The 141,721-nt window shown below is 50.4% G+C and overlaps 3 protein-coding genes, 1 long non-coding RNA gene and 1 other non-coding gene across 10 annotated transcripts; 4 read left to right on the top strand and 1 right to left on the bottom strand.

The window, feature by feature from the left end:
• Positions 1 to 11,965: 11,965 nt before the first annotated feature.
• NDST1 (N-deacetylase and N-sulfotransferase 1) lies at positions 11,966 to 83,810 on the bottom strand. Of its 5 annotated transcripts, XM_074379176.1 has the most exons (17): positions 83,590 to 83,810; positions 61,818 to 61,904; positions 52,565 to 52,657; positions 48,513 to 49,412; positions 41,092 to 41,586; positions 36,298 to 36,385; positions 34,358 to 34,512; positions 33,491 to 33,676; positions 31,369 to 31,497; positions 30,503 to 30,685; positions 29,125 to 29,221; positions 27,856 to 27,979; positions 25,295 to 25,469; positions 22,732 to 22,902; positions 21,166 to 21,275; positions 18,264 to 18,366; positions 11,966 to 16,952 (listed from the first exon to the last, which is right to left on the bottom strand). In XM_074379176.1, exons 4-17 carry the CDS (start codon positions 49,023 to 49,025, stop codon positions 16,833 to 16,835), a joined length of 2,649 nt encoding a protein of 882 aa, XP_074235277.1. In that variant the 5' UTR covers positions 49,026 to 49,412; positions 52,565 to 52,657; positions 61,818 to 61,904; positions 83,590 to 83,810; the 3' UTR covers positions 11,966 to 16,832. The 5 variants fall into 5 exon arrangements, with proteins under 5 accessions (XP_074235277.1, XP_039335792.1, XP_039335884.1 ...); XM_039479858.2 differs by lacking the exon at positions 52,565 to 52,657; XM_039479950.2 differs by lacking the exons at positions 52,565 to 52,657; positions 83,590 to 83,810 and adding an exon at positions 83,210 to 83,299.
• Positions 27,151 to 27,252, top strand: LOC120365925 (small nucleolar RNA U13). Its single transcript, XR_005580750.1, has one exon. It is a non-coding gene; the product is annotated as a small nucleolar RNA U13 (small nucleolar RNA).
• LOC141580055 (uncharacterized) lies at positions 83,601 to 95,514 on the top strand. The gene is made up of 3 exons (XR_012512051.1): positions 83,601 to 83,692; positions 84,292 to 84,362; positions 95,259 to 95,514. It is a non-coding gene; the product is annotated as an uncharacterized LOC141580055 (long non-coding RNA).
• A 27,930-nt stretch (positions 95,515 to 123,444) lies between these two features.
• Positions 123,445 to 129,444, top strand: RPS14 (ribosomal protein S14). Of its 2 annotated transcripts, none has more exons than XM_003934019.4 (5): positions 123,445 to 123,533; positions 125,328 to 125,478; positions 126,404 to 126,565; positions 127,672 to 127,748; positions 129,329 to 129,444. In XM_003934019.4, exons 2-5 carry the CDS (start codon positions 125,330 to 125,332, stop codon positions 129,394 to 129,396), a joined length of 456 nt encoding a protein of 151 aa, XP_003934068.1. In that variant the 5' UTR covers positions 123,445 to 123,533; positions 125,328 to 125,329; the 3' UTR covers positions 129,397 to 129,444. The 2 variants fall into 2 exon arrangements, with proteins under 2 accessions (XP_003934068.1, XP_074235310.1); XM_074379209.1 differs by lacking the exon at positions 123,445 to 123,533 and adding an exon at positions 123,643 to 123,752.
• Positions 129,445 to 135,644: 6,200 nt separating this feature from the next.
• On the top strand, positions 135,645 to 137,407 carry LOC120365322 (large ribosomal subunit protein eL39-like). Its single transcript, XM_074389690.1, has one exon. The coding sequence runs from the start codon at positions 136,872 to 136,874 to the stop codon at positions 137,097 to 137,099; it is 228 nt and encodes a 75-aa protein (XP_074245791.1). The 5' UTR covers positions 135,645 to 136,871; the 3' UTR covers positions 137,100 to 137,407.
• The last annotated feature ends 4,314 nt before the right edge of the window (positions 137,408 to 141,721 follow it).

Here is a 141,721-nt window from a genome sequence, read left to right on the forward strand (position 1 = left end):
CAGGTCATTCAGGGAAGGGATCCATGCCCATCTTCCACCCTAGAAACAAACCTTCTGGCACGGGAGAGGTCAGGGAGAAAGCACACTGGGCTGAAGTGACTAAGATTTCCCAGCCCCAGAAGCTCCCAGACCTGGTTACGTAACAGGACTACTGGGGAACTTTGTAAAAACACACTCCGGGGGCCTTCCCAGGGCTCCTGAATCAGAATCTAGGACAGTAGTGTCCGAATATTTGAGTTTTTAATAATTGCCTGGTGGATTCTGAGGCTAGAAGTCTGGTACAGGTGGGTGTCAGGGAACCTCTGGCCCAGAGTTCCCCGTGTCTGTGGATTGGATGTAGGGTAGGAGGGTCACCCATGATTTTCACTTCCTGTCCTGTGTCTAATCAACCCACACAGAGCATAGTCATTGTTAGGCAGCTGGTGCCACTCTATGCTTGGGGCCTGATGGAACTGGGGACTCTTGAGAAGCTCGTCACCTAGTGAGAGGTCCAGACCCCCACGTCAGCCATCTGAGCTCAGTGCTGGAGGTTGGAATCTTCTCGGGTGGCACAGCCCAAAGGGTGGATGCTGGAGGAGCCCAGAGGAAAGAAAGCAAAGCCCTGAAAACAGGACTATAAGGGGACCACAGAAGGCTTCCTACAGAAGATACCCTGAAGGATGGGGAGGATGCAGGTGATGGAACAGGAAAGGAACAAACAGGCTAGGTGGAGGGGATGATGGAAGCAAAAGTGAGAAGTGCAGATGCAGTAGAGGGAAAAAATATGTGGGGACCATTTTCTGGCCATGTGGTTTATCAGGGGCTCTCCCTGTTGGGCACTGTGAAAAGGCGGTGTGCTACACAGCCACGCCAGGGGACCAGGAAGCACACCTCCCATGTCATAGGCAGCTGGCCCAAGGTCCCAGAGGAAAAGCCCAAGCCTGGGACCCCCCCACACACATACCTGGGGGAGACTCTCCCACTCCACCAGGCCTAGCCATGTGACTTTCTCAGTTCCCCCATCTGGGATCACATGGGGCAGGCATGGGCGGGGAAGAGTGGCAAATTCCAACTCTGACCCCAAGATCAGAACCTCCTTTTCCAGAGGGGCCCCTGAAGGCCAAATCAACCCTAATCCAGGTCGCATCTTTCCAAGCCACCTCAGTCACAGTTGCCGTTTCTACCCATATCCCTTCTTCACACTCTAAACATTTTCTATGTGATTATAAAAACAGTAGAGTCGGCTGGGCACGGTGGCTCACACCTGTAATTCCAGCACTTTGAGAGGCTGAGGCAGGTGGATCACCTGAGGTCAGGAGTTCCAGACCAGCCTGGCCAACATGTCAAAACCCCATCTCTACTAAAAATACAAAAATTAGCCGGGTGTGGTGGTGTACGCCTGCAGTCCCAGCTAGTTGGGGAGGTTGAGGCAGGAGAATCTCTTGAACCCGGGAGGCGGAGGTTGCAGTGAGCCGAGATCTTGCCACTGCACTCCCTTGGGTAATAGAGCAAGACTCCGTCTCAAAAAAACAAAAAACAGGAGAGTCAAACTGGAGACAAAAAAAACCCCACAAACCTCACTGAAAACAATTAAGGACAATATAAATAAATGGAAAAAGACCCTGTGTTCACAGATTGGAAGACTTAATATTGTTAAGATCATAATATTCCTCAAATTGATCAACAGATGTAACTCATTCCCTACCAAAATCCCAGGTACATTTTTTTGCAGAAATTGATAAGCTGATCTGAAAATTCACAGAGAAATGCAAGGAACTCAAAATAGCCAAATATCATCTTGAAGAGGAAGAACAACTCTAGAAGACTCATACTTTCCAATTTCAGTAATTACTACAAAGTTACCGTAATCAAGACTGCATGAAACTTACTTGGGGATAGACAAATAGATCAATAAAATAGAATTGAGCCATATGTGTATATACTTATATTTATGGTCAACTAATTTTTGACAAGGGTGCCATAATAATTCAATGGGGGAAAGAATAGTTTTTTTTAAAAAATGGTGCAGGGACTACCAGATGTCCACACACAAAAGAATGAAGTTGGACCCCTACCTCACATCATTTACAAAAATGAACGAAGACCTAATGACCTATCTGAGTAGAATCTAGCATCCAGAACACATAAAAAAAAAAAAAAAAAAAAAAAAAAACCTCTTACAGCTCAACAACAAAAAGACAAATGACCCAATTCAAAAATGGGCAAAAGACCTGAATGAACCATTTTCCAAAGAGACATACAAATGTCCACCAAACACATAAAGAGATAATCAACATCATTAGTCATTAGGTAAATGCAAGTCATAACCACAATGTGGTACCACTTCACATCCACTGGGATGGCTATAATTTTTTTTTTTTTTTAATGGAAAATAAGGCCAGGAGTGCTGGCTCACGCCTGTAATCCCCAGCACTTTGAGAGGCTGAGACAGGCAGATCACCTGATGTCAGGAGTTTCAGACCAGCCTGGCCAACATGGTGAAAACCTGTCTTTACTAAGAGTGCAAAAATTAGTCGGGCAAGGTGGCACACATCTGTAATCCCAGCCGCTCAGGAGGCTGAGGCTGGAGAATCACTTGAACCTGGGAGGTAGAAGTTTCAGTGAGCTGAGGTCAGCCACTGCACTCCAGCCTGGGTGACCTGACTTTGTCTCAAAATAAAGGAAAACAGTGGCTCATGCCTGTAATCCCAGCTACATGGGAGGCTGACAGGGAGGATCACTTGAGCCCAGGAGTTAGAGCCTGCAGTGAGCAACGATCACACCACTGTACTCCAGACTGGGTGACAGAGTAAAACGCTATCTCTTAAAAAAATAATAAAGCCAGGCATGTTGGCTCATGCCTGTAATGCCAGCATTTTGGGAGGCTGAGGTGGGCAGATCTTCAGGCCGGGAGTTTGGGACCAGCCTGGGCAATATGGAGAAACCCAGTCTCTACAAAAAATATAAAAGTAATCCCAGCTAGTCAAGAGGCTGAGGTGGGAGGATCCCTTCAGCCTGGGAGGAGGAGGTTGCAGTGAGCCATGATCCTGCCACTGCACTCTCGCCTGGGCAACAGAATGAGACTCTGTCTCAAAACTAAATAAAATAAAATGGGGAAAAAAAACAAGTTTTGGTGAGGATGTGGAGAAACCGGAACTCTTGTATATTGCTGGTGGAAATGCAAAATGATTCAATGGCTGAGGCAAAAGTTTGGTGGTTCCTGAAAAAGTTCAACATAGTATTACCTTATGATCCAGCATTTCCCTCCTACATGTATACCTAAAGGAATTTCAAACAGATACTTGTACATGAGTGTTCACTGCAGCACTACTCACCACAGCCAAAAAGTAGAAACAGCCCAAATGTCCATCAACTAATGAATGGATAAACAAACATACCAATAATGGAATCGTAGCCAGTCATTAAAAATGAAGTATTAATATGAGCCACAACACAGATTAACCTTGAAAGCATGCTGAGAGAAAGAAACCAGGCACAAAAGATCACATATGGAAGAAGGATTCCATTTATGGGAAACGTTTGGAATATGCAATTCACTGAAACAGAAAATGGTTCAGTGTCTGCCAGGGCCTCAGAGAAGAATGAAGGATGACCGCTTACTGGTATTAAGTTTCTTCTTGGAGTGATGATATGTTCTGGAATTAGATAGTGGTGATGGTTGCACAACTTGCTAAAAACCACTGAATTATACACTTTAAAGCATTATTTTGTGTATGTAAATTATATTTCAATTTAAAAAAACAGCTGTCTGGAGTGCTGTATATGTATTTTTATTGTGGTGAAATACATCTAACATAAAATTTGCCATTTTAACCGTTTTAAAATGCACAATTCAGTGGCATTAATACATTCACAATGTTACACAAACATCATTACTATCTATTTTCAACATTTTCCATCACCCAGGGAGAAAATCTGTGCCCCTTAGGTAATAACTCCCCATCCTCCCTCTCCCCTCAGCCATGGTAACCTCTAATCTACCTCCTATCTCTATGAATTTGCCTATTCTAGATATTTAGTATAAAGGAAATCAGACAACATTTGTCTTTTGCTATGCCTGGCTTATTTTATTTAGCATAATGTTTTCAAAGCTAATTTATGTTGTACCATGTATCAGAATTTCTTCCTCTTTGTGGTGGAATAATATAGCATGGTATTATGTACCACATTTTACTTGCTCATTCATCTACTGATGGACACCTGTGTTCTTTTCAGCTTTTGGTCATTGTGAATAGTGTTTAACTTTTTGATGAAACATTAAACTATTTTCCATAGTAGCTGTACCATTTCACATTCCCACCAGCAATGTATAAGGGTTCCAATTTCTCCACATCCTCATCAAAATGTATTTTCCTTTTATATATGTGTGTGTGTGTGTACATATATAAACACACACACACACACACACACACACACACACACAAAATCTATATATATATAGATATATATAGATATATAGATACATAAAATAGCCGGCCAGGTATGGTGGCTCATGCCAGCACTTTGGGAGGCCCAGTCGGGCAGATCACCTGAGGTCAGGGGTTCCAGACCAGCCTGGCCAACATGGTGAAACCCATCTCTACTAAAATTACAAAAATTAGCCAGGCCTGCTGGTGGTGCATGCCAGTAATCTCAGCTGCTCCGGAGGCTGAGGCAAGAGAATTGCTTGAACCCAGAAGGTGAAGGTTGCAGTGAACCAAGATCACACCACTGAACTCCAGCCTGGGCAACAGAGCAACACTCCGTAAAACAAATAAAAACAATTACAGCCATCCTGATCGGTGAGAAGTGGTTCTGATTTGCATTTCCATAAAGACTAATGTGTTGAGCATTCGTGTGTAGGCCATTGTGTGTCTTCTTTGGAGAAACGTCCATTCAAGTCCTTTTCCCATTTTTAATTGGGTTGTTCATCTTTTTGTTCTTGAGTTGTTCCTTAATATAAAGGGACTATATTTTTTGGATATTAGGCCCTTATGAGACATATAATCTGCAAATATTATCTCCCATTCTGTGGATTGTCCCTTAACTCTCTTTTATAGTGTCCTTTTTTTTCTTTCTCTTTTGAGACAAGGTCTCACTCTGTCACCCAGGCTGAAGTGCAATGATGCAATCCTGGTTCACCGCAACCTCTGCCTTCCAAGCTGAAGGGATCATCCCACCTCAGCCTCCCGAGAAGCTGGGACCATAGGCTCGCCACCACACCCAGCTAATTTTTGTATTTTTTGTAGAGATGGGGTCTCACCATGATGCCCAGGCTGGTCTTGAACTCCTGGGCTCAAGCGATGTGCCTAGGTCACCCAAAGTGCCAGGATTACAGGTGTGAGCCACGGTGCGTGGCTTTAATGGTGTCCTTTGATACACAAAAGTTTTTATAAATTTCAATGAAGACAAATTTATCTTTTTTTCTTTGTTGCCTGTGCTTTTCATGTCATATTTAAGAAACCATTACCAAATTCAAAGTCATAGGTATATGCACCTATGTTTCTAACAGTTCTAAGTTTAGCTCTTAAATTTAAGTCTCTTATCAATTTTCACTTAGTCTTTACATATGGTGTGTGATTTATTTTCACATATAGAATCACCCTTGCATTCCTGGGATAACACTCACTTGATCATGGCATATAATTTTTTCGTTTGGTTTTTCTGTTGTTTTGTTTTGTTTGTTTGAGATGGAGTGTTGAATTAATTGTTTTAATTTAAAAAAAAAAAAAGAGAGAGAGAGGCGAGAAAGATGGAGTCTTGCTCTATCGCCCAGGCTGGAGGGCATTGTCCCAGTCTTGGCTCACTACAACCTGTGCTTCCTGGGTTCAGTGATTCTCCTGCTTCAGCCTCCCAAGCAGCTAGGATTACAGGGGCATGCCACCACGCCCAGCTAATTTTTTTTTTTTTTTTTTTTTTGAGACGGAGTTTCGCTCTTGTTACCCAGGCTGGAGTGCAATGGCGTGATCTCGGCTCACCGCAACCTCTGCCTCCTGGGTTCAGGCAATTCTCCTGCCTCAGCCTCCTGAGTAGCTGGGATTACAGGCACGCACCACCATGCCCAGCTAATTTTTGTATTTTTAGTAGAGACGGGGTTTCACCTTGTTGACCAGGATGGTCTCGATCTCTTGACCTCGTGATCCACCCGCCTCAGCCTCCCAAAGTGCTGGGATTACAGGCTTGAGCCACTGCGCCCGGCTGTTTTTTGGTTTTTTGAGATGGAGTCTCGCTCTGTTGCCAGGCTGGAATGCAGTGGCACAATCTTGGCTCACTGCAACCTCCACCTCCCAGGTTCAAGAGATTCTCCTGCCTCAGCCTCCCCAGTAGTTGAGACTACAGCCACACGCCACCACACCCAGCTAATTTTTTGTATTTTTAGTAGAGATGGGGTTTCACCGTGTTAGCCAGGAGGGTCTCGATCTCTTGGCCTTGTGATCCACCCACCTCAGCCTCCAATAAGTGCTGCGATTACAGGTGTGAGCCACTGCGCACAGCGTAATTTTTGTATCTTTTGTAGAGACAGGGTTTCGCCATTTTGGGCAGACTAGTCTTCAACTCCTGACCTCAGGTGATCCACTCACCTTGGCTTTTCAAAGGGTTGAGATTACAGGTGTTGGCCACCTCACCCGGCCTAATGTTTTTTAGTATGCCGCCGAATTTGGTTTTCTAGTATTTTGTTGAAGATTTCTGCATTCATAAAGGATATTGGTTTGCAATTTTCTTTTCTTGTAGACTCTTAGTCTAGCTTCAGTATCAAGGTAAAGCTTGGCCTCCTAGAATGAGTTGGGAAGCGTTCTCTCCTCTTTAGATTTTTTCTAAGAGTTTAAGAATTGACGTTAATTCTCCTTTAAATGTTTTGTAGAATTCACTGGTGATGCCATCTGGTGGTAGGCTTTTCTTTGCTGGGAGTTTTTTGATTACTGATTCAATCTCCTGACTTGTTATAGGTAGATTTTCTATTTCCTCTTGAGTCAGCTTTGGTAATTTGCGTGCCTCTAGGAATTTGTCCATTTTATCTAGAGCATGTGATCTGTTAACGTGCAGCTGCTTATAGCAGTCTCTCATGTTCCTTGTTTTCCTGTGAACTTGGTAGTTGTGTGTGTGTGTGTGTGTGTGTTTTGAAGTGTCATTGTCGGTGCCCCAGATTACTCACCACTTCCCCTTCAAGGTCCCAGGAAGAACAATCAAATGTAATACGTTTCCGAACTGGGTGGGCCACTTGACTCATCAGCCCATCCTGATCAGCCTCAGGACAAACGTGGCAGTGCCACCCCCAGGCTCGGGCTTCCAAAATGGGGTCTGCATGTGTGTGATACCAGAAACTGATGAAGACTTTAGTGAGCACTCACTGTGTAGCAGGACCTGCTGAGGGCTTTCCAGACACTGTCTCTTCACTCCTCACAACATCCCTGCAACCTTGGTCCTGTGACTATTCCCATTTCACAAAAGCAGAGAGTGAGGTTCAGAGACATGAAGTACTTGACCAAGGTCACACAGCCAATACTGAGTCTGAATCTGAAACCAGATCTACCCAGCTGTGCATATTTGGACTACTGTGCTGTGCAGCCTGTCCCTTCCCAAGGGGGAACATCCCAGAATGGGGCAAAGGCCAAGGAATTCAAACTCCAGTTTCTACCCCCACTCCCTGAAAGGTGTAATAGAGCAGAGCTCTAAGTACCCATGCAGAGGGGCCCTCCATCTGCTGCCATGCAAAGCAACAGATACCCTCCAGCCAAGTGCCCATGCAGAGGAGCCCTCTGCTGCCATGCAGAGCAGTAAATACCCTCCACCCACTGCCCAGAGGTGCCCGTGAAGTACAGTGCGGAAGAGCATGAGGGTACACACCAGCAGGGCATGCATGTGCACTCAACTGCTTTTATATGTAAAACAGTTTCTAGAAAGATCCACACAAACTGCTAATGATGGTTTCCTCTGAAGTGAGTTGAGGACAAAAGAGAGAGAGTGGAAGGAGACCTGCATGTGACACCATTCCCTGTTTGTACTTTTCTTTTAGATTTGTAGGTACACATACTTTTAGGCACCTTTAACGGCTGCCCAGGACCACCCAGTCCCCAGCCCTGAAAAGGGCAGGGCCAGGCAGGTGAGTTGTCTCCCTCTGCCTCACGGTCCTGGCACTTCTCTGTGCCAGGACACATTCCAAGCCTCAGGCCCAGGAGGCAGGACAGCCTAGTGGACTCCAGGCTGTGGAGTCTCATGGACCAATGACTACCAGCTCTGTGATTCTGGCAGTTACTGAACCTCTCTGAACTCAAATTCCTCAAATATACAATGGGAATGATAATGCCTACCTCAGAGGACTGTTATGAGGATTAAGAGGCCAGGTGAGGTAGCTCATGCCTGTAATCCCTGCACTTCGGGAGGCTGAGGCAGGAGGATCACTTGAGGCCAGGAGTTCAAGACCAGCCTGGGCCACATGGCAAACCCCCATTTTTACAAAAAAAATACAAAAATTAGCCAGGCATGGTGGCGTCTGCCTGTAATCCCAGCTACTCAGAAGGCTGAGGTGGGAGGATGGCTTGAGCCCAGGAGCCTGAGGCTGCAGTGAGCCAAGATCACTCCACTGCACTCCAGCGTGGGTGACAGAGCTGTCTCGAAAATAAATAAAAAACTTTAAAGATAGCTCTTGATAAGCAGAGGGCCTGCCTGACACAGAATGAGAAATACTTTTTATTATTTATATTATTTAATTCATTGATATTAATATAATAATAATATTGCCTCACTACCATTAACCACACTCCCAGTCTTCCAGGGAGGCATTCACACTGACTAGACTGCGAGACGCTGGGGTGATAGTGCCCCCTAGTGGATACCTTTTGGACTGCATCTGATGAGTACCTATCATCTAGTACCACCAGAGAAAGGAGTCAAAATTCAGTTCCATTTCTTCCTTTTTACTCCTAAATATTAGGTTGGTGCAAAAGTCATTGCAAAAAAACTAGTATTTCACATGTACTTCTGGAGAACAATTAGAAACTCTTACATAACAATAAAATAATCAAAATCAGAAAATTGAACATCGATCAAATAGTATTATCAAATCCACATGGTTCCTCTTGACATTCTGCCATGTGTCTCTACGGTATCCTTTATATTACAGCTCATTGTTTCACGGTCCGGGAGGACCCCACCAGGGTCACACATTACATTGGTTTACCACATCTCTTTAGCATCCTTTAATCCTGAATTATTTCTCAGCTTTTCTGTATCTTTCATCACCTTGACATTGTTGGGAGCTCAGGCCAGTTATTTTGCAAAATGTTCCTCAGTGAGGATGTGTCTGTCTCTTCCTCTTGGCAGGATTTGTGTCCTGTGTTTTTGTTGGGAATTTCCCAGGTGTTGCACTGGGTCCTTATTGCATCACATCGGGAGACACATGGTATCAGTTTGTCCCAGCACTGGTGACATTAACTCTAGATTCCCCATCTGTCAGCTCAGGGAAGCTCAGCTCCCAGGGCCAGAGAGGAGCTGAGACTGGCCTACAGTCACATGAAGGTCAGGATCCTCAGCTCAGGGTCTTCACAGATGCTTAGGATAAATGCAGCAAGGCAAGAAATTCACCAGCGGCACCCGGACCTCCTCCAGATCCTAACTCCACAGGAGCTTAAGGGCTGGGTAAAACCGTGTTGGCCCTCATGGCACCGCTGTGTACGTCTAGCTGCTTGGTGTCCCCCTTTCTGCTTTGTCCATTTCTATTTTTCATTAAGACTTTTTCATTCCACAAATGATATGCAAATACATCATCCTTATTTTATGCATATTTCAGCCAAGACTAAAGTCCCCTTTGAAAGTCCCCCTTCTCAATCTTTCCTCCCCTACTATTAGTTTGATGTGATACACATATAGCTACAACCCCAGGAAAAAGACAAACTGTAGTGTTCTCTTTCCACGATGGTCACACGGTCTAGATCTGTCAGAAATCAGAAAATTGTATAGAAATTTCCCTGGCAGGACTTGAAGACTGAGCTCATTACTTTCAACCAAATCATCATGGTATAGTGAATGGATACACTGGAGGTTACTTAGCTGATCCCCTGTGGATGGATATCTAGGTTGTTCCCAGCATTTGGCTTTTGTGAAACACACTGCCCAGGGCACATGATCCAGGCTTCTCCAAGGAACTGCCCACCTCTAGAAGTCCGAATCCCTCCTGGAGTACCAGATGTCCTGGGTGGACTCCTCGCCATGGGGGATGAGGAGGGGCTGATGAACTACTATTCATTAACCCTTTGGGGACTTTTGGGACCTCTGAAAGCAACTGGACTGGGTTTTCACAATGTTTCAAGGAATCAGGGTTTCAAGACAGGCTGAGAGACAGGGAGGAGGTGAGCTGGGAAGAGTCCAGAGCTTCACTCCCACCTTTACCTGGTTTTCAGTTAAGTGATTCTTTCGAAACAGAATCTCAGCCGTATTTAAATTCAAAACCCTCTGTTGCAGGCTGAGCCCTCGGCTGGCACAGACGCCCTTCCACACCATGCCTCTGGAACTCCTCCTGTCCATGCAGCCACCAGCCGTGTTCCTGCTGGTGAGGGCCACCAAACCTGCACCAATCTCCCAGCTGATGAACTCCAAAGAAGGGTCTGTGGGTGCTGCCCTTGTGTCTTCAGAGGTGGCATTTTGCTATGTTCACTTTGTGCACACTGGGTCCGGGGAAGCAGGACTGTCCAGCTGTGTCCCCAGCATGCCCCTCTTCTGCCCCTCAGAAGCGGTCTGTGCACATTTCTGGGGACCTTCTCTGACATGCATGGGGCTGATTCAATGTTCTCAAACTTTCCTGAGCACCAAGGAGTCTCTTAAAGTACAGTGACCAGGCACGTAGCTCATGCCTGTAATCCTAGCACTTTGGGAGGGTGAGGCGGGCAGATCACGAGGTCAAGCGATTGAGACCATCCCAGCCAACATGCTGAAACCCTGTCTTTACTAAAAATACAAAAACTAGCTGGGCCTGGTGGTGTGCGCCTATAATCCCAGCTATTTGGGAGGCTGAGGCAGAAGAATTGCTTGAACCCAGGAGGCAGAGGTTGCAGTGAGCCGAGATCACGCCACTGCACTCCAGCCTGGCAACAGAGTGAGACTCCATCTCAAAAAATAAATAAATAAAAATAAAGTACACCGTGCTGGGTCCCACCCCAGAGATTCTGAATGAGCATATTTGTGGGGAGCCCAGGAACATACATTGTTTAAAGCTTCCCAAGGAGATTCTGAAGGAGCAGGTCTGATCCCTTGCACTGCAGACACTGGCCTGGCCACTGCCTGTGTGAACTCCTTCTCCACGCAAACTGGAGTCTGGCCTCACCAGGCTGTGAGGGCTGCAAAGTCATTTGTTTTGCCCAGAGTTCTCCTGGACAGTGGGGCTTTCCGTACTAAGCAGAACCCACAGGAACCATGGATCCGAGTCAGAGCTTCCCAAAGTGGGCTGCCTCGGTGTACCGGAGGGCTTGTTAAAGATGCTGGGTCCCACCCCACATCTCCTGGAGTTGAATCTCTGGAAGTAGACCTGAGAATCTGCATGTTAGGCAAGTTCTCCAAGTGAGGCCACAGAGTCCAACTCCCTCCACGTGTCTAAAAGGTGAGGGAAATGGGCTAAAACAGTACAAGTGGCTTGCCCCTGGCTGCAATATACATTAGTAGCAGAAATGGTTCCAGTCTCGAGTCTCCTCTCTATCCAGTGCTCAGCCCGCTGGGCTTCTGAGCAGTCCAGCCCATCTGAGTGACGGGTGGCTCTGAGTGCCCCTGTGGCTGCCCTAGGCTGGGCCTCTGCTCCATCTGGAAACACTTCCATTTGTAACCTAGTGGAAAGGATCTGGTTGACCAAGTCACCATGTATGTATGTGTGTACACGTGTGGGCGCGTGTGCATGCCTGAGGTGGCGGGGATGCGTGGGCTTTGGCTGTGCATGCAAACACCCCTATTCCACCCTCCCCTGCAGGCCTTGTAAAAAGGTCAGACAGACAGGACCAGGGTGTACAAACAGAACCCCACTTTATTAGCAGTTAGTTCAAGATTGTACATTAATGGAGGAAGGTCTCACCTTTAACACAACCCAAAACGGCTGGTTTGAGAGCCCTCATCAGGTGAACTGGGTAGCGCTCCCTCTTCCCACTCTCCCCACCGCCCCCAGGAGGGAAGCAAACCTCCGCCTGCGCCCCTAACGTGCCCCCCACCCTCTCCAGTCGGCCCTCTCCTCTCCCAGGAAATGACATGAATTTCATGCACAAATTACAAAAGGAGCCCTCTTGCTAATAACAAAAGCTAACACAGTCATAGAAAACCCTCTCCTCCCTCGTTCTCCTCCAGGGCCAGAAAGAGGAAGAACGGCAGGGACGCACTTCTCAGGATAAAACGCAGCCAGTTTCCGCCAGGTTCTCAGCATTGACCCCACATAAACCCTATGCCCGTCCCTTGGAAAAACTGAAAACTCTCCAGCCATCTGAGCTGGCGAGGGCATCCAGCCCAGAGCTGGCAAGCCAGGAACCCAGTGTGTCCTCAAGGGCCTGGGCAGCAGGGGGTCTAGGCCCACCTCATCCGCACATCAACTAGAGCGGAGCTGCCTCCTTCGATGTGTGAAAACTCCTGCTGTAGCCCCTATCTGCTCATTCAACAGATGAAGAAACTGAGGCCCTGGGAGGAAGATGTCAGGCAGCTACTAAATGGAGCCAACTGGGACAAAATTGCACAGCTCCTGCCACCAGCTGGAGCTCTACTCACACCACAGCTGTGGGAGGCAGTTGCCCATGGAGGCTTTTCTCTGCTGCGTCCCAGAGCCTGGCTCCGCTCCAGCACACGTGGACCACGGGCCTCCAGGAAGTGAAAACCCTGGGACCCCAAAACAGAGAGAGAGAGACACATGCTGTGTTTGGTGCCCTGAGGCCCATCCCCAGGGTCGAAGGTCCAGCCTCCAGGTGTGCAGCTTCCTCCTTCCAGAGCCCTGTGTCCTTCCTTCCGAGGCCCAGATGTTGCGGCCCTCTCCAGGGAGCCCTCCCGGGCCCTCCCCAGATCTCCTGCTCTAACCGGCCCCTCTGCTGTTTTGGCACTTGGTACAGGTGACAGTGGAGGCGCATCTTAGGCAGGAGTGAAGTTGTCAAGTCAGCACAAAAGGCAAAACCCCATGGAGCCTAAATCAGCCTTGAAAGTACAGGGGACAGAATAAGTGGTTATGCGACACCATGAGGAAACCACCTGACAAATGCGGAACGGGGGGTGTCAACATGACAGCAGGCCAAGGGCCTCAAAAACGTCACCGAAAGCCTCCATGTGAGCCGAGAGAAGACCTTTCAGCATTCAAGGAGACTTTAAAAACATAGTTATCAAAATGCAATGTATGCACCGTGACTGGACGCTGATTGCAAAACCAGGCACGAGTTATCTGGGAGACAACTGGGGAAACTGAATACAGAGTGGACGGGTGTCCTTGGGAAATGACTTCTTGTCTTGGCTGCGATACTGGCCCAACATGCAGGAGAAAGCCCCAACAAGAGACGCAGGCTGCAGCTTTCAGGGGTGAAGTTTCATGATGTTTGCCATGTACTTTTAAATTAGGCCAGAAAAAATAGATATGTACACAGAGGGAGCAAAACAGATGTGCAAAATGTTAATAATTTTAGATCTAGATGCTGGGGAGTGGGCATTCATAATTAAATGAAATGTTTGGTAAAGCATGTTTGTACTTGCTCTTCCCACTAACAAGCTGGGGGCCCGCTCAGCCTCTGCAGGTCGGTGCAGCCGCTCTCCTCCGCTGGGAGCAGGTGGCTTCCTTAGCTGGACCGAGAAGCACTGACTGACTGCTCGTCTTGGGGGTGGGGGGTGCTCAGAAAAGGCCCATTTTTAAACTTCAGATTCATCCTCCAAGCAGCCAGATGCTCCACCACAGAAGGCTCTGGAACCCTGAATGGCGGAGGCAGCTGCAGTGACACTCCTGCCTGTGCTCGCCCTGGGGCCAAGGCTCATGGAGGGGACCACAGAATAGAAGCCACCTGAACATCTTCAGCCACTTCTCTCTCCTGGTTTTGGCCAAACGCTTAGAGTGAATTGGTGGGCGGTAAAGACTGACCATGCTGCCCCATGAGTCTGTGGTTTTCTCTTCTCGGAAGGGGTGTCCGTGTACCCATCAGCTGACAGCCCCTCAAGCAGCTTAAGTGCCTCTCCTTCCATCCCCCATACCTGCAAGTCCCAGCAGCGTCTGGGCCTAGTGGGTCTTCAAGAAAGGTCTGTTAGTGGGAGTGGAAGTGGCAGCAGTGACCTAGACAGACAGACTTAGAACCTGCGGCAGGTCCAGTTCCCAGGCTCACAGAAGGGCCCAGGCAAAAATCCAGATGATCTCTGCTGTCCCAGGATTTCCAACTGCCTGCTCTTTCCCACAGCCAGAGGCAGAGAGAAGTGGAGCTCCTGCCCCAGGCCAGCCCGCCTCTCCTGCCTTCCAGCCTCAGCGAGAGAGGCCTGCAGGCCCGGAGAGTCGCTTTCAGAATCTGGGAGCTGTAAGATCCTCACCCGCCCCACAGCCCAGTCCCCTCCCTGACAGATGGGAAGTGAGGCCCAGGACTGGAACTATGGAAGTCACGGCCCCTCTCTAGGAGCCTCTGGCTCCATGGCGTGGGCAAGTCTTCATGAGTGTACAAAGCAGATATGCCACCCTGTCCTCAGACACTTTGCTCCTTATCCCTGCTGGGCCAGCGACGCCCAACTTTCCCAGGCTTGCAGACCTCATTGAGAGGCATGATGGGGACACTGCTCTGTATTCTATCAAATCACCTGCAGCTGGTCCCGGGGACTGTCCGACTTTCCTCCTCCCAGCAGAGAACTGGAGAAAAGGGAATCAGCTCAGAACAGACCCAGGCCCCCGCAGGCTGGGGAAGGCCCTCCCGAGAGAGAACACAACAGGGAGGCAAACGCAGACCTGGGAATGAGAAGGCTCAAAGGCACCCTGGCTGGGAAGGAGTGGTTTGTCCCCGTGTCCTGGAATGATCTCGCTGTGACGGAGGGAGGAACAGGAACCTGACACAGAGGAGGGTCCCAAGGATGGGCTCAGAGGCAGTGTGGCACTGGAAGAAGCGCGACAGGACTTAGAACCAGGAGCCCCGGGTTCAACGCTCTGCCCTGCTCCCAGCCAGCTCCGTGACATCAGCCAAGCAGGCCACCTCCCCTTCCTGGACCTGTTTCATACCCATCAAAGGACCTTCCAGCCCCATGATGCTAGAGTCTTCTGAACAAGACAAGGCTCTCCAGAAAGTATTTCCTGGGTGTCGGGGGAAGCGGAATTTGGCAGTTGGAGGGGGCCAGGGAGAGGCACCCCAGCCTCAGTCACTTCACATTGTTAAACGGGCGGGCGGGGGTAGGAGCAGACCCCAACCAGAAATCAGCCCAGAGATCCCACTGTCTACAGGGGGCCTGGAGATAGTTCCGTGGGCCCTGGGGGGCATCCCGGCTCTCAGGGCAGCTCCCGGCCTAGCACCATGTGAGGGAGAGGGGGCGGCCCAGCTGCTTGCCCCAGTTCTAGCTCAGCCCTGGCGGCTTCCTTTGGCTGAAATTCCCTCAGGGTCACTGGACGTCGCACAGCCTGATGTCCTGGCGACAGCTGGTCTTCCCGGCCATCTCACCACCTGTGTTCACCTGGGGTGGCCCCAGGGCGGCCACAGCACTGGGGATTGCCCCTTCTGACTGTCTCCTCAGCCCCCAGGCCACTGAGGACACGCCCTCCCTCCCTGACACCTCATCTCTAGCTCTAAGACAGGATGCCCCTTGAGACTGGGGCTTACTACCATTTTGTATGACTGAATTAAAAACAAACCCAACCAAAAAAAATAGAATATATATATATACACATTATATATATATATATATAACACAGTGTGACCCCAGCACCCAGGGTATAAACTCTGGCACCAAGAAAAAAAAATATTAAAATACTTTAGCTTCTTAGTATTTGGGAGGTTAAGGGGGTCTCTGGGAGCCCTCAGCCACTGGGGGCCGGCAGTCTCACCACCTCGCCCACGTCTGCCTGGGCGTGAGGCTGGGAGGGTGTGGGCCGAGTCTGTACGCAGGAACATGTACACTGGCAGACTCCTGGCCCGCCTCAGTTTTTTACCACAGGAAACACCACACATGTCATATCCCAGGGGGAAGGAAGGGGGCGCAGGTAGGGTCCAGGTCTCTGGGCCCCATGGCAAGGCAGTGCCCCAAAGCCCCCGCAGGAAGCCTTGAGGATGGGGTGGAAACTGTAGGAACCAGAGATTCTTTCCCCAGAATGGGAGGGTGAGACGTGAACGAAGGAACCAGAAGTGGAGGCTGCGTGTCCTCTCGAGGTGGTCACCCTCCCATCCAGCCTAGGGACTGACTCTGGGGACCCAGCTGGCTCTTTGAAAGAGCCTGGCTCAAAACAGTCAGAGAAATGTCCAGTCTCTCTCCCTGGTTTGGCAAAAGGCTCTCCTCTCCTATAGTCTGGAGGACAGGGGCATATGGCAGCGAATACTGAGGGGCACCCTGAGGAAGCAGGGAGTGGTAGGTGAAGAGAGGGGACGTGGGTGGAACACAGTGAGGGACAGAAGAGTCTCGCAGACCCCCTCCTACCAGGAAGCGGCCTCCCCAGGAGCAGCTGGGAACGGAATGGACCTCTGCTGGCGAGGGAGGTCCCATAGGCCATAGACCCAGCGGTGGGTACCCTGAGGTGCCTGCGGACCCGCCTGGGTGCTCCCCTGGCCCCACCAGGCCTCCAGAGTATTGCTCATAAGCACGCGGCTGCCCCGGCCCAGCTCCCCACTCTGCAGGTCAGTCTGGCTCAGCGTGTGGCGGGACATCCCTGCTGTCACAAATGTTCAGTCTGGCTGCAGTGGCCGTGGCTACCTGGTGTTCTGGAGATCCTCGCGTAGCCAAGTGGGAAGTGTCTGGCCCATCTTGTACAGCAGCTTGGAGAGCTCGATGTTGTGGTCCCGGTAATAGTCCTTCAGGAAGGCTCGGGACTGTAACGGGAAGAAAAGCTCAGACCTTGGTGATGTGCTGACTTAAGAGTGACCTCCTCTTTAAAACCGCCATGCTCGGCCAGGCATGGTGGCTCATGCCTGTAATCCCAGCACTTTGGGAGGCCAAGGTGGGTGGATCACCTGAGGTCAGGAGTTCAAGACCAGCCTGGCCAACATGGTGAAACCCCGTCTCTATTAAAATACAAAAATTAGCCGGGTGTGGTGGTGGGCGCCTACAATCCCAGCTACTCAGGAGGTTGGTGCAGGAGAATCTTTTGAGCCTAGGAGGTAGAGGTTGCAGTGAGCCAAGACCACGCCACTGCACTCCAGCCTGGGTGACAAGAGCAAGGCTCCGTCTAAAAAAAAAAAACCCATGCTGTTGGCACCATTCCCCCATACACCTCTCATTTATCCACAATCTCCTTCTAAATGGTAGCCTCCAGCAGAGAATTCCTGTTTGGCAGGAGCATCATAGCTCACAAGATCAAAATTCTTCTGATAGGGAGAGAAGAGAGAGGATTAATAATCAAAACCCGAGGCGGGGCAGGGCCAGGCACAGTGGCTCACGCCTATAATACCAGCACTATGGGAGGCTGAGGCGGGAAGATCAATTGAGCCTGGGGGAGTACATGAGCCATGATCACGCCACTGCTTTCCAGCCTAGACAACAGAACAAGACCCTGTCTCAAAAATTAAAAAAAAGAAGAAAGTAGGAAAAGGAGGAAATAACAAGACACACGGTCTGTGACCTTTTGCCTACATATTTTTTAAAGCTGCTTTTTTCCCCCTATGTTTTATACATGCTGTTCTTACCTACCCTTCCATTCCGTAAGTCCAAATACTATAAAATAGATCTCGTCCTTCTAGGCGCAACTCCAGAGACTCCCATCCCTCCTTTAAGGAGCCTTTTTACCCCCCTCAGCTTCAAGTGCCACCCCCTTGTTCTGAATTCCCACAGCGCTGTGTGCCCTCTCTGACTGCATAGCACTCTGCCTATATTCTACTTAATGGTGCTGTGACTCATCTCCCTCCAAGACCAGGAGTTCCTTGAAGGCAGAGAACATGTCTGGCTCATTCTCAAAACCCCACAGCACTCAGCCCTTAATAGAAGGTAATCAATACTTGTTTGACAAAATCAGTTCTGACCCACTATGTCCCAGCCCATGTTTCCTCCTCTTAGAAATACTGCCCAAGAGATGCTAAGGCCATGAACATGCTGAGTGCATGATAAAGGGAAGAGAGGCCCCCCCACCCCATACATGGGTCCCTTACACTTATGCAGCTGCCACAGGTAGTGTGTCCACCACTTACATCCAAGTCCATCTCAGGATATTTCCGGCCCTTGCTTTTGCCCAGACACTTGGTTTTTCCTCCTTCGAGCAGTTGGCACCAAAATCCTTTCTTTGGATCAAACCTGCAGAGGTGGGAAAGTCTCTGGATGGGAGCTGGCTCAGCCCACCCACTTCCCACCTTAAAGCCATGTTCATGGACCCCAGGAATGGCAGAGCCCAGGGAATCTGCTACTCTTGAACCTACATGGACTGTTGGGGGCTATGTGCCACCTGCGGGATCAAATGTGCCCTGGGCTGCACTAAATGTGCCTGCCCTACTTCCCGGCAAAGGCAGCTCACAAACTGTGAGTCGCCTCTTCTCCAGCCTAAGCAGCCGCAGCCCCTTCAGCAAACTACAGCATGAACAGTTTCCCATCCTTCAATGTTCTGGGAAACCTTTTCTGAGCATTCTCAATGCTGAGTAACTTTTGAAACAAACAAACAAAAAAACCCCAAGAAGCCTTCTGTATCTCCCCCAGTGTCAATGGGGAAGGGGGTGTTTAGTGGGGTTTCTTTTGCTTTTTTTTTTTTTTTTTTTTTGAGGCGGAGTTTCGCTCTTGTTACCCAGGCTGGAGTGCAATGGCGCGATCTCGGCTCACCGCAACCTCCGCCTCCTGGGTTCAGGCAATTCTCCTGCCTCAGCCTCCTGAGTAGCTGGGATTACAGGCACGTGCCACCATGCCCAGCTAATTTTTTGTATTTTTAGTAGAGACGGGGTTTCACCATGTTGACCAGGATGGTCTCGATCTCTCGACCTCGTGATCCACCCGCCTCGGCCTCCCAAAGTGCTGGGATTACAGGCTTGAGCCACCGCGCCCGGCCTCTTTTGCTTTTTAATAAATTTCATCTTTATCAAAACATGCAGCAACCACAGCTCCACTTAAGCATGCCTATCACTGGAGTGTTTTATTTTTTGGAGTAAACTTCAGAAATGATACAGCAAGATTGCCAACATTATCCTGCTTTTTTTCTCTTTTCTTTTTTCTTTTTTTTTTTTTTTTTTTTTTTTTGGGATGTAGTTTTACTCTTGTTGCCCAGGCTGGAGTGCAGCGGCCCAATCTTGGCTCATCGCGACCTCTACCTCCCAGGTTCAAGCGATTCTCCTGCCTCAGCCTCCCAAGTAGCCGGGATTACAGGCACGCGCCACCAAGCCTGGCTAATTTTGTATTTTTAGTAGAGACAGGGTTTCTCAATGTTGGCCGGGCTGGTGTAGAACTCCTGACCTCAGGTGATCCACTTGCCTTAGCCTCCCAACGTGCTGGGATTATTACAGGCGTAAGCCACTGTGCCCAGCCGTCTGCTTTCAAAGGCATTTTTGGGATATGAGATCTGAAGCTGTCATGGGGAAGGGAAGGATACTGACATCAGAATTCAGCCCTGGATCAGCAACTATTGGGAGATTCTTGAGCGTGAGGGCATCAAGAACACAGAATTCCCATGAATCAAGGAGGAGAACACAGATTTCTGAATGGGTCACAGGATAGGTACAGATGACGACCATGATGACGCTGGTGGTGGTGATGATGACAAGGACAGCAGCAGCTACTATTTATTTATCACTTAGTGCATGCCAAGCACTCAGCCAAGAGCTCCCCATGAAGCTTTCATTCAATTCAGTGGCCTTGAGAACGCAGGGATTATTACCTTTATCCCCAACTTACAGAGGAAACTGAGGCTTGAAAGGTTGAGGAAATGGATTTGGAGCCCTAACCCAGGCATCTCCGACACCATGGCCCACGGCCTGAGCAGGTGGCCCTTTCTCCCTCAAGGTGAAGGACTGACTTCCCTTCTCCACCTTCAACTCCCACCACAGTGAAGAGGGAATATACTTGTGGCAAGATTTTTCCAAGAATGGAGCCAGGGAGGGTGACTTGATTCCTCCTTCTCTTGGGGTCCCCTCATCTGAGTATGTCACTTATCTGTGACATAGCACTGGAGAGCAGCCTCTCCCAGCCCTGAGTCCCTGCAATTCGGGCAGGCACTTACTCATGGTGGGAGGGCATTCTTGCCACACTTGCACGAGGTGCTGAGTAAGATTTTTTGTTTTTGTTTTTGTTTTGAGGCAGTTTCATTCTTGTTGCCCAGGCTGGAGTGCAATGGTGCGATCTTGGCTCACTGCAACCTCTGCCTCCAGAGTTCAAGCCATTCTCTGCCTCAGCCTCCTGAGCAGCTGGGATTACAGGCACCTGCCACCATGCCTGGTTAATTTTTATATTTTTAGTAGAGACAGGGTTTCGCCAGATTGGCCTGGCTGGTCTCAAACTCCTAATCTCAGGAGTTTGAGATTCACCCACCTTGGCCTCCCAAAGTCCTGGGATTATAGATGTGAGTCACCACGCTGTTTGAGACTAGCCTTAGCAACACGGTAAAACCCCATCTCTACAAAACATACAAAAATTAGCCAGGAGTTGCTAATTTAACTGCCTGTGGTCCCAAGCTACTCAGGAGGCTGAGGTGGGAGTCACTTGAGCCTGGGAGGTTAAGGTTGCAGTGAGCCGAAATCATGCTACTGAGCTCCAGCCTGGGCAACAGAATGACCCTGTCTTAAGAAAAAAAAAAAAAACCAAATGCCAAGAAAACTTGTGAGAATTGGGGCGGCTCATTACTGATCTAACTTATTTACATAAAACACTCTGAAAATGTTCAGCCCAGATGAAAGAGAACATTCCAGGATGGTCTGATCAGAGTAGAACAGATTTATCACCTCCCTTTTTCTTAAGGCGATACCTTTATTAATATGACTTAAATCATATTAAGAACTTCTCATACTTGCTGACTCTAATTAACCTCTGTCTCTCTCATAATTATTCAAGCCTTTGGCTTTTTTGGCCCAGGTGCCTTATCAGGGAAATAACCTGCTGAGAGGCAAAGGCAACACTCACGCCAAGGTTCTGTGGTAGTCAATGGTGTTGGTCACCCCAAGGAACTTCTGCACCGTGTCCATCACTTTGGCAGGTTCTGTTCGCAGCAGTTTGCCATCCAAGACCAGAATCTGGAGAGGAGGAAAGGGGGAAAGGGGATCGGGACCTGCTTCGTCTTCGGTGGCAAACAGGGACAATAGTCACAGCAGCAGGAATGGGCCTGCTTATAAATATGGAACCCTGCACCCTCTAGAATCTAGCTCCTCCTCCGCTATTGAATGGCAGGTCCTCTGTGGTCTCACTCCTGCTCTCCACCAGCTTCCACTGCCCAATGCCATTTCTTGGAGAGCAGGAGTGAGAGCTATCACCAAAACCCTGCCTGCCCCTCAAGTCCATACAAACATCCCTCTCTGGCCTCTCTCTGGCTTCCAGCCTACATGTCACTCTTCTGCTCAAACACTCCACAAGTCTGCCTAAAAGGCCTGGTATGGCTAGGCATGGTGGCTCACACCTGTAATCCCAGCAGTTTGGGAGGCTGAGGCAGGCAGATCACTTGAGGTCAGGAGTTCAAGACCAGCCCGGCCAACATGGTGAAACCCCATCTCTACTAAAAATACAAAAAAATTATCCGGGCATGGTGGCACGCGCCTGTGGTCCCAGCTACTCGGGAGGCTGAGGCGGAAGAATCACTTGAGCCCAGGAGGCGGAGGTTGCAGTGAGCCAAGATTGAGCCACTGCACTCCAGCCTGGTGACAGAGCAAGACTCCGTCTCAAACAAACAAACAAACAAACAAAACCACAAAATTATCCAGGCGTGGTGTTACATGCCTCTAATCCCAGCTACTTGGGAGGTTGTGGCAGGAGAAGTGCTTGAACCCAGGAGGCAGAGGTTGCAGGGAGCCAAGATCATGCCACTGCACTCCAGACTGGGAGACAGAGCAAGACTCCGTCTCACAATAAATAAATAAATACAAGGCCTGGTATGTTTGGAGGCGTATACCACCCCTCCAGTCAGGCTCTCCCTCCCTCACCTGACTGCCTCAGGCCTTTCTGGGTCCCCTTAGGGCTACAGGTCTGTGGTGATGGGACACAGGCTTGGGGAGTTCTCATGTATCAACTTCGGGATAAACAGGTCTACAGTCTTTTTAGGCCCGGTGCAGTGGCTCACGCCTTTAAACCCAGCACTTTAGAAGACCAAGGGAGGGTTGCTTGAGCCCAGGAATTTGAGACCAGCCTGGGCAACACAGTAAGACCTTGTTTCTTCAAGAAAAAAAAAAAAAAATTAGCTGGGCACAGTGTGCCTGTAGTCCCAGCTACTTGGGAGGCTGAGGTGGGAGGATCGTGTGAGCTCGGGATGTCGAGGCTACAATAAGCTGCGATCACACCACTGCACTCCAGCCTGGGCAACAGAGATCCTGTCTCAAAATAAGAAGAAGAAGAAGAAAATCTTTTTATAGACCCAAGGCTCTAGCACTCGAAGGAGGGCATATCTGGCCCTGCGGCTGCTGAGAAAGAGTTTGAGGCTCTCCGCTAACCACAGCAAGCCAGTACTGTGACAGCCCTCACAGGGTCAGGGACAGGAGCTACCTGGTTGGCGTGATAGGCACTGAGCCAGCGCTCGATGTGGGTGGCGTACCAGCCGGGGACCAGGCAGCGGTTCTGAAGGGCACGCAGCTTCGAAGACGCATCGGAGCCAGCTGTGATCACCTCATGGAAGGTATACTTTAGGGCCACCGGGTCATCATGGGCTCGCTGGTGCTGCAGACAAGGAAAGGAGGTCAGTATGCCACATGGAAGGCACAAAGGAAGTAGCCTTAGAGCGACAGCGGCCTGGGAGGTGGCCAGATGATCCTCAGCTGGACCCAGGAGCTCTGGGTCTGAGTCCTGGCTCTGCCTCTCACCATGTCCAGTGTCAGGGGAAGCCACTGCTCCCAGAGCCCCAACTTCTCCCTCTTTGAAATACGGGAGCTGGACTAAAGCAGGATTTCCTGAGGCCGGGCGCGGTGACTCAAGCCTGTAATCTCAGAACTTTGGGAGGCTGAGGCGGGTGGCTCACTTGAGGTCAGGAGTTCAAGACCAGCCTGGCCAACATGGCGAAACCCTGTCCGTACTAGAAATACAAAAATTAGCGAGCATGGCGATGTGCACCTGTGGTCCCAGCTACTCAGGAGGCTGAGGCATGAGAATCTCTTGAACCTGGGAGGTGGAGGTTGCAATGAGCTGAGATCACACCACTGCACTGTTACTCTATATAGAAGGCAACCACTCACGAATGCAATAAAAACAAAGCAATGTTCTGAAACTCCAGCCACACACAAATGGCTGCAACAGGCCCTGGACATGCCCTCTTCATTGGAAGCAGAGGTTGGCAAGGTTAGAAAGGCCGTAAGAGCCACTTGCACCAAAGTGAGCGTTTCTCCTTTATGGCAATCAGAAGGATTGGGAAAGAGCAATAAAAGGGAGACTGGCCAGTCTGAACCACCTAAAGTAATGCCATGGGAGGCTGGCATCTGCAGAATTCACTAAGAACAGAAATCCAGAGCTCGGGCACCTGCGCAACTGGCACTACCCCCAGGTGCCAACCCCCTCCCCTGAGGATGACACACAGCCCAGGGCCGGGACAGTAATGGTACGCAGCAGCCTCCTCCTCGTCCAGACTTCCTTCTGAGACAGGCCACCACGCTTCCTCTCCTCCAGCACCTTCCCGCGCCTCCTGGGGGGAATGAGCCTCCCTTCTCCTTCTCTCCCTTACCCCTCTTGACCATGGACAGAAAAAGGAATAGGGTCTTAGATTTACCAGACTTGGATTCAAATGCCACCACGTGAAACTTACTGAAACTTGGGTTTTCTCATCTTTGAGAAGGGGACACAAACATCAAACCCCTCCTCTGCCTTCTAGAAACCCGCCATGACTCTCCAGTGAGGTGGCAGATGTAGAGCAGTGTCAGTGCAGAACAGGGACTGACCCGGCCTGTGGCAGCTCCCTCTCCACCCTGTGTTCCCCCAGGAAAGCAGACTGCCAGTTCCCTGCACAGCGCCAGGAGGCAGGGGCATGCGGCACAGCAGAAAAGAGAAATACCCAGTGAGTGTTTCTTGGTTTTCTTCTCCTAAAGAAAAAGCCCATGAGAAAGCAGACATCGGGGCATAAACAGAAGCCCTAGAGAACAAGAGTAAGAGAGGGCTTCCCCATAGGCTCAGGGAGGGGCAGGAGGAGAGAATTCCACGTGGGCAAAGAGGAGGCTGGTGCCAGCCGTGCGGAGGAGACCGAGAGGGCCCAGGCGGGAGGCAGCCACTGTCACATCTGAGTGAGGTGGGAAGTAACACAGGCCAGTGGCCAGGTCTGAAGAGGCTGTCCCAGGCAGGACAGGGGACACCTCCCTTAGCCCAGGGCCCCACTCCCTCCCCAACACCAAGCACAGACCTGGTCTGCTGGGTTAATGAGGATACTCAAGACCTCAGCCTGGACAGCAGGGTGGCTTTCAGTTGGGGTGCCACTTCTGAATCAAAGTGCTTGGCAGTGTGGCATAATTTCAGGAATGCTGGCAGCCAGGGGAGGGACTCCCCGTGCCCTGCCATGGAAGGCCTGAAAGCATTCCTGCAGGCTCAGTGGGCTGGCGTGCAGGAAATTAAGTCAGGCCATAGGCATTAAAGAGAGCTCTGGTTCATACATGCCCCACATAGGGGCTCGGATCCACACCCTCTCCACATATCACAGTCCAGGTAACTGCCTCACCCGGTCAGGAGCCCGCATTCTCCACTGGAATGGCAGTCCTGTGTCTTGTCCTTCCACGAGCCCCCACTCCTACCCCAGTGTCCAGCGAGGAAGCTACAGTCAGTATGATCCTGAGTCGCTGTTCAGCAAATCTAAGCTTCCTCAAGGTGTAACCAGCCTCCACCTCTTGTCAACGTCAGAATCAGAGGCAGGACCCTGCCTGACGCTAGGAGGACTGGCAGCTGGCTTTCCATTTCTGCCTGACTCCTCCACCAGGGACTCTATTCTCAGCTACCACCATGCTCCTGGTGCCCGGCTGACGGCTGGCAGACAGTAGGTACTTACTAATATCTGTTGAAGGAGTGAGGAACTGAGTATCTGACGGAGCCCTGTGCCCCCACAACACACACACAGGGACTCCACCCCAGCCCCACTTACCTGGTACCAGGAATAGGCCCGGTCCGCGGGGTTGATGAGGATGGTCAGGACCTTGGCTTTGGGCAAGAGGGCTGCTGCCCGCCGGGGTGCCACTTCTGAATCAAAGTAGTTGGCGCTTTTCTCAAAGTAGAAGTCGGAGGTGGTGTTGGAGGGGATGGGGAAGAACTCCATGTACCTGCAGGAAGCCCAGAGAGGGACCTCACAGATAAAATCTTGAGGAGGGAGCTAGGGCACCCGGCTGGCGGGTGAGGCGCTGGGATTGAACTTCCTCGGAGAGCAGGCAGGAGACTTTGCTCCCAACCAAACAAAGACTTGCCTCCAGTGGGGATTCTGGAGGGAAATGGTCTCTCGGCAGCCTCCTGGTTTCAAATTCCCTCCTTTTCGAGGAGACTCTGGGGTCAGGAGGATCAGAAGACTTGTGGGTTCACCGTCGGTTGCAAGTCATGGGGAGCGGATAATGCCCCTCAATCCTAAACTCTGGGATCCCGCCCCCTCGGCTGCTCCGGGCTAACCTGCCAGAGCTGTCACTCTCTCTGCCTCTAGGGGGCGAGCTGGGGCTCAGAGCGGCTCCAGAGCTGCCCCAGGGAGGCTGGAGCAGAGAGAGGAGGCCTCCAGAGGGCGGGCTTTCTCTCCTGGCCTGGGGGAACACCTGGGTTGTCACTGTGGACCAGGACCTCCTGCCACCCACGTCCCCTTCCAGCCTGCTGCGGGTGAGCAGGGCTTTCCAGACTAATGCCCGTATCCCACCAGAGCGATGGCCACCTCTGGATGAAGAACCTCTGGAAACCAAATGAACGCGCCAGGGTCCGACTTCTGAGGCTTGTGGGAAGCAAAGCCCACCCTCACGAATGGTACAGGGTCCCTATCCTATCCAGCGAGGTAGGGCTTCTCTAGGGTGGTCCCAGGGATGGGGCCATTCTGGAGGCCTGTTAGATTCCTGTAGCTCACTTTACACCGACCTACAAAATCAGACTCTTGGGGATCGGGCCAAGGAATCACGCTTTCTCTCCTCTTGCTGAATTTTCTTTGCTTGTCCACGATCCTTTGTTTACCATATCTCAAATGAGAAAGCTCTGAAAACACAGGCTTTGCTTCCTAAGTTTGCAGCAAAGCCATTGGGCAACAAAACCTGCCTTATTCCTCCTTCTCTGTGTAAATATTCACATACTCTGCTAGAGACGTATTAATGAATTTGCTAACAGATTGCTGCCCTAGGCATCACTGAAGATGTTACTAAACATGTGGTTTCACACCTTATTACCTTTCTAAAATCTGAAAATGTTGACTTCCAATAATCCATCTAGCCACAGTAGATTTTAGATAAGACACTGTGGACATGTTAGAAATGTAGGTAGATGTGGCTGGGCCCAGTGGCTCACGCCTGTAATCCCAGCACTTTGGGAGGCCAAGGTGGGAGGATCACAAGGTCAAGATCAAGACCATCCTGGCCAACACGGTGAAACACCGTCTCTACTAAAAATATAAAAATTAGCTGGGCATGGTGGCGCATGCCTGTAGTCCCCGCTACTCAGGAGGCTGAGGCAGGAGAATCACTTGAACCTGGGAGGCAGGAGAATCACGAACCCGAGAGGTTGCAGTGAGCTGAGATCACACCACTGTACTCCAGCCTGGTGAGAGTGAGACTCCATCTTAAAAAATAATAATAAATGTAGGTAGCTGGATGGATGGAAAGATGGATACAGAGGTGGACAGAGTAATGACACACAGATAAAAAAGATAAATACGCACAGAAAAATATCAAAAACAGACAGAAGGCCCATAACCTCTCCACCCAGGGAACAGGCTGACATCAAAATAATAAAAACGGTAACACGTGAACAAAGTTTAACAAGGCAAACTTTGCAATCCATGCACGCGATGACTGGGTGTTCACACCCTTGTGTGAGGTGCACCCACCTCAGACTTTGTTATGATGTCAGCACATTATCTGCCTGACATGAAAATTTAAAAAGGAAAAGAAAAAAAAAAAAAGGCAAATAGAGGAAGATGCAAACTGAAAAGCTGGAGAGTAAAACTGTCTCTGTTCTGGCCCCACACTCTTAAGGGACCCTCTGCTGGGAACTTCTATAGAAGTAACTTCTGCAGGCTCTGGTGGGAAGCAGCAATCTTAATGACTTCCCCAAGTGATGCCCAAAGACTGGCGACCTGCAATAACACCTTCTGCTTCAGTCAGCCACATGCCGTGAGGAGGGCCAGAACATTTGTGTTTCAGACCTTGGGAACTGGGGTAAATCCTTCTCCTCCCCAGGACTCAGGATGTCTCCCTGCAAGCAAGGGAGGCGTGGACTTCAGCTTCAGCATCTCTGACTGCAGGCAGCAGAGCCAAGGGGCAAAGGGGCAAAGGGCTTCCTCATCGAGTGTCCTGACTACGACAACACTGTCGCACCATGACTCAAGGGTCACTGCACTTTGTCCCTGTTTACAGGAACTTCAGCTGCGTGTGAGCACGCTCCAGCTGCTTCCTGCTGTGGCCACAGCAGACTTGCGGGAGGCCCCAGGATGGCCTTCCCGTCCTGCTGTGGACAGAAAGGCCAACTCACCAGTCGATGCCTTTGTGATAGTTGTGGCCATTAAAAAACTGGATCTCCTCAAAGGTCTCAGAGCTGGGATAGTTGCTGCTTAGGTCCGGGTGCATGCCCAGGAACAGGTAGAGGGCAGTGGTGCCTGTCGGGAGGGGAGATAGCTGAGACCCAGGGCCCAGCACCCAGCCGAAAGACAGAGTCTGGGTTCTGAGCCTAGCTCCCCATTACCCACGGTGGGGATCCTGGGAAGGTCTCTGCCTTTCTCTGGGTCTTAGCTTCTCTATCTGTCCAATGAAGGAATTACTAAATCCAGGGTGGCAAATATGTGGCATGCATGTGGACACTGCAACTCCCATATCTACTGCAGACATCACTAATCCATCACAGCATTCTTCACTAAACAAGGACTTGACCTCAGAATACTTCTCACCACTGTACTCTGGCAGCCTCAGCAACCCGGAAGAGATGGTCCTTTCCAGCTCTGGGCCCCTGTCCTCTGGGCACTTGCTAGGAGCTCAGGGAAAGGGGAGTCTGTGACCTCTAGTTCTGATAATGTGAAATTCTCAAAGAACTAAGAAATCTAGTTCCCATGTCTCCTCCTTCCAATACCGTCTCCTCGCTGCACCCTGCCCTGCCTCCTCCTCAGGGAGTTCATTCACTTTCTGTGGTATGAATCTATGGCTTACATGCTATAAGACAGCTCAGAAGAGAAGGAGGCTGTAGAGTTTGGCAATTAAGAGTATAGGTTTCAGGGCCACAGAGACCAGAGTTCAGGACCTGGAACTGCCATTACTTAACTGGATGTGTTAAGGGAAGTCACTTGACTTCTATGAACCTTGAGTTTCTGTCTATAAAATGGGAGTTCCCATCTGTGCCTTGCAGAGTTGTAAGGGTGACAAATGCTTAGCAATCATGTCACTGCTTCTCCTCCTGCACGTTTGGCAGACATGGCTAATTGATCACAGTCCTCTTTGTACCAGTTTGGCTTGGCACTACTTAAACTTGCAAAGCAACTGATTGGGCTTCTCTGCCTAGACTTGGAGACTCCCAGGAGGATGTAGGGAGAGCTCCCTGAGGCTACGATGGTTCAGGATAAATAGAATTCCAGCCCCCACCTTTCCCCTGTATACTGACAGGCAATTTGTGTTCACCCCAACTTCACTCCTACTTCCTGGGAAAGAGGGAGCAAATTATCAGGGAGTGGGGCCAGGGTGAGGCAGTCCTCAAAATTCTGTGGCTGAGACAGCAGGTAGTTGGGGAAGCTGGGTCAAGAGCAGAGAGACCTGCCTGTTTTCTGGGGGCCGATGATGAGGAGTTTTGGGAAGCGGTCACATGTCTTCTCCTTGGACCAGATGTCTTTGTGACGTTTGTCCTCGCAGGGGTCCTAAAACAACAGTGGAAGGGACGTGTGGGGCACCCCAGAACCCAGTCAGCAGATTCCCACTGCACATGGACCTGTGGCCCTTACAGCTCAGGACACGTTCCCACCCCCAGACACTGGGCCCCTGACAGGCAGTCCCCACTTGTGCTTAGTTTCATGTCCCCCAGAGAGCCTGGCAAAAGGCCCAGCCCCGTGCTTAGCACATAACAGGAACTCATAAGGACTTGTTCAATTTAACTGGACAACCTGCGTCTGAACCAGGGGGTCAAGAAATGTTTCCTCTAAAGTTTAGTAAATCTTTTGGGAAATGTTTAGTACATATTTTCGGCTTTGGGAATGAAAGCTTCCATTGCAACTACTTGACTCTGCTGTCCCAGCAGGAACACAGCCACAGACAGTACATACAAGAGTGAGCTTGGCTGTGTGCCAATCAAACTTTCTTTACAAAAACCGGTCTCGGGCTGGATTTGGCCCATGAGTCATGGTTTGTGGACTCCTAGTCTGAACTAGGAGACTGTCACCAAGTCCAGCTTCTGCTTCTACTTTTTAACAGCCCCAAGGAGCAGACTTTCCCAAACACTGGCCTCCCATCAGTCCCTTTTCCTGCTCAGAGCCTGCTGGAGTTGGAAGAGACGTAAGAGATTATCTAAGAGTCTGTCTAAGACAGAGCAGTTACTTTCTATACTTTGTCTGCCCTGTGTTCACTTGGAATTTTTTTGTTGCTTTTTGCTTTTGAGACAAAGTCTCACTCTGTTACCCGGGCTGGAGTACAGTGGTATCATCACAGCTCACTGCAGCCCCAACCTCTAGGCTCAGCTGATCCTCCCATGTCAGCTTCCCAAGTACCTGGGACCTACAGATGGACGCCATCATGCCTGGCTAATTTTTGTACTTTTTGTAAGACGGGATTTTGCCTTATTGCCCAGGCTGATCTTGAACTCCTGCATTCAAGCAATCTGCCCACCTTGGCCTCCCAAAGTGTCAGGATTCCAGGCGTGAGCCACTGTGTCCAGCCCACTCAGTTTTTTAAAACTGTTTTTCCTTTCCAAGGCTATGTATGACTGTGCATGCACGTAGATCTGCATAGGGAGGTATGCACATGTGTGAACGTGCATGTGTGTGTGCACAGGAGTGAATGCACCCACCCTGGTGAGCAGAGGGGCACCTGAGTTTACATGCGGGCGAGAGTGTGAGGCACGAGGGCTCAGCCTCGAGTCCATGTCTGGAGTGTGCACCTGTGAGAGGTGCTATTCCATCCCTGCAGCAAGGTACCTAGCCCCCCACCTGCCAGAGTGGGTCCTTCTCCTCGGAGAAGATCTGGAAGTACTTCTGGGCCAGCTGCACAGGGGGCAGTGTCTGCAGCCGGAGGTTGGTCCAGGAGTGCAGGAAGCGCACCAGGTGCTTGAAGGTGTACAGGCCCAGGCGGTCATTCCCATAGTTGGACAGGTGTGTCATGAAGATGCTGATCTGCTCCAGGGGAGGGGAGGAGAGAGGCAGGCCCATCAGTGTCTGAGCCACCCTCAGCCCTAACTCCGACCCTTCTGACCCTGCCTCAGCTTGCAAGGCCCCCGATGGCCAGTGGAAGGCACACTGGGCTGTCAACAAACTTGCTGCATGTACTTGGATGAGGCAACAGACAAAAACTCAGGTCTGACTGACCCCAAATATTTGTGTTTTGTTTTGTAAATGTGAGTGGTGTGGTGTATGGAAGATAAAGAGTACTCAGCCCACAGAGCTGAATAACAACCACCATGTGATTATTAAATATTATTAGAATAGAGATAATTGTTTGCATTTTACAAATAAGAAAAGCGAGGCCTAGAAAACTGAAATGCAGTTTATATATGTGTGTGTATGTATGCGTATATACGCACGTGAGCAAAGACTGAAGGTAACATCCCCAAAAATGCCAACACTTTTGTATTAAAGTGCATGATTAGGAAAGGAAAAAACCACCACGCTCGAATTCTTTAGCCAAGGTGACACAACAGAGGCAGGACAGGGCCAGCGCTGGAGAGTGGGTCTCCCAACTGCCAGGTACTCACTCATGCCTCCCCGCCCTCTCCTGGCTCCAAGAATCCTGTGTCAGCTGTAGACGGGCTGCCCAGCAGCCCCTTCTCACCAGCAGCCATGGGCTGTGGAGCACTCACAGGATTGAGGAGCACGGTGAGGAAGAGCTCGCCTCCATTGATGATCTTGTCCAGCTCGCTGGAGCCGCCAGGGTACTCGTTGTAGAAGATGGTGTGTGTGAAGAGGCCACAGGTCTGCCGAGGGAGAACCTGAGGAGGGGGCAGGGGAGAGGAGCTATGGTGCCTCCTGGGATGAGGGTGGTGGGAGGACTCTTCCTCAGAAGAAGGGCCAGCTGCTCCTCAGAAAGGCAATCTCCCATGTGGCCACACAGCCCCCGCCCTTGGGTGCAGCCTGCAGCACAGCATGCCCCGCAGTGACCCACAGGCCCTTGCCGTTTTACAAACTTCACTGCTATTCTCTGCACAAAATGAGCAGGCCTAAAAGTAACAGAGTGAAAATGTTTCTGGAAATGTGGGCTGCTGCAGCCACGGTCCCTGCCTGGCCCTCTCCGAAGCAGCTCTCCCAGCCCTCTGCAAGCCCCCTCACAACGTTCGAACCTCACCTGGTGCCACACATTGTCACACACTGGCTTAGCCATTTGTCGTCTGTCTCCCCTCACAAAACTCTGGGCTCCAAGGGAGCAGGGAGCGTGCCTGCCTTGTCACCACCTCATCCTGGAGCTCAGGGTTGAGGAGCTGAATGAGTGCCTGGAGTTCAGCACAAGGGCGTGGTGCTGAGGTCGGCGGGTGGATAGATGGATGGACTGATGGACAGACACACGAACCTTGCCTACTCACGGCTGCCCCAGCTCAACCGATGACAAGTCATCCTTCCAGCACTCGGGCTAAAAACCCTGCAGTCATCTTTGAGTCCTCTCTTCCTCCCACCCCTGCATCCAGCCCCTCTAACCACTGGCCTAACTACTCTAAACCCAGAGTATGGCCACGTCCCAGCGTCAGATCCCGGCCCAAGCTGCAGCCACCTCTGGTCTGGAAGACTGCAGTGCCTCCTAACTGGTCTCCCTGCTGCCACTTTTGTCCCCTGCAGTCTCTGCTCCACACGACAGCCAGAATGATAGAAATCCCTTTCAAAGATGAGTCAGATCATGCTCCATTCAAAACCTTCCCATCTCGGCCTAAAAGCCCACGGCCATCCAATGGCTGGCCTTACATGGCCCTATCGATCTGGTCCCTCACCCACCCGTGACACATCGACCACCGCCCCTCACTCCCCTCCAGCCGTGCTGGCCTCCTCTTTGGTCCTCAGACGCAGCCAGCACAGTCTGCTTCAGGCTTCGCACTTGCCGTTTCTCTGCCTTGAGTGCTCTTCCGCATGCAGCAGGGAGGCCCACCCAGCCACCTTACTGAAAGCAGCTCCTCCTCCTGCCAGCACGCCTTCCTTCCATTCCCGGCTTCACTCTGTCTGTGGCACTCGCCACCACCTGACCACTGTGTACTTTACACATGCCTGAGCATATTGTCCGTCTCCTGCCACTAGAATGTCAGGTCTACAAGGGCAGGAACTTTCCTCCATTCTATGCACTTCTGTGTTCCCAGTGCCTAGAAAAGGGATAGATACATGGCAGAAGCCCCAGGAAAAAAAAAAAAAATGTTTTTTTGAGACAGAGTCTCACTGGTCACCCAGGCTGAAGTGCAGTGGTGCAATCTAGACTCACTGCAGCCTCGATCTCCCAGGCTCAGGTGATCCCCCTGCCTCAGCCCTGCAAGTAGCTGGGACTGCAGGCACGCACCACCACAGCTGGCTAATCACCAGGTGTATTTTTTAGTAGAGATAGGGTTTCACTATGTTTCCGAGGCTGGTCTGAAACTCCTGGGATCAAGCAATCTGCCCGCCTGGACCTCCCAAAGTGCTAGGATTACAGGCGTGAGCCACCACGCCCAGTCAAGAAAAAATTTTTTAATCAGCAAAAAGACTGTAATGGAGCCCTGTCCCACATCCTCATCAGAAACCCCTTTTGAGAACGCTCACTATTCCTTGATCCTCTGTCACAAAAGTGAAGAAAGAGCTCGTGAAAGGGGCCAGAGTGGCAGCCCACCTTCCCTGAGACGGAGAGCCTTGGGTGCCAGAGGAAACAGCAGAAGCTGATCTGCAACCCCTAAGCTAGCAAACCAGAGCCACGCTTCCCGGGACAGCATGTGCACACACACGACAGCTACCTCCTGGGCTTCCGGGGCCACTCACCATGATGCCATTGTGGATGAAGCCACGGCGATAGCGGGCCGGCTTCAGGTGGGGGTATTCCTCCGTGCTGGTCACGCGGATGTTCCACACCTGCTTCCAGGCCTCGTACAGCTGCATGTGCACGGGGTACACGCCCGAGTGGTGGGGTGCCACTGCATACCCCATGTCTGTGGGAATGCCATGCTCCTAGGGGAGAGGATGACCAGGGCAGTGTGAGCATAAGGGTCCTTCCCCTTTGTGCCTTATTCCCCCTTTGTAGAATGGGAGAGGGAAATCAGAGGCTAGATTGGCAGGGCCACTGGTCTGAGCCTTCATGGTACAGATGGAGAGGCTGAGGCCTGGGAAGGCAAGAAATGTGCCCAGAATCTCAGTGCAGGAAACCGGCAGAGCTGGGATTAGAACCCAGGTCTCCTGCCTCTCGGTCTGGTGCACATGCCTCTAGCACAAAGGACTCAAGTACCCCGTAGTGAGGGACAAGGACAAGGCCCTTTCCTGCCTTCTCTTCATTCTGCCGAGCACCCAGCGCTCATTCCCTCCTCATTGAGCACCTCTTCCAGCTTTCCAGAGACTCCCCTTCTAGTAAGAGCTTGGGCTTAGGAGACAAACGGCCTGAGTTTGTGTCCTGGCTGGACCTCTTGGTAGCTGGTGTGACCTCCCTGAGCCTTCGTTTCTTGTCTGTAAAGGGACTATTCTCTTGAGACTTCAAGGAGACAGTGGCTAAAAAGGCAGCTCCCCCTGGGCCCTGGCCCAGAGATGTTTGTAAAAATCCATGAGAGCAGGCTGCAAAAGCAGCAAGAGGCCAGCAGTCTGGACCTCCAGCCCAGCCCTTAGCCCGTCCCGCTCTGCCCTGCAGGGAATCTTACTCACGACAGCGAACTTCTTGTTCAAGGCCATCTGCTCGGCCAACACGGACTGATTGTGGAAAAGGTGGGGTTGCATGTGGCTCCACATGTGGGGGAACCACCAGAATTCCTTCACGTACGACAGCAGCAGATCATCCCCAGCGTCCTCAGCATCGGTACCTGCAGCAGCACAGGCAGCTCAGCCCCGCCCACTGGGCCCTCTAACCTAAGCCTGGGCCTGCAGATGGGAGCGCATGGCCACAGCCCACCCAGGAGCTGCCTGGAAGTTATCCGGGCCACAGGAGCAGACAGAGCTCCAGAGCCCTGAATTCTGGTCTCGAGTGTGCCCCTGACTCAGTGGGGACCTTGGACAAGAGCACCTTCTCTCCAGATCCTTGGACCCATCTGCACAATTTGGGGTCTGGAGTCACTGATCTCAGGGGTTTCTTCTACCTCTGACATACATGCTGATTCGATTCCAGTGATCCAGATTAGGTCACTTGTCTCTTACCTAATGATGTGTGGAAACTCTTTGTATATATACACAGGATGTTTGACCCTCTGTATCAGATACAGTACTATAACCGCCTCTGATACACTAAGGATTATGAATATAAAAAACAACCAGGCCCACTGGTTCATACTTGTAACGCCAGCACTTTGGAAGGCCAAGGTGGGAGGATCGTTTGAGCCTAGGAGTTTGAGACCAGCCTAGGCAACATCACGAGGCCTCATCTCTACAAAAAAATTTTAAAATATTAATAGCTGGGCATAATGGCATGCACCTGTAGGACCAGCTACTGGGGAGGCTAAGACAGGTTTGATCCCAGGAGTTCAAGGCTGCAGTGAGCTATGATAGCACCACTGTACTCCTGCCTGGGTGACAGAGAGAGGTTCCGTTTTTTGAGACAGAGTCTCACCCTGTCACCCAGGCAGGAGTACAGTGGTGCAATCATAGCTCACTGCAGCCTTGAAATCCTGGGATCAAGCAATCCTCCTGCCTTAGCCTCCCTGGTAGCTGGTACTACAGGTGCATGCCATTGCGCCTGGCTAATTTTTGTATTTTTAGTAGAGATAGGGTTTCACAATGTTGATCAGGCTGCTCTCAAACTCCAGACCTCAAATGATAAGCCTGCCTCAGCTCCCCAAAGTACTGGGATTACAGGCGTGAGCCACGGTGCCAGGCCAAAAACAAAGAAAAAGTTTTAAAAAGAATAAAATAAATACAGACAGACAACCCAGGTTCACTCCTATTTGGCTTTGGGGCTATGTTGCATATACTCCTCCGTCTGCTGAATTGTTGACTAAAATGGTTTTCTTAGAATTCAAGACAGGCTGTCTCACTGAGGCCCGGGCAGAAGGCAACCAGGGGGAATGGTCACTGCAGACGACCAGCTCAGGAGCTGTTCCTTCCTGCCCAGCCCCTGAAGGACAGCAGATGAAGAACGTGAGAGAGTCTCAAAGAGTAAGGAAAGTGTGCACCAAGCAACCTATAGCCCTCACCCTCAACCCTTAGGACTCCAAACCCAGGACACTGATCATCTGAGGTGGGTACAATCATGGGGCATCTTCGCTTTCTATGCTACGTGTTTCTGTAATGTTCTTAAAGTTCAACCAGTTTCTTTTATAAGCAGAAATCATACACATAATTTTAAAAGGTAGGAGGGAGAGACAAGAGAGAGAAAATGTGCCACCCCAGGATAGCACAGCCTGAAAGGCCAGGGAGGGACAAGTGGCCGCTGTGGTTGTCCCCAGATGGCCTCTGCCTGGGCTGGGACTGCTCCTGTAGGCTGTTGGCTCGTTTCAGGGGGGGGGGAGGGCGTGGCGCACGGGGGTGGGGTCACACCTGCCCCTAACGTGGGCCAGTAAACCCACCTGCTGCCCTCGTGGATGGTGTTTTGAGGAGGGTTTGGGTGCTGAGGAGTCCTAACAGTTGCTAGTGAGGGCAGGGGCAGGCCCACTTACCTGTGTGGAAGAATTTCCCTGAGTAGCCCAGGTTGAAGGTGAAGTTCGGGATGTGTGCACGTAGTTCGTTCTGTGTGTCAAACAGGGCCTAGGACAGGCAGAGGAGAAAGGAAGGAGTGAGGGGAAGCCAGGAGCTCCCTGCTCCTCCCACTGAGGACAGTGAAAAAAATGTGGAAACCCCTGTTCAAAAATTATCAATAATGTTGAGAAGGCAACAGCAGTATTAAACCATATAATGGGTCCCTGTGAGCATGGGCCGTGTGGCTGCGCAGATCAGATACCCTTGAAGCCAGCCCCATGCTGCCTTGCCCCAGGCCTCTGGCAAGGGAAAACCAAATTCCCGCCCAGCTCTGCTATGTGTCCTTGAAAAGGCTTCACACCCCTCTAGGCCTCGGATTCATCAAATGGAAAACAGGGATGATAATATCTCCCTCAGAGGGCTCTTGGAAGAATCAAGTAAGATAACCGCATGTATCTCAGCCACCTGGGAGGCTAGGGCAGGAGGATCACTTGAGCCCAGGAGTTAGAATCCAACAAGGGTCCAACTGTAAGACCCTGCTCTAAAAAAAAAATCAAACAATTATAAAAAGGATATTATATGTAAAACTGCCTGACATTTGGTAAGTGATGAAAAATGGTGGCCAATGATACGTCTGTGGTCACCGCCACTGTGAGCCTGTGTCTTCATCTATCAAACATGGAGGATTTCTCCTTGCTGCTGAAATGTAAGGCTGATATTACAGGGCCATGATCTTTCCTAGGATGGGACTCTGTGTGCCCAAACAATGCAATCTTCCCATGCCCCATGTACCCAGTACTTTGCAAGTCAATGAAGGGACAGACACTTATGAAAAACATACAGGTGTACTCTGGGGTTAGGACGCATGATCCACTAAGCCACTCAGAAACCTGTAAGAGCCCGTACTTTGCAAACTAAAAGTCCTGGCCCTCCCCAGGCAATAGCGTCACCACCAGCATCTTACCAGGGCCGTGCACTGCCTGGTGGACATGCATGTTCCAGCTGTGTGGCCTTGGGCAAGTTACCTCAAATCCCTGAGCCTCAGTGCCCACCTCTGTAAAATGGGACTCAGAACAATACCCACCTCACAGGGCTGCTATAAGGACCCAATGGAGCAACGCCCAGTGAGAGCTGAGCACAGGGACTCACCAAGCCCTGAAGAGGCAGCTGCTATTGGTTTTATTTAAATTGTGCTGTACAGCCAGTACCGTACAAGTGAATGAGGCGACATTCATGTCTCTGAAAGAAGGGCTCTGTTGTAGGCTGTGCTTGGGATTAAAGGAAAAAACAACTCTGCCCTTTCTGACTCACAAAAATGTTTAAGGCAAGCAGGATTGTGGCTGGAGAGGCACTTTGCAATCTGAACTGAGCGGAGTGCGTGCAAGAGGGTGTCTCTACTTGTATTTTTGATTTGAATTCTATTTTTCCATTTGTATTGTTCTACAGAAACGGCTTCAAAGTGCTATCATTCCTCTCACTTTAAAAATAGAAAAAATAGCCGGGCGCGGTGGCTCAAGCCTGTAATCCCAGCACTTTGGGAGGCCGAGGCGGGTGGATCACAAGGTCGAGAGATCGAGACCATCCTGGTCAACATGGTGAAACCCCGTCTCTACTAAAAATACAAAAAACTAGCTGGGCGTGGTGGCGCGTGCCTGTAATCCCAGCTACTCAGGAGGCTGAGGCAGGAGAATCGCCTGAACCCAGGAGGCGGAGGTTGCGGTGAGCCGAGATCGCGCCATTGCACTCCAGCCTGGGTAACAAGAGCGAAACTCCGTCTCCAAAAAAAAAAAAAAATAGAAAAAATAGGGCCAGGCACGGTGCCTCACGCTTGTAAACCCAGCACTTTGGGAGGCCAAGGTGAGCGCAGAGCTTGACTCCAAGAGTACCAGATCAGCCTGGGTAACACAGTAAAACCTGGCCTTTATAAAAAACTAGCTGGGTGTGGTGGCATGTGCCTGTGATCCCAGCTACCCAGGAGACTGAGGTGGGGGAATCGCTTGTGCTCAGTATCGCTTGAGTGAACTGTGATCCCACCACTGCATTCCAGCCTGGGTGGCAGAGTGAGACTCTATCTCAAAAAAAAAAAAAAAAAAATACACACACACACACACACACAGAGAGAGAGAGAGAAAATAAACGAGAGAGAGCAATTCAGGGTTTATAGGGACACAGTAAGCACAGGAGCCTGATCTCAAGCTCAACCCTGGACCACAGTCTCACCAGAACTCACTGGACAGGCAGCAAGAACCTAGACTCCTGCAGGAGAAAATGAGCGTGGGTCACTGGAAGAATACCTCGAGCAGAACGCAGAACAATCTGCTTTGCCAGAGGCAGCTGATGGCACTGCATGAAGACTTAGACTGGAAGGCTAGAAGTTCTTTAAATGAGAGAGCCTTCGAGAGAATGAAATTTCATGAGGAAACGCAATGTGTAAAAGCAGCCCAAGCCCAAAGCAGCGCCGCTGGTGCAACTGACACGGGAGCCTGCAGGGCTGAGCCTGGCACCGAAACACCCCTCACTCCCACCCCAGCTATCCAGGCACCTATGGGAGACATCCGGGGTGCCAGGAAATAGCCTGAAATCCTCCCATCCACCCCATCTCATTATTTTATAGCTGAGGCTCAGGCACGGGAGGGGACCTGCCCAAGTCACCTAGTCCATTAGGGTCAAATTAGGACTCAATTCAAATTAGGTCTTAGCTCCCCAGACAGTGCCTGCACCCCACTGCCATCCATTCTGCTCTTCTCTGGAGGTGTAAGGTTGAGAGTTCACTCCTCACCAAGGCAGGGGGATGAACGCCACCAGGGTCTTCCTTCCAGGCCCCAGGGCCAAACCTTACCAGTGATTTTGGAATTATTCAGAAAAGTATTCCTCTTACAAGTCTCTTTTTAAAGCCTTCTGCTAACATCAAAGACAAGCCTGGGTTTGGTGCTAATACGTTTCTAACAGTTGCTAATCTTCGATAAGAGAGGACAGGCTGTCAGCAGACAGAAGAATGTCTCTAGAATTTAATCCCCCTGTTTTGTTTTCATTGGATTTATTGTTATGGTTGCCCTCTATTTATGGCAACTGATCCTAATTTCCCATTTACACTGGGATGCCATCTCCTTTGCAAATAAGTTTAAGTAAAATAGTGAGTACATTAAAAACTGTATTTTAAAGATTGTTTAATGGTTTTAATTTGTGTGTAAAATCCTAAGGTCTGCAAAGTGCTTTTACAGGGTTTTGTTTAGTAAACACTTTTTTTTTTTTTTTTTTTTTTTTGGAAACAGGGTCTTGCTCTGTGGCCCAGACCAGAATGCCATAGCACAATCATGGTTCACTGCAGCCTCAACCTCCCAAGCTCAAGCAATCCTCCTGCCTCAGCCTCCCAGGTAGCTAGGACTACAGGTTCGTACCACCACACCCAGCTAATGTTTTATTTTTTTGTAGAGATGAGGTCTCCCGATGTTGCTCAAGCTGGTCTGAAACTCCTGGGCTCAAGCAATTCTCCTGCCTTGGCCTCTCAAAGTGCGAGGATTGCAAGCACAAGCCACCACACCCACCCAGCAAGCTTTTTTGAATTAAACACATGCATTCCACTGTCTACTTACACCTCAGTTAAAATCTGCCTCATGCATGACTCAAGCTCTCATCTTTATTTTAAGTTTTGTAGGCGCTCTGACATTAACATAAACATTTTTAAGAGTTAAACATCATATTTAAATTAAAGGCGGATAAACAGCACTGCACAGCTCCCATCTTTGTCTGGATGTCTTCTTCCACAGATATCATACGAACTTAAACTCGGTGCTCCAATGCAAAATTTCTCTATATTCAATACTTCAATACAACAGTTTCAATTTTTATTTTTATTTTTTTTGAGACAGAGTCTCACTCTGTCACCCAGGCTGGAGTACAGTGGCACAATCTTGGCCCACTGCAACCTCCACCTCCCAGGTTCAGGCGATTCTCTTGCCTCAGCCTCTTGTGTAGCTGGGATGGCAAGCCAGAGCCACCATACCTGGCTAATTTTTCTTTCTTTTTGCATTCTTTTTTCTATCTTTTTATTCTTCTTTTTGCAGACTACACAAAGAGAAAGGCAAATGGAAATTAATCTGTGTGTGTGTGTGTGTGTGTTTTGTTTTTTTTTTTTTTTTTTTTTGAGACAGAGTCTTGCTCTTGTCACCCAGGCTGGAACTGCAATGGCACAATCTGGCTCACCGCAACCTCCACCGCCCAGGTTCAAGTGATTCTCCTGCCTCAGCCTCACAAGTATTTGGGACTGCTGGAGCACACCACCACGACCAGCTAATTTTTGTATTTTTAGTAGAAATAGGGTTTCATCACGTTAGTCAGGCTGGTCTGGAACTCCTGACCTCATGGTCTGCCCGCCTCGACCTCCCAAAGTGCTGGGATTACAGGCATAAGTCACCGCACCCAGCTTTTTTTTGTATTTTTAGTAGAGATGGGGTTTTGCCGTGTTGGCCAAGCTGGTCTCAAACTCCTGACCTTAAGTGATCTGCCCGCCTTGGCCTCCCAAAGTGCTGGCATTACAGGCATGAGCCACCATGCCTGGCCAATACCTCGATAAAGTTTTAAATGATACTTGCTTCTAATAAGACAATTAATAAAAACCAAGGCAGGGCAGGAAGCAGAGTGGGACTGTCTTTGAAGCAACTCCCGGCACAGGGGAGACGCAGACAGGGCACACTCACAATGGGGCACCTGAAGGCGGAAGCTTGCCAGGCCCCGCCTGCCTTGCCCCTTGCTCGGTCTGGCACCCCCAGCCATACCTTCACGTCCTCCACCTTCATGCGTGTGCCCTCCTTGCCCACGAAGATGTCGTCAATGTCCACCAGGATGTAGCGGTCCAACGGCAGGGAGAGGCGCTTCCCGGTGAGGAAGGCCACGGCGTCCACGAAGACGAGCTTGTGCAGCCAGAAGTTGAGGTTGTTGCCAAACAGCACGCGCTGGATGCCGTCGTGCAGGCCCAGGTCCTGGACCACGGTGGCGTGCAGCGCGGCGTGCAGGCCGGCGTCCGCGCCCAGGTGCGGGATGGACTCGGACGAGCGCGTCTTGGCCAGCAGCACCGGCTCATAGGTCGAGTGGTTCGACTGGAACACGGTCCAGTCCTCGCCGGGCAGCACGCCCTTCTCCACCTCGCTGGGCCGCGTCACGTAGAGCAGTGGGGACTTGGGGTTGATGCTGCAGCCCTTCAGGCCCAGGTTTGAGTGCAGGAACAGGGGGAAGCCCTTGAGCTGTGCGCTCAGCAGGCTGTTCTCATTGGCCTGCAGTCAAGGTGGGGAAGGAGGGGGAATAGAACTGTCACATCCAGAGCCCCAAGGGACACAGGCTCTCACATGTGGACCACAACGGTGGTATCGATATTCACCAACATTCATGGCAGGCTTACCACCCTGGCCCTGCACCCCATCCTGTACAAAAATACACTCACAAACCCACATGACTCGCTTACCAAAGCCAGGCACTGGGGGCCATGCACTTCGAAGACAGGAATGCTGGTAATCGTCCAGTGACCCCACGATGGAGGCACTGCTCTCGTACCCATTTTACACATGAGGAGACAGAGGCCTAAGAGGCTAAACCACACAGAGGAAAATCTAGCAGTTGAGAACCTGAATCCTGCTAGACTGCCTGACTTTTGGCAAGTTATATCACCTCTCTGTGCCTCAGTTTCCTCTGCTGTAAAATGTGGCTAAGAACAGCAAGTAACTCTAGTGGAGGTAGAGGATGATCAGTATCAATACTGTCAAAGTGCTCAGAACAGGGCCTGTGACGTGATCAGAAGCTGCTCATTCAGTCCTCCTATCAGCCTGGTTACCCCACTTCACAGGTGTGAAAACTGAGGCTTAAAGGGGCATGCTGCCCTCACTAGCATAGTGGTTGGGAGGAGCTATGAATCACTGCCAAGAGGTCTAGCCCTGGCACCCACACACACCTCACCACCAGGCATGGTTGCCTGGGGTTTCCAAACTGGCTCTGGCCACACAACCTTTTCTTCAGGAGACATCTTACATGGATAACAATGCAGACGCTGAAAGAGGGGGTTTCTGCCGGGGGTGCTCCATACAACCCTAGCACCCCGGAGGCCACTCCCTCACAGGTATCCAGCTATGGTGCCTGCCCAGTCATTGCTGTCAGTTATGAAGTCTCTGCCTCCCTTCTCTCAAGGTACGCAGCTGCCCAGCTCCCTGGAAGTCTGAAGACAATGCCCCAGTTCCCTCTTCCCTAGGCTCACAGCCCCTGTTCCTTCATGATCTTCCTCACCCTCCCAGCCACCTGCCCCTCAATATGGTACAATTTGTCCCTTTTCCTATTACAGTTCCCGTCTATCTTCTCCACCTGACAAACTCCTGCTCATACTTCAAAACCCAAGGCATTTACCGTCTTCTCTACACTGGCCTCCCTGGGACCATGTTAAGGCTTCAGCTGCAGCATTTCTTACCTCGGCTGTAGTATTATATTTTCTGCATTCTATCTCCCACCAGCCTGCAACCCCTTAAGGTCAGGGGCTATGATATTTTACCTTTGGACCCCTGGTGCCCAGCCTGATACCCAGCAGGAACACACATAATTTAATGCAGAACTGGATTTTTTTTTTTTTTTTTTTTTTTTTTTTTTTTTTTTTTTTTGAGACGGAGTTTCGCTCTTGTTACCCAGGCTGGAGTGCAATGGCGCGATCTCGGCTCACCGCAACCTCCGCCTCCTGGGTTCAAGCAATTCTCCTGCCTCAGCCTCCTGAGTAGCTGGGATTACAGGCACACGCCACCATGCCCAGCTAATTTTTTGGATTTTTAGTAGAGACGGGGTTTCACCATGTTGCCCAGGTTGGTCTTGATCTCTTGACCTCGTGATCCACCCGCCTCGGCCTCCCAAAGTGCTGGGATTACAGGCTTGAGCCACCGCGCCCGGCCTAGAACTGGATTTTTAAAAGGAATAAAAGAGAAACAGCCAGCTTTCCAGTACCTGGCGTATGATAGATGCTCAATGCAGGTTTCATCAGTTCCAGTTCATTCCACAACTTTCACTGTGTCAGGCACTATTCTAAGCGCCAGTGATACAGTAAAAAAAAAAAAAAAAAAAGGCATGGCCCCTGCTCTCATGAACCTTAAAATCAAGGAGGGAAGAGAGACATTCACCAAAGTCACAGGGATAAATATACAACTTCAGTGTGGCACATGCTACACAGAGGAAGGAGGCTCATGTCCCCTGGAGAAAGAGGTCTCCCGGAGGAGGAGGAGGTCTCCTTCAGAAAGGGACTTCTGAGCTAACTTTTAAAAAGCCAGGCATGGCAGCTCATGCCTGTAATCCCAGTACTTGGGGAGGCTGAGGCAGGCAGATCACAAGGTCAGGAGTTTGAGACCAGCCTGACCAACATGGTGAAACCCCGTCTCTACTAAAAATACAAAAATTAGCCAGGCATGGTGGCGGGTGCCTGTAATCCCATCTACTCAGGAGATTGAGGCAAGAGAATTGCTGGAACTCGGGAGGGGGAGGTTGCAGTGAGCCAAGATTGCGCCACTGAACTCCAGCCTGGGTGACAGAGCGAAACTCCATCTCAAAAAAAAATAAAATAAAAATGAAGAAGGGGTAGAGGCCAAGAATAGTAAGTGTAAAGGCCCTGAAGTAGGACAGGCCTCAGCGTGATCAAGGAATAGCAAGAAGGCAGCAGAGTGACCAAGAGGGAATGGAGGAGATGAGGCAGGGAGGTCAGCCAGACCTGCAGGATGCTGGAGGCCTGAAGTGGCAGCAGAAGCCCTCAAAGACTGCATCAAAGGGTTCTGAAGCCTAGGAAGACAGAGTCCAATTTGCATTTTAAAAAGATCCCTGTGGCTGCTGCGAGGAGAATGAATGGGGCGGGGCAAAGCAAAGTGAGTTTGGATGGGGAAATGGGGTCTGGTGTGTGTTTGAGGGCAGGGCGCGGAAAGCCGCTCCTGGAGCACTCGCAGGGGTGCACAGATCAGTGGCGGGTGGATGGGGGAACGGCTCGGCTGAGCCTGTGCCTGCTGCAGAGCTGCAATTGTCCAGAAGAGTGCCTTTTACTCACTTCCTTATTCTCAAAAAGGCTCTGCAGGGTCCCGGCCTCGTAAACCATATTAAGTAGCCTGCATGTGATTCTCTAAACATCAAGAGTACCTCCCCACCCTGTCCTGAGCCAGCCTCACGTGCTGAGGCCCAGTGCACAGGGCTGTCTTAGGAGTCGTGAGCAGCCTGGAGTTGGAGAGACAGCTCTGACCAAGGATAAGAACTACTTGGGCTGCGTGGGGACAGAAGCGGTAGGGACCGGAGACATTTCAGGCCTTATCCATCACCTGCTGAGGCCTGGGATGCCACACTGGACCACGGGTGCTGAGGGATCCCATTTCAAAGTCCCGACCCTGAGCTGACTGCCAGGCACTGGCGGCTCAGTCAGCTGCCCAGCCGTCGAGGAAGGGAGAAAGCCAAGTCACTGATGGCCTACCCATTGGCAATGAAAGGAACCAGCCAGGAAGGGAATGGAGGGTCCCAGCAAGGAGAGGCTGGCCCCACTGCAGGCCTCGCCCCATAGCAGTGGAAATCCCTATTGCTCCTCACCACTCAGTACCCACTCCGGAGACACCAAATCTTCCAGTGGGGTCCCCCAGCAGAGGGAGGAAGAGCCCTGATTCGGGAATGCAGAGGTGGAGGCCGAGCACAGACCTAACCATTAAATGGGGCACCTTGGGCATCCCACATTTGCTCCCTGGGCCTCAGGCTCCCTGTCAGTCTATTTGGTCTTATATTGTCTCCTGTGGCTGGGTTAGGAACAACAGGCTTGACCGTCAGATCTTGGCTATACGACTTACCACAGGTTGAGCATCCTTCATCTGAAAATCCAAAATGCTCCAAAGTCCAAAACTTTTTGAGCACCAATGTGACCCCCAAAGGTCATGCTCAAAGGAAATGCTTATTGCAGCATTCTGGATTTCAGATTTTCAGATTAGGGATGCTCAACCGGTAAGTAGAACACAAGCATTCTAGCCAGGCAAGGTGGCTCTCACCTATAATCCCAACACTTTGGGAGGCCGAGGTGGGCGGAACACCTGAAGTCAGGAGCTCGAGACCAGCCTGACTAACATAGGGAAACCATGTCTCCACTAAAAATACAAAAACTAACCCAGTATAGTGGTGGGCACCTGTAATCCCGGCTACTCAGGAGGCTGGGGCAAGAGAATCACTTGAACCCGGGAGGTGGAGATTGCCATGAGCTGAGATCACACCACTGCACTCCAGCCAGGGCAACAGAGCGAGACTCCATCTCAAAAAACAAACAAACAAACAAAAAAAAGAATGCAAGCATTCCAAAATCTGAGACACTTCTGGTCCCCAGCATTTCTGACAAGGGACACTCAACTATGTCACACTGAATAAGCCATTTAACTTTTTAAAACTCAGGTCCTTATCTAAAGTACCTTCACAGGATAGCTGTGAGAATTCAACATGAAAATGCCTGCAAAGCCCGGAGCTCAGTGTCTGACACTCAGTGCTCAATGAAAGAGGTTGAGGCATGACAGTGCCAGGAACTAGGGACCCAGATGAGGATGATCCTCTTCCCACTCTCCAGGATCTCAGAGGGGCACAGATTTGGTCAGGGCCACAAGGAAGACACAGTGCTATCACCACTGTTTTTGCTGAACCTGGAGATGAAAAAGCATGATAGCTGCCATCTATTGAGTGGTTCTGGTACCAGGCAATGGGCTCAGTGCTTCCCACCCACAGTCTTGTTTTCAATACAGACCAGTGAGGCAGGAGCTGTAATTAGCCCCACTGTGCAGATGAGTTGAGCATTTTGCCCAAAGTCACTCTGTTTCTAAGTGATAGACAGATCTGAACCTGTCTGGACTTTTAAGTCCCTGCTCTCACACTGCCCTGGGAATCCGGCATCAATGGGAACTGGAAAATGAGTCTGCAGATCCCTGGAGCCCACAAACACTCCCCACTTGGCAAGCCCAACACACAGCGGGGAAGCTGGGCTTGCAGAAAGAGTGCAAGGATGTGCCTTGACCACCAGGGGGCATGCATTTGAGCAGAAAACCACAGGCCTCTGCTCAAAACCAAGGACAGTCTTGTCTTAGGCAACAGGGTAGGAAGAGCACCAAGTCCTAGAATTGACACTTGGCCCCACCCCTCCCTGGGCTTCCTGTTCACCTTCTGCAGAGCAAGGAACTGGGGTCAGACAGCACCCAAGCTCCACTGTATCAATTGTTTCCAATGACCACAGCCCACTGCCTGGTCCCCAGAGACTGCAGGAGCTCTGTGCACTGGATGTGGCCTCTGATGCCACTTCTCCTGAATATATGGTATGTGAGGCTCCTGGACTCATCACACGGTGGTTAAGACTAAAGCCTCTGGGGCCAGACTGTCTGAGTTCAAATCCCAGATCTACACACATTAGAGGCGCAGGCTTGGACACATTGCTTAGCCTGTATTTGCCTCAGTTTCCTCCTATCTTAAATCAAGCTGCTAGCCACCTGCCTTGGAGGATGGTTTATTGGTGTGAAGTGCGTGAATCTGCATAACACATGCAGACAGGTGCATGGCACTGAATGAGCACTCAATAAACGTCAGCCATCCTGACGTTTTTCAGGCCTGGGGCTCTGAATAAAACTTAATGAAGTTCATGGCAGGAAAGGGTGCAGAGTCCAAGAGAAAAGAGAAGAACAGACAATGGAGACAGTCTGACTTGATGTCATTGTAAAGCCATAAACCAGGCCAGCGTTCCCCTGAGGGTGCTCTGTGGAAGAAAGGGTTTTGTGATCAAGCCAGTGGAGAACAAATCTCACTGGCTGCTCTACTGCAGGACTTCTAAGGGCCTTCAAATTCTTGGCTCATAACAGAGCTTTCAGTGGCAGAGCTTCCTGCTGTATTAGTGTGTGAAAGAACACGCCAGGAGAAACCCTCCAGCAGACAGGGCCCAGCGCACAAGTTCACCAGGAAGGGCTGGCACAAACGGGCACCCACCAGTGGACACAGGCCACTTCTGACCCATCTCCTGCTCCTCGTCTCCTGGCTCACACCAAGCAAGAGGCTGCTTTAAGACTGGTGCACTTCCTGTCCCTTCTTCCTGCAAGGCTCTTTGCACGGAAAGCCACATGGCACCTCCCCTCACGTCAGGTCACTTTATCAAAGATGACTCCTAAAATAATGTCAAGCTCCCACGCCCACTACCCTGTGTCCTTTCCCTGTTTTGTTTCTTTTTGTACTGACCACACCTGCCCCATCCGATGTTTATTTGCTCACTGCCTGTCACCCACCCACTCCCCCAGCGCTGAAATGCCAGCTCCATGACAGCAGGGACTTTATCCACTTCGATCACTGCTAGCACAGAACCGTGAACACTGTGAGTGCTCAGTAAATATTTGTTGAATGAAGGAACAAATTCCCTGCCACCCCCAAAGCATCCAACTAGAGTTCCAGCTAGTGTCTGCTTTCACCTTGCAGGCCAGAGTTCTCTGAGCACAGCCTCTGGATCCCCCACCCAGTATTCCCAACCTCCCTCCACCAAGGACAGATTCTCTGGGACACCCTTTCTGCAAGGACCCCAATCCCAGCAGTCATTCTGGGAGCCCCATAAAGCCCAGAGCAGCTCCCCATCTGCCCAGTGGGATTTCATTCCCCTCTTTCTCCTCATGCAAAATGGGTCTGGGTCAGGAGGTACATTAACGCCATACTCCACCACAACCAAGAGGAAAGAGCATAGAGAGCCCAAACTGTCTAGGTCAAGGTTGGAATCTCGGCTTCCCCACTTACAGGCTGCATAACCTTATAGAAGTAACTTAACCCCTGGAGGCTTAGTTTGCTCATCTGAAAAATGGGTGCACAGGCCCTCCCTCGGGGAGATTGCCTTGACAGGTTTTGGGGCACCTAGCAGAGCATGCCCCTCCAACTTCACACCTATCCCTGTGGCCTCCTTCGGGCAAACGCCTGCTGTGTGCTGGACCCCATGCATACCAGGTGATCCCCCTGGCAGGCTCCCCTAATACTTACAGAGCACTTGCCAGGCAGCGGGCACTGCATGCTCCCAATGCATTACATATACTCGCCCATTTCGCCCTCCCAACCCTAGGAGGCGAGTGCTACCATTACACTCATTTCACAGATGAGAAGTCAGGCACTGAGCTACGAGTCTGGAGAGGGGGCTCTGAACTGCTCAGGGGCCCTGCTTCCTGTGTACCTTGAAGAAGCCAATGATGCCCACGCCGTAAGCCACACAGTACTTGTCCAGCAGCTCCCGGTTCCAGGCGTCCAGGTTGACGTACTTGAGGATGTTCTCATAGATGATGAGGGCGAAGCGGCCGCGGCCCTTGTCGGTGAGCGTGGGCATGTCACCCTTGCCTGGCGCAATCTCTGTGCGGTATTTGAAGCGGCTGGACTCCAGGATGGCCACCACCTCCTGGCCCAGCTGTGAGTAGAGGCTCTCCACAAAGACCAGCACCAACGGGTCCGTGCGGGAAGGGGTGGCTGCCTGCACAGGCTTGAGTGGCAGCAGGCGACTGGGGGCCACGGGCGGTGGGTCCCCGCAGTCAGGCTCGGAGGCATCCACCGAGGGCTCCAGGCTTCGCTTCCAGCCATATAGGTAGTAGGCCGAGATGAAAACGCTGAACAGGCAGAAGATGAACAGCAGGAAAAGGACAGCCTGCGGGGACACGTGCCGACACAGCCTCCGGAGGCACGCCAGGGCAGGCATCCTGGCCTCCGAGACCCTGGCCACCGGAGGCCCGGCCTGCCCTGGCTACCCCAAGGCCCCACACGAGAGGAGACACAAGAATCGTCCACCAAGCAACAAATTCACAGAGACTTAGGAGGCGAGACCCTCGGGGGGCACTGGGAGTGGACGATCTGGGCCCCCGGTCCTTCCTCCCAGCCAGGGGCGCAGTCCACAGGCTGCTCACACTCCTTCCTTCCTCCGCGCCCCTTTATGTCACCATGGCAAACCCCCGCGTGGTCCTGTGCAGAGCAGAAGTGCCCCAGGGCGTCAGGGCCTTCTGGGGGTGCAGGGCAGCAGGCCAGAGGACACCGGGCAGGCCCGGTGGTGCCGCATGCCGTTCACTCCGTGGGGCCCACGGGGCTGAGGCTGTGGAGAGTGGAGAGAACAGGAGCGTCAGAGGGTGGGCTTCAGGGTTCAGCTAACTGTGGACACACAGGAGCTGACGAGGAATGCCCAGGTACAGACATGGCTGCCGATCCAAGGTTACATGATTTGGAGCAAGCACTTTAATATTGCCAAGCCTCAGTTTTCCCATTTGTAAAATGGGGCGGATGGTAAATACTACGAACCCATCTCGCAGGGGGTGGGAGGATTAATTCGACAACATTTATAAATGACTTAGAGCAGTACCTAGCATGTGGTATCTACAAATGGGAGTTGCTATTTTTGATTATTATCAAAGTCCAAGACTAGGCCAAGAAAAATCCAGGAGCAACAGAGATGAGGAGAGATGACAAGCATGTGCACAGCCTGGGAACCAGACGTAGAGTTCTAAATCACGACCGCATACCACACCCTCACCCTATTCCATTCCCTCCCTAACCCGCTGCTCTCTTTGAATGAGCCCAGCAGCCCCATCTGATGGATGAAAAGACCGAGTCTCTCTCGGAGGAATGAAGACTCAGAATGAAGCCCAGCCGGGATTCATCAGCAGGCTGTGGGGCCTGTGTGCCTTGGCGGTGTGAGAGGGCCCCAGGTGACCATCACACCTGTCAAGCCTCAGTGAGCTCATCTGTACCACCAGCACCCCTGCAGCTCATGGCTGTAGCTGAGTGTTAAGCAAATGTATCTGAGGAGCCTGGCACAAGAAACATGGCAGCTGTCATATGTGCCCCTAATGCAACCAGGCCTCTCTCATCCTTGGGGTACATACCCACAGGTGCAAACAGCAGCCCAGGACAACAGGTGACCGAACAGCCTGCCTGAGAATCACCATCCTGCCACAGGATGTAGATGGGGAGGCCTCCCCTGCCCTGGGCCTTCTGTCCACCCAGGCAGTCACAACTCTGTTCCAGCCTCCTCCCAAACCCTGAACTCCCCCCACCCAGGCCATGCCTCCTGTACTCAACTCACTAGAAAGAGTTAATGAAGACCCACATACATGACACAAAGGCCCCAATTCCCTCATCCCAAACAGCAACCCCAAACACAGCCAGCCCTCCATCTCCCTTAAACAGTAATGAAGCCACAAGAAGTGAGATTTCCCAGCAACCCAAGGAGCAACTTTCTATCAGTCACAGCCGCTCGAAACTAGGAGAGTTGCCCAGGTCTAGAAGGAAAGTGTAAAAGCCAGGGCTAAGGAGACCAGGGGGAATTCAGGGCTTGGGCCCAGCCTAGGAGGTGAAGATCTTTGAAATCCCTTCCAGCTCCAAGACTATGTGATGTGCTCATCATGGGTACAGCATGTCCCAGACCAAACAGTTGCACTTCCAGGAATTTATCCTAGAGGTATTACTGCCGAAGTGTGTAAAGACTCCTTCACAAGAATACAAATCCTAGTGCTGCTTATAACTGCAAATGCCAAACAATGGGGGATTGTATTTAGGAATTAAAACACAAGGGCCAGGCACAGTGGCTCATGCCTATAATCCCAGCACTTTGGGAGGCCAAGGTGGGTGGATCATTTGAGGTCAGGAGTTCAAGACCAGCCTGGGAAACATGGCGAAACCTCATCTCTACTAAAAATACAAAAACTAATTGGGCGTGGTGGCGTGCACCTGCAGTCCCAGCTACTCAGGAGGCTGAGGCAGGGGAATCACTTGAGCCTGGGAGGCAGAGGTTGGAGTGAGCCAAGATCACGCCACTATACTCCAGCCTGGGCGACAGAGGGAGACACCATCTCAAAAGAAAAAGAAAAAGAAAAAAGAAATTATAATACAAGCATGCAATGAAATCCTAGGTAGACATTTATATTATGTTGAAGAAGGACAAGTACTGACATAGAAATATAATTACCATATATATTGTCAAAGTAAAAAAGTTTATAAAACAGTTTGTACGCATGGTCATAATTTTGTTAAACACTTTTGTGCACAGGGTAGAAACTGGTGCTAAATGAAAAAAAAAAGCAGCATTAACAGTGATTATCTCTGGGTGACTTTTATTTCTGCTTTTTGTTTGTGAAATGAAGAGGTGACTGGGACAACAGGTCTGGTCTCAGCTCTGCCATGAGGCACTGTGTGACCCCCCTCTGAGCTTCCTGTATGTTACAGGCAGGTTGGGGCAGGTGATCTCTGGGGGCTCCTTCACCTCTGATATTCTACATTTCAATGCCTACTATGTGCCAGTCCCGTGAGGAACCAGAGGCAGCCAAGAAAATGGGCACCTGCAGTGCCGGGGGTAAGTGTGACAGGTGGGGATGGGAGGGGTGTTTTGCAGAGCTAAGGGGTCCTTAACTCTCTGGCAGTAGGAAGGAGGGGATGGGGAAGGCTTCCTGGAGGAGGATACCTAAGCTAACCGGAACAAGAAGTAAGTGTTGGCCAGGGGTGGATAGAGGGAATGGCACATGCCACAGCTTGGAGATAAGAGCATGTGTGGCACTTTCCAAGGACTCCCTGCAATTCTAGCTGAGAGCAGGGCAAGAAGGAGCAGGTGTCCTGGGCAGAGCCAGGAAGGCTGGGATGACTGGTCCTGTTTACACTCAGGGTACCCGGGTGTCCCATGTACCACTGATAAGGGCAGCCTGTGGCCACAGCCCAACACCACCCCTTGGCCTAGGGCCAGGACAGAAGCACAGTGGATAGGAGGTGGCGATGCCCTGATGGTGTGCTGCCTCATTGGCCACCCAACCCCATGGAAGCAGAGGAGAGCAGCCGCCAGCCACTCCTCGCAGGCCTGAGCACTGCGGTCAGTGACCCTCTATCAGATTAACAACCTTTCAGAGTGTTAATGATGCAGCCCAGAGTCTCCGGAATATGGGAGTCATGAACCCCTGTGGGAATCTGACATTTTTCAGACATAAAAAATATGCACATTTTAAAAATGCACATGGTTGCCAGAGGTTGGGGGTTGAGAGTATGAATCAGCGGAGCAAAAAGAATTTTTCTGGCAGTGAAACTACTGTGTATGAGATGACGATGGTGGATACAAGTCATTCATTATACATTTGTCCAAACCACAGAATGTACAACACCAGGAATGAACCCTAAACTCTGGACTCTGGGTGATAACGATGTGGCAATACAGGGTCATCTGTTGCAACAAATTTACCACTGTAGGTCAGGCACAGTGGCTCACACCTGTGATCCCTTGATCTTGGGAGGTCGAAGCAGGCGGATCACTTGAGGCCAGGAGCTCAAGACCAGCTGGGCAATATAGCAAGGTCCCCTTCTCTACAAGAAAAAGAAAAATGAGCCAGGTATCAGGGCATGTGCCTGTAGTCACCACTACTCAGGAGGCTGAGGCAGGAGGATCACTTGGGCCCACGAGGTTAAGGCTACAGTGGGCCATGATTGTGCCACTGCATTCCAGCCTGAGTGACAGAGCAAGACCCCATCTCAAAAAAAAAAAAAAAAACAAAGAAAAGTACCACTCTGGTGGGGAATGCTGATAACGGGAGAAGCTGTGCATATGTGCAGGGAAAGAGGGCATACGGGAAATCTGTGTACCTTCCTTTCTGTACCTTCCTTTAAATTTTGCTGTGAATCTAAAACTAAAAATCTAAACAATAAAGCCATACACACACGTTAGAAAATGTCATAATGGTGTTGATGGCTCACACCTGTAATCCCAGCACTTTGGGAGGCTGAGGTGGGCGGATCACTTGAACCTGAGAGGCAGAAGCTGCAGTGAGGTGCCACGGCGCCACCATACTCCAGCCTGGGCAATAGAGCGAGACTCCATCTCAAAAAAAAGAAAATATCACAATGATATCAAAGAGTTCAGAGCCTCCTCGCCACCCATCCACAGGCCTGAGGTCCTAGATTAATGGAGCCTACTGGTTACACGTGCAGACTAAAGCCAAGTGGCTTTGGTTAAAACCCAAGCTCTACCACCTAGTAACTGTGTAATCTTGGGCAAGTTATTTAACTTCTCAGTGCCTCAGTTTCCTAGCATGTAAAACAGAAATGCTACCTACTGTTCGAGGTTGTAAACATTAAAAAAGTTGATACATAAGATGCTCAGAACCATGTCTGGCACCCAGCTGCTGTTATCACGCACCCCTGTTGCTTATTTAACACACTTTCGACAATCTCTCACGATGTGGATCACAGTTTAGCTCACGAAGCACTCTCAAGCTCATCCCTCTCTTGAGAGTGTCTAACAGCCCTAAGGCTCAGACAGGGGAGGGCAGCTCATTTCACAGAGGGCACGAGGCACACTTATTACATGGAGAGCCAGGCAGCCACGGCTGCTGTCCTCGCCTCACAGCATGGCTGAAAAGAAGCCCTAACTTTGGAGGCTATGGCCCTTCCTGGCAGCTGGCTGGCTGCCTGGATAGAAGCCAGGAAGCTAAACATAAGGCCATGGCAAAACCCATGCCAGAGAGAGAGCAAGGCAGCCCCTGTCCTCTGAGAAGGCCCAATAACCTGAGGCGGGGGCGAGCAAAGCGCTGGCCACTCAGCCTGCTAGCAAAGGGGGCTTCCAGCACAAGCCCCTCTGCAACCCACTCAGAGGCTGCCACCCGCCACCCAAGGCCCTCCTCACCCACCTGCACTCCAGAGCTCCCGTGGCTCAAGGGTAAAGAACTAAGGGGCTTCTAATCCCCCTGGAGCCACCAAGACCTCAAGGACAGCTGGGGCTGAGACCTTAATGACCCCTACCACCCTGGGCCTGCTGGGCCTTGCAAATATCACCAGCAGTTTCCCCTAAATTCCAGCCTCACCCAGCCAGTCACCAATCTTGGGCAAGCGTCGAGGCCTTTGCTGATGAAATTCCCCTTGCCTGGAATGCCTTCCCGATCCCTTGGGACACTTACTCATCTTTCAAGATCTCTGTTCCAAAGTCATCACCCCTCTGAAGTCATCTCCAACCACTGCCCCCTCCCCCACTCCTAAGTCTCATTCCTCAGGCTCCTGCCTCATCCTGCTCCATGGTACAGCGGTTGAAAACCAGGATCCTGGAGCCCAAACGAAATGCACATTGTGCTCTTTGGCTTGCACAGCATTTTTCTTTAATTTAGGATTAGTTGGCAACATTTTTAAATCAGGAGATTTTGCATATAAATCAGAACTTCTAACTTTTCTCTAAAGAGGGCACATTCTGGTGACACTGGGCACACATCCTCACTGGCCACCATCAGCTTAGGCATTTAGAGTGCCAGCCTCAATGGGCCGTGTGTCCTGCAGTTAACACCATCAGCCTCTCTATGTACAGTCTCACAGTCAACCTCCTCCCCCCATTTGGCTTCCTGCCCAGCCCCTGGGTGCACCTGAGCATACAGTCTGTGCAGAGTAAACGGGGGGCATTCCTATACATGGCTCTACATCCTGTAGCCTGCAGATCTGTGGGGCAGGACCAGTGCTTACTGACCTCTGCACAGGCCCTCGATGACAACCAGCACACAGAGGTCCTTGGCACAAAACAGTGTCCTTTCTTCCTCCTCCCCCCATGCCCGGGTGCCACTCAAGGACAGTAACCAAGTCTGATTCATTGTAGAATCTCCCACTTTTCCCAGAGTCAGATCCCTATTGAACACTCCGGATATAAATGAATGAGCAGCTGTTATTATTTCCAATTTACAGATAGAAGACAAAGACTTCAAGGTGAAGTGACTTGCCACAGTCACATGGAAACCACCAAATCCTGACTCATATGGGTTTCCTTCCTGACTTTGAGTTTGGCCCTTCATTCCTCCATGAAACCCAGGGGTTTCTACAACAAAAATAACACCTACGACATTATAATTATCATTATGAATGCTGACACCATACCTTCAGCATACACTATGAGCCTGGCACCGTGCTAAGCACTTTTTTTTTTTTTTTTTTTCCGACAGAGTCTCACTCTGTTGCCCAGGCTGGAGTGCAAGTGGTGCAATCTCAGCTCACTGCAACCACCTCCTCCTGGGTTCAAGCGATTCTCCTGCCTCAGCCTCCCCAGAAGGTGAGACTATAGGCTCATGCCACCACACCTGGCTGATTTTTTATTTTTAGTAGAGACAGAGTTTTACCATGTGTGGCCAGGCTGTTCTCAAACCTCTGACCTCAGGTATCCACCCACCTCAGCCTCCCAAATTGTTGGGATTACCAGTGTGACTTACCACACCTTCCTTTTTTTTTTTTTTTTGAGATGGAGTCTCACTCTGTCACCCAGGCTGGAGTGCAATGACACAATTTTGGCTCACTGCAACCTCCACCTCCCAGGTTCAAGCAATTCTCCCACCTCAGCCTCCCACATAGCTGGGATTACAGGCACCCACCATCATGTCTGGCTAATTTTTGTAGAGACAGAGTTTTGCCATGTTGGTCAGGCTGGTCTTGAACTCTTGACCTCAGATGATCCACCCGCCTTGGCTTCCCAAAGTGCTGGGATTATAGGTGTAAGCCACCACACCTGGCCAGCACTTTTTATACCTTATTTCATTTAATCCTTACAACTAATACTGTTATCCACATTAACAGTTGAATAAAATGAGACTCAGAGAGGTTAAGTCGCTTGCCCCACATCACACAACTAGTCAGTGGCAGAGCTGAAATGTGAACCCAGACCGCATGGGAGGGAGATAACTTCAGAGCCTGCAGAAGAACCTTGGCTTGGGGTGGGCGGGGACATGCGGGGAACCTCAGCCACAAAGGCCAGTGGCCCACAGCCCTCAGCCAGGCTCCCACTGACTCTCCTAGTCCTAGTCCCAGCTTTCCCTGCCAAGGTGCTGGGATAATGAATGAGATGCTCGGGTTGTCATGGAGACACCATGGTAACGCAGCACTTTCGGGAAATACCACGGTAACCGTGGCCACTGCTCTGGAGTTGAAGTCGCTCTCTATCTAACATCCCCACCTGAAAATACTCCCCAAGACCCTAAGGAGAAAAGGCACAGAGATACAAGGGCCTTCCTATAGGAGCAAGCTGTCCAGAGACTCGGGCCAGGGAAAGGGGTCCAGATTGGGCCTGAGAAGAATGGGTGGGCTCCCAGAATGAGACTAAGAGCTCCGTAAGAGCAGGTATGGAGACTGAGCAAGGCGTGCCTTTCATGGTGAATTATGCCCTATAACCCGACTCACATGTACACAGTTCCTACTGTGCACCAGCAGGCCTCCTGAGAAGAGCTGTGTACACCTTCTATTTCAGTCTAGCAGCAGCAGCGAGTATAGCAGTTAAAGGCCCAGATTGGAGCTAGCCTGCCTGGGCTTGAATCTTTGAATCTTTTCTTTTTTCTTTTTCTCTTTTTTTTTTTTTTTTTTTTTTTTTTAAGAATTTTGCTCTGTTGCCCAGGCTCACTGCAGCATCTGCCTCCTGGGTTCAAGCTTCAAGCAATTCTCAAGCCTCAGCCTCCTAAGTACCTGGGATTACAGGTGCCTGCCACCACACCCAGATAATTTTTGTATTTTTAGTAGAGACAGGGTTTCACCATGTTGCCCAGGCTGATCTTGAACTTCTGACCTCAAGTGATCCACCTCAGCCTCCCAAAGTGCTGTGATTATAGATGTGAGCCACTGTGCCCAGAATATTTTCACTTTTTAAGACAGGGTCTTGGCCGGGCGCGGTGGCTCAAGCCTGTAATCCCAGCACTTTGGGAGGCCGAGGCGGGTGGATCACAAGGTCAAAAGATCGAGACCATCCTGGTCAACATGGTGAAACCCCGTCTCTACTAAAAATACAAAAAATTAGCTGGGCATGGTGGCGCGTGCCTGCAATCCCAGCTACTCAGGAGGCTGAGGCAGGAGAATTGCCTGAACCCAGGAGGCAGAGGTTGCAGTGAGCCGAGATCGCGCCATTGCACTCCAGCCTGGGTAACAAGAGCAAAACTCCGTCTCAAAAAAAAAAAAAAAAAAAAAAAAAAGACAGGGTCTTTCTCTGTTGCCCAGGCTGCAGTGCAGGGGCACAATCACAGCTTACTGCAGCCTCAACTTCTCAGGCTCAAGTGATCCTCCACCTCAGCCTCCCAAGTAGCTAGGGCTACAAGCGTGCACCACCATGCCCAGTTAAAGACGAGGTCTCCCTATGTTGCCTAGGCTGGTCTTGAACTCCTGGCTCAAGCAATTATCCCACTTCAGCTTCCCAAAGTGCTGGGATTACAGGTGTAAGACACTGTGCCCAGCTGGGGCTTGAATGTTGGCTCCATCATATATATACATATATATATATATACACACACACACACACAAACACACACACACATACATATATATACATATACATATATATACACATACACATATATATACATATACATATATATATATATATATATTTTTTTTTTTTTTTTTTTTTTGAGGTGGAGTCTTGCTCTGTTGTCCAGGCTGGAATGCAATGGCACGATCTTGTCTCACTGCAACCTCCACCTCCTGGGTTCAATCAATTTTCTCACCTCAGCCTCCTGAGTAGCTGGGATTACACGCAAGCACCACCATGCCTGGCTTTTTTGTAATTTTAGTAGAGACAGGGTTTTGCCATGTTGGCATGGCTGGTCTCAAACTCTTGACCTCAGACGATCCTCCCACTTCAACCTCCCAAAATGCTGGGATTACCATGCCTGGCCTGTTGGCTCCATTATTTACCAGCCTCGTGACCTTTGAGCAAATCCCTCAACCTCTCTGAGCCTCAGCTCCACTAACTCTAAAATGGGGTTTATACTACTTATCTTGCAGGGCGTCTTCCAAGACAAAGAGATGATGCATATAAAACACTGAGCTCAGTGCCTGGCACATAGTAATATAAGCTAATAAAATGATTACTCAGCAACAGATTTGGAAAGTGAGGCTCAGGAAGGAACTGGCCCAAGGCCACATATCAAATTAATAGTGGATTGAGAAAGAGAGAAGGGAGGCCAGGCTGACGCCAGAGGGAAGGCGCAAGAGAATGGGCTCCAGGAAGGAGGTCTGAAATCTCTCTGGAAATCCAGAACAAGCAAACGACCTGTTTCCCCATCCTGCATTTATTGAGCTCCACTAGGTGCCAAGCATGGCGCGAGACACGGAAAACACAGTGGTGACCGTGACCTTCCCACAAGAGTTTCTAGAGGTCTCTGGAACCCGAGGTTTTATGACTCTGGTACAACATGGCTGCAGTGAATGGAGGAAGGTGCCCACAGCCCTGAATGCTCACCCGGCCCACATTTTATTTCCAACCTAGGTCACTCTTGACCTCTGTGGACCACATACCCCTCCCCGCCCCCAGCAACACATACACCACACTCACATGCACACAACAGGCTCAAATGGCATCATCGTAGGCATCTGGGCCACATGCACGTGGGGTGGGGGCCGACAGGAGGTCAGTGCAGAAAGAGCTCTGCCAGCAGGCTCAGAAGGATGTGAATGGGTACCTAGGCTCAGGCAGGGACTTGAGCCGGGGAGGGGGGAGCAGTGGATGCCAGCAGGGGCACAGGTAGCCCCACATGCACCCAGGGCCACTCCCTATAGCTGATCCAGCCCCTCCCAGCCTGTCACACCCCCAGCACAGTCACGCCACCACCCCCCACCCAGCCACACCCCACAGCTCCACCAGCCACCCTACCACAGCCTGCCCCACCCATCACATCCAGCCCAGCAAGGAAAATCCTCCACATTTGCTTCCCAGCTGTGCGGGAGTTTCTCCAGCGGGATTACACCCCTGGGAGGCTGAGACCAGAAGCAAATCCCTTCCTCTGCTGGAATCTGCTGTATGCCCCATCCCCCAACACCTTGCAGTGCTGCCTGGCCAGGGGCCAACTTGCCGCCTGTCAGTCACCCCAAGAGTCCAGGACTGTCACCACCAGGAAAGAGACTGTTGGAGGTCTGGCTCAGAGTCACAGGGCCACGGAAAGCACAGTCTGCCCTACCGTAAGCCCCTGGGACACTGAGACCCAGAGACGGGAAGAGACCTCCCGGCCTTGTGCCGTCTGGTATGCCCCACTCTCATTTACCTTGGTCCATTTTCTTGTCCGTGAAAATCCTGTCTCTCCTCCTCCAATGCCAGGCTCAGCAGGGAGGTGAACGAAGCTGCTCTGGATTTCTAAAGCCCTGTTGAGCTTCCCTGCTCCATATCCCACAATGCCACACCAGGTATCCGCTGCTCTTGCAACTAGAATGCGGGGCTCCCAGCTCCACTGAAAGCTTTCCCCGGCACAGTCTCCTACCCACAGCAGGTGCTCAAGAGCCATGTACCCTTGCCAATTACCTTCCCCGCTGTGAATCTGCTATACGGCAACTCCAAGCTAAATGCATTAATAACATTAACTTCCATTTGTGAGACATGCTATGTCTGTGACACATACCATTATTTCAACCTTACCACAGCACCATGACCTAGATTCACCCCATTATACAGATGAGGAACTGAGGACCAGAGAGGCCAGTCACTTGCTGCAGCCCACAGAGTTAATAAGGGGTGAATGGGAATTTTGGCACACAGCCGCTGGGCTCCAGAGCCTGGGCAGCCCCTCTGTGATCACCTAAGACAGCTAACACTCGCCAGATGTCCTGCACATCCCATTCTCCACTCCCTTTGAATAGTTTTCTGTCTGTTTTCATCAATTTTATATGTGTTTTAGTATCACAAGCAGCCTTGGTGATCTTTCTTGAACGTAGCCCACAGATCATCCATCAATCAACAAGCAAACAAAGCATAAAGCACTGGTTCACTCCCTGGTTCTCAACTTGCAAATCTGTTCTGGGTCCCTGGCAGGGAAGGCCCAACAGAAAACCGAAGAAACTTCGACCTCACTTGTTGAGAATGTGTCCTTCTTCCAACAGGGCCTGAGTTGCGAGTTTACCTTTGTACCAGCTCTGAAAAAAAGCTTACTGAGCAAACATAGCAGACAGCCTGGGGGCGGAGCCGAGTTGGGAACACGGCAGGTCACCCGGCCACCCTCCGGTCCTTGTCCCTGGGACTGTCCGTCCCTGACAGTCCTGACAGTCCCACTGAGGCTCTTCACACACATCAAGGCTGTCAGGCCCATCACACGCTATGCAATGGCCACAAAGCTTCCCAAAATGGGGCTCTCTTCCTACCCTATCCCCAAATCTGCCTAAACAGAGTCAAATCCATCCCTATTTTTTTTCTTAGGCTCAGATCACAGACACTCAAAAGAAACAAAGCAGCATTTCCTGACACATAGCATTAACCTCCCTCACTGACGGCCAACAGCAAGCTCTTATGAACATCTGTGCCAGGAGCCTTCCCTGCTCCACCACGCTCAGTCCTAACACCCTGACAGGGGTGTCACTGCTAAGAGCACTTTACAGACAAGGAAACAGAGGCTCAGAGAGGGTAAGTAACCAGCTCGAAGTCACACAGCTGGGCAGAGATGGAGCTAGGATGCCCCTCCCAGCCCACCCCAGAGCCCCCGTTCATGACCCCTCTACAGTCCGACTTTCCACATCACTCCCAAGCCAGGTCTGCAGCCCGGGAGAGAGACTTCCTGTAGGAGACCAGCCCTGGGTCTGCTGCCCTGGCTTCTCTAGCAGCTGTGAGCTTCAGCCTCCTGGGAAAGCCTGCACTGCAGAGAGGTGTACCATGGGCTTCAGCCAGAGGGTCCTCACCCGCTACACCAGCCACCCCCATATAAGAAAGGGACCTCCTGTCCCAGGCAGAGGCCTCATGCTAAGGAAGAGGCAGGAGTGAGGGCCAGAAGCAGGAGATCTCAGCTAGCAGGGCACCGCAAAGGACAATGGGGAGCACTTCACCTCACGGCCCGGCACGTGCCAGGCACTCTACCAAGCACTTCCCAACCCTTACCTCATTTGTCATTTATGCCCAGTGAAGTAAAAACAATTTTATCACTCCCTGAGCTTCTCCCCTATCTGCACACATAAATTCAGAATGGTTGTGACTGGCCCGCAACAAAAGCCAAGTTAAGAACATGGAAACTCTCTAGGAGCCTCTCTGGCTTTGGCAAGCCATGGCTCTGACAGTCTAGACAGAACCAAAGCCACAAACGCAACATCGGAGAGCCCTGGGATCTTACTATTCCAGCCTCCACAGTGGTCCTGAAGTAAATCTTTAATTCTTGGAGCTGCTGGCTTCAGGTGGATTTGTGGATGTGCCTAGCTGTCTGGAGAAGCCAAAAGAGAAACTGAGCCCTTCCTTCCCATCCCTCAGCCTCCTGCTCCTTCTCCTCCATCGGGAACCTGCCAGGTCAGCCTGACGTCACCCTGGGGGAGTCCCGGGAGCTGCTTCTGATCTGGGATGAAGGCAGGACCCAGCGCCAGACTCAAGTGCCAGCCTATACCCCTAGGGTCCTCCTAGGGCCACACACCACACACCACACACACACACACACACACACACACACACGCACGCGCGTACTCAGATGAACCTGGAAGGACTGGACAGGGCTGGGGGCCAGAGACAGTGGTCAGAGGGCACAGAAGCCAGGGAGAGAAAGACCAGACCCAGACCCAGACCCACCGGAGCTCCAGGCAGTGGCGTGTGGCTCCTCTTCACTTCGCCACGTCCTCTCGATGGTTCCACGCTGCTCACTTAACACAGCTGCACCTAATCCCAGGGCCAGGAAAAACGGCATTACTGTTGGCCCAGTCCCCTCCCCGGGAGACAGGGAAGGCAGAAGCAAGGTCGGGAGGGAGGTGGCCCTAGGGCACCCTGTGCCACCAACCACATTCCTAGAAACCTCCACGCCCCTTCATGCCACCTCCCTTGTCAAGGCCTCCAGCCCCTACCTCCTTAACCTCAGAAAGAGGATGTCCTCCTCTGATTCCGACCTGTGCCCAGGGGACGGCTGGCACCTTGCTTGCCTCACCCAAGCCCTGCCTGGAGGAGCCTTCCATGAGAAAGAAAAAAGCATGTCCCTGACCCTGATGCCAGCGAGTCCTCTGACCCTCTCAAGAGAGGGAGCAGCAAACACCACACTGACAATAAGGATAACTGGGTCCTCGTTCTGGCTCTGGCTCTTCCCCCTCCAGACCTCAGTTTCCCCACCTGTCCTGAGAAGAAGAGAAACTGATCTGCCCAGCTGGTGGGAAAAGTGTCTTCTGGCCCCTGCCCCCACCCAGCTCAGCTGCCAGGCCCTTCCCTGTGCCCCACCCTGCAGAGGAGGAAGAAAGGTGCCTGGCAAAGGTGTGGAGGGTGTAAGAATCCGTGCCAAAGTCTCCAAATGCTAGAGCTGAAAAGGGTCTTACAGAGAGTCACGGCCCAGAGAGGAGAAGCACTTGGCCTCAGTCACACAGTATACTGGAAAAGGGCCAGGCTGGCTGGGGCTTGCTTCTTGACAGCAAACACTTAAAAGCACCCACCTGAAAGGTATTTGCCTTCTTAGAGGATGCCAAGGAGAGCACAAGGCAACTTGATAATGATAGAAATGCAGCCTCTGAGAGCTGCAGTTAAAAACAAAAAAAAAAAAATAAGATGGAGATTGGGCTGGCTTTCCAGACTCTTCATGTCACACCACATGGGTGACCAAGATTCCTGCCAGCCACAGGGAAATCCTAGAAGCCCCTTCCAGGGATTAGCAGCCTTGGCCACCTCTCAAGAAGTCACCTAAGCCCAGGGGGTAGGCCCAGCAGTGGTGACAGGGAGAATGGCTCAGATGGACACCCCAAGACTAGCCTACTCCGGAAGATGCCAGAGCCTTTGAGAAATGAATATCCCACAAGCCCTGTGGCCAGTGAGGACGGAAGCCAGGTGGGCTAGGGATAACACGGAGCAAGGGAAAAGCTTTGAGGCTTGTGGAGCCACAGAAGCCCCCTAATCTCCTGGAGGCCTGCTGGGCACAACACAGGGCCTGCTGAGACCAAGGAGGTTTCACCGAGGGCCCACATGAAAGCAGCCAGTTCCTGTAGACTTGCTGGGGCTTGTCATCAAGACAAGCACTGGCCGCCAACACGCCTAGGGTGTTAAGGGGCTCAAGGTACTTACATGGAGGTGCAGCTGGCAGGGGAGGGGGCAGGAGGTGGGGGAAGGTGGAAGTAAGTGGGCCTGGCTTTCTCCAAGACACAGACAACAGCTAGAGAGCAGGAACATGGAGCAAAAAGCATCAGGTGACCTACTTCAAGAGGCTCCTTTTAAAGGGGAAGAGGAGGCCTCAGTGAGACTCTAGAAAGTGCCTTGCAGGGGTCCAGAACAGTTCATGGGGCCAGGAGACCAGGGTTCCCGTCCTAGATCAGGGACTCATGCAGGACTAAGCTCAGGTGAGGCCAGCGAGGAGCCTTGAAGACGGTGCTCACTGCAGGTGTGTGGCTCACACCTGTCATTTCAGCACTTTAGGAGGTCAAGGCAGGTTGACCCAGGAGTTTGAGACCAGGAGTCCAAGACCAGCCTGGACAACATAGCAAAACCCCTTCTCTACCAAAAAAAATTACAAAAATTAGCCAGGTGTAGTGGTGCGTGCCTGTAGTCAATTATATGGGAGGGCTGAGGTGGAAGGATCACTTCAGCCCAGGAGGTTTAGGCTGCAGTGAGCCCAGATCGCACCATTGGACTCCAGCCTAGACACAGCTAGACCCTCTCTCAAAAAAAAAGGCGGGGGCTTTTATTCTCCACAGTGGGCGAGCACACAGTGGGCCTCTCCTGAGAGGCTGCATTTAGATGCATCACTTGCCTCATCCTAGGCCCAGCCCTACACAACCTGCCTGTGATCTCAAGCAAGCACCACTCCTTTCTTGGCCTCAGTTTGGTCAAATAAAACAGACTCATGAAGCCAGGCATGGTAGCACGTGCCTGTAGTCCCAGCACTCAGGAAGCTAAGGTAGGAGGAGTGCTTGAAGCCTGGGCATTCGGGCATTCAAGGCTGCAGTGAGCTACAACCGCATTACTGCATGCCAGCCTGGGAGACACAGCCAAGACCCCACCTTGAAAAATAAAATAAAATGTGAAAAAACAAATTAATTAAAAAAATTGAATCATGCCGTATGACTCCATGTACACTCCTAAACCTAAGCCGGGTTATTCTGTAAGGAGCATAACCAACCTCTGCAGCAAATCCCCAGAAATGGGCACAGTGGCCCCAGCTCCCTGCCATTAATAACCCATTAGTCACACGTTCCACGCAGAATACACATTATACAACCACCCAATGCCACTGTGTTCTGGGCTCTTTGTTAAATGCTTGGCCTCTACTTGATCACGGCATCATTTTACAAATATGGAACCTGAAGTTCATAGAGATTAAGCAACCTGCTCAAGCCCCCTCTTGGGAAGTGCTTAGCTGTGATTTGAACCAGCGTCTGTCTGGTTCTTAATCCCCACATTCCATGGCATCAGCCACAGATAACACAAAACCCACAAGGGCCAGGGAAATGCCATCAGCTCTTTGCACCTCCCACATTTTCTATCATGTAATGCCAGGGCAAACGTAAAGGCAGGCTGGTGGACAGCCGGGAGCAGGTAGGCGGGGACGGGGAAGTCCATGTGGGCGCTGAGCATTCCATAGATGGACCAGCCTCCAGCCCGGCCAGCTGCCCACTGCTGTGGTTACAATGCCCTCATCGCCATCAGCACACCACAGCCACTGCTGTGCCATTTTTAAATCATTACACAGATGCAAAGTTTTTCACAGGCATTGCTGTGGCATCACATGCCAACTTTAAGAAGGTATGGCAGGGATTTCCGCCCCCTTTCTCAGAAAAGGGAAGTGGGCTTTCCAGAGGATAAGTGGCTTCCCAACCTGCACACAGGAGCACAGTGTTCGAGGTGAACTTGCAGCCCACATCCTCTGCTTCCCAGTCGCAGCCCGGGTCTACTCCTCCATGCTCGTGACTTTCCAGTTCAACCAATGGATGAGCCTTTGCGACAACGATGCCCATTTCTGAGCGTTTACTCGGTACCAGGTGCTGTACTCTGCATTTCACACGTTATCCTATTTAACTGTCCTGACATTCCTGTAAACTAAGTATTGCTACTGTTTTCATTTCAGAGACAGCAGCTCAGAAAAGCAGGGTATCATGCCCAAGGTCACCAGGCCAGGAAGGGGCAGAGTTGGCATCCAAACAGAGTTCAGACTGGCTCCAGAGCCTGGGGCCTAAACCTCATGCTGCACAGCTCTGTCAGGGAGACTCTGTCATGGGCAGTCACTGGAGGGGACAGGAGGTAGACGCAACAAATAGTGTATGCATCTGGCAGATGATGACAAGATTACAATAACGGAGGACAGACAAAGCTCTTGGGGAGCCCACAAGAGGGAGGTTGTTATAAACGTCCAGGCAGAGGAACAGAAGTCTGAGCAGAGGACATGGGAACAGAGGGGAGTGACAGATATGAGGGAGGTGGCCTTGTGAGACCTTGGTCAAGTGCCTTGCTCTCTCCAGACCTCAATTTACCAAGCTGGTAAGAAAAGTCCCTGGAATATCTCCAGAACCCCTTCCATCCCTAAAGACTCTTGGGCCCTGGGAAAACAAGCAGTGCCCAGTGACAGCCTGGCTATGAGCCCTGGGGACTCTGAAATGTCCTTGGCTGTCCTGGCACAGCTCAACTGCTGGGAAACAAGCTTGCAGAAGCACAGGGCTTGGCTGGCATGCCTGGGCACCAGTGAAGTGTGGGTTCCGAGGGGGCCACATTCCACCCACTGTCGACCTCTCCATGGCTCCGCTGGAGCAAGCACCACCCAGCCTGGATGCAGACCAGAAACCGAGGTCACTCCAGCGCCCAGGGTACTGCCACTCCAGGCCCACCTGACCCACCAGCCCTGTCCAGAGCTCCACCCACATGTAACTTAAGTCCCTTCAATGTCACTCACCTCCAAAGCCTCTCCCTCACATTTCCCTAAGGCCAGCCACTGGGATGTAGACACAAGGGGTCCTATAGGAGTCCTTAAGGAAAATGACCACCCCACCCCAAGGGACCTGTGCCAGACAGAGGCTGCCCATGCCAAGTCAATGAAGACTCTTGGCTAGGGAAAGGAAGATGGTCCATTAGGGCCAGCCCTCAGCTCTCACTCTGGAAGGTGGAAGGGGCTCTCAGACCTGCTAAGAAAACTCAGCCCAAGTCTCCATGTTCACAGCTGCCACATCAAACCACATGCCTGGCATGCTCCTGTTCAATGGCCTGCCATGGTTCCTCCCACCCACTAGGCCAAGTCCCTTACCCGTCTGCCTGCATGCATCGCTGTGAGTGGCAGCCTCTGTGAATGCCAGGGCCTTGCTGAGTGCTTTATGGACATTTCCTCATTCAACCCTCACAGTAACCCTGTGAGGCAAGTAATATCGTTGACCCATTTCTACAGATGAGAAAATTGGGGCTCAGAGAGGTTATGTTACTTGCCCAGAGTCTTACAGCCAAGCAGCAGGCAAGGATTTGTGCCCACATCTGCCTGACCCCAAGCCCAGATTCTTAACCACTGTGCCAAGTGGCCTCCTCAAATGCTCCCTGCCACCCTCAGAATCCTGGGGCCACCTCAACCCTTCTCCATACAGAAAGGGAAACAAAGGCAAAGAGCTCTATTGGTAGCCAAGCAAGGACAAGGCCTGAGCCTCTGCCTTATCCTTGGGCAGACAGCCCACCCTTCTGCCCCCCACCCCACCTATCCTGGAAGGAACTCCCTACGAGGAGACGTGCCAGGCAGAAAGGCTAGGACCATCACAGTGACAATGAGACTTCAGAATCTGCCTTTTCCTCATCCACAAGGAAGAGAAAAGCAGGGGGAGGTTTGCAGGCAGAGCAAAGGACATTGAAGGGACCGGGAAACATTTGTTCTTACAGAACAGACTCCTAGCTTTGGGGTCCTGTTCCTGACAGCAACAGGAACATGCAGGGCCCAAGACCCACGTGCACCATGCCCCTCCCCCACCAGCATATGCCTCAACCTAGCACAGCTGACCCCAGATCTGAATTGCTCTCCCCAAACCTACTTGTCCTGCAGCCTTCTCTGCCTCGGTAAATAGCAACACTGTCCTTTCAGTTCCTCAAGCCAGGAACCTTGTGCTCAACACTCTCTTCTCACACCCCACATCTAATCCACCAGCAAATCCCATCAGCTCATCCTGCAAAATAAATCCAGAACCAACCCCTGGTGGCTCCCCCTCCATCCCCACCCACCACTGACCCTCCTGACCTGTCTCATGGAGTGACTGCAGCAGCCTCCCAGCCAGTCCTCCTGTGTCCACCCTCACCCCCAGCAGTCTATCTAAAACGTGTGCCGAAACCGGTCAGTCCTCGCGCCAGGCCCACCAGCAGCTTCCTCTCCACTCAGGCTCACATAACAAAGTCCTCCCCATGGCCAAGGGGCCCTACCTGTCCCCATATGCCCTCTGGCCTCTCTCCTCCACCATCCTTTCATTCTTCCCACCCTGCCTCTGGCCACCTGTGCCCTCCAGTTCCAGAGGCTCTGCCCTGTGACTCTCTCTGCCTGCAAAGTTCTTCCCTCAATTTTCCATGGGCTGCCCTCCCAGAGTGTACTGCCCCTCACCAGGGACCATCCTGACCACCTGACATGGCAGGATCACTCCTCAAGCACACTCTCGACCCACAATCCAGCTTTATTTTTCTTCCAGGCACATCTCACCACCTGACAGTGAGCCTGATGGAGTTGTTTCATTTCATCTCCCCACCTGAATGTCAGCCCCACTTCTAAAACAGGGTTTCCATGTGTTTTGTTTACCGCTACATCCCAGTACTAGAAAAAGGCCTGGGCCAAAGTAGATGTTCAATACAAATATCCTGCATGAGGGACTACTGTCTTCCTCATCTGAACACACTTTAGGCCTACGCAGCCCCTACAGATCGGGGCTAGAGGCAGATAACCAGACTCCACCTGGGCCAGCTGAAACCCTGAGGGTTTCATTTTCTTATTTATTTATTTATTTATTTATTAAGATGGGGTTTCACCATGTTGGTCAGGCTGGTCTTGAACTCCCGACCTCAGGCGATCCACCCACCTTGGCCTCCAAAGTGCTTGTATCACAGGCGTTAGCCACCACGCCCGGCCTGTACCCTGAGGGTTTTCACTTGGCCAGTTTCCAGCCAAATTCCCAGTTGTGTTCTGGGCCAACTGCCTGCTTGGACGAATGGATGACAAGATTTTATGTTTGTCCCTATCCAGTGCCTTGGCCTCTCCATTTGGCCATGAGGGAGAACTTCCAAGTCCTGACAATTGGGCTGCTAAAGGGAACATGGACTGGGCTGCTGCCACCCACCTTCACAGCCCTTCCAGCATCCACCCAAGGCTGCCTGCCCCACGCTCCCAGCAAGAGGAGGCAGAGGAGGGAGGCCGGTGCTACGCCTGCCCTTTGCCTGTGGTCAGCAGGAGGACTGTCAGAAGGAAGCTTTGTTCTCAGAATGAAGAGCAGGAAGTCCAGTGCCAGGCGGAAGCGGGCACAGAGGCAGCTGGCCCATCGGAGACAGTTTAAGGAAAGACAAAAAAAAAAAAAAAAAAAAAAAGGGATGGAGAATGTTTGAGGGGTAATTTGCACACCCAACCGGTTTCATGCCTCCAGGGTGGCTATGACGATGGTTCATTTTTCCACGCTCTAACTAGGTCGTCACAGACAATCAGATGATTGTCCCAGCTAGGTGATCTGCCACTGGCCCTGCAGAGGGAGGTGGAGATGGAAGAGTGTGGTCTTGCCTGGCTTTGGAAGATCTGGGGTCCCAGCTCAGCTTTCCACCCACTCATGTGACATTAGGAGAGTGTCTTCCCTCTATGTACCTCAGTTTACCTGGCTATAAATGGCTTGCTCATGCCTACACTTGATGTTTCAGCCTGCCTGCCACAGGACCACACAGCAGGAGAGCCCCTCAGCCTTTGGCCAGGTCACCAGGCCACCCAGGCCAGGCCTTCCCCGCAGGCACAGCATCTGTCCACTTTGAGCCAGACTTCTAGCCTGCTTCCTCTGCTGCATCAGAGCACCCCTCTCCTGACCTGTTCCCTAATGTGAATGTGAAACTCCTCTGGGCCTGGCTAGGGTGGGGCCAGGACCAGGAGCCCTCACCCCACCCAGACACTGGCACCTGCCCCATCTACTCTGCATTATCCTCTCTAAGGATGGCTCACATTGCACTCATTCACAACTGGGGAAGCCCAGAACATTGACACGGGGGCAAAAGAGGGGCCCAGAGAGAGAAAAAGGGGCATAGCTGATGTTGCCCAGACCAACAGCCACCTCCCTACCAGCCCTAGGCTCCATACACTAAGACAGAGTCCCTGAAAGTGATCTATAGACCCCCTGGTCTGAATGTTCTCAGGAGAAGGAGGCCACACCCTACAATGAAGGAATCAGAACAGGAAGCAGGGGGTGGGGGCAGCAATCTGCATGCATTTTTGCAAGCTTCCCAGGTTTTTCTCATAGCCAGAACAATTGCAGCCTCTCAGCTAAGACCTCTTCCGAAAGAAGACATCTTAGCAGACCCTAGAGGATACTTAAGATTTCAATTAGAAGAGTTAAATAAACCTTGAAAGGACAGACAGTCGGACAAGGGAGCTGTGGGATAAAGTAACATTCTCTAGGAAGAAAAGAAAGCACAGAGAGGCCCAGTAGAGAGCAAGCCCAGGCCAGTCACCATCTGAATGGTCCACACCCCTTACCACCCTGCCGCCCTCAGGACACAGAGCTCTAGACCTGACACCCTCTGAAGGCTGCTGAGCACAGTCTTCCCCTCCCTAAACTCCTCTAAGCTCGCCATGAGAGTGAGACCCAGGGACAGGTGTAGGTGGATGCTCCTCTCCTTGGTTACACTGCAGGGTGGGGCCGACCTTTCAGAGACTGTTATCCGAAGCTTAAGGAGCTGCCTGGGTCAGTGGCTAAGCAGGAAGAGCTTATCTTGGGGGAGGGTTTGAGGGCCATGGAGCAGGCTGACCCAGAGGCCTCTAGCAAATGGAACCTTCACAGCTGGCAGGGACAGGCCATGGCCACACCTGCCTTCACACAGGAAGCACTTGTTACACTCCTACTGGGGGCACCGTCCTGAGCCTAAGCAAGATGCTCCAATGCTTCCTTGCTTCAAGGGGCACAAAGGTGATTCAGCCCACAGCCCCCACACCCTCTGCCCTGGAAAAGCCCGCAACGGAACAATGTAGGAGAGAAAGTGGTTCGTGGCTTAAGGACAGGGTTGCAAACTCAGATGCCTCCAGTGACCAGAAAGATCATGTAAGCATATGAAATGGCTGGCTGGGGGTGGGGCGAAGGGTACATGCCTCATCTCCAGCAATGACTCGAGGAGAATGTAGGCTCAAGGTTTTCCTATCTTCCGATTTTTTTTTTTTTTTTTTTTTTTTTTTTTTTTTTTTTTTTTTTTTTTTTGAGACGGAGTTTCGCTCTTGTTACCCAGGCTGGAGTGCAATGGCGCGATCTCGGCTCACCGCAACCTCCGCCTCCTGGGTTCAGGCAATTCTCCTGCCTCAGCCTCCTGAGTAGCTGGGATTACAGGCACGCGCCACCATGCCCGGCTAATTTTTTGTATTTTTAGTAGAGACGGGGTTTCACCATGTTGACCAGGATGGTCTCGATCTCTCGACCTCGTGATCCACCCGCCTCGGCCTCCCAAAGTGCTGGGATTACAAGCTTGAGCCACCGCGCCCGGCCCTTCGATTTTTGAAATAAAGCCAGATGTCTTAGATTTTATGTAAAACCTCCGATTGGCAACCAGCTCTATATTTGGCATGGGCCAAACAAAATCTGCCCATAGGGCAAATGTGGCCTGCTAGTTTGTGACCTCTGTTTTCTTAAAATGGGCAGAGAACACACTGTGGAGCTCAGTGGAGGCCAACTTCCCTGCAGCTGAGGTACCTGGGAAGGCTTCCTGGAAGAGGAGGCATTGGTGCTGGGCTGCAAGGATGGAGAAGGCTCTGCCAGGGAAGGAATCCTGGGTAGGGAGTGGGACGTACCACTAGAACTGCAGAGGCCATGGGCAGGAACCTCCTGACCCTACGACCTGGCAGTGTGGACCAAGAAGAGCCCAAGCCATCTAGACTCCTGTGCTTCCTCCCCAGAAAGGAGACATGAAGCAGGCACTGAGGCATCAGTTCTGTTCTGTCCCCAGGTAGCGGGAGGAGGGGCCACCAGCCCAGCAAACCTCCCGACTAAACTAAATCAAGTGGTGGCAGAATAGCAAAGGTCCAATTTCATCCCTGGAGCTTGAGGAACAGGTCTGCTAACCACAGCTTGGTAGGGGGAAGGGAAAGGAAGAGACAATGGAGAGACAAAAGGGGGTTGAGAATCTTGCCCTGCCTGGCCAGACCCAGCTGGTTACAGAACCCTGCCCCAGGACAAAGCCAGGGAGGGCCTGGGCTGGGGAGTCCCAGAATGCAGAAAGGGCTTCCCCCACCTCCCCTGCCCATCCCTGCTCTCCAAGCTGGTCCCGAAGCTCCTGAAAAGCCCAACACAGGGTGTGGAGCCGGGGTGGAGACTAAGACCCCAGGATCATGCACTTACAAAATCACTCAGCAAATTTGTAGCAGAGCTAGAATTACCAACAGCAAATTTTTACCAAATGATTACTTTGTACCAAGCACTGAGGTAAGTCCTTTAAACACATTACCTTATCTAAAAGTCTAACTATAACACCATGAGATAAATACCGTTATTGCCATTTTACAGAGGAAGCACAAAGTAACTTACCCAATGTCACACAGCTCCTAAGTAGAGGGGCCGGCTCAGAAGCCAACAGCCCGTCTCCAAGACCACACCCTGACCCAGGATGCTACACTGTCACCAGGCTACTTTCTACTTGCACCACACTGCCACCTGTTCTCAAGCCTGCAGGGCACACAGCCGGGTCAGCACTCCACAAGGACACCCAGCCTTCTGATGACCTCATGAAATCGACAGACTCTTCCTTCCGAAAAAGAAAGCACAGAAATGCCTACAACACACTGCACCTTTGGGGGTTCACGGACTCCTGCACTAGTGGGAATGGACCGGTCACAATCACTGGATACTCAAGAGACGGAGGGAGCAAAGGCAGCCGACTCCCTTGGGTCCCCTGTGCCTCCTCATATCAGCTTCATCCACAGGCGTGGGCATGAATCGGCACTCAGGGCCTCGTCATCCCTTTGGGGCTGGGAGAACAGAATGAATCACGGCACACAATGGCCTGTGCCTCTGTATCCACTGGGTGTGACTCACAGCTCCCAGCTGCTGGGCAGACGGTGTACAGCTGGGCCTGGCATCTGGATGGGGGTGGCATTACCAGGTGTACCATCTCGGCCTTTTTCCCGCAACTGGGTCCATCTCACCCAAGACCAGACCTGGCCTTATCCCATCCCCAGCAGCAATGAGTATTTCAAAGGGGATCGACCCCTCATCAGTGACTGCCCAGCCCCCATGCCAGCCAGGTCCCAGGAGGACCTGTAAACCCCGTCAACCCTGCCCCAGGCCTCTGCAGTTCTAGTGGTACGTCCCACTCCCTACCCAGGAGGTGATAAGGCAAGATGGACGGCCCTTTGCAACACATGGGACATGACTTCAAGCAGGTCCCCCACCTCTCAGCCTCCACTTCACCAACTATAAAGTGAGGAGACTACCTGATCGAGTCCTTCCCAGCCCCGAAGCCCCAAAGCTATAAAAACAGCACCTGACGGCCAGGAGCAGTGGCTCACACCTGTAATCCCAGCACTTTGGGAGGCTGAGGCAGACGGATCACAAGGCCAGGAGTTCAAGACCAGCCTGGCCAAGATAGTGAAACCCCGTCAACCCTGTCTCTACTAAAAATACCAAAATTAGCCAAGCATGGTGGCGGTCATCTGTAGTCCCAGCTGCTTACTTGGGAGGCTGAGACAGGAGAATTGCTTGAACCCAGGAGTCAGAGGTTGCAGTGAGCCGAGATCACATCACTGCACTCCAGCCTGGGCGACACAGCAAGAGCACCCGACAAGCCTCACAGAGCGCTGGGATCCTGCCTTCAGAAAGCCACACAAACATCCTCAGAGAAACAAAAGTCAAACCTAAAGCCTCTATTTTTTTTTTTTCTTAAGGATATTAAGAAGCCCTTTTTACCTTCCCCCATCCCTCCTCCATTGTTCCAAATATCCTCTCAGGGCCCAGAAAATACATTTGGTTTCCGTCTGGGGTTTGGGCTTCTTGGTGCTCTTCCTCTTGGAAGCTGCCCCACCCCTTCTTGGCAGCCTCTTCACAAGGCACCCCCATCTCTACCCCCTGCACTGCTCTGGGCCACCCGGAGGGCGATGGCTACTCAGCCTGCAAATGAAGGGGTGGGGTAGGGACGGGTTTTAGAAAACAAACCCCTTCCTGGTTAGACCTGAGACAATTCTGAGTTCCGGCCTCAACAGTAACTCTGACCCCCTGTGTGGCCGTGGGTGAGTCGCTGCTCCACTAGGCCTCAATCCCCTAAATGTGAAGTGAAGGAGTTCCTGTGTCAAGGAAAGACTGCCCACCCTTGGGCTCCTGGGCAGCAGCGTGGGGACACTGAGGCAGGAAAAGACAGCAGAATGGACAGTGGGCTCTGATCTTGAATGTCATACCCCCTCTTGTTAGAATCAAAGGAGGTCCACTTTTGGTTGTTATTTGAGATGGGGTCTCCCTATGTTGTCCAGGCTGGTCTTGAACTCTGGGGCTTAAGTGACCCTCCTGCCCCAGCCTTCCGAGTAGCTGGGATTTCTGGCACTTCCACCATGCCCAGCTAGAGATCCACTTTTATCTCTCTGATTTGTTATTTTGCCCTAGCAATGGAACCTTGAACTCACCATTGAATCTCTTTGGGCCTCAACCCATCCACAAAACAGGAGAACAACAATGTCTGCAGTGGAAGCCCCCACTTAGAGGCTGGAGCCCTAACCACCCCAGCACGATCCTATCCACCTTCCTTCAAAGCCTGATTCACTCATTTGACAGAATAAATACCTGGGGACATCTTTAGAAAACCTCCGTAAGTTGTGCCTGCGATACAAACACTCCATGACAATGCCCTACTGCTCTCCTTCCAGTGAGATCATGCCTCTAAGCACCTCCACATAACTCCATAGAATTCCTAGATCTATCCTCTTCCAGTTGTTTGGCCTTAGTATTTTCATCTATTAAGAGGGGACAATAATAGTCCCTACCTATAAGATTGTTCTGGGTGAATTACTTCTATGAGGCGACAGGGAAGTGCCCAGAAAGCATTTATAAGCTGTCGATAAATGTGAGCAGCAATTATGATCATCATCATTAAAATTATTAGGCCAGGCACAGTGGCTCACACCTGTAATCCCAGCACTTGGGAGGCTGAGGCAGGTGGATCACAAGGTCAGGAGTTCGAGACCAGCCTGGCCAATATGGTGAAATCTAGTTTCCAGTAAAAATACAAAAATTAGCCAGGTGTGGTGGCATACACCTATAGTCCCAACTACCCGTGAGGCTAAGGCAGAAGAATTACTTGAACCTAGGAGGCAGAGGTTACAGTTAGCCAAGATCATTACCACTGCACTCCAGCCTGGGTGACAAAGCAAGATTCTGTCTCAAAAAAAAAAAAAAAAAGATTGAGGTTGGGAGCAGTGGCTCACGCCTATGATCCCAGAACTTTGGGAGGCCAAGACAGGTGGATCACTTGAGGTCGGGAGTTCAAGACTAGCCAGCTCAACATGGTGAAACCCTATCTCTACTAAAAATATAAAAATTAGCCAGGTGTGGTGGCACACATCTGTAATCCCAGCTACTTGGGAGGCTGATGCAGGAGAATCACTTTGACCGGGGAAGCAAAGGTTGTAGTGAGCCAAGATCACACCACTGCACTCCAGCCTGAGCAAGAGTGAGACTCTGCCTCAAAACAAAAGGGAAAAAAAAAATTGAGATGCTTAAAACCACTGGATTGATGGCAGCTAAGTCCCCTCAGCCCTCTCAGACCACCTATCACCATTGTAATCACATGTGTGCACCCACACAAACACACGTGTGCACACACACACCCCTAAGCACACTATTTTTTTTTTTTTTTTTTTTTTTTGAGATGGAGTCTTGCTCTCTTGCCCAGGCTAGACTGCAGTGGCGCAATCTAGGCTCACTACAACCTCTGCCTCCCAGGTTCAAGCAATTCTCCGGCCTCAGCCTCCCAAATAGCTGGGATTACAGGCACCCAACACCACAGCCGGCTAATTTTTGTATTTTACTAGAGATGGGTTTCCCACGTTGGCCAGGCTGGTCTCAAACTCCTGACCTCCGGTGATCCACCCACCTCGGCCTCCCAAAGTGCTGTGATTACAGACATGAGCCACCGCTCCCAGACCTAAACACACTATTCTTTAAGGCAGAGCCCACGCTCTCCGCACAAACCCTGCCCTGGCCCCAGCCCCAGAAGAGAGCTGCCATGTTCCTGGAACCCATGCTTGCCACCCACAAATTCTCCCCTGCTCTTCCAGTTCCCCTATCCCGCCTTCCTCATGTTGCCCCAGCACTGGCTCTTGGCTCCATGATTATGCTGGGGTTCTGTTGTACCCCTTCATTGTGTCACAAGATTGTTTCCTGGGGGATAGGGAGCTGTTACAAGATGGGGGCTCCTTGAAGATAGGGGGTGAGAACCTGGGCTTTACTCTGGGTCCCCCACATCCGCTGGGTGACTGAATATGCTGAAAACAAGAGAGCCCAAGGAAACAGGCATCAATTTTTTTTTTAATGACCTATCCTAGTATTTTTCAAAATTCAGCACGTGGCCACGCACAGTGGCTCACACCTGTAATTCCAGCACTTTCGGAGGCCAAGGTGGGCAGATCATGTGAGGTCAGGAGTTCAAGACCAGCCTGGCCAACATGGTGGAACCCTGTCTCTGCTAAAAATACAAAAAATTAGGCACACACAATGGCAGGCACCTGTAATCCCAGCTACTTGGGAGGCTGAGATGGGAGAATTACTTGAACCAGGGAGTTGGAGGTTGCAGTGAGCTGAGATCATGTCACTGCACTCCAGCCTGGGCAACAAGAACAAAACTGCATCTCAAAAAAAAAAAAAAAATGGCTGGGCACAGTAGCACATGCCTATAATCCCAGCACTTTGGGAAGCTGAGGTGGGCAGATCACCTGAGGTCAAGAGTTCAAGACCAGCCTGATTGACATGGAGAAACCCTGTCTCTACTAAAAATACCAAATTAGCTGGGCATGGTGGTGCATGCCTATAATTCCAGGTACTCAGGAGGCTGAGGCAGTACAATCACTTATACCTGGGAGGCAGAGGTTGCAGTGAGCCGAGATCGCACTACTGCATTCCAGCCTGGGCAACAAGCAGGAAATTCCGTCTCAAAGAAAAAAAAAAAAAAAAATCATGCATTAGAATCACCTGGAGGGTTCTTAAAACATAGATTGCTGAATCCCACCCTCCAGTGTATCTAATTCAGGAGGTCCAGGATAGGGCTAGATAATCTGCACTTCTAACAAGTTCCCAGGTAATGCTGATGCTACTGGGCCAGAAACCAACTTTTAGAACCACTGACTTAGCTTACAGGTGGATCAGGGAGAGCTTCCATGAATAGATGGTGCTTACACTCATAGAAGCATGAGCAGGAGCTGCCCAGGCATAAGGAGAGGGGGAGGGAATGAATGCAGGCAGAGGACGCAGCATGAGTAAAGGCCCTGCTATGACAACACTCATTTCTCCTCATCTGGCCTCTGCCTGGGCAGGTCGTATTTGCAAGGCTGGTGGTGTAAACCAGAGGTAGCTGCCGTGCAGAATGACTATAGCAAACCTCCACCTAACACCACCCTGGGACCTGCCCAGACAGGCCAATCCCTTGGACAGCCTGGGATGATAAAAATCCAAGCCCTCCCTCGGGGAGCCAGACCTCAGGTCTGAAGGAGGCCAGAATCCCCACCACATCTTAATCACATGAGCTCCAGGATTCTGCTCCAGAAACAGGGAGGTCGCTCCCTGCAGACACAATCCCTTCCATCTTGGCTTCCTCTAATTTTTTTTCTAAGTCTCCTTATTACACTCTTTTGAAGTCAGCCACTCCTGGCCCATCCACCCATTAGATTTGCCTTCCAGCACCTCACACAACGAGTCTACTTCCTGTGGCCAGAGCCCTGCCTGACTGTAATCCCCTGGGACTAAACTTCTCCAGGCTAGCTACCTACCTCTCTAAGCCTTGGTTGCCATATCTGCTAAAAGGGAATAATAATAGTGCCTATCTCCTATTGCTGTTGTGAGGATTAAGTTAGCTCCTTAGTCAATAATAGTATCAACCACTCACCTGGATTGGGCTCACAGTGTGTTATCTTTCTAAATGCTGTCAGATGGGAACAATTATCATCTCCTTTGTACAAGGAAGAGCTAAACAGCTTGCCCAAGGTCTGACACATAGGAAGCAGACCAGCAGGGATCTGAACGCAGGCCACCAAGCTCCAGGGCCTGGCTCTCAACCTTTGCTCTGTCTGGATCTCCTGGTCACCTGCTCCAAGACCAAGCCCATGTCACCTCTCTCTGCCACCATCCTCTCCCCGATCCCAGGCAAAGCAAGGCTGAATAGGAGGCCTCAAAAAGCTCCATCCCACGCAGTCTGGGGTACGGGTCCCCAGTGATGAGGACAGCCACAGGGCCGCCAGCCCAGCGGGACCTTCCCGGCCAGCCCAAGTTATCTGATACAAGCTTTAGACATCCTTCAATATGGTTAACAGGGAGGAGATTGGGCCCATGGAACTCAAGCACCTTAGACTTGATGACAGGAAAGAAGAGGAAAAACAGAGGCATAACAAAGAAAAGAAATCCTGTCCAGGTTCCTACATGAGACCGGATGTTCCCACATGCCATGCAAATTGCTCTCTCTCTCCAGGCCTCAGTTTCCTCATCTGCACATGCCATCTCCGCTGTTAGGCACAAAGTTCCGAAACTCAAATTCCACGGATTCTTTCTGTGATCTCTAAAAGAACAGATCCCCTCTAGCTACAAACAATAATCGTAACCACCGTTATCTTTTGAAGAGTTTCCACTTACCATGTCAAAGCACTGATTTCCCTAACCTCCCTAACAAAACAGAACTATTATTATCCCCATTGTGCAGGTGAGTAATCTGATGTCCAGGGAGATTTCGGGTAATTTGCCCTAGATCACGCAGCTAATGGTGGCAGAATGGGGATCTGAGCTCAGGACTTTTGATTCCACTCCACGACACTGCACACCCCACTGGAAATCGGGTCATATATAGCCCCTGCCTCCAGAGCACAGAGCCTAGAGGAGATGAGACTTGTCTTTAGGAAACTAGAGTTCAAAGCCAGTAGTTGAAGGGTCCCGTGAGAGGTCCAGGTAACAGGTTCTGCACATGTAAAGGAGGGAGCAGGCAACACCAGTTCTGGAGAATTAGGGATGGCTGCATGGAAGAGGTGACGATGGAACTGGGTGCTGGTGGGGAGGATTTTGAGGTGAGCAAGGGAAAGTGACTGCGGTGTAGCATTTTCACCATGAGCAGAGATACAGAGGCAGGAAGGGGCCAGGGGCACAGCCAGGAGAAGAGAAAGGGGCCAGTTCTGCTTGAGGGTGGAGGGGGAGTGGGAGAAGGGGCCCTGCAGTCCCACGGCAGGTACTTCCCATACATTGCCCTCAAATCAACAAATGCTCATTCACCATGCACATGTTAAAATTAGATTAATCCAATCTATATTCAGGAAATAAGGTGAGTAGAAATAAAAAGGGCCAAAAGGCAACTTAGCACAAGCTCTCTTCCTTCTAGGTAAGGATTTTGGTGGCACACTGGCTTTAGCCCTGAGGCCACAAGGTCCAGGACCGCTGCCCACCCCAAACATCTACCCCTTCCACTGACCACACCTCCAAGACCAAAGCTGCTGGGCAGAGGTCTGTAACAGCCCCACAGACAGGGAAAGCAGCTTTACTTGGTGACCCCCAGAAAAAAGACAGCCTCCTTTAACCTCCACTGCAGGTAAGGAGGGGAAAAAACACCTGTCCGCTTTCCAATCGACAAACTCACCAGCGCATTTCACCTAGGCCCTATGGATTCAGCCCGATTCACGGTTTAGTCTTATTTCTTCACAGCTGAGAAAAGAGAGACTTGACCCCATTTCACAGACGGGAAATGGAAGCAGAGAGTTCAAATCCTCCGTGAAAGCACAGTCCTTAGCCCAGCTCTGGCCACTGCTCCAGACATCCCCAAGGGACCCCTTGATGGTCAGCTGGACTGAGTGTATTCCAAAGGACAAGGACTCTCCCAGTGGAGCTCTGCAGGCCACCAAAGACGTGCAGGAAGAGCAGCTCCAAAGCTGTGAGAAAAGCAGGGGGTGGAAGCGGGCCGGGCACCATGCAAATGCGGAGATTCTTAGGTGAAAAGGGAACTGAGAGTGGTCACCCAGGCCTGACCCTGCTGGTACACCCTCCTGCACCCTCTGCATACTTTCGGCCCTGCTGTTCCCGCCTTCTTTCCGGCAGCTTGCTTCCCAGCTAGCTTGCTTGGAGCTGTCACCGACCTCGGGAGCGCTGAAGGACAAGACTATGCCCCCTACCTGTAGAGGGCCTTTCAGGGATTTGAAAGTAGTAAGACTGTCCCTTAAGGGTTCTTCCCCAAATCTTAAGAGCACCTGTGAAAACCCCAAACTCCAAGACAGCTACAAAGTCCTGCAGCTTCCCCCTCCTCCCGTCTCAGCCCACTGCCTGAGTCAGCCTGTGGTCGGCTTTCTGCAGGACGATAATGAGCACCATCTCTGGGCTGGTCTTCACTCTGCCAGTCTTGCTACCATCTTTGGTCAAAAGACCCCTGAAAACCAACACAGTAAGGCAGAAATAGTTCAGGCCTGGGTTCAGATTCCAGCTCTGTAAGTGACTCCACCCCTCTGAGCCTCTATTTCCAAACATGAAAATGGGACAGGGGCAGTAGGGGTTACCAGCAGCAGCAGCAGCAGGAGCAGCAGCAGCAGCTACTTTGCAGGGTATTGTGAGATTTCAATGGGGTGTCTGTGAAGAGCCTGGCATAGTGCCTGACACAAGGCACAGGAACAGGCATCGAGTCAATGAGCTACTTACAACCCTCTGTCCTCTCTATAGGCGACAATAAAATCCAAACTCCTGAGCAGGGCACTGCAGGCTCCCACAACCCAATCTTGTCACCTATTGTCCCCCTTCCCCCAGGCTGCACCCTGGAAAACACTTCCTCCTCCAGGAAGCCTTGCTGACAATAAGCAGAGAGCGTTTCCTTCCACCGACCTTCCAAACCCATCTATAACTGATCAGATCCTGCCCCATAGCCATCACTCGAATCCTTGTCCTCCCTACCCCATCAGAACAGCCTCTCCAGAATCCAGCGGGACTTCACCCCATTTTACGTCCCCTGTCACCCTCAGCCACAGACATTTTCCATACACATTTCACAAATTACCCTAATGTTCCATTTCAAGTAAAGAATGTCCAAGTCCTCCAAACAGTCCAGATATTTCAAGCCATATACTCAAATCCAAATTCCAGGCCAGTAAAAGTCTGCCCAGCCTCTAGAGACTTGCAGGCCTGGCTTTGGTCCCGAAGCAGGGAAGGGTAGCCAAAGCACAGTCAAGCAGGTCCAAAGCCCAGGGCAGAGAGAGCTCTGGGCTGCTGAGACCAGAGCACATTGGTGAGTTTCTCAGCTGCCAGCCCCGAGTCTATGATCTTAAATTCTTGACCACATCCTCAATTTGTGATTGCAAAACTGTTCCTCGCATACCTCCTTGTGACAGGAGGCTCGCTCTCCATGTTATGTTGCTTACTTGGACTCTCTCTTTCCTTGCTGATTCCCCGAGAGGCCGTTCCTCTTGCTCTGACCACAATGACAAGGACAGTCTGACCATATGACAAGTCAGCCTTCCAACTCCTTCACTCAACGTCCTGCTTTTCTGAGCCCCCTCGATGTCCAGCAAAGCAATGGAAAGTCCACATTTATTTCTACAAGCTGACCATGAACTATCAGCCCAGGAGGGCCCCCTACTCCCAGGGCTTTCAAAGAGCCTACAAACCCTGCAAATCCCAGACACAGTGCTGGAACAGCCCTCGGAGCAGGTAGGGCTGAAATGCACAAACTTCCCTTCTCCAAGAATTTCTCTCATTATCTGCCTCCACCTATCACACACTCTCAGCCCTAGATTTTAAGATGTTGTTAATTAAACAGCAATTTGTTTTCCATTTTTAAAGTGATTACTCAAGGCCCTCAATCAGAGCCCGATCAGTACACATAGGATGTCACCCCCACCAAATGATTGGGCCAGCCCAGGGCGTGAAAGCCAACAGAAGTCTGAGCCATCTCACACATTCACTTGTGGGATATTTACTGAGGGTCTACAGAGTGCCCAACATTGCACTAGCTAGGCTCAGGAACCTGTGCACACCTGCATTCTCCATTAGGGTTCTGCAATCCTGACACTATTACTATCCTCAAGAACTTTGGGGCTGGGGCATCTAGACCTGTCCATTAGTTAGCAGTGAGGACCGTGCCATAGCCAAGTTACACAAGAGCACCCCTGTCCTACCTCTGCCCCTGCTGATCTGAAAGTGACCTGGTCTGAATGAAAAGTAAAAATTCAACTGTCCCTGGGTGCCAGGGAGAGAGGCCTGTTGATAAAGCCACCAGCTGTCTCCAGTCAGAGCCAAGGAGATGGGCTTCTCCCTGCACCACCCACACTGCCATGGACCCAGCAGCCAGCAACAGCACTTGGACCATCACGGAGGTCCAGGTCCAGGCTCCAACTAACCTCTCTCCTGCTCCAGCTGGCCATGCTAACAAGAGCCAGGGCACAAGACCTCACTTGGAACAAGTACCAGGCAGAAGGGAGCACTACCTGCGGGTGGGGGAAATGGGGAAGAGGACAGATGTCCCCATAATTTCAACTGAAAATGAAACTGTACAAGACCAAAGTTGTTAAAAAAAAAAAAAAGAGAGAAGAAGAAATAAACTACAAGAAGAAGAAATAAACTGTGAGTTGTCACAGCAAGACCTTGCAGAGCTCTGTGGTTGAGACACAGGCTGGGAGAGGGAGGTAAAATCCCAGCTCCACCACTTGCTACTTGTGTGACCTTTACTACCCTGTGCCTCAGTTTCCCCCTCCATAAAATGCGGTTAATAGTAATGTGAGAGAATTAAATGAGAGAATGTATGTAAAGCAGTGAATTAGTCCAGCGCTTAACACGCAGTAAACGTGAAATGTACTTGTTGAATGGAAGCATGCCACCATTTACTGAAGTAACATACACTCCTCTCATTCTTACTCTAGCAAATACTATTCTCCCCATTTTACAGGTGAAGAAACTGAGGCCAGGGGAAGGTAGGGAAACCACTCAAGGTCACACAGCTGGAAACCGACAAACACCCAGGTCGCTCTGAACAGAGCAGGGGGCAAAACTGCCCCCAGGCCATTCTGAAAGGTCTCCTGGGTGGGGAGGAGCGACGATGGGGCGTTCTGGGGCCCGGGGTGCTCGACTCTGCCTAGAGCCAAGTGGTCAGTCGCCGGATTCCCGGCGGGTCCCAGAGCCCACCCGTACCCCAGGCTCCCCCGCCTCACCCCTGTCCCCGGGCGTTAAAAAGCTGCGTGCACAGGGAGGACTTCTCGGGAGGAGGGGAGTTCGAGACCAGGCCGCTCGGAGCCCGCAGAAAACCGGTCCGGCGGCCTCAGCCTTCGCGAAGGCAGGACCCGGCCTCTCACCCCCTCCCTCGCCAGACAAAAGTTTCCCCTGTTCGGGAGCAGGGGAGGGGGAGGGGGCATTCCTCGTGAGTGACATTATCCGTGACCTACAGCTGCCGCGCTGCCCTCGCCCGCACCCCGGCCTGCCCCCCGGCCCCACGCGGCCCCCCACCCCTTTGTCCTCCCACCCCCTCGCTCGGGGCCCGGCCGACTAGATCCGCCCGCCCGGCGCCCGCCCGCACCAAACTTGCGCCGGCGGCCGCTGGGGCCCCGCGCGGCCTGCACGCCCGGCTCGGGCCACGCCGGCTCGGCGACAGGGGACTGGCAGGCCCGGGCCCTCCCAGCCTCTTACCTGCCTCGGCTGGGGCGCCACTTGCGGGGAGCGGCCGAGGAGCAGGACGCCGGGGTCCCCGGGCCGTGCGTGCGCCTCCCGGCTCCGGCCCCGGCCGAGGTTAACCCCTTCGCGGCCGCCCCCCGCCGCCCCCACCCCCGCTCCGCGCCGCCGCCGCCCCCACCCGCTCCCTCCCGGTGCCCAGCCCCCAGTCCCGGCCCGGCGCTGCCCGGGGCAGCTCGCAGCCTCCCCCTCGTCACGCGGCGGGGAGGGGTCTCCCTGGAGACTGGAAGTTGGGGCGCGCAGCCTCGCCCCCTCGGGCCCTCCGAGCCCAGAGGGGCGTACCCGCACGCCCAGGGCCCCCCGGCCCGTCTCCCCCTGCCCCTCGGCCCGGCGCCTACCTCACCGAATCGCGGCCGCTGGGAGCGGGGTTCGATCTCGTGATGCCGCGTGGGTGCCGGCCGGAGAAGGGCTCCGGAGGCCGGGGCGGCGGGCGGGCGTGCGGTGAGCGCCCCGGGGCGGGGGCCGGGGCGGGACGGAGCGCTGCGATCGGGGCTGGATTTCTCGGCTTCCACCCGGATTCTCCCTCGGCCCTCCCGGCCGATTCGGTGCTGCTCGGCGACCACGTGACGCGGCTGCCTTTGACCCCTGTCTCCGAGCGGGTAGGGGGCGGGGGCCGGAGGGGGTGTCAGATGCAGGACCCGCGAGGGCTGGGGCGGCTGCCCGGCGTCCCCGAGGCGGTGACCCCCGGGAAACAAAGCCCGGGGGAAACCAACAAGTTACTCGGGGTCAGAGACGGGACCGCGCCGGGGGTCGGGAGAGGCGGCAGGCAGAGTGTGGGAGACAAAGACCCGCGCCCGCCGCGGCTCCGAGGGCCCTGGGAGCGCCCTGGCTGGGCTCGAGGGGGCCCCCCGGCTCTGCCACCGCTGGGCTTGTGACAGCTCTCCAGGACCTCCTGGGACAGCTCCCCGACCACCAGTGCTCTGCCAGAGTGACCCCTCCTGGGCAGACCCTCCCTCCCCCAACACACACCTTTGCCCTGACTCTCGAAAACCCCTTTATCGTGATTATCTGGTTCATTTACTGGTTTCATTGTGGACTAGAATGTCATCTCCCCCAACAAGTTGCTCCCGGCAGAATTCCCTGGCCCGGCACAAAACAAGCAGATGAAGAGGTAGATGACCTTGTGCAAATCTCTTCTCCCGCTGAGCCTGCCTGCCTCCCGTCCCTTCTGGTATTCTAACCATCCCAAGAACTCTGCAAGTTAGGCAGGTTAGCGGTGGTTGTCCCCGTTATACAGATGGAAGCAATGAGGCCCAGAGAGATTAGATGATTTGGTAGGCTGATGAGAGCCTAGGCTGGAACTCAGATGGGACGGCTCTCAGTGGAGGGCTTTCTGCAATCCATGAGCCAGCCTGTAAAATGAGCGGGGTGGGGTTGGATGAGTGAATCCCTTAAGGAGCTTGCTAAGGATGCAGGTCGCCACGCCCCTGGAGATCCTGAGTCTGGGAAACAGTGGGTTGATGGATTCCTAAGGACCTTTAAAAGCTCGAGATCATCCAACTGGGCCAAGCACAGTGGATCACGCCTGTAACCCCAGCACTTTGGGAGGCTGAGGCAGGCGAACCACAAGGTCAGGAGTTCAAGTCTAGCCTCTCCAACATGGTGAAACCCCAACTCAACTAAAAATACAAAAATTAACCAGGTGTGATGGTGCCGGTCTGTAATCCCAGCTATTCGGGAGACTGAGGCAGGAGAATTGCTTGAACCCAAGAGGCAGAGGTTGCAGTGAGCCAAGATCACGCCACGGGCAACAGAGCAAGACTCTATCTCAAAAAAAAAAAAAAAAAAAAAAAAAAAAAAAAAAAAAAAAAGATTATCCAACTATAGGTAGGACCAAGCTCAAAAAATATATAAGGCTGGGTGTGTTGGCTCACACCTGTGATCCCAGCACTTTAGGAGGCCGAGGCAGGCAGATCACTTGAGGTCAGGAGTTCAAGACCAGCCTGACCAACATGGTAAAATCCCTTCTATAAAAAAAAAATAATAATAAAATAAAAAATTAGCCAAGCATGGTGGCAAGCACCTGTAATTTCAGCTACTCAGGAGGCTGAAGCAAGAGAATCGCTTGAACCCAGAAGGCAGAGGTTGCAGTGAGCCAAGATCGTGCCACTGCACTCCATCCTGGATGACAGAGCAAGACTCTCTCTCAAAAAAAAGAAAAAAAAAAAAAAAAGAGTGCTGGTTTTCCTGGATGCTTAAGGTGGGGGGGAAAAAAGAGTGCAGTGGGGGATTAGTGAATCCCTTAAAGAGCTTGCTAAGGATGTAGATCGCCAGGCCTCTGAAGCCCCTGAGTCTTTGGGTCTCGGGTAAGGCTGGGGCAAATTTGGAAAACAGTGGATTGGTGGAATCCTAAGGACCTTCAGAGGCTCAAGATTATCCAACCGTAGGAACAAAGCTCAAAAAATATACAAGCCACCAGAGCAAAGCAAAGGAGGACAGAAAGGCCAAGTCAGACTCGTGAGGGTGGGAGAGAGTCCTCCTGTTTCCTTCAAAAGCCAGCCTCCTTGTGTTGGGGAAAGGGGCTGTCAGCCTACTCATATCTCAGAGGGGGAAAGATGCGGAGGCCTGAACAAAGTGAGATGCTGGGAGACGGGACCAAGCTTCTGACTTCTGTATTTGACCATGTGACACCTTTGGGCTGGGTATAGTCAGATGGGACTGAACCTAATAGTGATGGCCACGAAGCCAAAGTGCAGGCCACATATAGAGATAGGCTTGTGACTTCCTAGGACATGGTCCTGTCACTCTACCAATTTGGTGAGGGAAATCAGCATAGGCCAGCAAATTTTCCTTGATGCTCCATGTGCCTGTGCTCAGTGGTCTAAAGTCCTTGAAGATGGTCTAGGTCTTTCTCATGCTGATTTCTGCCTTAGAGGGTCCCTTCCAGCTGCATGAGGTCATGTGAGCTTTTTCTCTGTGCCAGGCACTGGGCTCCTGGTAAGGCAGATGCAGAATTGAAAGAGACAGGAGCTTGTACTCCCAAGAAGTACCCAGATTTGTTTGGAGATTACCTGCCTGTCCCTCCTTGTATCCAGAGGCTGGTGGAGCTGAGTGCCTGCTGGTGAGGTATAGCACAGTGCTGTGGTTTAAGGAAAACAGGGATGCATTTTTTCTTTCTTTCTTTCTTTCTTTTTTCTTTTTTTTTTTTTTTTGAGATGGAGTCTTGCTCTGTTGCCCAGGTTGTAGTGCAATGGAGCAATCTCGGCTCACTGCAACCTCTGTCTCCCGGGTTCAAGCGATTCTCCTGCCTCAGCCTCCAGAGTAGCTGGGATTACAAGCAACCGCCACTACACTTGGCTAATTTTTGTATTTTTATTAGAGACCAGGTTTCACCATGTGAGTCGGGCTGGTCTTGAACTCCTGACCTCAACCAATCCACCCACCTCCACCTTCCAAAGTGCTGGGATTATAGGCATGAGTCACTGTGCTCAGCCAGAGGGGAGCATATTGAAGGAGATTTTACAGAAGGCAGCTTCTGAGCAGGGTCAGGAAGAATGGATGGGATCAGGGTGGGCGATGGACATTCCCAGCACAGGGAACAACTCATGCCCAGGGCACATGGAAGGCTCGGGAAAAGCAGAGTGTTGCATGGGCGAAGCAGATGGCAGAAACAGGAAGGAAAAAATGAGCAAGAAAACTGGAGAGGAGGTCAGGAGCAGATGATGGGTGACCTTGTGTGTGATAAGGTCCTTGGACTAATCCTTACCCTGAGGGCCTAGCAGAATGAGCAGGCCGTGAGCAAGGTGAAAGAGATGATAAGGAGCCAGGTGCAGTGGCTCATGCCTTAAACCTAGCACTTTGGGACACTGAGGTGCGTGGATCACCTGAGATCAGGAGTTCGTGACCAGCCTGGACAACATAATGAAGCCCTATCTCTACTAAAAATACGAAACGATTAGCTGAACGTGGTGGCACACACCTGTAATCCCAGCTACTAGGGAGGCTGAGGCCGGAGAATCACTGGAACCCAGGAGGTAGGGGTTGCACCAAGCCAAGATCGCACATTGCACTCCAGCCTGGGCAACAAGAACAAAATGCCGTCTCAAAAAAAAAAAAGAAAGAAAGAAGATGGTAAGAGTCACCTGTGGGAATGTGGAGGGAAAGGGAAGGGCAGGAAGCAAACAGGCCAGTCGGGTCAGAGAGCCGAGCTCCCCAGCTCACTAAGGGAGTGGCAGAGCCACAGTACTCGGAGGCAGCCTGTGAGCAACTCCACGTCTCCGGCAGCACTTGCTCCTCTCAGGTCTTCTGAGTTGCTGTTCACTGAGCTGAGCTTAAATCCTGCCAACTCACTGTCACTTGGAGAGCCTATAAGTGGGCGAGGACTGGGCCCCACCCAGGGAGGTGGCTGCCATGGGTCCAGGTGAAGCGTGGAACCTACATTTTTATTTTTTTAATTTTTTCTCTTTTTTTGAGGTCAAGTCTTACTCTGTTGCCCAGGCTGGAGTGCAATGGTGCAATCTTGGTCCAGTGCAACCTCCGCCTCCTGAATTCAAGTGATTCTCCTGTCTAAACCTCCCAAGTAGCTGGTATTACAGGCATGTGCAACCATGCCCGGCTATGTTTTTTTGTAATTTTTTTTGTAGAAATGGGGTTTCACCATGTTGGCCAGACTGGTCTCAAACTCCTGACCTCAAGTGATCTACCCACCTCCCAAAGTGTGTGAGCCACTGTGCCGGGCCTGAGACCTCCATTTCTAACCGTACCCTGAGAGGTTTTAGGAAGTCTGCCCTTGAGGGCCTCCTCCCTCCCCACAGGACCATCTTTGTGCTGAGGGGCCCTGCTGCCTAGACCCCCTCCTCGACCCTAGGGGGCTTGCACTACCCACTTCATACCCCCCTCCACCTACCATGCTGTCCCAAGGTCAGCTCCAACCCAACAAGTCAAAGGCCAAACTCACCAACCTGTTTCTCCTCTTCCTCCTGTGTGTCCAATTCACGTTTCACATGTTCAGTCCTAAAACCTGACATCCCCCTTGTCCCCACATCCCATCCGTGAGCCAGTCCCATAGGTCCTGTGTCGTTTTTTCTCCAACCCATCCTCATCTTTCTTCTTCCTCTTCCTCCCCTTCCCCTTCCCCTTCCCCTTCCCCTTCTCTTTCTCCTTCTGAGACGGTGTCTTGCTCTGTCACCCAGGCTTGAGTGCAATGGCACCATCTTGGCTCACCGCAACCTCCACCTCCCAGGTTCAAGCAATTCTTTGCCTCAGCCTCCCAAGTAGCTAGGATTATAGGCACACACCATCACACCCAGCAAATTTTTTGTAATTTTAGTAGAGACAGGTTTCACTATCTTGGCCAGGCTGGTCTTAAACTCCTGACCCCATGATCCACCTGCCTCAGCCTTCCAAAGTGCTGGGATTACAGGTGTGAGGCACCACGCCTGGCCTTCTTTGTCACCACCACCCTAGTCCAAGCTGCACAGGACTCTGCCCTGTTTACAGCCTCCTCACTGTGTCTCTCCCGCCCTCTCTGACTCTATTGCAACCTCATCATGTCAATTTCCTAATTAAAACCACCAGAATGGCCCATAGTTCCCTGGATAAATTATCTGCCTTGTCCTGCCTTACGGTTTCACTGCCCTCGCCGTACGCTCCACCTTCCCCTTTACCTAATTTCCCATTTAGAGTATGGACTCCATAATCTGTCATGAGATTAGTTATTTTATTTTATTTTTTTCTGAAGACTTGTGTCAAGAGATCAACAAAGAGATTAGAGCCGGGCGCGGTGGCTCAAGCCTGTAATCCCAGCACTTTGGGAGGCCGAGGCGGGTGGATCACGAGGTCAAGAGATCGAGACCATCCAGGTCAACATGGTGAAACCCCGTCTCTACTAAAAATACAAAAAATTAGCTGGGCATGGTGGCGTGTGCCTGTAATCCCAGCTACTCAGGAGGCTGAGGCAGGAGAATTGCCTGAGCCCAGGAGGCGGAGGTTGCGGGGAGCCGAGATCGCGCCATTGCACTCCAGCCTGGGTAACAAGAGCGAAGCTCCGTCTCAAAAAAACAAAAACAAAAACAAAGAGATTAGAGTTAAAAAGAAAAAATAATGATAAATAAAAGAGAGTATGGACTCAAGTCTGACTCTGCCACATATAAGCTATGTGACTTTGGGACAGTTTTTCAAACTTTCTGTGCTCAGTCCTCTTCTCTATAGTATGGACAATAGCAGTACAACATACCTCCCAGGGCTGTTGTGAGAATTAAATGGGTTAAATATGCAAAGCCCTTAGTGTGTTATCTGTCGCCTGACAAGCACTATATAGTTACAGTTGTCCCTCAGTGTCCATGGGGAATGATTCCAAGACCTTTCATGGATATCAAAATGTGTGGATATCCCTGACATAAAATGGCTTAGTATTTGCATATAATCCTCCCATATGCTTCAGATCATCTCTAGATTACTTATAAAACCTAATACAATGTAAATTTTATGTAAAGAGTTGCTATACTCTGTTGTTTAGAGAATAAAAGTCTCTACATGTTCAATACAGACAATTTTTTATTTTTTGTATTTTTATCTTATTTATTTTTTTGAGACAGAGTTATACTCTTATTGCCCACGATGGAGTGCAATGGCAAGATCTCGGCTCACCACAACCTCTGCCTCCCAGGTTCAAGCGATTCTCCAGTCTCAGCCTCCCAAGTAGCTGGGATTACAGGCATGCTCCACCAAGTCCGGCTAATGTTTTTGTATTTTTATTAGAGACAGGGTTTCTTCATGTTGGTCAGGCTGGTCTCAAACTCCCAGCCTCAGGTGATCTGCCCACCTTGGCCTCCTAAAGTGCTGGGATTATAGGCATGAGCCACTGCATCCGGCCTAATACAGATAATTTTATTTATTTATTTATTTATATTTTTTTGAGACGGAGTTTTCGCTCTTGTTACCCAAGTGGGAGTGCAATGGCGCGATCTCAGCTCACCGCAACCTCCGCCTCCTGGGTTCAGGCAATTCTCCTGCCTCGGCCTCCTGAGTAGCTGGGATTACAGGCACACACCACCATACCCAGCTAATTTTTTGTATTTTTAGTAGAGATGTGGTTTCACCATGTTGACCAGGATGGTCTCGATCTCTTGACCTTGTGATCCACCTGCCTCTGCCTCCCAAAATGCTGGGATTACAGGCATGAGCCACCTTGCCCGGCCTTGATAATTTTAAAAAATATTTTTTTCAATCCCTGGTTGGTTGAATCTACAGATGCAGAACCTGTGGGTTCAGAAGGTTGACTGTTTAAATGTTAGATGAGTGATTCATTGTAATCCTTTAGGCCTGAGATTTTTCTCTCTTTTTCTTTTCTTTTTTTCCTGTAGGCTGGAGTGCAGTGGTGTGTTCATGGCTCCCTGCAGCCCTGACCTTCCAGGTTCAAGCAATCCTCCCACTTCAGCCTCCCAAGTAGCTGGGACTACAGGCATGTGCCACCAGGCCCAGCTAATTTTTAATTTTTCGTAGAGACAGGGTTTCACCATGTTGCCCAGTCAGCTCTTGAACTCCTGGGCTCAAGCAATCTGCCTGCCTGTACCTGCCTTGAGGCCTCCTAAAGTGCTGAGATTACCAGCATTTTTTTTTTTTTTTTTTTTTTTAAGACAGAGACTCACTCTGTCACCCAGGCTAGAGTGCAATGGAGCAATCTTGGCTCACTGCAACCTCTGCCTCCCAGGTTCAAGCTATTCTTCTGCCTCAGCTCCCCAAGTAGTGGGATTATAGGCGCCTGCCACCACAACCAGCTAATTTTTGTATTCTTAGTAGAGATGAAGTTTTGCCATGTTGGTCAGGCTGGTCTTGAACTCCTGACTTTAGGTGATCAACCCACCTTGGCCTCCCAAAGTGCTAGGATTACAAGCATAAACCACTGTGCCTGGCCTTTTTTTTTTTTTTTTTTTAATAGTGTTGGGGTCTCGCTGTGTCATCCAGGCTGGAATATGGTGAGCAGGATCACAGCTTACTACAGCCTTGAACTGTTGGACTCAGGCGATCCTCCCATCTCAGCATCCATATTAGCTAGGACTACAGGTGCATACCACCATACCCAGCTATAGGTCTCAGATGAAACTTCATTTCCTCCTGTGCTTTCCCTCAGACCCTAATCCAAACCGGGCTCTCTGTATACATTTCACATCTCCCTCTTCATCACCCTCATAGTTACCTATCACCTCTCCCTCTGAATTTTAAGCTTCATGTGGTCAGGACTGTGTTTGTCTCAGATGTCCTGAGCCCCAGTGCCCCACACAGCACGAGGCATGTATACTTTTTTTTTTTTTTTTAGATGGGATTTCACCATGTTGGCCAGGCTGGTCTTGAACTCCTGACCTCAGGTAATCCACCCACCTTAGCCTCCCAAAGTGCTAGGCTTACAGGCGTGAGCCATCGCGCCCAGCTAGCACCAGGCATACTATAGGCAACCAGCATGTACTTGCTGAATAAATATGAAATGACAATTCACAGGTTCTGGGAGGCAGAGGTTGCAGTGAGCTGAGATCGTGCCATTGCACTCCAGCCTGGGCAACAAGAGCAAAACTCAGTCTCAAAAAAAAAAAGAAGAGGCTGGGCGCGGTGGCTCAAGCCTGTAATCCCAGCACTTTGGGAGGCTGAGGCGGGTGGATCACAAGGTCGAGAGATCGAGACCATCCTGGTCAACATGGTGAAACCCCGTCTCTACTAAAGATACAAAAAATTAGCTGGGCATGGTGGTGTGTGCCTGTAATCCCAGCTACTCAGGAGGCTGAGGCAGGAGAATTGACTGAACCCAGGAGGCGGAGGTTGCGGTGAGCCGAGATCGCGCCATTGCACTCCAACCTGGGTAACAAGAGCAAAACTCAGTCTCAAAAAAAAGAAGAAGAAGAAGAAGAAAGAAAGAGAAAGAAAGAAGAACAGAGAGAGAGAGAGAGAAAGAAAGAAAAAGTTCACAGGTTCATCATGAAACAGAGGACGCTGTCTACCTAACAAAATGCCCATCAATGGTACTTCATTGACAGTCATTCATTCAACAGTTATTAGTGCCTCTTCTGTAGTCTTCCTCACACCATCTTGGTGGCAGAAGGGAAATAGGGAGACACAGAGATGAATGAGACAGATGTGGTTCCTGTCCTCAAGGACTATACAGTCCATTGTGAGAAAGAGCTATAATACATGGGAAGACAGGTGCAGTGTAATTGTGTTGTTTTAGTCTGTAACAATTTTGTTTCTGTAACAATCTTGTTTCCTAGGAGGCTAGGGTGGGTCCTTGGAACAATGAAAGTGAAAAGTAACTGAAAACAAACAGTGTTGCCTACTTTAGCCAGCACTGCCAGTTCCCAGGAAGCTGCTTTGTCTCTCCCTCTTCCTTTCTTTCTTTTTGATAGGGTCTTGTTCTACTGCCTAGGTTGGAGTGCAGTGGTATGATCACAGCTCACTGCAGCCTTGACTTCCCAGGCTCAAGCAATCCTCCCACCTCAGCCTCCTGAGTAGCTGGAACTACAGGCACGTGCCAATTAATTTAAAAAGAAAAATATGGCAGAGACTGGGCACAGTGGCTCAGCTGAGGCAGGAGGATCACTTGAACACAGGAGCTCAAGACCAGCCTAGGTAACACAGCGAGATCCTGTCTCTACATACATACATATGCTAATCATAGTGCGCGCCTGTGGTCCCAGGTACTTGAAAGGCTAAGGTAGAAGGATCACTTGAGCCTGGGAGATCGAGGCTGCAGTAAGCCATGATGACACACACAACTGCACTTCAGCCTGGGTAACAGGGTGAGACCTTGTCGCTTAAAAAAAAAAAAAAAAAAAAAAAAGAGGCCAGGTGCAGTGACTCATGCTATAATCCCAGCACTTTGGGAGGCCAAGATTGGTGGAGTGGCCACCCAGCACTTTGGGTGGCCGAGGTCAGGAGATCAAGACCATCCTGGTTAACACAGTGAAACCCTATCTCTCTACTAAAAATACAAAAAATTAGCAGGGTGTGGTGGTACGTGCCTGTAGTCCCAGCTACTCAGGAGGCTGAGACAGTAGAATCAGGTGTGTCACAGTTTGAACCTGGGTGGCAGAGGTTGCAATGAGCTGAGATCGTGCCACTGCACTCCAGCCTGGGCGACCGAACGAGACCCTGTTTCAAAAAAAGAATTGTAGATACAGGGTCTCCCTATGTTGCCCAGGCTGGTCTTGAGCTCCCGAGCTCAAGCGATCTTCCCGCCTCAGCCTCCCAAAGTGCTGGGATTATAGGCGTGAGCCACCACCTGGCCAGGGCTGTCTTTAGAGCAGGAAGAGTAAGTCCTGTCCCAAGGGCATCTAGGCCAGCACCTTTTTCTCTGCTTGGAAGCCCCCTATTTAGCCTTCAAGGTTCCGCTTAAGTAGCACTTGGTCCAGGAAACCTTCTTGCTCCTGCTAGAGGTCCGTATGGGCCCCAGGCACAGCCCTAGTGATTTTCTGGGAGGGAATATAGCAGGATTTGTCAAGGACAATCCAAATTTCATGTCATTTGCTTCTTTAAAAAAAGAAAAGGTGATTCAATGAATGTGTAACTACATGTGATTTCATGTTTGGACTTCAGTGGAGGCAGAAAATAGCTTCTGTCAGCCCACGTGACCTGATTTGTGGTTTGGAGAACATGGTCACCATAATTACAGCATTGACCACAGGCTGTAACAGTTTCCTCTCTCTTTCCTTCCACCCCCCACTGCGCCCCTCCACCCCCCAACACACACAGTGAATTCTTCAAGTGCTGGGACTATTTGCTTCCTGGCAGACCTTGCCATTTAAACAAATGGCAGAGAAAGGCTGTAAAATGGGCAGGCTATCCATGCTTCAGCTGCACAACGGCTGTAAAATGTGGAAACCAAAGACTGTCTGATATAGGGGATGTGGGTAATTCACAGCAATTAATCACTGACTCTGATGCATGCCACCTGCTTTCTTGTGTCTGTTACTTCAGCAACCCAAACAGGCGAAGCTCAGAGTGGTCTGGCAACTTCCCCCAGGTCACACAGACAGGGGTGGCAGAGGAGGTTTTGAATCCGGGTCCGTCCAACTAAAAGACAAAGTTCTTGTCACTACTTATGCTACCTCCCAATGCCCAGGGGCCATAAGCCTCCAAATTAGTCAAGACTACTTGGGTTCTGTGTCTCTGTCCCTCAATTCCGTGGGATTCCCGCATGCCCTTTCCTTCTACACACCACTTTCATCAGTGCTGCTGTTTGAAGAGCACTTCCAGTGGGTTCCCAAAGCAGTCTTGTCTTGGGGTCCAGGATTCCTGTTTCAGGCAGAGCCTAAAGATGCCTGTCGTGCCTTCCCCAGACCTTCATCCCTCACTCCTGGGAGCTGCCACAGGATTCAGCTAGCACAATCCGTTTCACATGTAGCACTTTCTTCCTGTTTTTAGTTTTGTTTTGTGACGGAGTTTCACTCTTGTTGCCCAGGCTGGAGTGCAATGGTGTGATCTCAGCAACCTCTGCCTCCCAGGTTCGAGCAATTCTCCTGCCTCAGCCTCCCAAGTAGCTGAGATTACAGGTGCCCATTACCATGCCCAGCTAATGTTTGTATTTTTAGTAGAGACAGGGTTTCACTATGTTGGTCAGGCTGGTCTCAAACTCCTGACCTCAGGTGATCTGCCCACCTCAACCTCCCAAAGTGCTGGGATTACAGGCATGAGCCACTATGCCTGGCCTCCTCCTGGTTTTTATTTTTTTATTTACTTTATTTGAGACGGACTCTCACTCTGTTGCCCAGGCAGGAGTGCAAGGTCAAGATCTTGGCACACTGCAATTGCCTCCCGGATTGAAGTGATTCTCCTGCCACAGCCTCCCAAGTAACTGGGGTTACAGGCACCTGCCACCACACCAAGCTTATTTTTGTATTTTCAGTAGAGATGGGGTTTCACCTTGTTGGCCAGGCTGGTCTCGAACTCCTTACCTCAGGTGATCTACCCACCTCGGCCTCCCAAAGTGCTGGAATTATAGGCAGGAGCCACCACGCCTGGCCCTCCTGGTTTTTAGAAAGTGCTTTCTCGTTGTGTACACCAATTCCTCAGTGCTCCACAGCAGCCCTGAGAGGTTGACATAGTGGAATTTTTTTTTTCCACCCCCATTGTACAGAAGAGAAAATGAAGCCGTGACCAACCTACAGGAGATCCCCTTACCTTGCAGAAGAGCCAAGCTGTGGCTAAACTGGTATTTTCAGTCCCCAGACCATTTAGCTTGACTAAGAGAACAGGGATGGAGGCTGAAAGATCTACAAAATCCTCACAAGGGGAAGAAAACAGCTTCTGCAAATAAACGTAAGTCACCTCATTCCTCCTTTTACTGTGTTCATTGTAATGCACCAATTACAACCTGACAAAAGTAAAGCACTCCCAAACGCAGTGGTCTTTAAATGACCCTTATTGGCTAGAGACTTAAAGTCCTTTGAGGATAAAGCCTGGTCCAGGGCCTAGGGCTGAGTCCAGGCCTGGTGAGTAGGGTGCTAGGCTCAGGTGCTGTCAGGGTGGTGGGTGGGAAGGGCCATCCAGGGATTGTTTTTTTGTTTTTTTTGTTTGTTTAGAGATGGAGTTTTGCTCTTGTTGCCCAGGCTGGAGTGCAATGGCACGATGTGATCTCGGCTCACCACAACCTCTGCCTCCCAAGTTCCAGCAGCTCTCCTGCCTCAGCCTCCTGCATATCTGGGATTGCAGGCATGTGTCACCATGCCTGGCTAAGTTTGTATTTTTGGTAGAGACAGGGTTTCTCCATGTTGGTCAGGCTGGTCTCGAACTCTCAACCTCAGGTGATCCAACTGCCTCAGCCTCCCAAAGTGCTGGGATTACAGGTGTGAGTTACCACACCCAGCTGGGATTGTTCTTTCCTATCCTCTCAGCTGCTGGTCAGAGGGGCTCTGGCATGGCCTTGCCCTTGCCACAGGGCATTTCTCATCTACTCCTCCATCATCCAGCCTTCTCATTCTGCGATTCTGATTCTCTTCACTTTAGAACTAACATATTTTTAACATCGTTCAAATCAAAACATTAGAGTAACCCCCAAAAGAGAGGAAGAGTTCAAACGGACACTGAAAGGTTAGGTGGATGGCTCAAGGTCCCAGTGCCTCCACAGCAGAATTCAAAAGTGCTCCCAATGAGTGAAGCAGGAAGGGGTGGTTGAAGTTGCCTGGTCTGGAGGTTGTCTGCAGTTCCCCAGGCCCAGCGCTCCATACACACACACAGCCCACTTTGTTTCTCTGCATCATTCTCCTGTCCCTGAACATATCCAACTCTCCTTAGAGAAATAGAGAAACTGAGGCCCAAGGAGTAAGAGGGGCCTGCCTAGACCAGCGGTGGCCAGCAGGTGAGCTGGGACAAGACCTGGAAGAGTGTCTATTAGCATTCCCCTCTGCCTGTCCTATGTATCTCAGAAGCTGGCAAGGACCCAGGGCTGAGCCCAGATGCCATTCCCAGCTGCTTACAGACATACCAGCAGGGGGTAGGGAAGCAGTGCTGACCCTGCAGGAAGTCAGCTCTGGGACTGGTGTGGTGGCCAGCCCTTGTCTGGGGCTCTCTGTTCCAACAGGCGTGAACATTCTTATCATTCCAAGGCCCTCTCTTCAACCTGTCTGAGCTGTGTGTGGGTGAGATGGAGCTGGGGCTGGGGGTGGGAAGAGTGAGGGAAATGGCAGGAATAAGCCCCATAGCACACGTAGCATGCGGTCACACTCACGCTCAGACTCTGCATGCACCATACAAATCCCATCTCCCTTCTTCCACAATTCTCCCTCTCTCCAGTGCTTGGGATCTGAGGTCTGACTATCCTGTATTAGAATCAAAGGGCAGCCCTCATTTACTGTCATTTAACTTGGCTTCAGGTGTTTATTTGTAGAAGGAGGATAATAGCATTTACCTTGTAAGGTTGTTGAGAGGATTAAATGAGATATTAGGAAATTGCTTAGCACTATGCCTGGTATAGCTATAGGCTTTCTGTGTGCGTGGGTTTTTTGTTTTGTTTTGTTTTGAGATGGAGTTTTGCTCTTGTCGCCCAGGCTGGATTGCAATGGCATGATCTTGGCTCACTGCAACCTCTGTCTTCCTGTCTCAGCCTCCTGAGTAGTTGGGATTACAGGCACCCACCACCACATCCAGATAATTTTTTTTATTTGTATTTTTAGTAGAGATGAGGTTTCATCATGTTGGCCAGGCTGGTCTTGAACTCCTGACCTCAGGTGATCTGCCCACCTTGGCTTCCCAAAGTGCCAGGATTACAAGCGTGAGCCACCATGCCTGGCCAAGCTATAGTCATTACTGTTACTTTTACCTAGTGCTCCCCTATGGCTCACTGGGATTCTCTCTCTCTCTCTTTCTGTCTCTCTCTCTCTCTCTCTCTCTCTCTCTCTCTCTCACACACACACACACACACACACACACACACACACGCGCGCGTGTGCGCGGCTAACTCCCAAGCTGCCCTCAGTCACAGACCTACCTGGCTAACCTGTCACCCTCTGACTCCCTATCCAGGTAGCCTGGGACTGGTCATGTATTCCTTCTGCCCAGAATGCCCTCCCCTCCACCTCGTCACAGCCCCAGCACCCCTGTCCTTCAAGTCCCAGCTCTAGTTTTACTCCACCAGGACCCTGCCTGATTCCAACCTTTCTGCTCTTCGTGGAGACCTCTGGGTGAGTCACTGCCCCACAGTCCTGCCTTGGAATTCCTGACTCTGTCAGTGAGAAACCCTCTTTCTTCTTCCTCCTTAGTCTCTTAAAGTTGAAAAGAAAAAAAAAAAAAGCATTTTTTGGGCAGACCTGGGGCTCCTGAAATTGACCTGAGATAGATTCCTGTGCCACCTCTTACCCTGGCACTTGTAGTCACTCATCCTATGTCTCCCCGGGGCTGGGAACAGGCAGGACTAAGAGACCAGGAGGTACAGGCCAGTCACCTAGATGCAATCTACACATCGGGAGAGGCTGGCAGGATCCCTGCTGCACTACTGGGGCCCCAGGAACAGCTTTGCTGAGGGACGGGGAAGCAGAGAGGCCTGCCAGGAGCTGAGAGTCCTGGTGTGGGTCCCTGAAGCCCAGCTGCAGAGACTGGTGTCAAGTGAGGCCTTGCAGCCTGTAGGACAGTGGCCAGGGGAGCGGGAGAGGCAGGAACCAGCACCCCTGCCTTTGCTGGGGAGGAAGATGCAGGTTTGTCCTGTGAGACCCCACAGGTGGTATGGAAACCCACCGAGCATGGAGAAGCTGAGGGAAGCAGGTACCACTGGACATTGGGAAACTTCCTAACCATTCAAAACACCCAGTGGCCTTGTCAGAGGGAAGGTTCTCTACCCAGGGAAGGAGAGGAGTAGACAGAGGATGGATCAGCACTGCTTAGGGTGGGCTAGGAGGATCCTTGCCTTGGGTGGGCAAGAGACCAAGATTCTTCTCAAGTTTTTCCAGGCTCTGAGAGTTAGTGCTAAAATTCAGTCAGTGAAGTAACAATCTAGAAATCTGATTCTAAAATTCTGTCACATTAAAGTTCTGAAACGCCACAATTTCATGATTCTGAGATTTTTTTAAAATTATTTTTTAAATATATGTTTTATTGCATTTTAGGTTTTGAGGTACATGTGAAGAACATGCAGGATTTTTGCATAGGTACATACATGGCAATGTGGTTTGTTGCCTTCCTCCCCATCACCTATATCTGGCATTTCTCCCCGTGTTATCCCTCCCCAATTCCCACCCCCGACTGTCCCTCCCCTAGTTTCCCCTCATAGACCCCAGTGTGTGATGCTCCCCTCCCTGTGTCCATGTGTTCTCATTGTTCAATACCCGCCTATGAGTGAGAACATGTGGTGTTTGATTTTCTGCTCTTGTGTCAGTTTGCTGAGAATGATGGTTTCCATGTTCATCCATGTCCCTACAAAGGACACGAACTCATCGTTTTTGATGGCTGCATAGTATTCCATGGTGTATATGTGCCACAATTTCTCTGTCCAGTCTATCATCGATTTGGGTTGGTTTCAAGTCTTTGCTATTGTAAACAGTGCTGCAATGAACATTCGTGTACATGTGTCCTTATAATAGATTCTGAGATTTTACATATGATTCTAATATTCTGGAACTGCTTGGTTCATTAGAAATATAATACAAGGGCCGGGCACAGTGGTTCACACCTGTAAGCTCAGCACTTTGAGAGGCCAAGGTGGATGGATCACCTGAGGTCAGGAGTTCGAGACCAGCCTGGCCAACATGGTAAAACCCTGTCTCTACTAAAAATACAAAAAAAACCCAAAACAAACAAACAAAAAAAAAACAAAAAAAAATTAGCCGGGTTTGGTGGCAGGTGCCTGTAATCCCAGCTACTGGGGAGGCTGAGACAGGAGAATGATTTGAACCTGAGAGGCAGAGGTTGCAGAAAGCCAAGAAGGCATCATTGTACTCCAGCCTGGGTGAGAAGTGTGAAACTGAAACTTTGTCTAAAAAAGAAAAGAAAGAAAGAAATATAATTCAAGCCATGTATGAACAGCCACATTTTCCAGTAGCCACACTTTAAAAAGTAAAAAGAAACTTGTTTTTAGAAATATATTTTGGCTGGGCATTGTGGCCTAAGTCTGTAATCCCAGCACTCTGGGAGGCCGAGGTGAGAAGATTGCTTGAGCCCAGGAGTTTGGGACCAACCTGGGCAACATAGCAAGACCCTATATCTACAAAAAATTAATGTAAAAAAATTAGCCTGGCTGGGTGTGGTAGTTCATGCCTGTCATCCTAGCACTTTGGGAGGCCAAGACAGGCAGATCAGTAGGCCAGGAGATCAAGATCATCTTGGCCAACATGGTGAAACCCCATCTTTACTAAAAATACAAAAATTATCTGGGTGTGGTGGCATGTGCTTGTAGTCCCAGCTACTCGGGAGGCTGAGGCAGGAGAATCACTTGAACCTGGGAGGCAGACGGAGGTTGCAGTGAGCTGAGAAGACACCATTGCACTCCAGCCTGGGTGACAAGAGTGAAACTGCATCTCAAAAAAATAAAATAAAAATCAATAAATAACATAAATAAGAAACATCTTTTATTTGGTTGGGCACAGTGGGTGGCTCATGTCTATAATCTCAGAACTTTGGGAGGCCAAGGCAGGAGGACCGCTTGAGCCTAGGAGTTTAAAACCAGCCTTGGCAACATAGTGAGACCTTCTCTCTACTGGGGTGTCATGGTGTGTGCCTGTGGTCTCAGCTACTCAGGAGACTGAGGTGGGAGGATTGCTTGATTACCACAGGTCAAGGCTGCAATAAGCCAAGATTGAGCCACTTCATTCCTGTCTGGGCGACAGAGCGAGACCCCATTGCAGTAAGTAAGTAAATAAATAAATAAATAAATAAATAAAAATTTAAAAATAAAGAGATTGTATTATATTAAACTAACATACCCAAAATATCATGTTGACATGTAATTAATATAAAAAAAATTAATGAGATATTTAAATTCTTTTCTGTTGAGACTTCCAAATGCACTGTGTATTCTACTGAAAGCACATCTCAGTTTGGACTAGCCGCATTATCAGTGCTCTATGGCCACATGTGGCTAGTGGCTACAGTGCTGGACAGCACAATTTAGAAACCTTAAATCCTGCCGGGCGCGGTGGCTCAAGCCTGTAATCCCAGCACTTTGGGAGGCCGAGGCGGGTGGATCATGAGGTCAAGAGATCGAGACCATCCTGGTCAACCTGGTGAAACCCCGTCTCTACTAAAGATACAAAAAATTAGCTGGGCATGGTGGCACGTGCCTGTAATCCCAGCTACTCAGGAGGCTGAGGCAGGAGAATTGCCTGAACCCAGGAGGCGGAGGTTGCGGTGAGCCGAGATGGCGCCATTGCACTCCAGCCTGGGTAACAAGAGCGAAACTCCGTCTCAAAAAAAAAAAAAAAAAAAAAGAAACCTTAAATCCTGTGACTCACTTTTTTAAAATTCTAGGATGCTATGCCTCTGAGATGCTAAAGTTCTGCAGCATACGGAGGTTCTGAAATGCTACAACCATGCTTCTGCCAGATTAAAATGTTTCATGAACCACATCCTTATCCAGTCTATCAGTGATGGGCAGATCTGGGTTGGTCCCATGTCTCTGCTATTGTGAATAGTGCTGCAATAAACATACGTGTGCATGTATCTTTAAAATAGAATGATTTACACACACACACACACACAAAGTTTTTGGTTTTTTTTTTTTTTTTTTGGTTTTGTTTTTGGGATGGAGTCTCCCTCTGTTACCCAGGCTGGAGTGCAATGGCATGAACTTGGCTCACTGCAAACTCTGCCTCCCGGGTTCAAGTGATTCTCCCTCCTCAGCCTTCTGAGTAGCTGGGATTACAGGCATGCAACACCATGCCTGGCTAATTTTTCTATTTTTAGTAGAGACGGTGTTTCACCATGTTGTCCAGTCTGGTCTCAAACTCCTGAACTCAGGTGATCCACCCGCCTCAGCCTCCTAAAGTTCTGGGATTACAGGCATGAGCCATCAGGCCTGGCCTATAATAGAATCATTTATATTCCTTTGGGTGTATACCCAGTAATGGGATTGCTAGGTCAAATGGTATTTCTCGTTCTAGATCTTTGAGGATGATTCCTGTCTTCCACAATGGTTGAACTCATCTACATTCCCACCAACAGTGTAAAAGCGTTATAAGATCATGTCCTTTGCAGGGACATGGATGAAGCTGGAAGCCATCATCCTCAGCAAACTAACATAGGAACAGAAGACCAAACACCACATATGTTCTCACTCATAAGTGGGAGTTGAACAATGAGAACACATGGACACAGGGAGGGGAAAAACATACACTGGGGCCTGTAGGTGGGGGTAGGGAGGGTGGGGGGTTGGGGGAAGGAGAGCATCAGGACAAATTGCTAATGCATGTGGGGCTTAAAACCTAGGTGACAGGTTGATAGGTGCAGCAAACCACCATGGCACTTACACCTATGTAACAAACCAGGTTACATAGGCATACATGTTCTACACATGTATCCTGGAACTTAAACAAGAAAACAAAAACAATAAAACGTTTTATGAGCACAAATCTGCATTTGAAGCCTTCTCCCCACACATGAAGGCTTCTCCTCACATGTGTTTTGTAAGGAAAGAAATCCAGTTCCCTGTACAGCCTGTGGGGTAGGGCCGGAGCAAAGAGCCCTCCCTGGCTGCTCCCACCATCTGCCTGGCCTGTGGGAGAGGGGATGGGCATACCCCTTGCAGAGCCACCTCTCCCACCATCCCTCCAGCATGGCACTTCTCCATCCATGTGTGCAGGGAAGTGAGGCTCCTGCCTTCCAGTCCTCCTGGGGAGGGGGTGTGCCCCTGCCTCACCCCATTGGTTTGTGTCCACTCTGGGGGCATCTGGAGGCACAGTGGCAGATGGAGCAGGGGAATTGAAACCCCAGATGGAGCCAGGTGTGATGGCTCACGCCTGTAATCCCAGCACTTTGGGTGGCTGAGGCGGACGGATCACAAGGTCAGGAGTTTGAGACCAGCCTGACTAACATGGTGAAACCTACACTCAACTTAAAAATATAAAAATTAGCAGGACGTGGTGGTACACACCTGAAATCCCAGCTTCTCAGAAGGCTGAGGTGGGAGAATTGCTTGAACCCAGGAAGTGGAGGTTGCGGTGAGCCGAGATCGCGCCATCGCACTCCAGCCTGGGCGACAGAGTGAGACTTGGCTCAAAAAAAAAAAAAAAAAAAAAGAAACCCCAGATGGATGGAACTGATCTCCATTTGCTTAAGGCTGGATCCCCAGGAACCTGGGGAGAGCAGCAGTCAGAGGCCCACAGTCTGGGGCTTGGTGAGCCAGAAGGGCTCTCTGAGGGCATGTGATGGCACCTTTCACAGTGTAAATGGGGAAACTGAGACCCAAGAACAGAAAGGGTTCCCCAAGTTAGGCACAAGGTGAGTGTTGTGCTCACCAGAAGGAATGCCCCCTGGGTAGCTGCCGGCTTCTCTTCCTACTCCCAAGCTTCCTCTCCCATCTCTGCCTGTGGGGAAGTCAAGGCACAAACCTGGCATGGCAGACATGAGGGAGGCTGCAGAAAGGCCCCCAACAGCTGTTGTGTCCAGGTGGGTGATGTCCAGGTGGGTGACTTGTCACCCACCTGGACACAACAGCTATTGGGGGACTTTGGGATATGTCTTCGTGTCTTATGGTTTGAGCTGCTATCACAAAATAGAACGGGTAGTTTTTAAATAGCAGAAATTGTTTCTTAGCATTCTATCTTTTTTTCTTTTTTCTTTTTCTTTTTTTTTTTTTTTTGAGATGGAGTTTCGCTCTTGTTACCCAGGCTGGAGTGCAATGGTGCGACCTCAGCTCACCGCAACCTCCGCCTCCTGGGTTCAAGCAATTCTCCTGCCTCAGCCTCCTGAGTAGCTGGGATTACAGGCACGCGCCGCCATGCCCAGCTAATGTTTTGTATTTTTAGTAGAGACGGGGTTTCACCATGTTGACCGGGATGGTCTTGATCTCTTGACCTTGTGATCCACCCGCCTCTGCCTCCCAAAGTGCTGGGATTACAGGCTTGAGCCACCGCGCCCGGCAATTTCTTGGTTTTAAAAATGTTTTTGGTAGTTACGTAAAGTAAGATGTCAACATTGGGGAAGACTCTGGGAAGGGTATAAGGGAACTCTACATTATTTTACAATTCTTCTACAAGTCTAAACTGATAGTCACAGTCCCTTTTTATCTTTATCTTTTTCTTTTTTTTTTTTTTTTTTTTGAGACAGAGTTTTGCTCTTGTTGCCCAGGCTGGAGTACGATGGCATGATCTCAGCTCACCACAACCTCTGCCTCCCAGATTCAAGCCATTCTCCTGCGTCAGCCTCCCAAGTGGCTGGGATTACAGGCACTGCCACCACACCCAGCTAATTTTGTATTTTTAGCAGCGACAGAGTTTCTCCACATTGGTGAGGTTGGTCTTGAACTCCCAACCTCAGGTGATCCACCCTCCTCAGCCTCCCAAAGTGCTGGGATTACAGGTATAAGCCACAGTCACATTTTAGTCTCACAAGCACCCAAGAGGAAAAGAAGGCAGGGGGACTTGTCATCAGCACATTGTAAACTCCCAACTGGAGGAGTTTGGTGCCATCATAGCTCACTATAGCCTCGACCTCCCGGGCTCAAGCAATCCTCCCACCTCAGCCTCCCAAGTAGGTGGGACTACAGGCATGTGCCACCATACCCAGGTAATTTTGAAAATTTTTGTAAAGACAGGGTCTCATTATGTTGCCCAGGTTGGTCTTGAACTCCCAGGCTTAAGCAATCCTCCCATCTCAGCCTCCCAAAGTGTGGAGATTATAGGCATGAACCACCACGTCTGGCCCATTCTTCTTTTTTTCAGGTGGGAAACTGAGGCCCAGGGAGGGGCTATGACTTGTCTTAGGCTACAGAGCCAGAGAGAGGCCGAGTATAGGCTCCTGGGAGTCATGGGCATTACTCACTGAGGAAGCCCCACACATTGCTGTGCTCCCAAGCACTCAGACCCTTGGCAGCCAAGGAGACAAACATCAGAGGTCACTGGCAGCCACATTTTCCATGGGATGCTTCCAGGCTGGGTTTCCCCTCGGAGGAAAGCCCCAAGGTTGTTTCGCATGGTCAGGAGAACTGGGAAGGAAGTGACAGAGATCCTGCCACAGAGGGCAACAGAAAACAGCCTGGCCTTTGGCCTCTAGAGATCCAGCTTGGCCAAAGTCTGGTTTGGGGAGGAAGATGGGGAGTACAGCAGGAAGGCAGGCCTCCAATCTCGATTTGAAAAAGCACAAACCTTGGAGTAAGATGGCCTGAATTCAAGTCCCCAGGCTGCTACAAAGTGGCTATGAAACCTCGTGTGCATGGCTCTACCCGGGCTCCCTCCTCCATCTGGGCAATGCTCATTTCCAGTGAGAATCTGAGTGTATATAAGCTAAGGCTATAGTTGCTGAATAAATGTTAGTTCTCACTCAAATGCCCCTCTGGGAACCAATCAGGTCCTAGGCGTCCCCCATCTGCCACTCTTTGCTGCCATAAATATTTATTGAATAAACGAATGAATGAATGAATGCTGCCAGCCCAAAATATAGGGGAAGGCTCTGAACCCATCTATCAGGAGACCCAGCAGAATCTGCTCCAGCCAGAGCAACAGGAGAAAAACTCTGTTTCGAAACTTGCTGGGTGGCCTCATTTTTAAAAGAATGTATAATAATAACTAACCTTTCTTTGTTTTTTGTTTGTTTGTTTGTTTGGTTGGTTTTTTTTTGAGACGGAGTTTCACTCTTGTTACCCAGGTTGGAGTGCAATGATGCGATCTCGGCTCACCACAACCTCCGCCTCCTGGGTTCAGGCAATTCTCCCGCCTCAGCCTCCTGAGTAGCTGGGATTACAGGCACGCGCCACCATGCCCAGCTATTTTTTTGTATTTTTAGTAGAGACGGGGTTTCACCATGTTGACTAGGATGGTCTCGATCTCTTGACCTCGTGATCCACCCGCCTCTGCCTCCCAAAGTGCTGGGATTACAGGCGTGAGCCACCGTGCCCGGCCATAACTAACCTTTCTAAAGCACTCACTATGCTTCAGGGTTTGCTGGGAACTGCAGAGCACTCAGTTTTCCCAGCAACACTATGAGGAGCTATGACTATTATCCCTGAGCTCCAGATGAGAAACACTGAGGCATGGAGAGGCCACAGAGCCCCGAGGTCACACTGCTAGTTGGTGGCAGAGGGTAGACTTGGACCCAAGCAGCCTGACCCCAGAGCCCCTGTTCTTTGCTCTGGGATGGCTCTGGGGGATTTATATTTGACTTTATTTTTATTTGTTTTAAGATGGAGTCTTGCTCTGTCACTGAGGCTGGAGTGCAGTGGCACAATCTCGGCTCACTGCAACCTCCACCTCCGAGGTTCAAGCAATTCTCCTGCCTCAGCTTCCCAAGTAGCAGGGATTACAGGCACCCATCACCACACCTGGCTAAGTTTTGTAATTTTTAGTAGAGAGAGGGGTTTCACCACATTGGCCAGGCTGGTCTTGAACTCCCAACCTCAACTTATCCACCCTCCTCGGCCTCCCAAAGTACTGGGATTACAGGTGTGAGCCACTGTGCCCAGCTGTGGGGGCTTTTATTCTCTCTTTCCCACTTTCCTAGTTTCTTGGCCAGGGACTCCTGTGGGGTGAGATTCCCTTTCTCAGGTTGGTGCTGCTTAGGGCTTCCTAATGGTTTTGGAAGCTCCTGAAAATCAGCCTCGGGGAGCATATGTGGGTGACGAAGTGGGGGCTCTGCCCAGCCTGAGACTGTTGCCTGAGTCCTCTGTCAAGGACTAATTCTCCGCAGCTCTCTGGTTGCTTCCTGCCTCAAAGTAAGGCAGGAAGCAAGGCCAACAGGGATTTTGGTTCTGGCTCCTTTGTCCTCACTCAGCTCATCCTCCCCCTCCCCTACTCCAGCTTCTGGACCTGCCTCTTTTTTTGCCTAACCAGGGATCTTGAACTTAACATTCATTCCCAGGCCAACTTCCCAGTGTGAGAGCAGCAGTGCAGGGCTAAGAATCCAGAGACTGCCAAGAACGGAGAGTGCTTTTCCTTCCAGGTGGGCAGATTTGGAGAAAGCCTGCCTTCAGATGGGATAGATAGGGGTGGGTCTGGAATGTGCAAGCAGTCCACACCTGCACAGCAATTTGCAAAGAAACTCCACAGCGATCCAGTGATGGTGCTGGCTCCTCCCCAACCATCCTGGTCAGAGAGGGGTTAGCTTGCTATCATCCCAGCTGAACAGGAAACAGGCTCAGGAGGATTCAGTGACCTGTTCATGACTATGCAGACATTTAGGGGCAAAAGCAAATGTTTACCCAATTCTGCAAAGATTGTATAATAATACTTTTTTTTTTTTTTTTTTTGGAGATGGGAGATGGAGCCTCACTCTGTTGCCCAGGCTGGAGTGTAGCGGTATGATCTCAGCTCACCGTAACCTCTGCCACCCGGGTTCAAGCGATTCTCCTGCCTCAGCCTCCTGAGTAGCTGGGATTACAGGTGCATGGCGCTACGCCTAACTTTTGTATTTTTAGTAGAGACGGAGCTTCACCATGTTGACCAGGCTGGTCTCAAACTCCTGACCTCAGGTAATCTGCCCACCTCGGCCTCCCAAAATGCTGGGATTATAGGCATGAGCCACTACACCCAGCCATAATACTATTATTATTGAAAATATTTTCTGGCCGGGCACAGTGACTCACGCCTGTAATCCCAGCACTTTGGGAGGCCGAGGCAGGCGGATCACCTGATGCCAGGAGTTCGAGACCAGCCAGGCCAAAATGGTGAAACCCTATCTCTAAAAAAATTTAAAAATAAAAAATAATAAAAAATAAACAAAAATTTTTGCCCCCCCACCGAAAATATTTTCTAAGTTCTGACTGTGACAAAAGCTTTCCTCTTATTACTTCATTTAATCCTTTCAACAACTCTAAGTAGTAGTGATCCCTATTTTGCAGATGAGGAAACTGAGGCTCAGAGAAACAAATCACCTGTACGAAGTACACTTAGTCACAACCACTAATCAGAATGTGAAAGCCGGATTTCAAGTTTGTCTGGCTCTAGAGTCTTAGGCTTCACAGGAAAGAGTCTACCTTGGGTAGAGGAGTCATTGTTTCCCAATGCAGGGGTGGGGTGAGCCTGGCTTCACCCACCTGTTTATGGTGCTGCTTCAGGTCTGGTGCATACAGCCCTGGGAATCCTGCAGGCAGTGGGCCCCAAAATCTAACAGGTACTGCAGGATTTGGGGTCACTCTGGGGCCATGTCTGAGTATGGTCCCTCTCTGCACAGCAGCAGCAGCCCCTGGTCTAGGCAAAGGTGGCCCTCTGACAGCCTTGTAGATTAACTCTGCAAAAGCAAAATCATTCATTCATTCATTCATTCACTCAACACCAGCTAAGCAGCCTTTACATCTCTACGCACAAATACTCACTTATTATGCCAACCTCCCAACCATGGCAAGCTACATAATTTGCAGGGGCCAGTGCAAAATAAAAATGCAGATACCTTTGTTCAATCATTATTAAGAATTTCAGGCCAGGCATGGTGGCTTACGTCTGTAATCCCAGCACTTTGAGAGGCCGAGGTGGGTGGATCACTTGAGGTCTGGAGTTCGAGACCAGTCTGCCCAACATAGTGAAACCCTGTCTCTACTAAAAATACAAAAATGAGTCAGAGTTGTGGCACACGCCTGTAGTCCCAGCTACTTGGGAAGCTGAGGCAGGAGAATCACTTGAACCCAGGAGGCGGAGGTTGCAGTGAGCTGAGATCATGCCCATCACTGCACTCCAGCCTGGGCGACAGAGTGAGACTCAGTCTCAAAAAATAAAAATAAAAATAAAATAAAATAAAAAAATTTCAGGGCCAGGTGAGGTAGCTCACACCTGTAATCTCAGCACTTTGGAAAGGCGAGGCAGGCAGATCACCTGAGGTCTGGAATTTAAGACCAGCCTGGCCAACACAGTGAAACCCCGTCTCTTTTAAAAATGCAAAACTTAAGCCGGGCATGGTGGCATGCACCTATAGTCCCAGCTACTCGGGAGGCTTGAAGGAGAACTGCTTGAACCCAAGAGGAGGAGGCTGTAGTGAGCTGAGATTGTTCCACTGCACTCTCCAGCCTGGGTGACAGAGTGAGACTTTGTCTCAAAAAAAAAAAAAAAAAAAGTATTTCAGGACAGCAACCACAGGGCATTCAACCAAGCGTGGGTCCTGTGCAACTGTAGAGGCCATAGGCCTGTGGTGCCAGCCCTGTCCCCAGCTCATCTTGTTCCTTCTTCCTCTGGTTCTCCCCACTGCCCCCGGCCACTTTCTTCTCCCTTCACACCCTCATGCTAAGCTCAGGGCTTTTGCAAAGGCTGTTCTTCCTGTCAGGAACTCTTTTCCAATCTTCCCTCATAATTGAGTCCTTATCGTCTTCTCCCTTCACACCCTCATGCTAAGCTCAGGGCTTTTGCAAAGGCTGTTCTTCCTGTCAGGAACTCTTTTCCAATCTTCCCTCATAATTGAGTCCTTATCGTTCAGGTCTCTGCCGAATGTCACTTCCCTGGTGCCCCAGTCTAAAGTAGCCACCCGCATAGCTCTCCATCCTGTTTGTGATTTATTCCCTTTCTAGTGTGCACCACAATCTGTGACCTTATGCCTCTCTGTCATGTATTGTTTATTGTCCATCTTCCCCGCTAAGATGTTGACTTGGCAGGCACAGCCGACATCTGTCCTATTCAGCACCAAATCTTCAGCGCCCAACCCAGTGCTTGGCTCACAGTACGTGTTCAATAATTGTTTTTTGCTGGGTGTGGTGGCTCATGCCTGTAATCCCAGCACTTTGGGAGGCTGAGGTGGGTGGATCATTTGAGGTCAGGAGTTTGAGACCAGCCTGGCCAATGTGGTGAAACCCGGCCTCTACTTAAAATACAAAAATTAGCCGCGCGCGGTGGCTCAAGCCTGTAATCCCAGCACTTTGGGAGGCAGAGGCGGGTGGATCACGAGGTCAAAAGATTGAGACCATCCTGGTCAACATGGTGAAACCCCCGTCTCTACAAAAAATACAAAAAATTAGCTGGGCATGGTGGCGTGTACCTGTAATCCCAGCTACTCAGGAGGCTGAGGCAGGAGAATTGCCTGAGCCCAGGAGGCGGAGGTTGCGGTGAGCCGAGATCACGCCATTGCACTCCAGCCTGGGTAACAAGAGTGAAACTCCGTCTCAAAAAAAAAAAAATACAAACATTAGCCAGTCGTGGCAGGCGTCTGTAGTCCCAGCTACTCAGGATACTGAGGCAGGAGAATCACTTGAACCTGGGAGGTGGAAGTTGCCGTGAGCTAATATAGCACCACTGCACTCCAGCCTCGGTGACAGAGACTCTGTCTCAAAAAAAATCAAATAAAAATTATTATTATTTATAAAACAGTGAATGAGTGAATGAATGAATGAATGGACACTGACATCCTAACAAGTCTCTCCCTCAGCAACCCAGAGGAGCACAGGTGTTCCCTGAATGTCCTAGGGCCTAAGACACCCCAACAGACAGCAAGGTATACGAAAAGAGTCAGGCAGCTCCCAAGGCACTGAAACAAGGACAGATGGAAGTGGCAGGGCCTAGACAAGAGGAGAAAAAGAAAGAAGAGTTAGGTGTGGTGGCTCATGCCTGTAATCCCAGCACTTTGGGAGGCCGAGGCAGCAGGATTGCTTGAGCCCAGGAGTTCAAGACCAGCCTGGGCAACATGGCGAAACCCCATCTCTATAAATTAAAAAAGAGAAAAAAAAAAGGAGGAGGAAGAGAGGAAAGAAAAAGAGCCCACAGGAAGGAGAGAAGAGGTAGACAAAGGGGGAGAACTTGTTGAACATGGTGATAATCCCATTTCTTTTCTTTATTAGTGAAACTAATAATTACTATTAATACCTGGCCCCTCCCTGGCCCTTTCATCCAGGCTGGCTGGGAGGTTTTGAAGATGAAAGTCTGGGGGGCCTCTCCAGATGCAGGTTTCGGGGAGTCACAACCACTAATTAAGCTTGGCAGCCCCTTCAGTTACCTCCCCCACCCCTGGGGATGCTGGGTCACCTGACTCAATGCCTTTCCAGGTGGGACACAGCAGGGAGCTGCTCCCTGGGCTGGGCCTTCTCTTGAGAGGTGCTGAGTAGCTGCAGTGGGGTGTGGGGCGGGGGTGGCGGGGGTGGCTGTCAGCTGAGACAATCATGTGGAGGTGCCAGAAAAAGGAACCTCACACCAGGTGGCTGAGGCTCAGGAGCCCTGCCCCCAGTTGAAATTACAGCCCCATCCCTGTGGCTACCCCTGGCCCCACCCCAGGGTCTGAGTGCCTCTGGGCCCTGCCAGATGGTAGTGGGGGAAGGGTGCCACAGGAGAGGAAGATTTAAGCAGACAAAGAGACAGAGCCAGCATGTCCAGCTCCTCCGCTTGCCCCAGGGGCACTGAGTCCTGGTCCCTGGCATCCTCAGGGTCTAACTTGTTCTACCTCCCCTCAAAAAGGCCTCCTCTCTCTAGTGGCCATGACTGGCATCAGCCAGCCTGTCCTGCACACCTCTAGCGATGGGGCCTTCACTACCTGCCAGACTGTGGACTGTGTGAAGGGATCTCATCCCATCCCTTGACATAAAATGCAACCTAGAGGCTCCTGAGGTTACATCAGCAGTCCTGAGCTTTCCAATAACTCCAACTGCCCGCCCCATCCGTCTACTGGATATCACACAGAAGTCTCCAAAAATAGCAGGGCCTGACCCTGATTCCAGCCTCCACCCCTGTTGTAACCTCCCCCCGCCCAACCTCGGTTAATAGCCCTATCACCCACCCATTGCTCAAGCCTAGAACCTAGAATCATCCACACCCCTGCATCCAATTCATCTGAAAATTCTACAGATTCTGCTTCCAAAGTATCTCTCAGATCTGACCATTGCTCTCCATCTTCACAGCTGCCACGTCAGTCTGAGCACCCATCACCTCTCACCAACATGACCGTCTCCACCTCCTCCTGCTTCCTCTCTTGCTCACCTTCAACCTATTCTCCAAAGCCAGAGTAGACCTTCATTTATTTTATTTTTATAAAGACAAGGTCTTGCTATGTTGCCCAGTCTGAACTCAAACTCTTGGGCTCAAGCGATCCTCCCGTCTCAGCTCCCCAAAGTGCTGGGATTACAGGCACGAGCCATCACGCCCAGCCCAGAGTGGACTTCTAAAGACAAAAATCAGAATATGTGGTTAAAGCTCCCTGCTTAAAGCTCTTCACCGCCTTCCCATGCAATTAGAATATAATCTACACTTGGCTGGGTGCAGTGACTCACACCTGTAATCCCAACACTTTGGGAGGCCAGGGCGGGTGGATCACCTGAGGTCAGGAGTTTGAGACCAGTCTGGCCAACATGGTGAAACCCCTTCTCTACTAAAAATATAACAATTAGCTGGGTGTGGTGGCATGTGCCTGTAATCCCAGCTACTTGGGAGACTGAGGCAGGAGAATCACATGAACCTGGGAGGCGAAGGTTGCAGTGAGCCAAGATCGCACTATTGAACTCCAGCCTGGGCAACAGCCAAAGACTCCGTCTCAAAAACAAACAAACAAACAAAACCTATATACTCCTCGACAGGGCAGGGCCTAGCAGGCCCAGAGGATCTGGCCCCTGCCCTCAGGGACAGCTTCGCCACTTTTCCCCTCTCCTGGCCCCAACCCCACCTCCTTGCAGTTTCTCTGGCTCCTCCCAATCTTGGCAGCCTGTACACTGCTGTCCCCTCTGCCGGGAAGGCTGCCCCTCTCACTCTTCAGGTGTCGGCTTCCATATCTCCTCCTGAGTCCTCCCTGTGCCTGAACCCTGCCCACCTCAAGAGAGTGAGCCTACTCTGCAACCTTCTCAGGCCTGGGTGCTTCCTTCAAGGCCCTTACCACAATCTCTGATGATAAAATCGTTGGCGGGCTTATTTGTATAACCCTGGCTGCCTCCCCATTAGGTTGTCCCTTTCCATGTCTTAATCCATTGCTTTATCGCTCACCAGGGCCTGGCACACAGTAGGTGCTCAGTAAACCGCTGAATGAATAAATGACTCGGGATCCATGCCCTAGTACTGCCAGCCCACCGGGTCCTGCCCTTCCCTTTGGATGGACTGAGTGCAGGCCCTCTGGGAGCCGGCCTGCGGGCAGGTAGTGAGCACGGAGGCCGGGATGCCATCTTTGTCCCATTACTCCACCCTGAACCAGCTGAGTGACCTGGGCGCAGCCCTGACCTCCCGCTTAAAGCTTCCTGCTCAGTAAAATGAGAATAATAATCCGAGCTCCTGGGGTGTGATGGGACACAAAAGGAGAATATACATCAAGGCCTTCGTCACATCACAACCACATCCTGTGACGTCCCAACCATTTTCTGGGCTTAGAAACGAGGCGCTTCACCTGTGCCCACCCTCCACCCTCCACCCTCCACCCTGCACCCTCCACCCTCCACGTGTACTTGCCAGGCTGAGGCGGGTTCTCCCCCCGCAGCAAGGAGATCCGGCGCCATCTAGCGGGCACTTCGGGAAGAACCGGAGTTCCCGCCTCTGTGTTCCCTGCACTGTGGGTGGGGCCGCGCCTCGGGACCCCGCCCGGATCTTCCTTGCTGGACAGAGTTGGGCCCAGGATCAAAGCGAGGATCTGCCCCCGTTGGGTCAGAGGGACGGGGTCCTCTCACCCACAGCCCCCAAGACCCAGGATCCAACCTTTGATCCTACCTCCCACTCACTCCCTCCCCTCAGCCCCAGGGACTTCTCCCGAATCCCTGAATGATCCCTAGTTCCCCTTTGATTCAAGACCTTTCCACGGGCTGTTTTGTGAGCCAGGAGTTCTCTCCCAAACTCTTCTTCCTGTCCTGGCTGGCTCCTACTCTCATTTTGGGCCCTCCAGCGAGGCCCCTGAGCAAGCCAGAGCCCTCTGTTTTCCCCGTTCCTTACTTTGTCCTTGTTCCTTGCCCATATTCTCTGCTACACAAAGCCCCTTGGCAGCAGGCCTTGACATGGTCACTGTATGGCGAGTGCTGAGATCACAGGTCCTGGACCACACAGGGTCTCCCATCAGTTGTTTGCAGACGGAGTGTGAGTCCTGTGAGCACAGGGAGCAGGTAAATTACATCCCTGGAGGATGCAGCCTGCAGGTCTCTAGGAGGATGTGGGGCATTGCTTCAGAGGGAGCCATCTCCAGGCCTTTTGTAGCCCTCTTCCCCTGGAGGGTGTGCACCTGGCCTAATCCCCAACACACACAGTGCCGCTCCTCCCTTGGGTGCCACACTTACACACGCAGACCAGAGCTCACGTGTGTTCTGGAGCTCAGAGCAGCAATGGACCCATGACTCCATGACAGCTTCACAGGAGCCAACACTTTTGAGAAGCAACTCCCACACCGCACCAAGTCCCAGGACCACCTGGGTCACGGTGTCTGATTCCTGGCTGTGTGTCTTGGTGAGCAAACTCACCCTCTCTGGGCCACAGCTTCTTCTCACCCTTCCTCTGTTCCATCTGCAGACAGCCCTCGAAGGGGAGGAGGGGATAGAACTCCTGGACAAATGAAAGCATGAGCTACTGCCAAGAATGAGGAGCACAGCCTTCCAGGCTGAGCTTGAGGTTCCAGGAAAGGGCTTGGCTTCTGCTTGCTCCAGACTAATTCCCTGCTCTTCTTTCATTCAATCAACAGATATTTACAAAACGCCTGCACCTGAGGTTACAAGAATTGGGGCTCTGGAGTCAGACTGCTTGGGCCCAGATCCTGGTGCCTCTCTTGGAGCTGCTGACCTTTCACTTGTGTCCTCAGTTATAACACAGGGGGATTAAACATTTTCTACCTGGTACGGTTGTTGAGAGGAAGCCGCTTGCTTTCCACCTCCCGGATGAGAACTTTCTCCATCTCCTGCTATCACACATGCCCCCACCATCTTCCTTCCTCATTAGCACCTTGAGGCCAGCTGTCCACACTCCTGCCTAAAGCCGATGCTTCCCCGTAGGCAGCAGAGGCCCTCACCTATTGCCTGCTCAAGATCAGCGCTTGTTTTTCCTTCTCTTTTAGACTTCTCCCAGCAGTGTACAAATACGTTACCGATGCAACCTTAAAAAAGGAAAAAACGAAAGAAACTCTAGATCCCACATCCCCATTCTCCATCTGCTCTCTGGCACACCTGCAGAAAAACTCAAGAGCTATCCAAGAAGGAAGTGGGTACGGTGGCTCGTGCCTGTCATCCCAAGACTTTGGAAGGCCTAGGTGGGAGGACGGCTTGAGCCCAGGTGTTCAGGTCCAGCCTCAGCAACATAGGGAGACTCAAGTATTGAAAGAAAAATTAGGGCCAGGTGCAGTGGCTCACACCTGTAATCTCAGCACTTTGGGAGGCCAAGGTGGGTGAATCACGAGGTCAGCAGTTCTAGACCAACCTGACCAACACGGTGAAACCCCTGTCTCTACTAAAAATACAAAAATTAGCCAGGCATGGTGGTGTGCGCCTGTAATCTCAGCTACTCAGGAGGCTGAGGCAGGAGAATTGCTTGCACCTGGGAGGCGGAGGTTGCAGTGAGCTGAGATCGTGCCACTACTCTCCAGCCTAGGTGATAGAGTGAGATTCCATCTCAAAAAAAAAAAAAAAAAAAAAAAAAAAAATTTTTTTAAAATTGGAAGGCCGGGCACGGTGGCTTAAGCTTGTAATCCCAGCACTTTGGGAGGCTGAGGCGGGTGGATCACGAGGTCAAGAGATCAAGACCATCCTGGCCAACATGGTGAAACCCCGTCTCTACTAAAAATACAAAAATTAGCTGGCCGTGGTGGCGTGCACCTGTAGTCCCAGCTACTCGGGAGGCTGAGGCAGGAGAATTGCTTGAATCTGGGAGGCAGAGGTTGCAGTAAGCTGAGATGGGGCCACTGCACTCTAGCCTGGCGCCTGGAGCCAAAATGAGACTCTGTCTCAAAAAAAAAAAAAAAAAAAAAAAAAGAAAGAACTGTCCACACCTCCCTTTCATACTCCATTCACACTTTTGCCCTCCCCCCATCAAATTCCCCAATCAAGCTGCTCTTGTTAAAGGCTCCGGTTCTTCATGTTGCTACATCTTATGGTCATCGTCAGTTACCCTTGACCTCTAAGTGCAATGGTGTAGGGGCACACTCCCACTCCTTGGTTGCATTTCTCCAGTTGGCTTCTGGATGTGCCCTCTCCTGGTCTCCTCCCATTTCTGTTCACGGCTTATTTCCTGGCTCTCTCCTTCTCTTATACCCATGCTCTCGACGCTCACTCCTTAGCCTCTTCTTTACCTACATGCAGTCCCTTAGTGGGACGCGTGATTAAAATCAGTCTTGTGATTTTAAATACCATCTGTATGCTGGAGACTCCCAAATTTACACCTCCCGCTCTGATCCACTTCTCAATTCCAGATTCATCTATCCCAGCTGTCATTCTGACAGCTCCACTTGGATATGTAATAAACAGCTCAAACCCAGGCCTACGAGTGGCATCTAATCTTCCTTAAAAATCTCCTCCACCCTCTGACTTCTCTACCCCAGCTAAGGGCAGCTCTTCCTTCTGCTTCCTTCAGCCATAAATGCTAGAATCATCACTGACAACACTCTTCCCGTGCCTCATGTCCAGTCTATCAGTAAATCCTGTTGGATCCACGTTTGTTTCTTTTTTTCTTTCTTTTTTTTTTTTGAGATAGAGTTTTGCTCGTTTCCCAGGCTGGAATGCAATGGGTGATCTCGGCTCAGCGCAACCTCTGCCTCCCGGGTTCAAGCGATTCTCCTGCCTCAGCCTCCTGAGTAGCTGGGATTACAGGCGCCTGCCGGCTGATTTTGTATTTTTAGTAGAGATGGGGCTTCTCCATGTTAGCCAGGCTGGTCTCAAACTCCTGGCCTCAGGTGATCCACCTGCCTCGGCCTCCCAAAGTGCTGGGATTACAGGAGTAAGCCATCATCCCTGGCCCCATTTTCTTTTCTTTTCTTCTTTGTTCTTTTTGAGACAGTCTCACTCTGTCGCCCAGGCTGGAGTGCAGTGGTGCGATCTCAATCTCCGTCTCCTGGGTTCAAGCGATTGATTCTTGTGCCTCAGCCTCCCGAGTGGCTGGGATTACAGTTGTGTGCTACTACATCTGGCTAATTTTTGTATTTTTAGTAGAGACGGGGGTTTCCCCATGTTAGCCAGGCTGGTCTCGAACTCCTGACCTCAACTGATCCGCCCACCTCAACCTCCCAAAGTGCTGGGATTACAGGCATGAGCCACCTCGCCCATCCCCCATTTTCAAAATTATAACCAAATATTGGTCACTTCTTTCTACCTCTACCGATGCCTCCTCCATCTCAGCTACCAGTATCTTTCACTTGCTTTATTGCAAAAGCCTCCTAACCATCATCCCTGCTTCCACTTTTGCCCCTCGCCCCCACCCCACTGGGAGTCTGTTCCCCAAAGAGCACCCAGAGAGCACCAATGAAAACAGAAGTCAGTTCTGTCACTGTCTGCTTCAGACCCTCCAGTGGCTCCACTCAGTAAGAGTCCTTGCAATGAACTCTAAGGCCTACAGGGTCTACACAATCCTCCCCACCTCCAACAACCCCTGCCTACCCTGGCTCACTCCACACCAGCCACCCTGGCCTCCTCGCTGTCTCTAGAACATGCCAGTCCTACTCCCGCCTCTGGGCTTTGCACATGCTGTTCCCTCTGCCCAGAACCATCTTCCCCTAGGCACCAGCAAGGCTGCCCTCTCCCCCTCACAATTCTGCTCAAATCTCTACTCAGCAAGGCAGCCTGGCCCCCTCTGTTTAATTCAGCCACCCACCCCGCCCCTTTCCTTAGACCTTCAGTACTCTTCGCCCTGCCTTTTTCTTTTTCTTTTTCTTTTTCTTTGAGATGGAGTTTCATTCTTGTCGCCCAGGCTAGAGAGCAATGGTGTGATCTCAGCTCACTGCAACCTCCGCCTCCCGGGTTCAAGCAATTCTCATGCCTCGGCTTCCTGAGTAGCTGGGATTACAGGCACCCACCACCACGCCCAGCTAATTTTTTTTTTTTTTTTGAGACGGAGTTTCGCTCTTGTTACCCAGGCTGGAGTGCAATGGCGCCATCTCGGCTCACCGCAACCTCCGCCTCCTGGGTTCAGGCAATTCTCCTGCTTCAGCCTCCCAAGTAGCTGGGACTACAGGCACGTGCCACCATGCCCAGCTAATTTTTGTATTTTTAGTAGAGACGGGGTTTCACCGTGTTGACCTGAATGGTCTCGATCTCTTGACCTCGTGATCCACCTGCCTCTGCCTCCCAAAGTGCTGGGATTACGGGCGTGAGCCACCGTGCCCGGCCTAATTTTTGTATTTTTAATAGAGACTGAGTTTCTGTTGGCCAGGTTGGTCTCAAACACCTGACCTCAGGTGATCTGCCCACCTTGGCCTCCCAAAGTGCTGGGATTACAGGCATGAGCCACCATGCCCAGCCAACTTTTTCTTTTTCCCAAGGGACTGAGCACCTTCTAACATAATAGAAAACTTACTTAGACGTTATGTCTGCCCTTCCTTCCAGAATGTAGACTTTGAGAGGGTAGGAACCATTGTTTTTGTCACTCATGTAGCCCAAGTATTTACAACAATGTCAGACACATCCTAGGAGCTCAGTGAGAGCTCCCCGAGTGAGTGAGCTGAGAGCGGAGGGCAAGCGCACCCCTGTGCTGGCAATGTTGGCAGTGCAGGGGTGCGGTGGGGTGGGGAGAGCACACACGGCAACAGGGAGGTGAGGCCCCACAGAAAGTGGCCTGCCGCCCTCCAGCCTCAACTCCCATTCCTCTCTTCTTATTCACAACACCCCAGTCCTCCTGGCTATTTTTTAATTCCTTGAGCTCTCCAAACATCTACCCACCTCAGGGCCTTTACATCTTCTATTCTCCCTGCCCAGACAGTTCTTCGTACCTTCACGGAGCTAATTCCTACTCTACTCTCAAGTCTCAGCTCAAATGCCATCAAGTGCCTGACACAGAGTAAGCGCCCAATAAAGATACAGGTTTTCAGCCAGGTGCAGTGGCTTATGCCAGTAATCCTAGCACTTTGGGAGGCCGAGGTGGGTGGATCACCTGAGGTCAGGAGTTCAAGACCAGCCTGGCCAACATGGTGAAACTCTGTCTCTACTAAAAATACAAAAAATTAGAACAACAACAACAACAACAAAATACAAACATTTAGCGGGGCGCGGTGGCCGGCGCCTGTAATCCCAGCTACTCAAGAGGCTGAAGCAGGAGAATTGCTTGAACCCAGGAGATGAAGGTTGCAGTAAGCTGAGATCACGCCACTGCTCTCTAGCCTGGGTGGCAGAGTGAGACTCCGTCTCAAAAAAAAAAAAAAAGATATATGTTTTCAGTATACATTTATAAAATATATAAATTGTGTCTCACTGCTGCCCAGGCTGGAGTGCAATGGGGCGATCACAGCTCACTGCAGTCTTGACCTCCCAGGCTCAGGTGACCCTCCCGAGTAGCTGGGATTATAGGCACAGGACACCACGACCGGTTAGTTTTTCTATTTTTTGTAGAGAAGGTATTTCGCCACGTTGCCCAGACTGATTTCCAACTCCTGAGCTCAAGTTACCCTCTTGCCTCGGCCTCCAACAGTGGTGGAATTACAGGCGTGAGCCACCAAGCCCCACAGTTTTCAATATACATTTTAAAAATATGCTATTATTGGCTGGGTGCAGTGGCTCATGCCCGTAATCCCAGCACTTTGGGAGGTTGAGGCGAGTGGATCACCTTAGGTCAGGAGTTCGAGACCAGTGGCCAACATGGTGAAACCCTGTCTCTACTAAAAATACAAAAAAAAAAAAAAAAAAAAAATAGCTGGTTGTGGTGGTGTATGCCTGTAATCCAGCTAATGGAGAAGCTGAGACAGGAGAATCACTTGAACTTGGGAGATGGAGGTTGCAGTGAGCCAAGATTGAACCACTGCACTCCAGCCTGGGCAACAGAGTGAGACTCATCTCAAAAAAACAACAAAAAAAGATGAATGAAGAAATAAAATAATAATAAAAATATATTATTATCATCCCATTTCACAAATGAGAAAACCGAAGCCCAGAGAGGTTACAATTTTTGCCCAAAGACCCACAGCTAATAATTATTTGCAGAAACAATAAATATGTTGATTAAACAATGAAAGTGGAGTTTGAAAGCAGTGACTTTGATGGTTTCTGGGATATAGATAAGGCTTCCCTGTGGAAAAATTTGTCCTGAGGTGATTGTGTGGGCTGCCTTCAGCCATAAGGTCAGGGCCTGCTCCCTCCTAGAAGCCACCTGAGGTTTGGAGGTCTGTTTAATACAACTCTTAACAAAGCAGGAGGGCCGGGCACGGTGGCTCACACCTGTAATCCCAGCACTTTGGGAGGCCGAGGCGGGTGGATCATAAGGTCAAGAGATTGAAACCATCCTGGTCAACATGGTGAAACCCCGTCTCTACTAAAAATACAAAAAATTAGCCGGGCATGGTGGTGTGTGCCTGTAATCCCAGCTACTCAGGAGGCTGAGGCAAGAGAATTGCCTGAACCCAGGAGGCGGAGGTTGCGGTGAGCCGAGATTGCGCCATTGCACTCCACAATACTCCATTCCCTGCTAACATATTGGGAAGCTCATTACTTAAAACAAAAAAGCCCTCTCCTTCAAAAAAATACAGACATGGCTTGGCACGGTGGCTCACGCCTGTAATCCCAGCACTTTGGGAGGCCAAGGCGGAAGGATCACAAGGTCAGGAGTTTGAGACCAGCCTGGCCAATATGGTGAAACCCTGTCTCTACTAAAAATACAAAAATTAGGCTGGGCGCGGTGGCTCACACCTGTAATCCCGGCACTTTGGGAGGCCAAGGTGGGCAGATCACCTAAGGTCAGGAGTTCGAGGCCAGCCTGATCAAAATGGTGAAACCCCATCTTTAAAAATAAATAAAAGTTTAAAATTTAAAAAATAATAAAAATACAAAAATTAGCTGAGTGTGGTGGTGGGCACCTGTAATCCCAGCTACTGAGGAGGCTGAGGCATCAGAATCATTTGAACCTGGGAGGCAGAGGTTGCAGTGAGCTGAAATCACACCATTGCACTCCAGCCTGCTTAACAGGGCAAGACTCCATCTCAAAAAAACAAAAGACAAGAAGCACAGACATTTCACAGAAGAGATGTAAATGGTTAAAACAATCCATAAAGAGATGTCTGACTTCAGTTGTCACGGAAGAAATGCAATCAACAAGAAGGTATGTTGAGGCTGGGCATGGTGGCTCATGCCTGTAAACTCAGCATTTTGCAGATGAATCATCTGAGGTCAAGAGTTCGAGACCAGCCTTGCCAATATGGTGAAACCCCATATCTACTAAAAATACAAAAATTAGCCAGGCGTGGTGGCAAGCACCTGTAATCCCAGCTACTTGGGAGGCTGAGGCAGGAGAATCGCTTGAACCCAGGAGGCAGAGTTTGCAGTGAGCTGAGATCATACACTTCAGGCTGAGCAACAAGAGTGAAACACTGGCCGGGCGCGGTGGCTCAAGCCTGTAATCCCAGCACTTTGGGAGGCTGAGGCTGGTGGATCACGAGGTCAGGAGATCGAGACCATCCTGGTCAACACGGTGAAACCCCGTCTCTACTAAAAATACAAAAAATTAGCTGGGCATGGTGGCGCATGCCTGTAATCCCAGCTACTCAGGAGGCTAAGGCAGGAGAATTGCCTGAACCCAGGAGGCGGAGGTTGCGGTGAGCCGAGATCGCGCCATTGCACTCCAGCCTGGGTAACAAGAGCGAAACTCCATCTCAAAAAAAAAAAAAGAGTGAAAAACTGGCTGGGTGCGGTGGCTCACGCCTGTAATCCCAACACTTTGGGAGGTGGGTGGATCACAAGGTCAAGAGATCGAGACCATCCTGGCCAACATGGTGAAACCCTGTCTCTACTAAAAAATACAAAAATTAGCTGGGTGTGGTGGTCGCACGCCTGTAGTCCCAGCTACTCGGGAGACTGAGGCAGGAGAATTGCTTGAACCCAGGAGGTGGAGATTGCAGTTAGCTGAGATTGCGCCACTGCACTCCAGCCTGGTTCCTGGCAACAGAGCAAGACTCTGTCTCTCTCAAAAAAAAAGGTATGCTGAGTTTTTCAGTTTAGCAGAGTGAATTTTTTTTTCTTTGACACAAGGTCTTGCTCTGTCACCCAGTCTGGAGCCACAGGATATATGAATGTGTGTGTGTGTGTGTGTGTGTGTGTGTATATATATATATATATATATATATATATATATATATATATATAAGAGACAGAGTTTTTGCTCTCGTTGCTCAGGCTGGAGTGCAATGGCACAATCTCAGCTCACTGCAACCTCCGCCTCCCGGGTTCAAACAAGTCTCCTGCCTCAGCCTCCCTAGCAGCTGGGATTACAGGCATGCACCACCACGCCCGGCTAATTTTGTATTTTAAGTAGAGATGGAGTGTCTCCATGTTGGTCAGAGGGTTCTCCACGTTGCTTAGGCTGGTCTCGAACTCCCGACCTAAGCTGATTTACCTGCCTCAGCCTCCCAAAGTGCTGGGATTACAGGCATGAGCTACCGCGCCAAGAAAAAATATTTGTAATATTTATATAATATGTAATATAAAAATACCATATATATTCCATATAAATTTCTGTATGGAATTCTATAAATTATATATATATATACGTATATATAAAATGTTATCTACTGCTTGCTTAGCTCTGCGAGGTACACTTCTTGGCCCTTTCCCATAGCTCCAAAACATTGTCCCAAATCTTCAAGGTCCTTCAATATTGTTATTAGAGTCTGGGTGCGGCGGCTCACGCCTGTAATCCCAGCACTTTAGGAGGCCGAAGCAATGGATCACAAAGTCATAAGTTCAAGACCACCCTGGCCAACATGGTGAAAACACGTCTCTACTCAAGACACACAAAAAATTAGCCGAGCATGGTGGTGCGCACCTGTTATCCCAGCTACTTGGAGAGCTGAGACAGGAGAATCTCTTGAACCCGGGAGGCGGAGGCTGCAGTCAGCCGAGATCGCATCACTGCTCTCCAGGCTGGGCAATAGAGCAAGACGCCGTCTCAAAAAAAAAAATTTAAAAAAAAAAAGTATTTCTTAGAGGGCTATATGGAAGTGGCTATTAAACACATGGGCTTTGAAGTTAGAATTCCAAACCATCTGCAAATGCATGCTCTCAGTTAACATCCTTTATTTGTAAGATGGAAATCTAAACAGTGTCTATTTGATAAGGTCTTGAGGAGTAAATGAAGCAATGTATATAAACTGTTTAGCCCAGACCGTTCTGTAAAGACATATTGAATAATTTATTCCTATTTTGCCTAGTATACAGTATGCCAAAGTAAGAGGCTACGGTGGGTTTTTCCCGTCTCTCTGTGTTGCCTAGGCTAGCCTCGAACTGCTCAGCTCAAGAGATCCTCAGTCTCCCTGAGTAGCGGGGACCACCGGCAGGCGCCACCCTGGCTTTGATCAAGACCGTTTTGTTGTTTTTATTCCCCTGCTCCCCACGAGGGGCGCTGCCGCTCCGAAGCTGCCCGGGCGGGAGTCAGGATGTCGGAAGTCTCTCTAGCCACGGCCACCGCCATCATGGAATACAGGCTCACCTCACCCTGCAGGTGTAGCCGCTTTGTACGGTCGCGTAAGCAGCGACAACCATCCCTCGCATTCTTTTCGCTCCCTCTTAAGTAATAAACCGTCTTCCCCTAGGACGAGTCTTAAATTCTTTGGAAGCAATAATGGCGGCGTCTTCCGGGAGCCGACCTCGCCCCGTGACCTCAGAGGTATACTTCCGGGACACGGAAGTGACCCGTTGCTCCGCCCTTTCCCACTCTCTCTTTCCGGTGTGGAGTCCGGAGACGACGTGCAGGTAGGAGGCCCGGACGGGGACAATCGGGGGGCATCCTTCGGCAAGGGGGCCCTGTGGGGCTGGAGACGCGAGACTGGGGTCTTTCCGTGGGAACCGAGTTAGGTGCCGGGCAAGAGACGCGCGGCTGGCCCACTTGGATGCTAGCCAACTCGGGATCGAGTTCGCGCCCGGTCTCGGAGGGCGGCAGTCTTGCTTAAGGGAGGAGCTGGTGAAGTAGGGGTGAGTGCGGGTTCCGCCTTTTAAGGCCTCGGCCCCGCAGTGTGACCGCGGCCGCGCTTGAACGGCGCAGCGTAGTAGAGGGAACCCGGGACAGATGGGGGCTCCCGCCTCTACCTCGCCAGCTGTTTTCGTGGAGATCGCAGGCCCGCGCCTAATCTCCTTTGTTTCCTCGTCTGCAGAACAGGAATAACAGCACCGATTCCGTGGGGTTGTAGTGATCATTCAAGGAAGGAAAGCAGGGAAAACTCTCCCTGTGTAGGATGCTTCTAAATCTGGGCGATTCTTTCCGTTGCGGAGTTGGGCACGTTGCAAGTTGGGGGCGCTCAGGGCCCAGAACCGATGTTTGCTATGTCCTTGCCCTGCGCTTATATACCCGCAATGGCCACCATGCCCGAACATAATCATGCTTACATAGTTAGGATCTGATGGAGCCTCTTTGTGCTTCTCCGGGCAGAACTTGGGGCTTGTCTCCTGTGGCGCCTTGCTTACAATAGTTAACGCACTGCGTCGTGTTCATTAGTCTGATTTGAAGATCTGAACAGTTAGCTTCATACACCCGAGTCTTGAAGTACTTAGTGTGGTCGCACATTAACTAAAGATGATATAGGGAAGGCACAGGAGAGATCCAGAACACCTGAGACAGACTTTTCTGGGTCTGAGGTAGTTATTTGTGGAGTAGGACGTCATGGCAGGAGGGAGGCAGGCAGTGCTGGACTGGACTGGAAGTCAGAACACTTCGTTTCTAGCTTTGGTTTTGCCATTGTCCTTACTATGACCATAGGCTGAGACACTCACCATCTGCAGGGATACCGATAATTAGCTTTTAGTGTCTTATGAAAATGTTACGTTGTTCGGAACACCAAGAGGTTCAGAAGGCCTGGGGCTTTGGATAGGAAGCAGTCTTCTAGCCTTCCACATTCTCATTCATTCTCACCTGCCTAGACACATCAGATTTCTGGGCTGGGTCTTTTCCATGAACCTGACTTTTGGATGTGTTTTAGTGCCTTTGATACTTGATGCTGTTCATTCTAAATAGTTGTGGGTATCAGATCAATTGCATTTTTGGCTTTTGAAGGGATCAGGTGGAGCATGGGAAAACAGGAGATGAGGCTTGAGGGCTGTGTTGGTACTAAGCTGAGGAATTCATTCAGGAGTCAGGCAGGTCCCCGCCCCATAAAGGGTCTTTGGGATGCTGTTACAAGTGCATGGGTAGGTATTGGTCTTGGGTTTCTTCTTTCCTTTTGGGATGTAGTCTTGAGGCATCTGCTGCTAGAACCCTAGGTTTCTATCCTATAGGTGCTGTGAGCTGTGCTTTTGGAGTTTTCTGGGGGAAAGAATACTTCTCGTGGCACTTGGCTATATGACCACAGTTGACACACACCCCCCACCATCCCCACCAAGTGCGAGGAGAAAGAAGTTTTAGTGAGGCATAGGTGAGAGAACGTAGCAGAGTCCTGGATGGAAGGAGACAGGGACATGAAGAAGCAAGACTTAGGGTTTCCTTTCATAGCCAGGGGAGAGGGATTCTGGAAATGTGTTGTCTGTTAACTTTGAGTTTCTTTTCCTTTCGTTCAGAAATGGCACCTCGAAAGGGGAAGGAAAAGAAGGAGGAACAGGTCATCAGCCTTGGACCTCAGGTGGCTGAAGGAGAGAATGTATTTGGTGTCTGCCATATCTTTGCGTCCTTCAATGACACTTTTGTCCACGTCACTGATCTTTCCGGCAAGTGAGTACCTGGGTGGAGAGGCACAAAACCCAGCTGGCAAAAGGCTGAGGAAAGCAGTGACTGGGACGGGCTGGCAGTACAGGGGGTTCTTTCTAAAGAAGCTGTTTCATCCAGGAAAGAAAGTATGCTTGTCCATTTAGCCCACAAATAACTGTGATTCCCAGGGGTTACAAGAAAGGCAACACATTCTTTGTCCTTACAGCATGATGGTCATTGGCTTCTTGGGAGTTCTCTTCTTTTCCTTAGTTGCCTTTGTAGGAGCAGCAGTGGACTACAAGTGAGCTCTGGGTGTGGATTCGACTGTCATTAGCAAGTTGTGACTTGTGTGAAGTCACTCAAATTCCGAGTTTTGGCTTCCTCATTTGTAAAATGAGGACAATAGTGCCTACCTCATGGAGTAATTTTAAGGATTAAATGCAAAAGTAACCGGGCGTGGTGGCTCACGCCTGTAATCCCAGGACTTTGGGAGGCCGAGGCGGGTGGATCACGAGGTCAAGAGATCAAGACCATCCTGGTCAACATGGTGAAACCCCGTCTCTACTAAAAATACAGAAAATTAGCTGGGCATGGTGGCGCGTGCCTGTAATCCCAGCTACTCAGGAGGCTGAGGCAGGAGAATTGCCTGAACCCAGGAGGCGGAGGTTGCGGTGAGCCGAGATCGCGCTATTGCACTCCAGCCTGGGTAACGAGCGAAACTCCGTCTCAAAAAAAAAAAAAAAAAAAAATGCAAAAGTAAATATATAAAATGTGAATACTAACTTTAGCTAAATTGGGCCTTTCAACCCCACCAGACTGAACTCCATGAAGGCAGAGCCCATGACCGTCGTTTTTCACCATGACTGAGCTATGGTGCTCTTCACTCATCACGACATCGTAAGCACTTCTTGTTGGACAAGGAAAAATGACCCTGTGCTTTTGTCCCCAGAGAAACCATCTGCCGTGTGACTGGCGGGATGAAGGTGAAGGCGGACCGAGATGAGTCCTCACCGTATGCTGCCATGTTGGCTGCCCAGGATGTGGCCCAGAGGTGCAAGGAGCTGGGTATCACTGCCCTACACATCAAACTCCGGGCCACAGGAGGAAACAGGTACGAGTGTGTGGGGGAGCTGTGACTGGGTGGTGAAAACAAAAAAAAACTGCTGGGCTTGGGCGCTGGAGCACCTGGTTGAGGCTTTGGTTTTTTTGTTGTGACCTTGAATAAGATATTTTAGGCACGTACGTGTTTAATACTTGGCTCCTGTGTGCCTCCCCCAGCAGCTCAGTGTTGAGCACCCACTCTATACCAGGAGCTGTGTTTTAGGTACTAGAAGAGAGTGATGGAAAACATAGACCTGGTCTCTGCCCTCCTAGGGACCTAGGCTGGTGGGAGAGTTCGACTTTAAACCACAGAGCACCAGGACGTATGCGGTTTCCATTTGTGACAAATGCCAGGAAGCACAAGTAGGGAGTTGGTGATAAAGTGTAATTTAAACTAACTCAACGATGAGTCTGGAGTCCTTCCAGTGAAGGAAGGACAAGAGGAGGGGATTCCAGCTACAGACAACTGTAAGGAAAGGTCTCGAGGTGCGGGTGAACTTGGGCACCTGTGAAGGAAAGAGTAGCATGAGGTGCAATCAGAGAAGGGAAGGGGTGGAGTCCTGTAGGAGAGGGTAAGGACGTGGGCTTGAGTGCTGGGGGCGTGAAAGCTAGAAATAGAAGACTATTGGGTAGACAGGCCAGACAGTCAGAATGTAACAACAAAAACCATAGCGGCACCTCCACCTAAAAGATCTACTGTCTGGCCTTTTTTTTTTTTTTTTCTCTGGAGACAGGGTCACACTGTCACAGGCTGGAGTGTAGTGGTGCTAGCTCAGCTTATTGCAGTCTCTGCCTATAGAGCTCAAGCAGTTCTCCCACCTCAGCCTCCCGAGTAGCTGGACTGTGCCCCCACACCTGGCTAAATTGTGTATTTTTGTAGAGATGGGGTTCTGCCATGTTGCCCAGGCTGGTCTTGAACTCCTGAGCTCAAGCAGTCCGCCCTGCCTTGGCCTGCCAAGGTGCTGGGATTACAGGTGTGAACCACCCTGCCCAGCCCTGTCTGACTCTACAGAAAGTTTGCAGACCTCTGAACTGTCAGGGTGTTGGGATCTTAGAAAGGAGATCTTCCATTGACCTGGCCAAAGGCTTTTCTTAACTTAAACCTTCATTTTCTAGGACCAAGACCCCTGGACCTGGAGCCCAGTCGGCCCTCAGAGCCCTTGCCCGCTCGGGCATGAAGATCGGGCGGATTGGTAAGTGACCCCTCTAGCTAACACTTGGATTTATTGTGAAGCCCTGGCCGCAGAAAGCACGTGATGTGCCCAGTGGATGCGCATTGGCTGGTCTGGTCACTTTTGTCAGTTAAGTTTGTTAAAGGAGCCTACAAGAGGCACCTCATGACTTAAAATCTCCCTGAATATCTGTGTCACCTTGATGTGAATGTCCTGTTTCATTTGTGAATCTCTGCCCTGCACTGCCTGGTGCAGGTGAAGCTGACAAGTTTCTCCGTTCTTGAGGGCATTGCTATTAGTATTTTGTGTGTACCACCTCCTGCGTTGTAGGATGTTCAGCATTTTTGGTTTCTGCCTACTAAATACCAGTAGGGGATGCCAGTCGTGTAACAACCAAAAATGAAGTCGGGGGTACCAGCTTCCATTATTAGTACTCTCACACTTGATGTCCTAGCTCCTTATAGCTCCTGGGAAGGAGACATTAGTTCTTCCCTGCACATTGTTTCTGTGCAGTAGGTAGCAATGTACACTGACATCTTCCGCCAAAGTTCCTACTGTGGCCTACTTGAAAGATTTTTTTTCTTTTTTTTTTTTTTTTTTTTGAGACGGAGTTTCGCTCTTGTTACCCAGGCTGGAGTGCAATGGCACGATCTCGGCTCACCGCAACCTCCGCCTCCTGGGTTCAGGCAATTCTCCTGCCTCAGCCTCCTGAGTAGCTGGGATTACAGGCACGCGCCACCATGCCCAGCTAATTTTTTGTATTTTTAGTCGAGACGGGGTTTCACCATATTGACCAGAATGGTCTCGATCTCTTGACCTCGTGATCCACCCGCCTCGGCCTCCCAAAGTGCTGGGATTACAGGCTTGAGCCACCGCGCCCGGCCAAGATTTTTTTTTTTTCTTTTTCTTTACATAGGGTCTTGCTCTGTTGTGTGGGCTGGAGTTCAGTGGCACAATCTCAGCTCAATGTAAATCACCTCCTGGGTGGGCCTGTCCAAGGGATCTTCGCACCTCAAACTCCCAAGTAGCTGGGACTACAGGTGTGTGCCACCATGCCTGGCTTCTTCCTTCCTTCCTTCCTTTCTTCCTTCCCTCCCTCCCTCCTTCCTTTCTTCCTGAGGGGTTTTTGCCCTGTTGCTTAAACCCCTGGCCTCAGGCAGTCCACCGGCCTGAATCTCTCAAATCCCAAGGTGCTGGGATTACGGGCATGAGCCACCACGCCCAGCCTTGAAAGATTTTTTCAGACTCTTTTCAGTCTCCTTTTACTTGATGAAAAGGAGCCATTTTTCTCTAGAGAAGACGGTGGGCTAGAGAAAACTAGCCCACCATCAGAACATGGATTTGTCCTGTGCCTCTGGCATCTTGCATAACTCTCAGCCTGTTTCCCCTTCTGGAAAGTGAGTTAAGACCATGTCAGGAAATTCGAGGAATTGGCAGATGGGGCCGCTCCACCTTCACATCCATCTGTTATATACTGGGGGGTCATTTTGGGAGCAGCAGGATCTGTTGCTGATTGGTTAGGCCACTGGTCTCTAGGGAGGCCTCGGGGCCTTTCCCATCCAGCTACAGGCAGTGATGAGGCTTTCTCTTCCTCCCCACAGAGGACGTCACCCCCATCCCCTCTGACAGCACCCGCAGGAAGGGGGGTCGCCGTGGTCGCCGTCTGTGAACAAGACTCCTCAAGATATTTTCTGTTAATAAATTGCCTTCATGTAAACTGTTTCATCTCTAGTCTTTTCTCCATCAGGGGCTACTCAGACATTTGATTTCTTCCTCCTCTTTGGCTTCTTGGGAGAAGGAGCCTGAGGAGAGCTGAGATCCTGGTGCTGCATTTGAGGTCTGCTCCACACTACTTGTGGCATTAAATTGCCTTGGTCTTTACTAAAGCAAACCAAGGCGTTGGAGACCTCGTTTTCAGTGGAGGTGCTGGTTCTAAAAATGGACCAATTCTTAAAGAACCAGAGTGGGAACTGTTGAGCCAAGTGTAGCCTGAGCAGAAGAGGAGCCTTCCAGACCCATGCCATATATAAACACACGTGGGTGCGCATTCTCCCCCCACACCTTCTGTGCAAAGCTAGGAGCTCACTCTACTGAGTCTTGCTTTTTTTCACTTGGCAGATCTTGGAGATCGTTCCACATCAGTACATAAAGTACATAAAGATTTCACCCCACAAATACACACCAAGTCCTATTTTCATCAGCAGTAAAAAAGATAAAAGTTCTTGCTTTCCGGAAGCTTGCATGCGGCTCCGAGGACCCAGTGACACCAGATGGTACTGAATGTTTTGCAAGAGATTACCACAAGACCCCGTGATGGTGCCTGCCATGGTTAGGACAGGCTGGTGGCTGGATAGGATTAGTGAGGCTCAGCAGAGATGAGAGGATGCTGCGTGTTGGGCTGGAGAGGCAAGAGCATTGAGGTAGTCAGTGCTACCAGCAAGAGTGGAAAGTTTGTTGAGATGCTGCTGTTGAGAGCAAGCCTTTGATGGCATGTTCTAGACAGGGAATACGCAAATAACTAGCTCCTGAGACAAGGGGGTTACTGTGATGAGGCAGCATTGGTTGCATGCCAGACCTTGCTAGGCATTTTAATAATCTCATCGAATCTTAATCTGATGAAAAAGATAATATTATGCCCATCATGCAACTAAGAAAACAGCATGGGAAGTCACTTGGCAAAGGTCACAGCTTATAATAAAAGGACAATAGTTATGACTCAAGCTGCACACATTTTACATAACAGCTTTATTGAGATAATTTATATACAATTCACCTATAAAATGGTTATGTTTTGTTTTGTGACAGAGTTTCACTTTTGTTGCAAGATCTAGAGTACGATGGTGCCATATCGGCTCACCACAACCTCCGCCTCCTGGGTTCAAGTAGTGTTCCTGCCTCAGCCTCCCAAGTAGCTGAGATTACAGGCATGTGCCACGTTCCCTGGTTAATTTTTTTTTTTTTTTTTTTTTTTTTTTTGGTAGAGACAGGGTTTCATCATGTCCAGATGGGTCTCAAACTCCGGACCTCAAGTGATCCACCTGTCAGCCTCCCAAAGTGCTGGGATTACAGGCATGATCCCCTGTGCTGGGCCCTCATTTTGTATTTTTAGTAGAGATGGGATTTCTCCATGTTGGTCAGGCTGGTCCTGAACTCCCTACCTCAGGTGATCCACCCAACTCGGCCTTCCAAAGTGCTGGGATTACAGGTGTGAGCCACTGGGCCTGGCCTGATTTCTAGTGCTATATATTATGAAAATCACAACGAGCTTTAGGGCATTTCATAGCCTGTCTCCCTACCCCTATACACACCAAAACAAACCCATTAGCAATTGCTCCTTCCCCTGCCTTAAACAATCATTAATCCATCTATGAATTTGTCTATGGGAATTTCATATACAATTATGCATTGCTTAATGATGGGGATACATTTTGAGAAATGGCAGGTGTTCTGTATAAACTGTACTTATAAACCTAGATCATGTCTGTTGATCCTATGCTTCAGTCAGTACAGCATGTTACTGCAGTCACTTACAACAGTGGTATCTATATCCTAACTTAGAAAAGGCAGGCCAAGTGTGGTGGCTCATGCTGTAATCCCAGCACTTTGGGAGACCGAGGCGGGTGGATCATCTGAGGTCAGGAGTTAGAGACCAGCCTGACCAACATGGAGGACCTGTCTCTACTAAAAATACAAAAGCCGGCTGGGTGCGGTGGCTCAAGCCTGTAATCCCAGCACTTTGGGAGGCCGAGGCGGGTGGATCACGAAGTCGAGATTCGAGACCATCCTGGTCAACATGGTGAAACCCCGTCTCTACTAAAAAAAAAATACAAAAATTAGCTGGGCGTGGTGGCACGTGTCTGTAATCCCAGCTACTCAGGAGGCTGAGGCAGGAGAATTGCCTGAACCCAGGAAGCAGAGGTTGCGGTGAGCCGAGATCGCGCCATTGCACTCCAGCCTGGGTAACGAGCGAAACTCCGTCTCAAAAAAAAAAAAAAAAAATACAAAAAAGTAGCTCGGTGTGGTAGCATGTGCCTGTAATCTCAGCTACTCAAGAGGCAGGAGAATCCCTTGAACCCGGGAGGTGGAGGTTGCAGTGAGTCGAATCGCGCCATTGTACTCCAGCCTGGGTGACAGAGTGAGACTCCATCTCAAAAAAAATTGTTTTTTAAATAAAGGGTATGATTAAGCCAAAAGCATAAGATAAATAAGTCTATGCTGATACTGATAATTTTTATAAAAATCTTCCATGCCCAGCTACTTTTTGTATTTTTTGTAGAGACGGGGTTTCAACATGTTGGTCAGGCTAGTCTCGAACTCTTGACCTTGTGATCTAACCGCCTTGGCTTCCCAAAGTGCTGGGATTACAGGTGTGAGCCACTACGCCGGGCTGAAGGTACAAATCTTATAAAAAATATTCTAAAGCCGGCAAGGTAGCTGTAATCCTAGCGCTTCGGGAGGCTGAGGCAGGTGGATCACCTGAGGTCAGGAGTTCGAGACTAGCCTGACCAAAGTGGTAAAACCCTGTCTTAAAAAAAAATTCTAAATAATATAAGTAGATACTCCTGTCTTCAGTAAGTGGAACTCCCCACCCCTTAGAGTGTAGGTTGAACTTAGTGATTTGCTCTCCAAAGAAAAGAGTATGGAGGAGAGAAATAGTAACTTTACTGTGGAGAAACCTGGCATATGCTAACTTAACCAAATTGAGGTTGATACCACTTGTGAATCACATTGATACATACTCTGGTTTGACATGATAAGAGCAGTTCACCTCTGTGATATTCTCCTGAAACCTATAACCAAGTTAGAGGACATCTATAAAATAACAGTGCTCCTTATTTTTTTGTTTTGTTTTGTTTTGTTTTTTAGACAGAGTGTTGCTCTGTCACCCAGGCTCGAGTGCAGTGGCATGATCTGGGCTCACTGCAACCTCTGCCTCCCGGGTTCAAGTGATTCTTCTGCCTCAGCCTCTCGGGTAGCTGGGACTACAGGTGAGCGCCACCACGCCCGGCTACTTTTTGTATTTTTAGTAGAGACGGGGTTTTACCATATTGGCCAGGCTGGTCTTGAACTCCAGACCTGGTGATCCATCCACCTTGGCCTCCCAAAGTGCTGGGATTACAGGCGTGAGCCACTGCCCCGACTCCTTAAATTGTTAAGTCATGAAAGTCAGGATTTCCAGCTCTCTGGAATCCCCTCCCATATAGCGGGAGCTCTTAAAAAAAAAAAAAAAAAAAAAAAAGTCATGAAAGTCAAGGACAGGAGATTAAGGAGGAGTGAAAACTAAATGCATTGTGGTATGTAGATTGGATTCTGGAACCAAAATAGGGTATTGGCATAAAAACTGATGAAATAGGATAAACGCTGGGCACAGTGACTCATGCCTGTAATCCCAGCACTCTGGTAGGCTGAGGCAGGAGGATGGATTGAGCCCAGGAGTTTGAGATCAGCCTAGGCAACATAGGGAGACCCCGTCTCTACAAAAAATAAAAAATTAGCTGGGCATGGTGGCACGTGTCTGTAGTGCCAGCTACTCAGGAGGCTGAGGTGGGAGAATTGTTTGAGCCTGGGAAGTGGAGGCTGCAGGGAGCTGTGACTGCATCACTACATTCAGCATGGGCCACAGGGCAAGACCCTGTCTCAACAAACTAACTAAATAATAAATTAAAACGTAATACAAATAGTCTGGAGTTCAGCTAGTAGTAATGTACCAGTGGTTTCCTACTTTTAGCAAATATATCATTGTGATGTAGTATGGTAACAGGTAATCTGAGCGTGGTGGCTCATGCCTGTAATCCCAGAATTTTGGGAGGCCGAGGTGGGCAGATCACTTGAGGTCAGGAGTTCAAGAGCAGCCTGGCCAACATGGCAAAACCTGGTCTCTACTAAAAATTAAAAAAAAAAAACAACTAGCCAGGTGTGATGGCACGTGCCTGTAGTCCCAGCTACTTGGGAGGCTGAGGCAGAAGAATCGCCTCAACTTGGGAGGCGGAGGTCGCAGTGAGCTGAGATTGCGCCACTGCACTCCAGCCTGGATGACAAAGTAAGACTGTCTCAAAAAAAAAGGATGGTAACAGGTGAAACTGGGTGAATGGCACACAGAAACTCTATCTTTGCAACTTTTTGGTAAACTTAAAATTATGCCAAAGTCAAATTATTAGGGAAAAAGAGGGGTGCTTTTGTACTGTCAGTCTGTTGTCTAAGGCAGGGTGTGGTACCCAGACCTTCAGGAGGTAGACACGCCTGGATGAAAATCCTCTTCTGCAGCTTCCGACCGTTCAACCTTAGGCAAAGTACTTAACTTCTCAGCCGTTTCGTGGTAACTCCTGTGATGATGGCTGCCTCAAATGGAATCACACAAGAGCAAAGTGTTTAGCGCAGTGCCTTGCACTGAAGAAGCTGCTGCTATTCTTACACTGATGCAGCTCTTGTGCCAAGCAGCATAAAGGACAGCTGGCTAGAATCATGCTGGAAAAACGCTGCCAGTTGCCGGATCATTCTTTTTTATTTCCTGTGGTGAGACTGTAACTTGTTCTGCTCTTTCATGGTAACCAGGGATGCAATCAGCTGGGTCTTTGAAAGCAGCTCCTTTCGGGGGTTTTGCCTGAAAGGAGAGACAAGTGGTGGTGCGGCTCAGGTGGGAACGTAGCAGCCTATTGACTGCGGAGGCAGCTGGGCTGCTGCCCACCTGAGACTGTGGCCTGAAGCAGAGGCCCCTGAAGCTGTGACTGCAGCCCCAACCAGGCCTCTGGAGATAGTCCCTGCCCCTGTCCCCTGCTCCCCTCCTGCTACCTTCTCACCATGGTTTCCTTCTTAGCATTTCCTGGTCTTCCCTCTGGCCCCCACCTATCTTTAGAGACCACATTGCAACATGCCATCTAAAACTAACTGGATTCTGTCACTTCCCCTGCTGGGTTTTTTAATTCCCCTTACCCAGGCTGGAGTGCAATGGTGTGATCTCGGCTCACCGCAACCTCGGCCTCCCGGGTTGTGATTCTCCTGCCTCAGCCTCCTGTGTAGCTGGGGTTACAGGCGCCCACCACCACATCCAGCTAATTTTTGTAGTTTTTAGTAGTTTCACCATATTGGCCAGGCAGGTCTCGAACTCCTGACCTCAGGTGATCCACCACCTCTGTCTCCCAAAGTGTCGTGAGCCACCACACCTGGCTCTTCCCTGCTGTTTTATCACTGTTTTCCCTGTTGTCTCTTTTTCTTTTTCTTTTTTTTTTTTTTTTTTTTTTTTTTTTGAGATAGAGTTTTGCTCTTGTTGCCCAGGCTGGAGTGCAGTGGTACAGTCATGGCTCACTGCAATCTCCACCTCCTGGGTTCAAGCGATTCTCCTGCCTTTGTCTCCCAGGTAGCTGGAATTATAGGCACCTGCCACCACACCCAGCTAATTTTTGTATTTTCAGTAGAGACAGGGTTTCACCATGTTGGCCAGGCTGGTCTCGAACTCCTGACCTCAGATGATCCACCTATCTTGGCCTCTCAAAGTGCTGGGATTACAGGCATGCCACTGTGCCTGGCCCCTGTTGTCTTTAGACTAGGACCCAAGCTCCTCAGTGAATCTGCTGTGTTTTAGCTGGCCCTACCCCACCCTTCACCCTCCTCTCACTCTGCCCAAGCCAAGCCTGATTTCCTCAGTTCCCCCCTCACCCATGCCTTCTCGTGCTTTCAGCCTCTCCTCTGTGTTTTTCCTCCCAGCTTGGCTCATGAAGCATCTACTCTCCCCAACTTGGCCTCACTATCATCTGCTTACCTGTTAGAATCTGTTTTGTTTTGTTTTTTTTGTTTTTGTTTTTAGACTGGGTCTCACTCTGTTGCCCAGGCTAGAGTGCAGTGGCACAATCACGGCTCACTGCAGCCTTGACCCCCCTGGTTCAAGTGATCCCCCTCCACCTCAGCCTCCTGAGGAGCTGGGGCTACAGGTATATGCCACCACATCCAGCTATTTTTAATTTTTTTTTGTAGAGATTGGGTCTCCCTATGTTGCCCAGGCTGGTCTCAAACTCCAAGGCTTAAGCGACCCTCCTGCCTTGGCCTCCCAAAGTGCTGGGATTATAGACATGAGCCACCACGCCTGGCCTGGAATCAGTTTTTCATCACTCTCTCAAAGGTATCTTCCTGGAGGCTGGGCACGGTGGCTCACACCTGTAATCCCAGCACTTTGGGAGGCTGAGGCAGGTGGATCACCTGACGTCAGGAGTTCAAGATGAAAAGTATCTTCCTGGATGCCCTCAAGGAACCTCTCCACTGAATTCTCATAACACCTGTTCAAGTGATCCCCCTCCACCTCAGCCTCCTGAGTAGCTGGGGCTACAGGTGTGTAGTAATTCCTTTGTGGTCACCCTCTATCATAATAACCTATGCCCCCCCAAAATCTGTGAGCCCTGACAGGGAAGGGAGTATGTCTAGTCCAGTGTCTGCCACATCAGCACCCAGCCTAATCTGCACAAAGTAGTGGCTGGAAAAAGATTTGTTGGATGAATCATTGAAAGAATGGATGAACAGACTTCCACCTACCATATTTCAGCCAACTAAACACGATCGGCCCTCCACATCCATGGCTCTGCATCTGTAGATTCAAACAACTACAGATCAAAAATATTTGGAAAAAAAGCCAAACCAAGAAAAAAATACTACAATAAAAAATAATGTAAATAGCTGCGCACAGTGGCTCATGCTTGTAATCCCAGCACTTTGGGAGGCTAAGGTGGGCGGATCACCTAAGGTCGGGAGTTCCAGACCAGCCTGATCTACATGGAGAAACCCCGTCTTTACTAAAAATACAAAATTAACCTGGCATGGTGGCAGGCACCTGTAATCCCAGCTACTTGGGAGGCTGAGGCAGGAGAATTACTTGAACCCGGGAGGTTGCGGTGAGCCAAGATTGCAATATTGCACTCCAGCCTGGCAACAAGAGTGAAACTCCATCTCAAAAAAATAAAAAAAAAAGATATATATATATATATAAATGAACCAGTGTAGTGACTATGTACAAGGCATATACATTGTTTTAGTTATTGTAAGTAATCTAGAAATGATTTGAGGCCAGGTATAGTGGCTCACACCTAAAATCCCAGCACTTTGGGAGGCTGAGGAGGGTGGATCACTTAAGGTCAGGAGTTCAAAACCAGCCTGGCCAATATGGCAAAACCTATCACTTTCCTCTCTTTTTTTCTCCATCATCGTGGTGTGTGCTTTACTCTGTTTCACGCCACGTCTTCTCACAAGACTTTCAGGATTAAGCGATTCCTGGCCAAGAAACAAAAGCAAAATCGTCCCATTCCCCAGTGGATTCAGATGAAAACTGGTAATAAAATCAGGTACAACTCCCAAAGGAGACATTGGAGAAGAACCATGCTGGGTCTGTAAGAAATGACACATGGGCCGGGCGCGGTGGCTCACGCCTGTGATCCCAGCACTTTGGGAGGCCGAGGCGGGTGGATCACGAGGTCGAGAGATCGAGACCATCCTGGTCAACATGGTGAAACCCCGTCTCTACCAAAGATACAAAAAATTAGCTGGGCATGGTGGCGCGTGCCTGTCATCCCAGCCACTCAGGAGGCTGAGGCAGGAGAATTGCCTGAACCCGGGAGGCGGAGGTTGCGGTGAGCCGAGATCGCGCCATTGCACTCCAGCCTGGGTAACAAGAGTGAAACTCCGCCTCAAAAAAAAAAAAAAAAAAAAGAAATGACACATGCGATGGCACACATATTTATGCTGTCTGAAGGTCACAATCGTGTTACCAAATCAAGCTGAAAAATGTCACTGCTATCTGGAGAAGTCTGAACAGTTTCCTCTCTGTATCTGTTATGAAGGCATGAGTTAGTACAACCCACAGTGCTTCCATTATTCATGTTAAAAAAAAAAAAAAAAAAAAAAGGTTTTGGTTGCCTGGGTTCAGTAATAAATATGTGAGACCTTTCACTTCAAACAAAACAAAACAAACAAAACAACAACAAAAAAAACCCTATCACTACTTAAAATACAAAAATTATCCGGGTGTGGTGGTGGGCACCTATAGTCACAGCTACTCAGGACGCTGAGGCACGAGACTTGCTTGAACCTGGGTGGCAGAGGCTGCAGTGAGCCAAGATTGCACCACTGCACTCTCGCCTGGGCAACAGAGTGAGACTGTCTGGCAAAAAAAAAAAAAAAAAGAAGTATGTGTGAAGAAGTGCAGAGATTATATGAAAATACTGTGCCCTTTTTTTTTTTTTTTTTTTTTGAGGCGGAGTTTTCGCTCTTGTTACCCAGGCTGGAGTGCAATGGCGCGATCTCGGCTCACCGCAACCTCCGCCTCCTGGGTTCAAGCAATTCTCCTGCCTCAGCCTCCCGAGTAGCTGGGATTACAGGCACGCGCCACCATGCCCAGCTAATTTTTTTGTATTTTTAGTAGAGACGGGGTTTCACCATGTTGACCAGGATGGTCTCGATCTCTCGACCTCATGATTCACCCGCCTCAGCCTCCCAAAGTGCTGGGATTACAGGCTTGAGCCACCGCGCCCGGCTACTGTACCCTTTTATATCAGACTTGAGCATCCTTGAATTTTTGTATCTTCAGGGGTCCTGGAATGAATGTTTTATGGATGTGGAGGAATGACTAGTTTGAAGAAGTTTTCTAGATCCTAGACATTCATTCCAAGGCTCCAAAGAAGTAAAGGACATGTCCAAGGACTTAAAAAATGAGAACGTTTAGTACTTTGGGAGGCCGATGTGAATAGATCACTTGATCCCAGGAGTTTGAGACAAGCCTGGGCAACATGGCGAAACTCCATCTCTTAGAGAGGGCAAAAAAAACCTCTCTACCCACTGCCACACACAGTTAAATGAGCCAGACATGGTGCACACCTGTAGTCCCAGCTACTCAGAAGGCTGAGGTTGGAGGGTTGCTTTAAAAATGAGAAAAAAAGTCATCAAAATGAAATAAGTGAGAGAATGCAAAGCTGCAGGTGAAGAATGAGGAACCCCTGAGAGCAGCTGGGAGGTTAGACCCAGGCTCTATCACTCCCCTATCCCAACCCCAAAGTGAGGGAGCTGAACTTGACATTGACATTAAGCCTTAAATACTCTGATTTCTCGGCTAACATGAGCCCAGGTAGGAGTGTCCTTGAGCTCTTGGCAGAAGTAAAAGCACTTCCTCTCTGAGGAAAGCCCTTTACAACGAAAGCCCTCCAGTTTACACATTAGGTAAAACCAAATATGGTCCCATTCCCTGCCCTCTCAGAGCTCATAGAAAAAAATCAACACATATGCAAATAAACCACCAGAATGACAGGCAGTGAAACAACAGATTGATACCCTAAAGACTTCTGATGATGTTAGAATTAGAATATAACTACGTACAAAATGTTGAAGGAAATACACAATGGAACAAAAAAAGAGTGAGCAAAACTTATTTAAAAAAAAAAACCACTCAGGTATATTCAAAACAGAACCGGAGAAAATTCTTAGAAAGAAAAATACCACCGGGCACCGTGGCTCACGCCTGTAATCCCAGCACTTTGGGAGGCCGAGGCAGGTGGATCACAAGGTCAGGAGTTCGAGACCAGCCTGGCCAAAATGTTGAAACCCCGTCTCTACTAAAAATACAAAAATTAGCTGGACGCGGTGGCACGTGCCTGTAATCCCAGCTACTCAGGAGGCTGAGGCAGGAGAATTGTTTGAACCTGGGAGGCGGAGGTTGCAGTGAGCAGAGATCATGCCATTGCACTCCAGCCTGGGACTCCGTCTCAAAAAAAAAAAAAAAAAAAAAACCAAAACCAAACAAACGAAAAAAAAAAAACCTATGATCATTGAAATGAAGTGCTCAGTGGATAAATTAAATGGCAGATTAGAGCCAGCTGCAAGAAGAGTTACTGCCCTGCAAAATAAATCTGAAGAAATGACAAAGTAGAGAAGATTCCAAGGGGATTTGGAACTGAAGACAATTCTGCCTGAGGGAGCACCGGCCTTGCCAGCCACTCTGGTGCCCAGTGAGCCTCTATTCACCTGGGGGACTTTGCCGTGGCCCCTGTTGTCCAGAGAGAGCACTAGCCAGGCCATCCTCAATCTGGTGCAGGATCAGGAAAACCTTTCCCAAGATGTGACTGCAAGGGAGTGTTATTTACCTTAAATGGATCAAAAAGAAAACCTCCAAGGGATTTCAGATAGGGGAAGTTCCGCCTCAGGGAAGACGCAGCGGTGTTGTGTGTTGTTACGTGTAGTCCTAAAACGGCAGATGTTGGCCAGGGAAGGAGTTGTAGAGACAGACTCATCGTCAAATAAAGAGAGGCTTTCTTCCTTTCTTCCTTTCTTTTCCTTTCTTTCCTCCTTTTTCAATTTTCAATTTTTAGCTTTGAAGACATGGTCCCTACCCAGACTGGAGTGCGGTGGTACTCCAGTAGCTCACGGCAGCCTCCACCTCCCAGGGTCAAGCAATCCTCATACCTCAGCCTCCTCAGTAGCTGGGACTACAGGTGCGCACCACCATGGCCAACTATTTGTTTTCTCCAGTGTTTGCAGAGATAGGATCTCACAATGTTGCCCAGGCTGGTCTCAAACTCCTGGGCTCAAGCAATCATCCCACCTTGGCTTCCCAAAGTACTGGGATTACAGGTGTGAGCCACCATCCCTGGCCTAAAGAGGAGTTTTCTATTTTTATTTATTTGTTTATTTTTGTATTTTTAGTAGAGACAGGGTTTCACCATGTTGGTCAGGCTGGTCTTGAACTCCTGACCTCCCGCCTCAGCCTCCCAGAGTGCTGGGATTACAGGCATGAGCCGCCACACCCGGCTTTATTTATTTATTTATTTATTTATTTATTTACTTTTGAGACAGAGTCTTGCTCTGCCGCCCAGGCTGAAGTGGAATGTCTTGATCTTGGCTCACTACAACCTCCGCCTCCCGGGTTCAAGCAATTCTCCTGCATCAGCCTCCTGAGTAGCTGAGATTACAGGCACCTGCCACCACGCCTGGCTAATTTTTGTATTTTTAGTAGAGACGAGGTTTCACCATGTTGGTAAGGCTGGTCTCAAACTCCTGACCTCAGGTGATCCACCTGCCTTGGCCTCCCAAAGTGCTGGGATTACAGGTGTGAGCCACTGCACCTGGCCTGAAGAGGCGTTTTGTAAAAGAGCTGCTCAAAGAGGAATTTAAACTGCTTCATGAGTTAATGATCTCTCTATCACTGGAGGCATACAAGTGTAAAAGACTTCCAAAGGCTAATTATATCACAAACACATAAAAGAGAAAGGTGCAGCTAGTGAAATTCAAATTCTCCCAACCAAACATACTATCTCTCTTCTCCCCTACTGAAAACAACAACAAAACCCACTAAAATTAGCTCACTCCTGTCATCTCAGCACTTTGGGAGGCTGAGGCAGCTGGATCACTTGAGGTCGGGAGTTTGAGACCAGCCTGGCCAACGTGGTGAAACCCTGTGTCTCTTAAAAATACAAAAATTAGCCAGGTGTGGTGGAGCCCGCCTGTGATCCCAGTTACTTGGGAGGCCGAGGCAGGAGAATCACTTGAACTGGGAGGCAGAGGTTGCAGTGAGCTGAGATCACACCACCGCACTTCCTTCCAGCTCTGAGCCACAGATCGAGACTCTGTCTAAAAAGAAAAAAAAAAAAAAAAAGCAACAAAGAAATACAACACAAGTCACAAAAGTGAGCCACAATGTAATTTCAAATTTTCTAGTAGCCATATTAATGAAGTACCAAAAAGTGACATTAATTTTAACAATATATTCCATTTAACCCAATATCTCCAAAATATTTTCTTTTCAACACATAATCAATATAAAAATTATTACCGCTGGGTGCAGTGGCTCATGCCTGTAATCCCAGCACTTTAGGAGGCTGAGGCGGATGCATCACCTGAGGTTGGAAGTTCGAGGGCAGTCTGGCTAACATGGGAAAACCCTGTCTCTACTAAAAATACAAAATTAGCCAGGCATGGTGGCACACGCCTGTAATCCCAGCTACTCAGGAGGCTGAGGCAGGAGAATCGCT

The sequence above is a fragment of the Saimiri boliviensis genome, chromosome 1, assembly GCF_048565385.1.
Source record: "Saimiri boliviensis isolate mSaiBol1 chromosome 1, mSaiBol1.pri, whole genome shotgun sequence".
NCBI lineage: Eukaryota > Metazoa > Chordata > Mammalia > Primates > Cebidae > Saimiri > Saimiri boliviensis.

Bases quoted from the DNA above. Each gene is read 5' to 3' on its own strand.
- NDST1 (XM_039479995.2), bottom strand. From the start codon at position 49,025: ATGCCTGCCCTGGCGTGCCTCCGGAGGCTGTGTCGGCACGTGTCCCCG. The intron at 36,386-41,091 runs GTATGGCTGGGG...TGCCTGTCCTAG, and splicing joins TGAAGGTGGAGGACGTGAAG to GCCCTGTTTGACACACAGAA. The intron at 25,470-27,855 runs GTGAGTTGGCCT...GGCTTCCTGCAG, and splicing joins TATCACAAAGGCATCGACTG to GTACATGGAGTTCTTCCCCA.
- RPS14 (XM_003934019.4), top strand. From the start codon at position 125,330: ATGGCACCTCGAAAGGGGAAGGAAAAGAAGGAGGAACAGGTCATCAGC. The intron at 126,566-127,671 runs GTACGAGTGTGT...TTCATTTTCTAG, and splicing joins CGGGCCACAGGAGGAAACAG to GACCAAGACCCCTGGACCTG. The intron at 127,749-129,328 runs GTAAGTGACCCC...TCCTCCCCACAG, and splicing joins CATGAAGATCGGGCGGATTG to AGGACGTCACCCCCATCCCC.
- LOC120365322 (XM_074389690.1), top strand. From the start codon at position 136,872: ATGGCAAAACCTATCACTTTCCTCTCTTTTTTTCTCCATCATCGTGGT.